The 106,715-nt window shown below is 38.9% G+C and overlaps 1 protein-coding gene across 9 annotated transcripts; it reads left to right on the forward strand.

The window, feature by feature from the left end:
* The first annotated feature begins 32,876 nt into the window (after window positions 1-32,876).
* Window positions 32,877-103,836, forward strand: pclob (piccolo presynaptic cytomatrix protein b). 9 transcript variants are annotated; one of them, XM_028450893.1, is made up of 39 exons: window positions 32,877-32,999; window positions 37,051-37,999; window positions 38,082-38,864; window positions 39,889-40,641; window positions 40,750-41,586; window positions 41,718-42,581; window positions 42,683-43,636; window positions 43,741-44,673; window positions 44,778-45,680; window positions 45,983-46,729; window positions 46,919-47,968; window positions 48,044-49,354; window positions 52,332-53,240; window positions 62,862-63,620; window positions 63,870-70,305; window positions 70,722-72,292; window positions 72,417-72,682; window positions 72,977-73,805; window positions 75,100-76,138; window positions 78,593-78,661; window positions 78,954-78,980; window positions 81,582-81,670; window positions 81,752-81,827; window positions 82,425-82,550; window positions 83,047-83,155; window positions 83,343-83,410; window positions 84,661-84,899; window positions 86,235-86,282; window positions 86,364-86,494; window positions 88,059-88,085; window positions 88,423-88,516; window positions 90,674-90,745; window positions 90,907-91,204; window positions 91,763-91,957; window positions 98,087-98,225; window positions 98,335-98,393; window positions 100,135-100,272; window positions 100,371-100,516; window positions 101,387-103,836. In XM_028450893.1, the coding sequence occupies exons 2-39, from the start codon at window positions 37,292-37,294 to the stop codon at window positions 101,528-101,530; spliced, it is 23,946 nt and encodes a 7,981-aa protein (XP_028306694.1). In that variant the 5' UTR covers window positions 32,877-32,999; window positions 37,051-37,291; the 3' UTR covers window positions 101,531-103,836. The 9 variants fall into 9 exon arrangements, with proteins under 9 accessions (XP_028306694.1, XP_028306695.1, XP_028306697.1 ...); XM_028450894.1 differs by having other exon boundaries at window positions 90,907-91,189; XM_028450896.1 differs by lacking the exon at window positions 88,059-88,085.
* The last annotated feature ends 2,879 nt before the right edge of the window (window positions 103,837-106,715 follow it).

Raw genomic sequence — 106,715 nt, forward strand, 5'->3', positions numbered from 1 at the left:
TGTAAGGCAGGAGGAGGCCACACCCCCTCCCAAAAGCACATTGCTGCTCTGCTTCTGTTTTCATAGCGTGTTTTTATGTGTTTTCGCATAGGCAATCAGTTCCCCAAGATGAAAACCATTTACGTCCAAAGGCAGATCTTTCCGCTGCCTTTGGACGTAACCACGCTATGCTAAATGCTTTACTTAAGTTAACAGTGCATTAGTGAATTGATCCCATGTGACCGCTGCTGCTATGTTCTCTCTCGCTCTACCGAGTGGGCAGGATGACACTACAGGCAGGATGACAGCACTGGAGATGATAGAGAAACTTTCATTTGAGGAAAAACAACAGCTTTTAAAAGATGGGAGACCAACACCTGAGTTACCAGAGCTTCAGCAAAGGTAAGGTCAGAAAATTGTTTGTATTTTTCACAGTGAATGGAAGGATTGACTTTGTGGATGTGCCTCACTGGGGCTGTTCTGAGTTGTTGTTGTTGTTGAGATTTTCTCCGTTTTTCTGTGTTTCCAACACAAACAACAGATGCGCTGCCGTGTCATGAGATATATTTTTTTGGACGAGTATGGAGGTTATATTGAAAAATTGTTTATGTTTCTTTAATGGTGTTTTACGATGTTGATTTTGTTAGATGGCTAAATACTTGTTCATGTGGATCTTGTTGGGTTTTTTCTTTCTTATTATGAATTTCATATTTTGATAAGCGAATTGAGATGACTTTGATGTAAATTGCGCTATACAAATAAAGTTGAATTCAATTGAATTAACACTTGCCAGCAGAAACATATGAAATTGTCATTGGTGGTCTCGATTTGCAACGCCCTGCCTACCCAACCATAGTGGTCACAGCACGTTACTGCAGACGGGAATTCACTCATAGCATTGATCCATCCATCCATCCATTTTCTTACCCGCTTATTCCCGTTTAACAGGGTCGCGGGGGTCTGCCGGTGCCAATCTCATAGCATTGATGTGTCTGTAAATACACACATAGCTTGATGAACCCTCTAATTAGACCACAGTCTGCACTTTATAGAAGCTCAGAGTCACAAACATCACCGCACACGGAACACAGTGGACTTCCTCATTGGCTGTCAGTCAAAGCTCACTGAGGGCTGTGATTGGAAGAAACCCTCCTCCCTCCTATCAGCTTTAGGAGGGGCGGGGCCAGTGAAAGTTGATTATGCAAGGGAATCTAAAGAATCCGTTTCAGCCAATATCAAAACTCAATTGTAATAGCTGGCGTTCAACCCTTAGAGGCCAGTATACCCATATACATACTGCATTCAGCAGGGTTTGAGGTTTAGTTACACTTTAAATATTTATTGTCACTGCATGATCAGACACACATTTACAATGAAAATACACACAAATAGTTTTGTTTTTGATTCCTTTGAACATTTTTAATAAATTATCATCCTAGGCTTTGAAGTATCCCACTCAACTTCTGGCCTTTTTGCTTTGAGGGAAGCAAAAGAAATTCACTTATTTTTACCCTGCACAGAACTAAACAATTTAATGTACATGAGTGCCTTCTTCTATGCATGGCTTAGCAGCTGAAATTAGCTTTTTAGATCCTAGCCTTTTCAAAACGCAAGACATTGCACAGCCTACAGTGTTTTTGGGTCCAACAGGAAGCTGTTGGACCCAATCGACACATGCTCACTGATTGAGGAAGAGAACTGAATGGAAATCAATAAAACCAATGGATAGTGATTGTATAAACCTCTTTGTTCCACTTGACAAAACTTTGACTGTTTTAAAGACAAGCCAACACTATTCAAAAACAGACGTGTTCACAACCAACTACCTTTATTTACATCCGTCTTCCATACACATCACAGCAGACTCTATCAGTCAACATCAGAACTTCTCCTATCAGGCATCACACAATGATCACGGCAGATAGGAACAGTGCTGACTCAATAGTAATGCTGAGCCCAGGGTAGAAAAAGAACAATGCTAAATATAACATTAACAATATAACCCAGTATTATTTGCACTAATTATGCCCACTATACAGACATAACATAGGTGTAATATTACAGAAAATACTGTACACAAAAAACGGCAAATGTACACAAAAAAAAGACTGAAACAAACTGATAATAGCGGCACAAAACAACAACAAAAATCCGCAGAATAACAGAAATACACAAAATGACTCCACAAACACACAAAACAACTAAAATACACAAAATGACAGAAATATGCACAAAAGGATTCCAAAAACACACAAAACAACAACCAAAAAACACACAATGACGGTAAAATATACAAAATGACTTGAAAAACACACAAAACAAAAACCAAAATGCACAAAATGAGCGAAATATTCCTGTGTTAATGCTCAAATGAGTAATATTTATGAATGCTGACATGAATGTATTTGATGTGACCCTCACAACAGATAATCACAGTTTTGTGGCTCTCACTGTGAGTAAAGTTTCTGTTCTGAAAATGTAAAGGACGTGTTTGCACAAATGAACAGAATTGAGGAAGCAGACTTTAACGACTCTTTTCAGGGACTACCAACTCATCTAAATTCAGTCTTGGTGTACCTGACTTCATGGCATTGTGCAGAAGAAGACATATCCGAATGGAATTCATGCATCTGATTTTTTTTTCCTGCATGGGTACCATAGCAACAGGCTCTGAACCCAGTTCAGCTTAATTCATCATCAAAGCCTCGCCTTATGGCCATTACTCTGGATCCTGGACCCCTGGTGTCAGAAGTCCTTGTAGATGATTAATCCTCCAACGCCATCAATAGTGAGCCATTTCCTTTGAGGGATGACATTTGCATCCTGGATTCAGGTCGTGATCCAAACACGTTGATGCAAAATGAGCAGGTTTGGCATAAAAACAAGAATAGTTTGAAGCTGGAGATCAGTGTTTTATCTTGCGCCATACAGGGGACAATTTCAATGAGATTCTAAGATTTATGAACGTCAGCGATGACCACAGCACACAAGCCGCTGCCCGTGTTCCTGCATCATCCATCATGTTCCCTTTCATTGCCCTGCTCTCTGCTGTTGTTCCCACAACACTTTATTACAGCTTTAAATGTCACAAAGATGAGAACACATCAGTGCTCAGCGGTTTGTGAAATCACATGCTAATCTACACAGTAGATTCTCAGTGTAGAATGTTACTAAATATATGTCCAACCCAGAAAGGCTTTTTCTGTTCTGTCAGTTTCTGTTTTTACAGATGTGGCCCAAAAACGTTTTATTAGAAGATCTATTCTTATCAAAACACATTATTTTGCACCATATATTTTTTTTAAATGGGACTACTTTACAGTTTTTGAGCCTGTGTTGCTCTATCTTAAATGAACAAGATTGATGATGTCACACGGCCCCACTGCACGGTGAAGCATTCAGCCTGCTTTTTAGATGATTTAGCAACTTTTTAGATCATTTAGCAGTTTTTTCAGTCACAATGACAACTCATACTGCTTTTGGTTGCTCTAAAAAAACAGGAAAAGTTAAAAATGTCAATGTAACCCTCTTTTGTTTACTGAAGGAGGATAAAAACTGTGACCGCAGGGACCGCAGGCAGTGGGGTCATGTGACATCATGTGAATTCAAGATGGAGGAACACAGGCTCCAAAACTGTAAAATAGTCCTATTTTTTCAAAGTTAATAAAACAAATATTGTTCATGATAATGTGTTTTGTTAGGCATAGATTTTCTAATAAGTACATTTCAAAGATTTTGGGACTCATTTGTAAAAACAGTATCCCTTTAAGATTCAGGCAGGTGGTATGCAGCCATAATGTAGGATGTCATTCTAAATTCAAAACCATAAACTTTATATCGGCTTTTTCAGAGACAATTCCTTCCTTCATTCGTTTGTTTTAATTTGTTACACATAAATATTGTGGGAACAGAGAAACGGTTTAATACACAGTCAGGTCAACATTGGTTTCGTGTTATTTGTTATCTCATCTGTGCAGCTGCGGCGCCACCAACACTTTTTATTTTTTATTGCTTGCATCCACAATGATTTACACTGGAAGTGGTGGGAGTGACGGTGAATAATTTATGTAAATCAATTCATTCTTTGCTCCATGTTTGTCGCTTGTCCTACATTTGGTTTTGGAACTTACATTAAAAGATGAATATTAAAAATAACGCAACTTCATTAAAAACAAACAAGTGCAGTGCACGTGTGGCGTCCACGTGATCCCACAGAACTGGTAAAGATGCCTCCTGCACAATTCCCACTGCTTCCATTGCTCGTGAGACACATTCCTGGAGGAGGTGTAGATCATTTGGCTTTTTTTTTGATGAGAGAGAACGTGTGAAATGAATGTAGAAGTAGAAAGAAGTGGAGCAGGAGAGAAAAAGGTGATGGTGTGTGTGATGATGAGAATCTCTGGGATTTCATTTTGAGGTGCTGCCTCCCCAGGGGACAGAAAAACTTCCATTGTGTTACTGCTGAAGCTCATGTCTGCCAAAGAAAGCAAAGAAGACATGATGTATTGTCCTGTAATAAAAGACTAAATTAAAAACTTTGTTGGATTTTTTTCATCTTCAACACATAAGAGTCTTTGGTTGTCAAATAGCTCCAGTTTTTTTTTTAATGTCACGAACATCAGGGCATGTGAAAGTCCTTCCCCTGAACATGTGTGTGCGTGTGTGACGTAAGATGTGCTGTGTCATTAATCTGCTTGTAATCACTGTGTTTGTGTCCTGATGCGAGCTGCTGCTGCTGCTTCTCTCCTTTAATCCGTTGTGCAATCTCAGACTTGCTCCCATTACATCACTTTGACCTTTAGGCCCGACAGATGCTGGAAGCTGTTTAAAGATCCAAACAATGTAATTGTAGGAGCCATGATTTATTTCTGAGTTACCTCAGTATAATATGTTTAGCATATGTTTAGCATCTACCTAACCCGTAGATGGGCGGGTCATGCAGGTTATTTATGTTGCCATGGTGATTGCACAGGTGTGGTCAATCAGGGAAAAGCAAACAGTTTTTTGACTACTCCAGAGTGGTATTCCATAAAGCGGGTTATGTTCAAACTCTGAGTATGTTCAGGCTCAAATGAGGGAAACTCTGTGTATCTCATTCCTAAACGCGAGGTATGTTCTTCTCTGAGTATGTTACCATGGCAACATTGTCCGTGAACTAAACCTGCTTCGCCCACCTGAACACAGTTTCTGAACACTTTAATGAACCTTAACACTTTTCTCTGAAACACATTAGTAACATCACACACCACAAACGTGTTCACATCATTACTAATGTTGTGTTGCTTTACATCTTTTTTTTTTTGTTTGTATGCAAACGATAGTTTTCTTTCTAACATTGTGGATACAGATCATTAAGTGAAAGTCACTGAGAGGTTGATCTGCATTAAAACATCTGCTGACGTCTGTAGTAAAGTTCCCTGAATACAAACCTGTGGATAATATAAAGTAGAAAATGCCAATTTAAATGAATCTACTTTTAAGGCTCGATTATTGTTTTATATTGTAATACAGTTAAATCTGTAGATCATGCATCTTTGAAGGTATGATGGCACAGTGAATTGTGACGCTGCTCTTGGAAGTGAAGGGTCGCGGGTTCGCATCCCGCTTTAGTGTTTTTTAGGACGTCGAGATGACTCTGGCGACAATATTACATTAAGAATCAATATAAATGATGTGATATGAATAAATCACTATTTTACGGGTGGTTGTCATGGCAGCTCATGTCATCTTCGATCCATTGATGATGGCTTTTTATCGCACGCGTGCACGTAAGTAACCCAAGGTTTACATACTCAGGGTTGATTAACCCTCTTCATACCAGCTGTAATGGAATCTGATACCCAGAGTTTCCCATCGTGGGGTATGTTGACCTAGAGTTTATGGATAGACTCAGAGTTTGTTAACCCTCCTTTATGGAATACCCCTCTGGGGCTCCTGTGAATGGGTTTTCTGTATTCAGTTTTACCGGGCATTTTAATAGTAATTTTTTTGTATTCACAATTCCCTGTTTATTTTCTGGATTAAAGAGCAAATCATTCCAAAACACCAACAAACTATTTTCATATTCTTTATCAACCAAGTACCTGTCAAAACAACAATCCCTGCATCACCAGAGGTGGACAAAGTTAAAGGACTTGGACACTTTATTATTATTATTATTATTATTATTATTAATAATAATAATAATAATAATAATAATAATAATAATAATAATAATAATAATAATAATAATAATAATAATAATAATAATAATAATAGGAGACACGTGTCAGTGTTAAACACAGCTCTGTGTGCTGTTCAGAGGGGTATTCCATAAAGGAGGGTTAACAAACTCTGAGTCTATCCATAAACTCTGGGTCAACATACCCAGCGATGGGAAACTCTGGGTATCTGATTCTATTACAGCTGGTATGAAGTGGGTCAATCAACCCTGAGGATGTAAACCTTGGGTTACTTACATGCACGCGCGCGATAAAAAGCCATCATCAATGGATCAGAGATTACTCAAACTGCCATGACAACCAAACGGAAGAGAGTGATTTATTCACCCTGATGGGTGAAATAAGTCGGTGTTTGAGGAATATGAGCCTGTTCTAAAGGTGCATTCAGTCTTCAGTGACTATAGTGGCTTAAATCACCCGTAATTAGTCACACTTTTTGGTCGCTTCATCACTTTATTGCTTCAGTGACGTGATGAGCGGTGAATAATATGAATAAAATGTGTCTGAGGAGACGTGTCAGCAGCATAGGATGGCTGCATAGAGAGCCCTCCTGTTACACTGGATATTAAGACAGTGACTGCTGCTTCATATCACATCATTTATATTGATTTTTAATGTAATATTGTCGCCAGTTAACTATTGTAAGAATGCTTTTATTGAAATATTAAAGTACAACGGCAACATTCAAAATAGCACTATGGTATTACACTTTAAACCACGAGTGTCAAATGTATGGTCTGGGGTCTAAAACCGGCCTGCCGTAAATATTTTAAAAAGTGAAAAATGTAGTTTGGGAAAAAAAAACAGGTGTTGTGGATTTCATACAGTACATGTTTTTGAGCTATGTGAAGAAGCTACAGTACCAATAGAGAAATACGTTTTCCGGATTAATTTTTTTTAATCTGTTTTCCAAATATTTTCACTAAAATCAGAGTTAATAACTTTTAAAGTATAATTTATTTTCAAAGGAAGAAGAAAAACATTATGGTTAAATTTCTGCTTAAATAATTTATTTTTTTAATAAACATTTTTTTTCAAATATAGTAACAGCAACTTTGGATATAATGTGATCTACAGTGACTTTACTCTCACTGTTCATTAAATATGTATTCATTAGACATGTTTCTATTGTTTCAGAGAACAAACCATGATAATTTAATCATAAATTCTTTTTTACTTAAAAACTTCTGAAATCCATTAAATCATCCAGACCAAATCCTTCAGGCTGTAACTACTTTATTCACTCTTAATCACCAATAAACACATTTATTCTGACTGGTTTGTCAATTAAGTTGCTAAAAAAAAGTTGGTTGTGACATCAGCGCAAAAGTTGAGAGTGGTTGCCAGGTTGAGTATTTTCCCGCTGATTGTGAGATTATAAAACAACTAACTTAGTGATCAAACAGTTTAACCTTGGTTAAAGGTGATATTTATGTATTATTTGGATGATGAACGGATGGTTTTTGGGGCATTTTTGTGGATATTCAACATATTTCATGCAGGGAATCATCGGTTGTATCTGGCAACCAGCTAGGGTCAGGAACAAAGCTGTGAAATGGAGGACGGACAGAGCTGGATGATGACTACTGTCAAACTAGAAGAAGGAGGAGGAGGAGGAGGAGGAGGAGGAGAAGAAGAAGAAGAAGAGTTTTTATTTTTACAAACACACTTTATTTACAATTACATCAAACTGTTTCCCGAGCGAGACAGAAGGGACAGAGGTTCGACACAGCAGGATTAAGTATTGAAACAAAAGCACCAGTAGCAATTGCGCCATGTAAAATTCTCCATTGGAGGTCGGCTGTTCTTTTCCTGAGGGGGAGTTTGTAGAGCACCCTCCACTGTGGACCCAGTCCATCTCCTCCAAATTTATCAGTCCATACGGTGGGTGCTCTGCCACACAGCCATTTTTTTATTTATCACCTTTACACAGTTTTGGTATAGAAAAGCCTTACCAGCGGTGTGTAAGTCAGTGTCCTTGCAGTCATTTAAAATGGTCAGCTCACCGAGAAATGAACTGATTTCAGGGAACGGATCCCTGTGGTCAGGTACGGTCCCATGACTGTAATCCATAAGGAGGTTCTTCTCCCTCTGAGAGAGTCTTTGTTTCCACAGCTCTAGCACCTTACTAACCACCCTTGTGGACCAAATGCCCAGCGTGCAGGCCACCGTCTGGACGTCCGACAACGCCGGTCCTGCAGTGTCCACCAGCTGCCGAAGAGTCAGAGTCCCAGTTCGGCACAGTGATGTCAACAGCCCAGGCGTGGCTGTACTGCAAACATCAAGCCTGGCTCCATAAATCAAAGGTTCATTTAACAGCCAGAACAGAGAGGAAAAGCTTTTCCTGGACCTGCATTTAAAAAGGCCCCATGACACTCTGATAAAAAGGAGGCAACCCGTTTAGTTTTAAATAATTAGAATCAGTTAAAAACAGTGCAGCATCCAGTCCCAGATTCCCCAGCCTTCTGAAAATGCAGCTGGCTACCTCTCTCCACACCAGATCTACTGCTCCATTTAAAAACTGCAATCTAAAGGTAGCTGTTCTACTGGCCAAGTGAACGAGGCCCTGTCCTCCCTCCTCTTTAGGTAAAAACTACACTCCCTGCGGCACCCAATGTAGACCATCCCAGAAAAAATGTACGAGTTTCGTCTGAAGTTGGGCTAAAAGACCCGATGGAGGGTCCATACAGGCCAAACGATGCCAGAGGACTGAGGCTGCTAAATTGTTTACAACCAAGGTTCTGCCTCTGTACGACATGTATGGCAGCACACGTTTCTATTTCAGAAGCTTCCCTACCACTTTTTCAGTAACGCCCTCCCAGTTCCTCCTCGTCATCACCTCATTGCCAAGGAAGACACCAAGATACTTGAGGCCATCAGTCCTCCACGATAGGCTCCCAGGAAGAACTGGAAGACCGCCACGCCATCTACCAACAGCAAGGGCTTCACTTTTATCCCAATTTACACGTGCTGAAGACAGTGTGTTAAATAAGTTAGTTAAGCTCACTAAAGTGTCCACTTCCTTTTGATTTTTAATAAATACAATGACATCATCTGCATAAGCTGATAAAACAAAGTTCCTCCTGAGGCCAGGTAAAACCAAACCGTCGATGTTCATACAAATTTGACAGAGGAGGGGTTCTATGGAGAGTGCATAGAGCATCCCAGACAGAGCACAGCCCTGCCTAATGCACTCTGAAAGGTGCACACAGACTGCTATTAAACTTCAGTATACTCTCAATGCCACAGTACAACGCCCTGATCTTGGCAATGAAACCAGTGCTGAACCCAAACCTCTACATAATTTTCCAGAGAAAGCTGTGTTCAACACGGTCAAACACCTTTTCCTGATCCAATGAAACAAGACCAGTGTCTATACCCGATGAGCTGGACACCTCCAAAACATTTTGAATTAGGTCGACATTGTCCACCATGGACCTGCCGGGAACACAGTAGGATTGGTCCCTGTGGATGACCTGCTCCATAGCTTTCCTCACCCGATTCGCCAATGCCTTGGACAAGATTTTATAATCTGTGCATAGGAGGGACACAGGGCGCCAGTTCTTTATTTCTTGGAGATTACCTTTTTTTGGCAGGAGGGTAACTACAGCTCTGCGACTGGAAAGTGGTAGGGAGCCTGAGGCCAGACTCTCATTAAACACAGCCAACATGTCGGGAGCTAATAAGACCCAGAAGGCTTTAAAAAACTCAACCGTCAGGCCATAGATGCCAGGGGCCCGCCGTCCCTGCATACTCTGCAGTGCATCAGCAAGCTCCTCCATTTGTAGAAGTCGGCTCAGCAGCGAGTTAGTCTCTGCAGAGACTTGAGGTAGCACACCACAAAACTCCTCAACTAGTGGGTCACTCTCAATGCACTCACTGGTGTAAAGTGATGAGTAAAAATCCACAGCTCGCTTTCGTATCTGGACAGGCTCTACCAGCTCTTCCCCTGTGTCCGAGAGCAGAGAGTGAATTTCTTTTCTCTGCCCATGCTTTTTTTCCAAGCCAAAGAAGAAGCTAGAGGGAGCATCCATCTCAGTGATGTTCTGAACCCTGGACCGAACCAGTGCACCATGTTTCCTATTATCCAGCAGGTTGGCTAAAGCCATTGTTTTTTAGATTTGAGGGTTTCAATGCCCCCATGATTTCCAGAGGAAGAACTAGTTTTTAACTCCAGAATCTCAGTCTCCAGGTCCTTTATAGACCCACAGGCGTCACGTGTGGCATTGAGTGTATGCTGCTAGCACAATAGTTTATTCTGGGTTTTGCCATAGTCCCACCACTGCTTAAGACATGTAAACACAGCTTTCCTACATCTAAAGATGTTCCAAAAAAAAAATCTCACTAAAACCTTTATCAAAAGTCAAACTTGAGTTAAAATGCCAGTACACACTCCTTGGTAAAATGTTTTTCATGGCAAAGTGACACAAAACCAAACAATGATCAGTAAAACCAGCTGGCACTATGTCGCAGCGCTTAAAAACATTAAAATGGCGTAAAACGATCAAACCTGGCTGATGATATCCTGTTTTCTGTCAGGTGGGACCAAGTATATTGTCTGCAGTCTGCATGTACCCTCCTCCACACATCCACGAGGCCATGCGTGCTGATCAGCTGCTTCAGAACGCGCTGGGAAGCCGGGTGTGGCTCTGCATGATTACGATCTAAAAACTCAAATTCAGTACAGTTAAAATCCCCACCCAAGAATAAAAAATCCTCCAGGCCACAGCGATCCAACCTCGCTTTAACTATTTCTAAAAAGCTCTTCCTCTCTGAACCGTTTGTTGGAGCATAAATGTTGACAAAGACCAGTGTGTGGATATCACATTGGGCTTTAACCAATAGACACCTGCCCTTTACCACATGCTCAACCTCTACATTTGTGGGAACAAAAGTCCTGGAGAAAATGAAACCTACTCCACCACTGGACGTGGTGTTGTGGCTCAGGATCACCTCCCCTTCCCATTCTTTAACCCAGTCTCTCTCTTTACATTCATCGCTATGTGTTTCTTGCATAAACAATACATCAATGTTTTTTCTCCTTGCTGTGTCGAACACGAGTGCCCTTTTTTTTATCTCTCTTGCCCCATTTATGTTTAATGACATCTTTACATCTATAGGATGTCATGGGTAAATAGAAGGATAAATATTCTCTCTCTTGTCAGCGTCACAGCAGATTCACACAAAGATGTGTTCACACAATGATCCTCCTTTTATTGGACAGGTCGTTTCTAAGAGCACTGATTGGTCAGGAGGTGGGACTTTAGTACACGCTCAGATCCTAGCCAGAATAAACCCTGGTCCCGACCAGGATAGGTATCAGCCTAAGTTACCATGGTGATTTAGCCCCATAAGACGTTAGCCAGCTTCGTAGTATAGCACACACCAATGAAATCCCAGAAGTTAGTGTTAGTGACCTCGGAATCAAAGAAGTAACTTGGTCCCAGACCGCATGGTTTCTTCCTGCAACAGCAGCTGTATGTCATAAAAGTGTGTGATTCTGGCTCCAGCTCTTTGACAAATAGGATTCCTGCCACCTATTCTTGTACACGAGTAAACATTTGTAGCTTCCTCTCTTTGTGTCCAAGCTAAGGCTAATTTAGTCAACACATAGATATATGCGCTTATTTTCGTCTTTTCCCTCAGAGTAGCGTTTTGGCTTGCTGCTCTCAGACCATGCCATGGAGGGTCTAATTCTGACAATGATCTTTACTTTGTATTGATAAAAATGTTATATTCATATCAAGCAGTTGCCTGCGGAAAATTCTTCACATCATCACATCAACATTTAGATAAAGGGAAATCCACAACGTTAGCGTGAAAAGAGGAAATCTTGCTTGTAGTATAGGCCCTAACTGATGAGCCAGGGTTCTCACCAGGTATTTTTCCCAGCGTAGGTGCCCGCAACACTAACCCCCCATAAAGTCTCATGCTACCTCTCCCCAACTAATTCCTTTGATATTTCTCTATTACTTTTGTTTAGATTATGAAACACACTGTTTATATTGTACAATGATTATGGGTTACAAGGAAGAGAATGCACCCAGTAGAGCTTGATTCTAGCCTAAAAAGAAGACCTGAGGCCAACAGAACACGGCCCAAACCTGTCCGACCCGATTGAAGCCGATGTTTCTTTAAGCCCGAACACATGTAAACCAGACACTATTCACATATGGGAAAGCGGGTTTAGAATGATCCGTTGTGAGTTATAAACATGACAAGCAGCTTCATGAGATGCTACGTCTAGTTGAAGTTACACTATTTATATTGGACGGTGATTATGGCTTACAAAGCAGAGGATGCACTCAGGCAACATCTGGGGCAGCTAAGTTGCTGCAGGGGTCCTCAATTGAAGACGGGGGGGGGGGATCCGAGCAATTCGCCTGCATTAAATAAAAGGTGCGGCTGATGTTAGTGTTTCCGGGTTATGCAGATTAAAAACAAAGTTAAAACAACACAGGCACGCCTGGAAGTCCCTTTTGTGTCCAAGTGTGCAACAGTTATTACGACTGTACCAGGTAAAAAAGGAAAAAAACAACTAAAAATCCCCCCTACGCTGGTTGAAACACAGCGTGGTGGCCGACATCACACCGTAGGGAAACAAAATCACATCGTAGGGGCCCCTACGCTCAACAGCGCTAGAGAGAACCCTGTGAACCACTCGGAATTGATGAATATTTTTAAATGATTTAAAAGGATGAAGAGGTAAAGCTTTACTTTCAGGGGTATGGCGGTTAACAATAACCATGCATTTGATGGATTTAAGGATTTAATGGATTATATTTGTTATATTTATTTGTTATATTTATTATATTATATTTCAAGTTTTTTCATCTCAACCAATCACAAACACAAACAACTAGCAACAAATGCAAAAGAAAAAGGGCACAGTGTAGATTTGAGAAGTTTTCTTTAAAGCACAATCTCATCCCTAAGTATAATGTTTTTATTTTTGTGAGTAACTTATTTTTTATGCATAATACAGTCTATTATGCGTTCTGTTATGGGGGGGGGGGGGCGGAAAATATATTTAACATTCCGGTTCCCTATACATTTATATATTCATATATACAGCATGAGCATGTAGAATAGTGTGACATTAAGGTGAAACAGGACAGATAAACAATACTTATGAAGGGGTAAATCACTGTGTAGTTCAAATCTTTCTTCTTTAAGTCATTGTTTAAGTATCAAACAACAGAAATCCACACAGATATTTTGAACTAAAGCATTACATTTATGACTGTGACTCGGAAAATAAAATCACTGTAGCAATAAAACTCCAACAACAAAACTCACATTATGAATATAGATTAAAAAACAGAAACAAACAAGGATATATATATTTTTTAAATAACTGATTTAATCCTAAATGGTGATCATATTACACACTCCTAATGATGGGCAGAACGTCGCTCACTAATACCTGATTAATGATTAACTCTAATCTCTAATTCTGTGATCCTGTGGTTTTTACCTGCACAGTGTCGCTGTAGGACTTCAATAAAAATCACTTTCACAGCTTGTTCGGGCAAACGATCATTGGTTTAGTGGATTGTTTTAGCAGCCAGAGCAGCTAATCCAGCGTTACATGCCTGGATTAGGATAGAATTAGTGTTAAACTGAGTCTAGTTAAAGGGATTTCCTCACTGCTTTGCATTTTTTTTCTGTTCCTCTTACAGTAAAAACCAGGATTTCGTTTTACATTTACAGTATAAAGTGTTGGTGTCATATGTTATTTAAAGCAGGGGTTGTCAAACTTTTCATTAAAGCTGGGGTACTTGATTTATTTTCTTTAATTAAGAAAAAAAAATTCTTATTAGCATCATATAGTATATCGTAAAAGTAATCATTTCTGAAAAAAATGTACGTCTGTGTGCTGTCTGTGCCTTATAATGAATTATTTTAGTTAATAAAACCCTGGAAGACAAAGTCTTGGCGGTCTCTCCCTTCAGCTCCAATCACAGGATTTAGAGAATGGAGGGGTGAGCAGAGCCTCTTTGGCAGCGCCTCATTGGCTGCCGCGATATATAGTGAAGCGTGTGCACGGTGCAAACTTGTTTTCCTTCTAGACAAGTAATCTAATGTTCATTTTCCTATATTTTGTTTGCATCCTTTTGCGTAACGAAGTGTTTTACCGGGAGTGCACGTTCAGCTCTCGTGCACAATTTTGTGCACTTCCATAAGACTGGGGGGTGCGATTTACGGTTGAAATTCAGCCATGCCCCTCTGTCATGGTTCACTAATCAGGTAGTGCAGCTATAAGGGTGTAAGAAAAAAATCAATATATTGCGATATTTCACCACGCGATTATCGTATCGATTCAAAAAATGTCCAAATCAATTTTTTTTTATCATGTTTTTAAAAGTAAAAAAACCATTTCATTGTGCTGACATATGCATAGCACATAAATGCCTGGTCACTAAGTGTCAGTGAACAACATCAGACCTTGTTAAACTACCTCGCTACTCAATGCATTTTAGCTTGGAAGTTGTACTTTATTTTCAATAAATATACTCCACGCTTTGATAGATGTGTGATACTTAATTTTTTTTTTAAAATTAGATCTTAATAGAATCAGAATCTGTTGTAGAAGCAAAAGTTAAACTCTCTTGAAAAATAAAATTTGACAGTTTAATAAACAAACATACCATTTATACATTTATATTTGAATTAGTTGAATTAGTTACAATTTACTTGTTCTAGCAATTTAAAATAAAATTAAATAGATTGTATTTCATATCATTTTGTACTTGTAAAGGTGACATTTTTAATTATTAATATCATATTTTTTAGTATCGGAATATATATATATATATATATATATATATATATATATAAATACGTAAATTATGAATCGTGCAGCCCTACTTTTCATGATCCTTAAGTAATTTAATACAATTTACTGCTCTAAATGCCATTAAAATTATCTATGTTTACCTTAATATTTAAGATCTCTGTAGTAGAAATTAACTTAAAGATTACCTATACTAGTCTAACATAAAATGTGTTTAATTTGTTACCAATAAAATAATAATTTAGTTGAATGAAAATTGTACTTTATCGCCATTGAGACAGCCATCTCACTGTACACAGTATCTGTTTCATTGGTGCATTGATCCCCATATTTACTTTATGATACGACAGGAATAACATTTTTTTAATTATATATATTTTACGGATCCTCAAGCTACAAATCTAAAAAAAACATGTGGAAATTTAAAAAAAAAAACACGTGAAAAATCTAAAAAAAAACAGTGAAACTCTGAAAACCACTGATTTTAAGGATCCACTTCTCCTCAGTTGCCGATTGAACCATGGAGATATGTTTTATGCAGTACTTCTTTTTCCTGTGGAGACGTTTGATAGCGATAACATGCTAATGTGTGTGTGTTACAGCAGCAGCAGCTGGGAGCTACTGTTAGCTGGTGAATATTTGATGAGCAAATGGATCCTCTCCCTGCCAGGTTGAACCCAGTACACACACACACACACACACACACACACACACACAAGGTCTTGCAGTGAAACACAAGGTGGTACAATTTTAACCAGCATGTGCCAGTGAAGGTGATGTTAGATGATTGGATGTAAAAAGACCTCTATAGTCTCCATCTTTATGACTATTTAGGATCAAACTAAATACTCACATTTAATGTGATACATTTAGTGCTCACGTTTATCTCCAAACTGCGGCTTTCACATGTTCTTCAGAGAATTACACAATGGATTCCTCCACATTATGAATATTTTATTTATTTATTTCATGAATATATTGCAATATATTGGCGAATAATTTTTTTCCTACACTCTTAGTGTACATACCGTACAGACCTTGTAAATTACAATGTATATATGGGCGAAATTTTCATTAGGAGCACATTTCAGAAATCATTTGTCTGGGCCCGATACTTTTTAACATGTTGTTTTCAGAAAACATTTTACCCACTGAAATATCAAGTGTTTTCTAGTTCACCTAGATGTTCAGCACTTTTCCTTTTCCTTTCCACTCAGTTATCATCAACTGTATTCATGGAAAACCAAGAAAAACTTTTTGACCTCAATTTTTAAAAAGCCAATTGAGGACATTAGGTATTAGAACAGGAACCATTGAGTTGTAGCTCATGTTGTCCATTCCACTCCGTTACCACAAAACGGTAAAGGAGTGGAATGACCTTCATCATTCAACCCCATGTTAAACAAACATGAGGAATATTTCAGCACTGCTGCTATGCTGCTCATACAGCACAGCTGTTATGGATGGTGCCTCCTGGCCCCTCACTCTGCCCTTCCTCTCTCTCACCTAACCAGCGTTAGGCAAGTTACTTTTAAAAAGTAATTAGTTACAGTTGCTAGTTACGTCTTCCAAAAAGTAGCTGAAGTAGTTACTCAGTTACAAATTATAAAAGTAGCTACTTACTTCAGAAAGTAACTATTGCGTTACTTTCAAGTACATTTTTAAATTCTCAAATGTGACCCCACCTCCACCCCTCTTTAACGGAACTTCAAATACATGTGCAAGTTCAATTATTTTTGATAAATCTGGATATTATAATGAAATGGACACTTAATTCAATACATTACTAACATAAACAATGTACACAAATCTAAACTATTTTAATGTTGCTGTGGAACAAAGTGAGACTAGCCTCCAATCTAATGCCATGTATGTAGATATTATGTTTATATAGTGGATCGATACAAAGAACACAATAGATGTTTTGGAACTTTTGATGTTTATTAACCCCTCAACAGGCCACAACTGGGCAAAATTAAATGATGCTTGTTTAGCACTAAAACAAATAACACATATATGCACTCTTTGTAGTGCAAATAAAACAAAAAAAAAGAACTTCAGACAATTGGTATATATACTGTACTGAACTTAACGTATTTTCTTCCTTGAAAAAATAGAACAGTGTAACCATATTAAATGCTTTCAATCTAAGTACAATGTACAAACATAACTAAGGAATCCAAATTAAAACAGGTAATAAATAAAAACTAAAAAATACATCTTGTGACATCCAAATGCCATAATTTGAAGTTTTTTGAAAGTGGATGAGGAGAGTCACTAAATGGGACAGGACTGCCATGCAAGGCGCTAGTCGACCACTGGGAGCAACGTAGGGTTCAGTGTCTTGACCAAGAACACTTCGACACATAGTCAGGTACTGGGATCGAACCCCCAACCTCTCAATCAGAAAACGACCCACTACCACCTGAGCCACGGTCGCCCACAAGGCCTGGATCCTTTGCTCTCCTTCCTCCTCCTCCTCCTCCTCTTCCTCCCTCCTTCCTCTATCACTCTCTGTCCCTCTCTCCATGTGCTAAAACCGTGCTCGTGCTGCCCTCGTGTCACGCTCCTACAGACACACTCCCTCTGTCACCCATTATTTTATAACCCCACCCTGTCTGTAGATGATGTGTCTGTCCCTCTGGCCCCCCTGTGACAGTCAGATGTGTCTTTGCTATGCGTCACCAGTCTCTCATTGGCTGACTCGCCTGTGTTGTTTGTTCTGTGTACGGCTCAGTGGGCGTGCACTGTAGCTGTTCCCACTCAATGTTCTTGAAGCCAAAATACGTCGCTTAAAGGCGCTGCCATCTTGCAAACTTTATGTCATTTGGAGCCAGAGTCTGCGCAGTAGGGTCCGGTGGGAGGAGCCCTGATAACACGTCTCGCACACTACCCTGATGAGTTACGCACCCCAGCTGCACCACAAACAGAAGTATCTTTCCCACTGGAAATTCTACCAATGGCTTGTTCGTATGATCAGATCATAGAGGTTAGAACTAGTATTAGTAGCTCAGAAAAGACAAAACAACTGAACAGAAAAGTTTAATGGCGTCTCGGCGTTCCTTCACAACTTAACTGCTATTCACAAAGAGAACTACGCAAGATCCAAGGCTGTCAATCATAGTCATATATGATGTCAAATCCCATTTTTCAACCTCAAATAATTTATTTAAAAACAAACTTCACAGAAAAATGAGCACTTGAACACAATATAGGGTCATAATAACTGATGATCACAGCAGAGATTAGGTTTGGAAAAAAATTATGTGATGAGTATTTTAACATAAAGTTTGACCCACATCCCATCCGTTATCATTGAGGAGGCGGGGTTTATGACCTACACTGCAGCCAGTCAGCAGGGGGAGCTCTAAAAATAAAAGCTACACTTCCTCAGGAAGATGTCCCATCCATCTTTTTTACAGTCTATGGTCCGACTATGCGTGCTTTCGAACACTCGCCCAACTCTACCTCTGATTGGCTTATCATGAAATTTTACTCAACCTCAGCCAATCAGCAGCATTTATGAGATTGTCTCGTGCACTGCCAACTAGCCAAGTGCAAGAGGTCATACCTGTGGCCTATCACAGATACCACGGCACACCCTCCTAAGTAACTACAGGAACAATGAATCTATTCCCTGTCTGTTGTTACCACTCCTTGCTACTCCCGGAATTTTACAAACTTCATCCCACCCACCTTCTTTTCTCTCTGGCTCTGGGACCCCCTGTGGAGAACCACATGGCCTCTTGTTGCCTCTGATCAAGTAGAACAAAATGAACTCAAAATTGTTTGATACAATGTCAAAATGCATTATCATTAACTCTCTTTATTCACAGGACCTAAAGGAATTCCTAAAATAAGGTCATATACAGTAAAGACGCTCTTTAAGTGTTTTTAAGGAATATCTTTCATTTAACTTTACATAAAGCATATCTTGTCTAGTATCAAACTGTTCAGGAAAATATGATCTCTGCTTTCATCTCGTGTTGAAGGTTATAATCTACTGTAACTGTGTTCATATTTCTCTTTCCAAAAAGTCTCCATTCAAACTCATATGAACACATCCATTGACCCATGAACCACCCAAACAATCTAAATGGCTCCCAAAAAAACAACAACCAATAGAAACGCTTAAACCACGATAAAACTGAAGTGCGAAATTCAAATCATGGGATTTTGGTGGTACTGGTCGCTTTGGCCCAACTGGGGTGTATGTATGTCTTCTTGTATCTTTTTATTTTCTTTGAGACCTCAAAATGTTTTTATTTCATTAGACTTTAAATAAGTTGCACATCCCAGAGAAAAAACCTCCCATTCCAAATGAAGAAGCTGAACACTGAACCACAAGAACAAAAGCCTGCATGAGCTGAGCCTGAAAGCAGACAGAGCAAAGCAAACTGAAACTGAGATAAGTCCACGCAAAGTCAGCTTTCGACCTGTGGAACCCTGCTAATTCTGAACGAGCTGTGAAACACGCTGAACAAAGAACAGAACCGTCCGGCCTAACACAAGCCAGAACCAGGTCTAGAAACAGACCCTTTTCGACACACTCCAGCGTTCCAGAATCACGCTTTGCTGTTTCAGACTCATCTCGCCAGTCCGCTCTCCCACAAGAGGTGGACCACCAACCACGGACCCATCACAATTGAAGTACTCTGGAAAATACAAAATACCAACTGGGCCTAAAGTAATCGTAGCCACATGGTCTTATCATAGCTATCACACACATGCACACACGCACTCACACACTGAAATCATGCTTTGAATTTTCTTTCTTTCTCTCTTTACTAAGGTTTTACCTTTAAAGTGTATATAAACCTTAGCTTAGTGAGCGTAGGGCTCTTTAAGTAGTATTGTGTAAGTAGGTTATAACTTGTTTGATTAATAAATGTTTATACTTTGAGAAGTTGTCTGTGGTTTATGAAAATATTTCAATCATAAGGTTTGTTATGGAGAGTATATGGTCTTGACAAGAATTCACAACCCTGGATGACAAGGTAATAAAAACTAATTAAGTGATCTGAAACACTTTAACTCAATTTCAGATGGCACCTCCTAAGGCAAATTACTGTAATATTAATAATAATTAATATTATAATTCTAATCACTCCTTTTCCAAGTCCCCCTACACAAAGGAGAACAGCAACAACAAAAGAAGGTCTGCCTCTCGGCTCAGAGATCTAGTTGGTCTGATGAAAAAAACTGCTTCAATTATAGTAACGATTACAGTGTTATCAAGATGGAGGAGGAGGAGCTGTATAAAGGGCTGAGAGAACCAGATGTGCCGGCCCAAGCCTCTCTGGCGCCCTAGGCCAGATTTTATACCAAGTAATTGATATTTACATCATTGTTATATTATTATTATCAGAATAATTTCTAACACTTACATAGTCGTCTTCACCATATCCACAAAGATATTTTACATAAGGACAAAACATGAGCAAAAGTATTTATTTTTGACATTTTATTTAATTAAAGGGTTTTACATACACATATAAAAGAACACAAACAAGTAAATAAAAGCCAATTTAAATATCTTAGTAACACATTCAAAATAAAATTGTGTAATATTATTAGAGTAAAGCATTGCACAAAAACAAGATATTGATAAATGATAGCTAGATAGTGGTGGGTTGGCTCATCAAGTATTTTTTTTAATCTAAATACTTAGGACTAAAATGTTTTACGATTGACATTCACCTTTTGTGAAAAGATGCAAAACTTCCAGATTTGACATGGAATTGCAGTAATAAACACACATCAGTTTAAACAATTGCAGTTCACAGAGGTATTGCACACTGAAAGCATTTAGTGAAAACAGTGTCATTTTCTCGTGGTGCTTTATAAAGCAACTTTAACCAACACAAGCTAAAAAAGAGCCCCATCCTTTCATCCTTTAGTCCAGCCTTACAATTTAATTCTCCTGGTTTTCCTGCCAGTGAAGTCATTGACGACGTCGTCAAATGTATTATTTATGAAGTAGATTGACCCAGAACACTAATGAAACAAAAGTTTACTTATAGAATAGGGTGGACGCTGGGTCGACGACCCTGTATAGGGTTGGACCAGTGTTCTCCCTACTTTTGTTAAGTTTGGCCAGGGTCTCCAGTCCGTTTTTTTTTCGTTCCAGCTAACATGGAACATGGAACACATATTAAATTGGGGCTTTTGCCTTTAATTGGCCATGTAATGTTACTACATACATGGAATTTGTCCTCTGCATTTAACGCATCCCTGAGGAGCAGTGGGCAGCCATTTTTGCTGCACCTGGAGAGCAGTTCGGGGTTAAGGGACTTGCTCAACATCCCACAGTGATGGCCCAGGTGAGGCTTGAACCGGCAACCTTCCGATTACAATGCTAGCTACAATAATAATATAGTTGATTCTGAGTCTAATGAACAATCTTCTGAATTTAGCTTTAAATAAACCAAGTTTTACACTGACATTGCACAAGGCTGAGCTCTTCAGGTAATCTCTATATAACTGTCTGGGCTTCACTGTGTGAATAATAGAGTGATTATTTAATTTTGCCGTGTCGTAGTTTTGGATTTAGGATTTCTGTCTCAGGTGGATAATTAGATATGTTGTGTCATCCCTGTGGAATATGTTTTCCTTACCTCAGGCATTTGCCATTTCTAATAAGAGGTGATGGTAATGTTTGAGCTGCAGAGTCTGCTTTAGTCCTGGAGGCAAGACATCATTGAGTCTGTTTCCTAATGCACTTCCTCCATCTTAAATTTTTCACTTCTCTCCTTCGATATACAATCAGACTGGATGCTGTTTCTTCTTCTTCATCCTTATTTCTTTCTTTATTTTTCCGTAGCCGGTCTGATCGACTTGGATCAGCAGTGATTTCCTGCTCTCTGGTTGGTGGGATTCGGGGGCGTGAACTGTGTTATCCTTCGAATTTCTCCCCTGACACTGCAGCAGGAGGAGAAGGAACGTGTGAAAGCCGATTACTGATGAGGACAGCTCTGATGTCTTGTTGATGCTGTTTCTTTAAGGGTATTTATAGTCGTGTAGATAACAGTGGTCACTCATCAGGAAAAAGGGACAGTGTGGCTTTGGAGAAGTGCACGCCAAGCCCAGTATGATGCAGAGCTGAGGAGGGACAGAGAGCAAAATAAAAAAAACCTGAAGATTATAATTATGGGTTATCAAAAGGAGTGGAGTCACTATGACCTAATAATGTGAAGATATTCCATATGCCAAAGCCTCAACCTTGGATCATTTTTTATTACAAGTAATACAATATTTCATATTAAACAAAAAAACTAAAAATAGATTATACCAATGCACCACATTTTTTAGGTGCAGTCGTCAAAATTAACTTTTTTTGCAATCCGTGCCAAAACGCCTAATAAAACAAAAAAGGAAAACCAGTGCACATGTGAAATGAATTAAAAGGGAACAAGTAACACATTTAATAAATAAATATTGTTTGCACCGTAAATCTTTATTTTTACACTTTAGTTCCACGCTAGATTTAGTTCCCAGTCTCAAATCTAATGCAGTCTAATAATGTCATGCTTTTTTATTTCTGCTATATTTTGTAGGCTTCTCATTATTACTTTCTTTGTGTGTAGGTGTTTTGTTTAGTGTTAATAATCTTTGTTGTTAATGAAGAAGATTGGCATGAAATTGATGAGTTCCTCCTGTTTGTCACACCCCACCTCTCATGTCTCCATTTCCCACCGGGGGCGCACCACACACTTTGTGACACACTGGTGTCGGTCATAAGTCAGTGAATCAAGCATCATTTACTCCAATAAGAAAGAAAAAAAGCATGACATTTCCACTCTAAATTTGTATTGATCTTCACTGTAAACACTATTTTCTGTTGGAAAAGTTTGGTGGATCACAATGCATTGTGGGATCTGGAGTCCCATAGATGGATACATTGTTTTGTCACAATTTTTAGTTTGTGAAAACTCCAGAAATGTGTTGTGGTTTGAGGGCAAAAACACTTCCAAAAGGATTAAGGTTTGTCTAAATATAGTAAAATATCATCTGCACATCGACAACATTTTTATCAGGGGCACATTTGAGATGTTGAAAATCATGGAGTGAAAAGGTAGCAGTAGCTAATTCAATGTTACCATGTTAGCTGTGCTGTATGAGCAGCATAGCAACATAATAATTTTGTGTTCTGATATGGAGGAATGAAATCCTTTAATAACGGGGTTCTTCTGCTGGAGGTTCAGTCAATGTTGCAAAAAATTAGGGTGAGAGTGGACGGATGTGTGGTTTCCTTCTGCTATGTGAATCATGGAGATTTTTTTGTGTGTGTGGTTACTGTAGCCATAGGTTTATTATAAGGTGGAGACCAATTTAATCTGTTAATCTCCAAATCCAAAGTGACTAAGGACAGCTATGAGGAATGACCAGTTGTGGATGAGTAGAACTTTTGGATGTAATGCGTGTATAGCAGTGGTTCTCAACCTTTTCAGCCCACGACCCCCAAAATAAAGGTTCCAGAGAGCTGGGACCCACTGTACCTGAATGTGTGAACACAGACATGAACATCAAAGCACAGTCATGTGGAGACAGGGCCATCTATAAGGGGGAATAAAGGGGAGATATTTTTGGGGTCCATCCATAAAGTCAGTAAAATGATGGTCTATTGTTCTATGAATCTGTGATAATAACATTTATTTATTCATCTGAATAATATCCACTGTTATCCAGGAAGTTTTGCATTATTTGGGCCATAGTATAAAGTCATCTTAAAGATGTAAATCCATGTTTCAATCAGAAATAAAAATGGGTTACAAGTAACCACAAATGGTGGAAAAGGTGGTTAAATGGGAAACCACAGAAAATGGTTAAAAGTTTCATTTTAGAGTGATCAAAAATGGACAGAAATAGTGGTTAAAATGTTTAAAAGTGTCAATAATGACTTAAAAGTGGCAGAAATGGGGGTAGAGTATGTTAATTAAAAAAGTAGGAACAATTAGTAGCGGACATGACGTACAGTGAATGTGGTTAAATTAGCAAAAAAAAGGTGAAAAGAGGTTAAAAGTGACAATAATGCATCAACATATGCAACATTAGGAAGGAAAAGTGTTCTAAAGGGTTCATGAGAACTGAAAATGTCTTGAAAGTGGAAGAAATTTGCAAAAAAGATGAAGAAGTGACCGAAATGGGAGTAATGTAGCAAAAATGCATTAAAAGGAGCAAAAATATGGCTAGAAAAAGTGATGAAAGTAAGTTCAAATATAGCAAGTTTGGTATAGTTGGAGAAAAAGGGTAAAAATAAGCAAAATGGGCTCAAAGGTTAGTTTTTTGAAAGCATCTGGCGACCCCCTCCCAGTGTATAGGTTAAAAAATGATCGCTATCAGCTTTAACAGTAATCACATATCCCACCCCTTAATTCCTAGTTGATCTCCAACGTTCCGTTTTCTGTACGTTCCTCCTTTTGTTTGGGTTCCACTCACAGTCGTAGTATTGTAAATTCATTATGTTCCTCTCCTCTGAGCAGATATGTAAATTTAATGACACTGGCAAAGTGTGTGTGATCAGGTTACTGTATAGATTACACGGTGACCCCGTCCAACGCTCAGGCACAGAAACCTAGAGACCTCACTCATACATGCAGCTCTCCGCCTCCACTCCAGGGAAAACCATGCCGGGGAAAAACTGCTTCGCCTTCCTCAAAGGTCAACGTCACAGGTTTGGGTCTTTTTTTTTTTTTTTTTTGGTAATTTGTTGGAAAAACAAGATGGGTGCCGCAACTTCTGCTTGGCTGTAGTATTAGTTGTTGTTGTTGTTAGAATTTTCTGTCTCGTTGATGGTTATTAAAGGAACAAGGAGATGGAATTTGCTTGGCAGTGCATTGCTGCAGGGTATCAGGTTAATTAAAATGGGAGCCAGATAAGTGCTGCTTCTAAGTTTGTTTTTCTATAAGAGAGCCAGCTAAACGGAGGTGGGGTAAGTTGGTGCCAGTATCAACTCAACTGAGAAGATAGAATTACAAAATGCAGCATAAATATGATGCATTTGTGATCATTTATGAATGAGTGAGTAGAAACGCTTAAGGGGGAAAAGGAACCAATGAGGCGAGGAGTGATCAGAGCTAGGGCTGGGCAATATATATTGAGTTTTCTATTTTGGCAATATAGATAATGACAATATTGCCTTTATCGAGATAAAGAAAAGTGTCACATGTTGTGCAGCTGTTTGTTAATAAATGTGCCTGTGTGGCATTTTTTATCAGAAAAATTTTACACAGAATTGTTTTTCTGGTGAGACTTTATTGAGTTAAAGATATTGAGATTTATACTGTATATCGCCATTTAAAATAAACATATCGAGATTTGGTCCATATTGCCCAGCACTAATCGGCGCAGAGTTGCTTTTCTATTAAAATATAAAAAGTAGAGGACAGAAGTTCTGCCGTGGAAACGTTAGACATCCACATCGCTGCAGATGTATTTGCTGCTCATCCGTGAAATCTTCAGGAAAACGGTAAACTTGTTAACATGTTAAAAAAAACAGTTTGACAGGATTTGAGCTGCGTGTCATTTCATTGTTTTCTGCTGAAGAAAACATTAGAAAAATGATGTATTATCATCTGATAATGCAGTGAAAAAGAACAGCTGTGAGCTGAAACCTTCAAATTTATGTATTTGGGTCATTCCATGTCATTTCAACACATTTTCTGGACATCCCACATACTTCAATCTTTTTTTAATTATGCAATTTTTTTTTTTTTTTTTTTTTTTTACCAATTGTTCCAGCATTATTTAATCACATCATCATCAAAGTGAAAAACTAATGAACAATACATGATCATAAGACACAGAGCAAAGCTACATTGGCCTCATGTAAAGGATTTTCAATAACCATGAGTGGTGAAATAACCCAAAGTTTGGGTCCAAAATAAAGGTCGCATGAGGGAAAAATAGATTTATATCCTAAGAAAGAGTAACATTTATACTATAAATTAAAACAGAGATCAGATTTGTTTTCTTACACTCCCACATGCAGTTATGTGCCAATGAAAATAGTTAAAAAAAATAATAAATTTTTTTTATATATATATATATATATATATATATATATAAAGCTTACATGGAGCGCCATAACCAAGTGGCTGGTATAATGTACAGGAACATCTGTGTAGAGTAAGGGCTGGAAACCCCAAGGTCAAAGTGGGAAACATCTCCAAAGGTGGCAGAGAATGACCGAGCCAAGATCCTGTGGGACTTCCAGATACAGACGGACAGAATGATAATGGCGAACCAACCAGACATTGTGGTGGTGGACAAAGAGCAGAGGTCGACATAGCAATACCAAGCGACTTCAACATCAGGAAAAAGGAACACGAGAAACTAGAGAAATACCAGGGGCTCAGAGAAGAGTTGGAGAAAACCTGGAGGGTGAAGGCATCAGTGGTGCCCGTGGTCGTTGGGGCACTCGGGGCAGTGACCCCCAAACTGGAGGAGTGGCTCCAGCAGATCCCAGGAAATACATCAGACATCTCGGTCCAGAAAAGTGCAGTTCTAGGAACAGCAAAGATACTGCGCAGAACCCTCAAGCTCCCAGGCCTCTAGTAGAGGACCCGAGGTTGGAGGAAAAAAGAGAGACCGCCCGCGGAGGGTGAGGAAGAGATTTTTTTTTTAATATGTATATATATATATATATATATATATATATATATATATATATATATATATATATATATTTTTTTTTTTTTTTATTTTTTTTAAATTCCAGAGCGTGTCCCCCAAGAACCAATCATTAGTGATGTGACCAGTCTCAAATATGTTCCAGACCCAAACCCACAACAACTTTTTTCCAATTTGGAGGAGCTGGCATGTCCACCAGATAGGATATATTGCAGATCTTTTTTTATATTCTCAGAGAGTAGGTGGAGCTGTATTACTATACTTAATTTCAGTTTCCTGTGGTGTAGTTCCTGAAATACTGGAAGCTGAAAATGGAAGAAAAATAAGGACTCACAAAAATGGACACATACTCCCCTCACTATCTCAAAAAGTCTTCATCCGATCAATCTAAAAATGTACAGTGTGCTTATTGAATAATTAAGGAACAATTGGTAAAAAAAATTCAGAATTTTTTTAGACCGAAGTACATTGAAATGACATGCAATGACACATTTATGTTCTCAGTAATCATCAGTATTCCCACATTAAACTGTCATTCTCAAGTAGAAGTAGGATATTGATAAAATGTTAACTAATTATTATTAATCTAATGAACCGCTGACAATATCAAAGCAATAAATGCACCAATATCAGTTCCTCCATAATCTTCACTTCAAAAATCTTTCATTTTGTGACCGATTTTTGTGTAATTTTTCGAGACATCTTGGGAGAAATTGGCAGGTTTTGGGAAAAATTAAGTTCTTTTACCAATTTGTGATTAAATATGACTGCCATCATGTGATACAAGCAAAGGAAAACTGTGAGCCTTGGGAATATTGTGGGGTTTTATTGAATTTGTGTATTTGGAGGGACAACTGAATTATTTGGAAATTCACACAATGATTCTTGTTTTCGGTGGAAATTTTAATTTTTTCCGTGAGCCGGATTTGGTCCTCAGACCTTGACTTTGACACAGCTGACATATATTGAATTATGGACACATGTATAGAGAGTTTAGTGCATGTGAGAATTGCATGACATGGCAGTGAAAACATGAATCTGCTTAAATAACCAAATTATTCAGTTGTGGATATCTCAGTACCTCCAAATACACAAATTCAATGAAACTCCAAAGTATTATGACTCACAGTTTTCCCACGCTTTTATCACATGATTGGGGTCAAATTCAATGAAAGGACTCAAAATCTTTCCCAAAATCATGATATTTTCCTCAAGTTATTCCTGCAAATCTGCCCAAACTAAATACAGATTGGTCACAAAATCCATAAAATGTAAGTGAAGACAGGGATGATGTCTGTCACGTATTGCTTAGAGATTGTTAGTGCTTTACATAGAAATATAAACTATGGCACATTAATGAGAATAGATTTGACAGCCTAGGTCTATGAGAAGATTAGATCAAATTAGACTTTAAGTTTGAACTGATTTGTTGTTTAAAAAGTGCACACTCATGAGAACACATGCACTAATGTCACATAAAGAAACCATCCAGCCAACGTTTTAATATGCAACCTTTAAAAACTGTTCTCCATGAAATCTCTTCACCGTCGGATACACACGAGTGAGCCGCTTCATTTGGAGCTTCACTTGTCTCTGAACGGGAGCTTTAGTTAAAGTCTGTGAGGAGTCACGTTTTAGTCTGGCTGCTTGTCTGTTTTCATCAGCCTGTGCTTACCAGGAATCAAAAAACATGATGGTTGTACATCTGCTGATTACCTGCTGTCTCACTGTGTTACATAGTAGTGTTGAGACTCACCAAAAACTGTCAGGAATAAACATTTTGTTGCATTCAGCTGCAATACATGTCCATCAGACATGGGGAAACTGGTGGTCCGGGGGCCCCATGTGGCCGTTGGTGTAATATCTGTGCCACCCCCAACATAAATGACAGAAAGGTTCACTAAAGGACAAGAAGACTCCACAGACCCCCAAAATACACATAATGATGACAAAGATACACAAAATATGAAAGACGACAACAAAAATGACGGGAAAAAACGAACAAAAAACATCATCAGAAATACTGAAAATGATTCCAAAAACACATTAAAGAACAACAAAAACACGCAAAACTATAGAAATATTAAAAATGATGACAAAAATACACAAAACAACAAAAATAAATAACAAAACTACACAAAAATGACTCCTGGAATGCACAAAATGGCAGAAAAGTACACAAAACAACAAGAAAAGCACATAAAAGGATATCAGAAAGAGAGAAAATTATATTCAAAGGGACAAAAAACACTAAGCAACAAAATACACAACAAATAAAACCAATATTGTTCATCACACATTATTGCTTTGACATATCTGACAGATCAGCAAAAACAAACTTAAAGATTAGTGATGGATTTCTGGCTAATGGACATGACAATGAGTCTTTATCCCCACACAGTGTGTGTGTGTGTGTGTCTGTGTGTGTGTGTGTGTGTGTGTGTGTGTGTGTGTGCGTGTGTGTGTGTGTGTGAGAGCTTTTGCAGACAGATGATGATGATGATGATGATGATGGTGATGATGGTGGTGGTTTTGTTGCTCACACACACATCATGATGACATAACTCTTCCACATGCCCACACACCAACACTCACTCTCTATTCTGTTCTTCCCACACATCTAGTTCTCCACCCGTTTGTTTCCCACACAGTCAAACACAAACGTATCTACTCTGTGCTGCAGCACATTTAGATCCAGGCAACAGGACGATAGATAATCAATGAGGAGGATTTGTGATGCTTTGATGAGATGCAACAGTTGATAAAGTGCATTCTGTTTAGATGGTTCCTCCTGATGCATTTATTGATAAAAATAAAGGTTCTCAATTCACTTCACTGTCATGTGAACTTTACCCTTTATCCTTTGTGTCTCTAGGAATAACCTGATTCCACATTTTAACTGATCTCGTTGAGAAAAAAGTGTAATTAACCCAATTATTCATATATTTTATTTGGATTTTTTTACAGATTTAATTTAGATTCATTTTAGATTTTATTTGGATTTATTTGACATTTTACTTGAATTTATTTTAGATTTTATTCGGATTATTTTAGATTTTATTTGGATTTATTTGGATTTATTTGAAATTATATTTTCATTTATTTATTTGATTTTTTATTTGGATTTATTTGAAATGTTATATGGATTTATCTTAGTTTTTTTTGGAAGTTATTTCAGATTTCATTTATAATTATTATAGATTTATTTTAGATAAATATTAGATCTAATTGTTTCCACTTCTTTGGTGTACCATAGACGATCACAATAAACACTGTGGCCAATAACTAGCCTGGCAAGTGAATAAAGTCACTTTATCTTATGTTGGGTTAAAGCTGACAGTGATAAAGGATAATTATGTTGTCTCTTTATCATCATGTCGGCTGTAAAACTACCTCCTAGGGGAGAAAACGTCAGAAGTCGAGAATCAGAGTAGGAGGAATTTGAACTTGCAAAAGTGTCAAACTTATTTTACTTTAATTCCTTTTTATTTATTCTAGCACCAAATAAAAAAAACAATCTTCCATAAACAGTTTTTATTTACATTAGGTTCATGAAAATGTTGAAATATTTACTGCACACAACACATTTGATTAAAACAATCCACCTGCATTTAAGAGGTTTTATATGACATCTTTGTGCACTGGGTAACATAGTGTTAGGTTTGAATACGCCTTTAGTGTATTATTGATTTTGTGTGATTGTAAAGCCTAATGTTTAACTATAGCTTGAGTTTGTGGACATTTCTGCATCATATCCAGGAGGAAAAATACAATATGATTGAATCTAAATGACCTGCTGCCTTCTGGATGCTGCTGCTGGTGCTACTGGTGCAAGAAATATCACATGCCTCAGAAACCGTCATCAGTTACCAGAACACCTTAATGGCATAGCAACGTTAGCACAAAGCAAGAAACGGACCATTAAACGAGCTGCACGTGATGGAGTGCACGTGATGGAGTGCACGGCTGTGTGCAGCATGGAAACCTGTGATTTCAGGCATTGTTAGAACAATGTGCTCCATCCAACAGTAATGTATCATTAGACGTGGGTTAGTTTTATATATGCAGCTATGTGACATTTACTCACTGATGTTTCGGTCTGTGTTTCTATATCTACACACACTTATTAATCCCACTGCTGTGCATCATTCAGCCAAAAAGTGATGATATGCAAATAACTCTTTGAAGTCAACGACAAGAACAATAAGAACCGGCTCCTGGACAGGAGCCAATTTGATTAATTTTCATTGTAAAAGAAGCACGGGATTGGTTAATTTAATTTAGGGGAGGGGCCACACACAGCGGGGAGCAGGAAACCAAACAGAATGAAGAAGGGAGGGAAAGATGAGAAAAGAGATGCATTTCTGTTGTCATTTTGTGTATTATTGCTGACTTTTTGTGAATTTTTTAGGTCATTTTGTCTATTTTTGTTGTTTTCACTATTTTGTCGTCTTTTTCTTGACTTTTTGTGTAGTTTTATTATCATAATGTTTATTTTTGCTGTCAATTGTGTGTATTTGGAGCAGTTTTGTCTATTTTGTTGTCTTTTGGTGTATTTTTGTTGTCATAATCTGTATTTTGTTGTGTTTTTTGTTGCCATTATCTGTAATTCTGTTGTCATTTTGTGCATTTTTGTTGTTGTTTTGTATATTCTTTTGTCATTTTGTGTGTTTTTGTTTGTCGTTTGTGTGTATCTGGAGTCATTTTGTGTTTTTGGAGTCCTGTTTGTGTATTTTTGTTGTACTTTTAACATTCTTCTGTTATATTTGTAATTGTGTGTTTTCGTTATTCTATATATTTTACATTCACACAGGCTTCTTGTGTGTTCAGTAAATCCTACAAACTGCTCCTGATCAACTCATGACAGTGTTACTGTATAATAGTGGCAAACTTTGGCTCATGTTACCTTTTATAAATCAAAATGTTCAAAAAGACAAACAATCTACTGAGTTGCAAGATGAGAGAATATTCATCAATAATTATTCTTTAGTCCATCCTCAGGAATAAAACCTATAGTTAATCAAAACATGTAGTTGTCTGTTAGGGCCAATTTTGATGGAGAAGATAATTTTGGGCAAATCAAGATTAAAGTTGAAAAAACAAAACTAAAGTCAAAATTTCGAAAAATACATTTAAAATACAATATTGTAATAGAAATTGTAGGTGTGCTAATAAAGTCAAATCTACGGAAGCTGACGAGAATCAATTAACCATATATAACAACAAATAGTAGATCGTGGCCATGTATCAGTGAATGGTTTAAACTTTACTTCAAAATTGGGTTTATTAATGAAGATATTCTTTTTCTTTTAGCTCATATAGACAGCATTGTATCTATTTAAGGACAATGAAGACATATTACCAAAAACTGAATCTATTCAGAAGGAAAAACCAGTGAAGTTTGAAAGAAGTGGAACATTCAGTCCATCTGTGGCTATTGATGAGCTACGGAAACAGATTAGGGTCAGTTTGAATGGAGACTGTTGTCATCTATGGTGAATTGGTTCTCGTCATCTTCAGTAGAATTGACTTTATTAGCAAACCTTTGACTTTTATCACAATATTGTATTTTGAGTTTATTTTCTAAATTTCGACTTTAATCTTGTCTTTATGAGTTTAATCTCAACATTATATTTGAACTTTATTCTTGATTTGCCCAAAAATATTTTCTCCATAAAAATTGGCCCTAATCCTCTTCTGTAGTCAGTTACTAGTCTTTGTTTAGTAATAATAATTCTTCCTAAATTATGTAAAAATGAGCAATTTCTACCGATGGATTATTGAGTGAATTATTAGGGTTGTCTTACATGTTACTGTTTCTAAATCAGGGTGTTTTTATGGGATTGATTCTATATATCTATGGGACTGTTTCTCTCTCTCTCTCTCTCTCTCTCTCTCTCTCTCTCTCTCTCTCTCTCTATATATATATATATATATATATATATATATATATATATATTGAGAGTCCAGCACTGGTTTCAGGTCATTTTTAGAAATAGACCTCTATCAATATTACATTTTATGCTTAAATAATGATAATAAACAAACAGAGGCTGTAATGTAAAGTCACCTGATGTTATTATATTGTCCCGTTCCTCCACGTGGATAAATCTTCAAAATTAGCACTTTGACCACACTCGGGAAAAAAACGCCCTGTCTTTTTAAATTTCAATTTCCGTGCGTGACATTTACTGCGATCACCTGTCAGAGACCGCGCATGCGCAGTGGGGCGGGAGGCGGAGTGGATGCTGATCGCTGAGAATCCGCCGCTTCCCCGTGCCCTCCATCCTACGGTTAGCACACACACACACACACACACTGGTCAGCACCGGAGGGAGGATGGACAGACGTGTCTGCGGGTGATAATACAGGTAATAATCATCATGATAATAACCGAATGTACACGGAACGTGTGCGTTTGACATTGTGACCGTGGAGGGTGAAGGATGAGAGGAGGGAGGACAGGATTCAGGAAATAACAGCCATGGATGGAAGAGCTTTTCCTGGATTTATTCACATTCTCATTGGATTTCTACGTTTTTGGTGTACCTTTGTTTATGGTTTTTACTGGAAATGTGTTGGATTTGACGGGATGCGGTGATTTTTTCTTGAAGGTGTCGCTTTTTATTTCTTTACTGTGGTGATGATGATGATGATGATGATGATGATGATGAAGATCTCACGTCCTTCCCTCTGCAGACTGACTAGCATCGTGTCCAGTTTATTTCTAGTGATCAGGCGTTGCGCATGACCGTCCGTGCATGTTGACATCAGTGCGTGATGATGATAATGATGATGATGATGATGATGATGATGATGAAGATGATGATGATGATGATGATGATGGTTTAGTGAAGTGTTCCTCTGCATCACTTTATCTCAGAATCATCTGCTCCTCCTCATCGTCACTTAATGATTCTGTCTATGTGACTTGTGGTAACTGCGTGTAAATACCAGCTAACAACACTCCTCTTCCTCCTCTGACTGTATAGTAGTATTTCATTAGTGGTGGATGTGCAGCCTGCATATAGGTTATTATTATTATTATTATTATTATTATCTCTCCTTAACACAGAGTCGGTGAAAAAACCAAACTGGGTAGAGTTTATCTACATATTTACTACATTTACACAGGCCCCTCCCCCTCTACAGTGATTCAGATATAACGGAATGTATGTAACACGTTGCAGCTGGATTTTCAATCATTCAGGGAAAATAATCATAGTCAGCTAAAAAGCTAAAAACAGTAAAACCAAAAGGCTCGAGGCCGTTTTCATAATCTGTAAGTGTACAGGAAATCTAAAATAACTACTTATCAACCACTTACTAAATACAATCTGGTAGATCGACCTTTATTAACATTAAAATGCTGTGAACATTCCTACTAGGGCTGGGCAATATGGACCAAAACTCAAATGTCAATATTTTTTTTCTCAAAATGGAGATATATGATATAAATCTAGATAATTTTATCAAATAAAGTCTGACCAGAAAGACAATACTGGGTTAAGTTTTCTGATGCAAAATGCTACACAGGGACATTTATTTGCAAACAACTTCACAATATGTGCTACTTTTGGCTTTTTCTCCTGTAAGGGACAGTATGTGTGATTGAGTTCTGTAGTGTAGCAGCTTGGTATGGGGAAGGTCTGGGTTAGGACGCACTCATTATTCTATCTAACTGTGCTTTACATGTTGTTCTGAGAAGTAAAAGCAGCGACTCCTAAAACTATATATATATATATATCTACAATATTGTAGTTTTCTATATCGCCAAAATAGAAAACTCGATACATCTTGACTCTCGATATATCGCCCAGCCCTAATTCCTAAATTATAAAACAGTCTAAATAAAAACATAAATGTGTATATGAAGCACATGTGTTTATTTAATATACTTACAGTTTATATACAAGTCAACACGTTGAATATTTACTGTTAATTTCACGTTTCAAGTTAGACATTAACATTATATTTTCATTACATATTTTCTTTTAATTTCTCATGCTCACTCATGTGGTTCTCTGGTTATTACTAAAGACTTATTAAACACATTTATTACAGATTTTACATCCTGTAACACTTTTTCGAAGGCGCTTGTGATTGGCTGATTTTTCATGGTGACTTGCGTGGTTCCTTCCCCCATGAGAGACGTTAAATCCTCAGTTACTCATCTTACAGAACGTGTAACTGTGTCACATTCTGCTGCTATTTAGGAAGATAAACTCTGTCTCTCCAAGGTATTTACACGAGTTCTTTGTTTTTCGCTGGAACATCTTCTTACATCCATCTCTTTCCGGATTTGTTCCCGCTGTGGGCACTAATCCCGCGAGAGCTGCCACTCAGGGCACTTCAGGTGGCAGTTACTGCGAGGCTAGTGACGACATTCAGTTTAGTAAGGCATCTTTTAATTATTACTACATTAAAATACTGGATATTTACATGTGAAGTGTGAAGTATTTCCGTGTCGGGATTTGATTTTAAATAAATGAATTACAAAAAAACAACAACAAAAAAAAGTTTTCCGTCCGTTTTCCGCAACCCTACATTTAAGTGTTTTAAAACAAGCTTCTACAGTAATCAAATGTATTATTAATTTTCATGCAATTATGATTTAATTCATGCTTGACTTTCCACTCTCTTCCTCACTCGCGTGTCTACATCCAATTTTGTGTGTACAATGACATTTCCAGTGATTTCAACTCAATAAAAGACACAGCTGTCCAAATATAATGCTTCATGATTTAATCAAAACACCTAAAAGCAAAAAAGTTGTAGGAATTTTTTTTATTTATTTATTTTTTATGAGGTGCTGGATCCAATCAAATAATTGCCTGTCAAAAAATGGGTGCACCGTTTTTTGGCCGATCGCCGATCTTTAAAAAGCCTGACCTGCCGATTCCGATTTTGGCCGACCCCAAATACAAATTGAATGTCCCAATCCTTTTTCATTGTAAAACATTGAACAATACCCGTTAAACAATACAAAAAATGTTGTTTAAACTGCACTCAAATATAAATGACAAGTTTAGAACCCTGCTGTCAAAAATACTGAATTATATCAGTTCCTTTAATCTTTCATTTCACCTGTTTGGAGCTCTTTGCCAAAAAATGAAGTAGTACAACACTAGTTTGGTTTTACAAATAAATAAAATCACAAGTTAAGAAAATAATAATCTACAGGACAAACTAACAAAACATTTTAAAGCAAAAATAAAGTGTCCTGAGTTTTAGGTTTCCTTGTAGTCTAAATGCAGAAGCTTTGTGGATATTTAAATGGATGTGAATAGTGTTTTGGTGATCACGCTGAAAGAGACATCGGCTTCATTCTGGTGGAACAAGTTCGGGTAATGTTCTGTCGGGCTTTGGCTGGGTCGGGTCTTCTGCCTGATTAAAGCTCTAACAGTTGGTCACGGACTGGCTTTTTGCTCCTGCTAGCTTTAGCTTTAGCATTAGTTTAATTGATAGCTTCAAATGCTACCTACTCAGCAGTGTTGGTGGTTTCTTAAATGGCGAATGAGGTTTGTTGTAACTTTTTGTTTGCAGCCCCACCATGACTTATTTTCGCGTTACATGAATTAGAAATTGCTATCCTTTTCTCTCTTTTTTAGTTTAAAACTGTGGACATGCTAGGTTGACTGTGTTCCAGGTGACTGTTATGTTGTTAACCCGTGTAGCAGTCGCATGCACAATTTTACTGAGAATATTATGCCGGAACTCACAGCGCAACCCGCCTGCAACAAAAACAAAGTAACACAGCAACCGAGTTTTTATATATTTATGATAGTATTTCAGGGTTCTCATCAGGAATTTTTCATAGCGGGGATCGCACGAGCGAGCGCCAGTGGTGCCGAACATTTTGAAACGCATAACTCTCTCAGGGCCAATATTAGTGAAGAAAAGCTAAAGTTGTTTTTTTTTTTTTGTTTTTATTATCTTTGTTCCAGCCTTATTTTAAAGCTAAAAGTTATTTGTTGAATTGGTGAAGGGTCATGATGAATGTTGTTCGAGAGTTACTCATGCTTGGTTTAGGTCCTCCTCTAATAAACACTCACAAACACTGTAGAGACAAGAAATAACATTGTATTCAAAAGACTGATTCCAAGATGCGCTTTTCAAATTCAGGATTACGTATTACACAAATACGTGTTCAGTGTTGGAGGTTTAAACACATTGACGGTGACATTTAAGGATAAAGCAATCTCTCCTAAAGATATGCTTCCATTACTTTTATACAGCAGCTATTTAAGTACCATTAATGAACAAACCTTTAGAAATAAAAGTTTGAAACCGTGAACTGGTTTGGGTTGAAATTAATCCAAGGGTTAACAAAATCCTACAATGTTTTTCCTTTTTTTTCTTCATCTTCTTCCTTGACGTTTAGAAACTGACACTGTCTTGTTCTGCTCATCTTGCTTTCAGAAAATCCAACGTTGATGCTGAGCCTGAGGGAAGTCCTGGGAGCAGCAGCAGCAGCAGCAGTAGTGGTGGGGCTGTAGATGCCCTCCCCACTGGTCCAGCGCCCCCTCTGGCCTCTGTGGGAGAGGCAGGATTCAGAGACAGCTCCTGCTCCGACACCGACACTCCGGTAGATTCCAGCTCCTGTGAGGAGGAGGAGGGAGAGGAGGAGGAGGAGGAGGAGGAGGAGGAAGAGGACTCAGTCATGTTCTCCTCTAAATTTCTTAGTGGGGCCAATCCTCTCAATGCTGTTTCCTCTGCTGTAAATAAGTTTGGTTTGTTTGGGGACGATGGAGAAGGGGATAAGAAATCTGCTTCCCAGCCAACAGGGAAGCCTCCTGGAGAACAGAAGCCAGGGGTCGGACCCGACAAAGACACGAAACAGCCGCAAATCACCACAAAATCCAGCCAAGGCCCTCCCATGCAAAAGATTCAGCCTGTTCCTCAGCCACAGGGGAATGGACAGACCAGAGCCTTAACTAAGTCTGCAGGTCCACAAGCAGCCTCAAAGACAGGGACACCTCCTGGTGTTCAGCCCCCAAAAGGCCAGCCAAAGGCCACACCCCAGCAAGCTCCACCTAAACAAGCTCCTCTACAACCACTTTCAACCAAGACTGGGACACAAGCTGCGTCTCCGATATCGACGTCACCAAAGGTGACCGCTAACGCCACCCCACCACAGCAAGGTCCTGGAAAGATTGGAGCGCAGCGACAACCGCCAGGACAGCAGCAAGTCATTAAACCAGCATCACCAGGGCCAACCAAAGCCAGACCTCAGTCCAAGTCTCTTTGTCCAGTGTGTAAAACAACAGAAGTTAATGTGCGTACGAAGGAAGCACCGAACTACAAAACATGCACACAGTGTAAAGCAGAAGTGTGCAGCTTGTGTGGTTTCAGTCCTCCAGACTCTGATGTAAGTATTTCCTGTATTATAAACCTTTTATTTCTCCATTTTGTAAGATCAATAGTGTATTTTTCTCTTTTTTCCTTTAAAGGGCTGTGAGTGGCTTTGTCTCAACTGCCAAATACAGAGAGCTGAAGCAGGCCCTAAAACCACAGGTCCTCCCATGAAGGGGGGCACAGCCAATAAAACCTCTGCACCCCGAAGCCAGAGTCCCTCTCCTGCCCAACCCATCAAAAGGGAAGTGGCAGCCACAGGTTCACCTCAGAAAACCCCGCCTACCCTAACTAAAGTGCCAGCCAAGGGGGACAACGCGAAACCTTCAGACAGTCAAAAACAAGGCAGCCCTGCACCTGCTCATAAAATCATTCCAGACAGTCGTATGACATCTGGGTCACAAAAGCCACAACAGATAAGTGAACCTGAACACAAGCAAATTAGTGCCACCTCAGTCCCCCAACAGCAGTCGGGAGGTTTGTTTGGCTTTGGAGGAAAAGCTGAAGCTGCAAAGTCAGAGGAATCAGTGACGGGGAAGATGTTTGGTTTTGGTTCCTCCATTTTTAGCTCGGCATCGTCTCTGATGGCCTCCCCTGTTCAAGGGGAGCCGAAAACCACTCCACCAGTTTCTCCAAAAATGCAGTCAACGAAAGACACAAAACCATCTCCACAACCTTCACAGTCGGAGATGGACAAGCAAAAAGCGCAACCTCAGCCGGCTAAAGTTCTTCCCTCCTCAACGGAACCATCCACTTGTCCAATCTGTAAAACACTGCTCAACAAGGGCTCAAAGAATGCTCCAAACTACAGCACGTGCACTGAGTGCAAAAGCACCGTCTGTAAACAATGTGGATTTAACCCAATGCCAAACGTGACAGAGGTAAGAAAAAACCTTCAAACCACTCAGACTCAGTTCTCTGTAGTCTTTTAATACTGTTACTTGAATAACTTAAGAAGTTACTGAAGAAGTAATGACTACCAGTAAATGTCGGTTGGTCAAAAACTGCTTTATAGGGTGTACCACAAGTCACACATGCTTTAGTTCCTTATACAGTTTAATCAACATGGCTTCTTGAAGCACAACAAATAAAGCTGAACCTGTAATTCTTAGAGGCTCTGATGTTAAGATTTAAAATTTACCAAATTCCATTTACAAGTTTACTTTTTCTCCTTTGTTTCCGTTTCATAGACTTTCCCTTATCAGATATCACTACAGGCTATTGAACTTCCATAAATCATGCTTAATATGGTTGAGTTTCTTTTTGTCATTAATTTCATATTTAACCTCTGTAGAAGACTTTCAGCACAAATGCATTAGCTGAAATCACACGGGTCATGTACCGTCAATTCAATCATTTTGCGTTATATTGTTATTTTTGTAAATATTTGTTTTGTTTTTTTCCAATTTATGTCTGCCCTACAGTTCTTACATTTTGCACCATTATCTTATATTGACATTTATTTTTGTTTCTTATTGTCTGCTCTTTTTTATTGTGTTGGTGCAAAAGCATATTTCCCTTCTCGGGATTAAATCTATTCTCATCTACATTATGTAATACTATGTGTGAGAGTCGACATTTTTGTCTCACTAGCCACCTGTTTAAGATGAACAATTGCGTGTGTGATATTGTCTAAAAACGTGCATGTCATATTGCTGTTTCTGCTTGTTTAAAAAATGTGTACAAAAAAATGAAAATAATAACAATATTCCCAATTCTGTTTAAAATGCATATTTTCCCACTGATGACGGAAAATCAGAGCCCCAAAACCCTTTATTCTCTAGGATTGTATCAAGGCAGAAGTTCAAACTGTGTTAAACTAAAAAAAAGCATGTGTTTACTAAAATACTGTTACTGTAGTATAGTGTATGTTATTAATTGTATGTTTGATTGTTTTCTTTTTAGGGAAAGGAGTGGCTTTGTCTCAATTGTCAAGTAAAACGAGCAGCGGGAGAAATTGAACAAAACAAGGGTACACCAATGGTTGGGTCAGAGAAGAAGATGACAGCAGCACAACCGGCTCCTCAGAAGTCTCCTGCTCTATATTCTCCACAGAAAAAAGAATCCAGGCAGGCTCCACAAGCATCAAAAGCTGAAGGAGCAAACAGTAAGGAAAGAGTGAATGCATCTCCAGGGCCAAAGAAACCTCTAGAAAACACAAAGACGGCTCCTGAGAAACAACCAGAACAAAAACCAGACTCTGGAGGCCTTTTTGGATTTGCTGGTCCTACAAGTCAACCAGATAATGCAAAGCCTGCTGAGTCAGTGACGGGGAAAATGTTTGGATTTGGTTCCTCCATTTTCAGCTCTGCTTCCAGCATGATTTCTTCTGCTACACCACCGGTTTCTCCTAAAATGTCTCCTGCAAAGGAATCCAAATCTCCCGCCATCAAGAAACAGGAAAAGAAAGTGGATCAACCACAGCAAGACAAGGGACCGACAACAGAGCAGCCAAAAAGTAACCAGGTTCCATCAGAGCCAACAAAGAAAGTCTCATCTTCTTCAGTTGTTTCCAAGGCTGGTCTTTCATTGTGCCCCCTGTGTAAAGTCCAACTTAACACAAGTTCAAAAAATCCCCCCAATTATAACACCTGCACTGAATGCAAAAGCACTGTCTGTAACCAGTGTGGATTCAACCCAATGCCAAATGTTAAAGAGGTAGAATGACATGACACTCATTGCTTTATCAGGCAACTGTCTCTTAAATTAATATTCTAATTTGAAGCATTTATGGTTGTTTTAAACTCTTTTGTTGTTTGTTTTTAGGTCAGCGAGTGGTTATGTCTCAACTGTCAAATGCAGAGAGCGCTAGGAGCATCTTCAACGATAAGACCACAGTCATCACCAAACAAAAGCAATGAATCTGCTGTTAATGTAAAGAAAGACACTCCCCCACTGGATAAACCTCAAAAGAAAATGACACAAACACCTGTTGAATCTACAAAACATGAGCCATGCTCACCTGACTCTCCTCAAAAGAAACCGCTACAATCTGCAGAGCCAACAGCAAAGACAGGTGTTTCCAAACCCCCTGGGAATCAGCCAGGTTTACCTACAGGTCAGAAGATTCCACATCAAGGCCAGAACACAGGTCCTCTGAAAGAAGCAGAACAGTCAAACCAAGCTGTACCCAAGAAGAGTACTTATACATCATCTACGCAAGAAAATTCAGGAGGCTTTTTGGGATTTGGTGGATCTAAACCTCAACCTGAGGCTGTCAAGCCCACTGAGTCTCTTGGGGGAAAAATGTTTGGGTTCGGCTCGTCTATATTCACCTCTGCATCCACTTTGATATCCACAGCGGTCCAAGATGAGCCTAAAACAACACCGCCAGTGTCTCCGAAGTTGCCTGCTCAGAAAACAGAGGAACCCCAAAAGGCCAAGACATCTCCCTTTCTACAAGCCAAAGCACAAAATAAGCCAGCAGAGGTTAAAAAGAATGCAACGGAATCAGCTGTTTCTACAGGCCCGTCTACCTGTCCGCTTTGTAAGATAGAGCTGAACCGCGACTCCAAAAAGCCACAAAACTACAACAAATGCACCGAATGCAAGACAACAGTGTGTGACAGATGTGGATTCAACCCAATGCCAAATATGTCAGAGGTAACAATGACATTAAATGTCTTCATTTGTAAACTATAAAGAAAAATATGCTTAGAAAAAGCAAAATGTATTAGTGTCGGCATGAGTAGATCAACAAATCAATTACAATGTCTTTTTTTCTCTGATTGCAGGGAAAAGAATGGCTGTGTCTGAATTGTCAAATGCAGAGAGCTCTGAAATCGGAGCCCGCTGAACCTCCCATAACACCCCAAACTGCCACTAACAAAACATATTCAACCTCAGTACAACAGCCAAAACCATTTCCAAATGAAGTGAAGCCATCTAAGGAACTACATACACCCCGGAAAATAGAGATTTCAGAGGCTGATGCAACTAAACCGAAGGAAGGGCTCATAAAAACAGCAGCAGAAACTGAAATACAGCATAGCCCAACACCTGAAAGTAAAACAGCCGGTGCCCAGAAATCAGCAAACATGGCTCATCAACAAGAACAGAGTAAAGTCCCTGTAAACACCCAAGAGCCAGTAAAGCCACCTGGATCAAGTGCTCCCAAAACCGGACCAGAGGCTTCCAAAACAGCAGAATCCATTGGTGGGAAAATGTTTGGCTTTGGTTCCTCAATTTTCAGTTCAGCCTCCACGTTAATATCATCTGCTGTTCAAGAAGAGTCACGTACTTCGCCGGCTAGTTCTCGCAAGATGTCAGCTCCAGCACACATCTCTCCAAAGATGTCGGTTTCTCCTAAGATTTCACCAAAAGGCACACCTAGTGTTTCCCCCAAAATGTCTCCGGTTCGAGAACCCAAAGGTGTGGCTCAGAAGCCAGAGCAGAAGAAGAAGACAGAAGAAGCCTTCCAAAGTAAAGAAAACAAAGCTCCTGCTCAACCTGCTCCTCATGCTGGACAAAGAACATGTCCACTCTGTAAGGTTGAGCTTAATATTGGCTCAACATGTGCACCAAACTATAATACATGCACAGTCTGCAAGAACACTGTCTGTAACCAATGTGGATTTAACCCAATGCCAGTTGGAGAGGTATGTATGGACAGACAAATCTTTATTTGTCATCTTCACATAATTTTTACAACGTTTTATGCTAAAGTAAAGCATTTACAGGAGTCTTTTTTTATTTTCAGGTAAAAGAGTGGCTCTGTCTCGACTGTCAGATGAAAAGAGCTGTATCATCCTCCGAGCATTCAGCACCTCCCACGTTAAAATCACAATTATCCCCTAAAGAACTACCTACACCATCTGCAGACGCTAAAACGACTGTTCCACAAAAAAGTCCAGAAGCTGCTGTAGGAAAAATAGAGAAGTCTGAACAAACTGATGATCAGAGTAAAAAATCTAAACTGCAAGTGCAAGCTGATAAAAAAGAAGCATCTGCTAGCCCAGTACCACAGACCAGCTTTGAACCTGATCAGAAAACTCTACAAGAAAAACAAAAACCACTCACAGATAGACAACAACCTGGACGTAAGCTGAGCAATGCCACTGCAGCAGCCCAGCCAGAGTCTGGGGGCTTTTTTGGATTCGGTGGTGGTAAACCTCAGGCGGAAGTTGACAAACCAACAGAAACGGTGACTGGGAAAATGTTTGGTTTTGGTTCTTCTATTTTTAATTCGGCATCCACTTTGATTACTTCGTCTGCTCAGGATCATCCCAAAACTACTCCTCCAGTGTCCCCCAAAATGTCTCCAGCAAAAGACTCCAAATCTCCTTCTGCCAAAAAACAAGAGCAGGAGAAGAAAACTGACAAAACAGAACAAGTGAAGGGTCAACCCTCTGCACAGCCCAAATTAAACGAGACTAAAGCCCTTCCTTCAAAGCAGCCAGATCAGGAAAAGGAAACAGCTTCTTCCCAACAGTCCAGGACTCCTCTATCAGTCCAGTCGACTGCAGATAAGACCCAATCAGAGCCGACAAAGCCTGCAGCACAACGAGCACTAAAACCAGACCAGAGGACATGTCCACTCTGTTCATTCCAACTCAACATGGACTCCAAAAATCCGCCCAACTACAATACCTGCACTGACTGTAAGAACACTGTCTGTAACCAATGTGGATTTAACCCAATGCCAGTTGGAGAGGTATGTATGTACAGGGAAATATTTATTTATCTCACCTTCACTATATTTATACAACTTTTTATGTTAAAGTAATGCATTTACAGAGTCTTTTCTTTCATTTTCAGGTGAAAGAGTGGCTTTGTCTCGACTGTCAGATGAAAAGAGCAGTAGCATCCTCACTGCCTCCAACACCTCCCACATTAAAATCACAATTATCCCCTAAAAAACTACCAACACCATCTGCAGACGCTAAAACGACTGCTCTACAAAAAAGTCCAGAAGCTGCTGTAGGAAAAATAGAGAAGTCGGAACAAATCAACGATCAGAGTAAAAAATCCAAAGCGCAAGCGCAAGCTGACAAAAGAGAAGCAACTGCAAGCCCATTACATCAGGCCAGCTTTAAACCTGATGAGAAAACACTCCCAGATTCACAACAACCTGGACGTAAACTGAGCAATGCCACTGCAGCAGTCCAGCCAGAGTCTGGGGGCTTTTTTGGATTCGGTGGTGGTAAACCTCAGGCGGAAGTTGACAAACCAACAGAAACGGTGACTGGGAAAATGTTTGGTTTTGGTTCTTCTATTTTTAATTCTGCATCCACTTTGATTACTTCGTCTGCTCAGGATCATCCCAAAACTACTCCTCCAGTGTCCCCCAAAATGTCTCCAGCAAAGGACTCCAAATTTCCTTCTGCCAAAAAACAAGAGCAGGAGAAGAAAACTGACAAAACAGAAGAAGTGAAGGGTCAACTCTCTGCACAGCCCAAATTAAACGAGACTAAAGCCCTTCCTTCAAAGCAGCCAGATCAGGAAAAGGAAACAGCTTCTTCCCAACAGTCCAGGACTCCTCTATCAGTCCAGTCGACTGCAGATAAGACCCAATCAGAGCCAACAAAGCCTGCAGCACAACGAGCACTAAAACCAGACCAGAGGACATGTCCACTTTGTTCAGTCCAACTCAACATGGGCTCCAAAAATCCGCCCAACTACAATACCTGCACTGACTGTAAGAACACTGTCTGTAACCAATGTGGATTTAACCCAATGCCAGTTGGAGAGGTATGTATGTACAGGGAAATATTTATTTATCTCACCTTCACTATATTTATACAAATTTTTATGTTAAAGTAATGCATTTACTGAGTTTTTTCTTTCATTTTCAGGTGAAAGAGTGGCTTTGTCTCGACTGTCAGATGAAAAGAGCCGTAGCATCCTCACTGCCTCCAACACCGCCCACATTAAAATCACAATTATCCCCTAAAAAACTACCAACAGCAGCTGCAGATGCTAAAATGACTGCTCCACAAAAAAGTCTAGAACCTGCTGTAGGAAAAATCGAGAAGTCGGAACAAATCGACGATCAGAGTAACAAATCCAAACCGCAAGCGCAAGCTGACAAAAGAGAAGCATCTGCAAGCCCATTACCACAGGCCAGCTTTAAACCTGATGATAAGATACTCCCAGATACACAACAATCTGGACGTAAGCTGAGCAATGCCACTGCTGCAGCCCAGCCAGAGTCCGGGGGCTTTTTTGGATTCGGTGGTGGTAAACCTCAGGCGGAAGTTGACAAACCAACAGAAACAGTGACTGGGAAAATGTTTGGTTTTGGTTCTTCTATTTTCAATTCTGCATCCACTTTAATGACTTCGTCTGTTCAGGATCATCCCAAAACTACTCCTCCAGTGTCCCCCAAAATGTCTCCCTCTGCCAAAAAAGAGCAGGAGAAGAAAACGGAGAAAGTAGAACACGTGAATGGTCAACCCTCTGCACAGCCAAACTTAAGCGAGACTAAAGCCCTTCCTTCAAAGCAGCCAGATCAGGAAAAGCAAACAGCTCCTCTCCAACAGTCCAGGACTAGTCCATCGGTCCAGTCAACTCTAGATAAGACCCAATCAGAGCCTTCAGCTCAACCAGCACTAAAACCAGACCAGAGGACATGTCCACTCTGTTCAGTCTTACTGAACATGTGCTCCAAGGATCCACCCAACTACAACACCTGCACTGACTGTAAGAAGACTGTCTGTAACCAATGTGGATTTAACCCAAAGCCAAATGAAACACAGGTAAGAGAAAGAGCACTTGTTTCATTTTACATATTTCTATTGTTCCTTCTGTGTTTTTTCTTTCACATTCGAGTAATGCACATGAAGTAAAATGATATTTTGATGATGCACTGGCTAAGAGTATAAGGCCCCACTATAAAGAATACTTTGTGAAAACAATGAAATAAAACTTTATTTCCATTGTAACATACATAAAGGACAAACTATATCTTTTAATAATGAGAAGGATTTTAAAAGTTTATTTCAGGCTATAGACCTTAAGTGAACAATAATGTTTCATTTTTATTTTTTTGTCTCTTCAGCTGAAGCAGTGGTTGTGTCTCACGTGTCAGACGCAACGGGCTCTCAGTGAAACTCAGCCACCTTCTGTCAACATACAGACCTATGGAGAACCACAGAAAAGAGAAAGCAGTCCAGCTGAAGCTGAAAGGAAACAGTCATCAACTCCTGTCTCTCCTCAGGGGAAGTTATCTTCAGCACCACAGCCAGTGACTTCTCAGGTTGCAAACAAACCAGTGGTTAAAGAACAGCCTGGCCCAGTTCCTTTGCAGGAGGCCCAGAAAACACCAGAGCAGGCCAAACGGACTGAGAAGAAACTGAGTAATGCCGCCGCCGTGATGCAGAAAGAGTCTGGAGGCTTATTTGGGTTTGGTGTTGGTAAAACTCAGCCTGAAGAAAAACATGCAGAGTCCGTTACAGGGAAGATGTTTGGCTTTGGCTCGTCCATTTTCAGTTCTGCATCGACTTTAATCACCACAGCTGTGCAGGACACGCCACCAGTCTCTCCAAAGATGTCCCCGGCAAAAGAGGTGAAATCGGCTCCTGCACAAGCAAAGACTAAACCAGAACAACATCAGCCAACCAAGACGCCTCCAAAGCCTGTGGAAACAGCCCAAGCTGTTGTCAAACCAAGCCCAGTAACTTGTCCACTGTGTAAGGTCGAACTGAACCAGGGATCTAAGGATCCTCCAAATTACAGCTCATGCACAGAATGCAAGAACACTGTGTGTAACCAATGCGGATTCAACCCAATGCCAAATGTGCAACAGGTAAGTGAGACCCACTCGAAGACTTGTTAGAATTCTGAAAAAAGTTTGAATATTGTAAACTTTATTCAGAAAGAAAGTCTAGAATGTACTGTATACATGTAGAAACTGACTGTGCTACTCAATTCTCCAGTTTTTGTTAGGCTCTCTTTTATTTTTTATTGAAATACATTGCTTCAATGTTTCTTGCAGATTAAAGAGTGGCTGTGTCTGACCTGTCAGATGCAAAGGGCCCTCAAAGCACCAGAATCTGCAGGACCAGCAGTGATGAAGACTGTTCCTGCTTCTGCAGATAAAGAAACCACTTTCATTCAACAGAAAGACCATGAAAAACTGATGCCGATTCCTACACCGAATGCACCACTGAAGAAAGTAGAGAAAATAAAAGAGTCGACTCCAGGAAAAGACTCTGCTGCTGGTGTTCCGACATTGACAAAGGAGGAAGTAATCAAGATTCCTAGCTCTTCTGCTCCCATTAGCAAAGAGAGAGAAAATCTATCTTCAGACAAGAAAGCACCACCACTTGTTCAAGCCTCTCCTGCAGCCAGTGTTTCTGAAGCTTCAATAAAAATGGTATCTGAAAAGAAAGAAGAGAGAGCTGACCAACCAGCAAAACTTAGGGATAAAGAGAAGTCTCAAACAGCTTCAAACAAGGAATTGAAACCTGTTGAGGACGCTCCAATTAAAACCTCATCATCATCAGAATCGGAAGGATTCTTTGGCTTTGGTAGTCCTAAAACTCAGCGTGCAGCTTCTATTGCGTCTGAAACCGTCACTGGGAAAATGTTTGGGTTCGGTTCATCCCTCATCAGTTCAGCGTCCTCCTTGATGACATCTGCAGTGCAGGAAGACACTGTGCCAAGCTCGCGCAAAATGTCTGCACCGGTGATATCAGGGAAAGTTTCTCCAAAACCAAGCCCTCCCATTTCTCCAAGGAAAGGTCCCACCAAGGAAGTAAAACCTGCTGCTGGTCAGAAACCACCTCAGGAACATGTGACAGATCAGGCTAAACCCAGCAAAGCTCCTCCCACAGGAAAGCCTGAGGTAGATAAAGGTGTTTCAGAAATTCAGAAACCAGAAGCTAATTCTGCTGCTCTTAAAGTCAATCTGTCTACCTGTCCACTCTGCAAGATGGAACTTAACCTAGACTCAAATTATCCTCCAAACTACAACACATGCACCGACTGCAAGACAATAGTCTGCTGCAAGTGTGGATTCAGTCCGATGCTAAATGTAACAGAGGTAAAAACCACATTTTTTTTGATCCACAGCACCCACAGAAATATTGAAATAATTAATGTTTTGTTCTCATCTTAGGTGAAAGAATGGCTCTGTCTGACCTGCCAAATGCAGAGAGCCCTTGGAGCGTCTGAACCTCCTGGACTCCCCATGATGAAAGCAGAACATTCACCAAGCAAAGAGGTCCCAGCTCCTCCTCCGCAGAAGAATGAATCCACCCAGGCAGACGTTCCGAAGCCAAAGGAACCAAAAAAAGAGCCAGTTGAAGTTCCTACAGCAAAGGAAAGTGGCCCTCCTGCTACAACTGCAACAAAAGAACCAGCAGCAACTACAAATGCTCTTGTATCTAACAAGACAGACATTTTATCAACCATGGCAAAAATGGATATATTAGAATGTATCAAGGGACAGCAGGACACCCACAAGCCACAGTCGGCAGAGGTTGAGGCTGCACTAAAGCATGAAGGTCAACCGAGTGAAGAGAAGGTGAAAGCAACCTCAGAAGAAGCAGGACCATTTCAGACACCTGCCCCAACCAATGCTGAGAAGAGCAAACCATCTCCAAAACAACCTGCTATAGCGTCTCCCTCCCCAGCTCCAACGGCCACACCTCCAGCTCAGCCAACAAAACAAGATTCAGGAGGCTTCTTTAATTTTGGTGCCCCTAAAACACCACCTACTGCTGTGAAATCTGCCGAGTCAGTGAAGGGAAAGATGTTTGGTTTTGGATCGTCTTTCTTAAACTCTGCCTCAACACTGATAAGCTCAGCGGTCCAGGATGAGACAAAAACGACACCACTAACTGCACAAACACAACCAACTCTATCTAGTGTCCCTCCGAAAACTACATCTCCAGTCTCCCCTAAAATGAGCCAGCTGAAGGATACCAAACCAAGCCTGGCACAGAAACCAGAACTACCCAAACAGGCCAACATTACCCCACCCACTCAGACCAAAACTACTCCACCAACTGCACAAACTCAATCAACTCCCTCTAGTGTCCCTCCGAAAACTACACCCCCAGTCTCTCCTAAGATGAGCCAACTGAAGGATACCAAACTGAGCATGGCGCAGAAACCAGAACCACCCAAACAGGCCAAAATTGCCCCACCCACTCAGGCCAAACCTACCCCACATAATCAGCTAAAAGAGCCATCAAAACAGCCATTACCGTCAATTTTGTCCTCAAAACACACAGAACCGTCCGCTGAACTTTCCCAGTCATCAGACACCCAAGACTCTGGAAAAGCGGTTCAGTCATGCTGTCCCCTTTGTAAGATCAAACTTAACAAAGGCTCTAAAGATCCTCCAAACTTCAACACATGCACAGAATGCAAAGCTACTGTGTGCACCCAGTGTGGATTTAATCCAATGCCAAACGTCACTGAAGTAAGTAAATCATTGTCACAATGCTACATTAGGGTGGGCCATTGAAAAGCACCTCAATTAGAACCCTGCATTAGGTTTTGTCATCCAAAAGATGATTTAAGAAGGAATTTAGAAGAAAAAAGATGTTTTACAGGTTGCACAAGCTGCTCAATGTTTCCTGGAAATTGACTAATTACATATACATTATAAATACATATAACATTATGGAAAAGGAAGGTTCAGAGATTCCCCCAAAGTGTTGTGATGCCCTTAAACACATAGAAGCACAATCATTTTCTTTAAACTCTTACTCCAAGTTGTCAAACAGCACAGTAACATTTTTGCCACATTGGCTACTGGACTTCGTTTTTGCAGAACAAAGCCACAAATTATTCCAATATGCCTTTTTTATTCGGCTTGCTATGTTATAGTTTGGAGCACTTTTCATGTGCCTTGTGCAACCTCTAAATATTAATTCCTTTGCATAAAATTTTGAGCCAAATTATTTAGCCAGATATAGAACAAAATGCAGGGTTCTAACCTAGATAATCTAGGAATCTTTTCTTTGATATTAATGACAAAGATTAAGGAGATAATTTTGAAATAAGAGTAAATATTAGGTGTAATGTACATATACTGTTATATTTTAATTTAGGGGGTCCCGATCTGATATTGGTCCGATATCATAAAAAAAAAAAAAGAAGTTTTAGATTATATCGGCCTGCATTTGAAATTTGGGATATATTGTTATTATTTTACTTATTTTACTATTGTTACTATTTATTGCTATTTTTTTCATGATTTTCTAATTTATTTATTTATTTTGTATTTATTTTAATAAATTGAAGAATATTCTTCCGTTTAAAGTTAGAATATATGTAACCCATTGGTTAATGATAAACAGGTCTGTTTTTCTAATTTCTATTGTTCTATTAACATGTTTTTTCAAACATTTCACTCCACAAAATAAGTAATAAAAGTAACTGTGATTCGTGCTGATATCATATCTAGTGTTGTGGTAGTCGAGACTGGTCTTGGTCTCGAGACCAAATTTTAAAGGTCTCGGTCTCGTCTCGGACTCTGAAGCATTTTGACTTGGTCTTGGCTCGGACTCGGGCTGCCCGGACTCAGGATTTTTTCGTCAAGACCGTTCGAGACCAGCACTAATTCCTACTATTTTTCAACTTTTATATAATGTGATAATAACATGGAGAAGAACGGGATAAAACAATTCTTTATTCATTCTTTAATCCACCCCGTATAATGACCGCAACCTTCCTTAATGTGACTGAGTGACTTGTGTGACACACTCGTGTGTGTGTGTGTGTGTGTGTGTGTGTGTGTGTGTCTGGCTACGGTTTCAGTTTGGACCGCGGAGCGCAAGGGAGATATGAACTAATAATCACTGATAAAAAAATCCCAGTAAAACTCCAGAAAACAATCACCATGAATAAATATTATCTCCCTGGTAAAGACAGTAGCTCTAACAACAGGTAAAATGATAAACTGATGATATTACAGCCTGTGAATGCAGGACAGGGGACGCACTTACTCTGCTTCTGGGTCCTAGTGCCTGCCGTCCGGTACAGCCTGTTCCGTTTACCGAGGTCCGTGTATGTTTAATAAGTCCGTGTGTGTTTAATAAGTCTGTGTGTGTCCGTGTGAAAGTCTGCATGTTTATGCCTCTGTCAATCCACTATATCCATGTGTTTTAAGGCTTTTATTAGATAGTATCGGCTGTAGTCCGGGCCGCCGCCATTTTGGATTATGTCGTCATCAGCGCGTCATCGCCGCAAGTTGCACATGCACAGAATGACTCAAATAACTGTAAAGAGGTCTTATATTAGTCTATTATCTTTTTTGAAGTGGTGTTTTTTGTGGCTTTAGACTCCAATTACATTTATGTATATAATATGTTCCCCACATTATAAACAGGTTCACAATATAATTATTTTTTATAGTTTCTGTTTCCACTGTATCCAGAATAATAATAATAATTCTCAACAAGAACTATTGATTAATTTGTCACATGACTGTTCCAGGGTTTGGGTTTGTTTTATTTAGTTTCACATCTACCTGTAGCTCTTTGTTTTTTAGACTGATGACAACTTGTTTGTAGTTTTATTTCAGAAAGTTTCACTTTTACAGTTACAGCTGGAAACCTTTGTTAATATAATTTCCTAGTTACATTACAGCAACCAAATTAAACTATATCAACTAAGTGAATGAATAAAAATAACCTGTGTAAAGGTTTTTTCAAACTAAAAAATTATCTTGTGAACTCTGTGACCTGTTGACCTGCACAACTCAAAGAATCAGAATCAGAATCATTATTTCTTGGCAGAAATACTTTTAAACACTTGCTTTACATTCAGCTGACATAAAAATCTTGTTTTCAAATATGTAGAATAATTGTGAATTTATCAGTAGCAGTAGTAGTTTTAAAATCTTAGTACATTTTTTGCAGGCACCTTTTTTGTCCGTGAAATATATTTAAAAGAAACTAAAATGAAAGAGAAGGTTATTTAACTGTCGAACCTTGTCATAATTTTATTTATTTATATATTTTTTTAAATTGAAAAAACAAATGTTTATGGTCTCGGTCTTGGTCTTGACACGGTCTCGGCTCCCGAAAGTCTTGGTCTTGTCTTGGTCTCGGTGCATTCTGGTCTCGGGCAAGTCTTGGTCTCGGATAGTGTGGTCTTGAACACAACACTAATCATATCAGATTGATATTGGTATCACTCGATTCTCAAGGCAACAATATTGGCATTGTATCATAGGTGAAAAAGTTTATCGGAACACCCTAATGTAAACTACTTAATTTCTTCTCAGTTTAAATTGAATAACTTAAACTTCTAATTTTGTATTTAAGAAAAAACCACTAATCATTTTAATGAATTAAATAAAATGAAAGACAAAACAAATAAAGACATAGAGTTTCACTGTTCTATACAATGATTTTTCTTATTCACACATTCTTCTGCTGGTGTTTCAGGTGAAGGAATGGCTTTGTCTAAACTGTCAGGTGCAGAGAGCCCTTGGAGCTTCAGATCTTCTATCGACTCCGGAGAAACCGAAAGAGCAAACGGAGAAAGAGAAAGAGCTGTCGAAAGCCTCTCCCCAGAAAAAGGAGACACCAAATGTGGAAATACAGCTTTCCCCTGCTGTCGAAAAGACAGATTCAGTACAGAAGAAACTGGTTCCTGCAGCTTTTGAACAAAGAAAAGCCCAGGATGTGGCCGCTAAGGAGCAAATAGCTGTAAAATCTCCACAAGTGCAAAGAGCCCAAACTACCAAAGGTGAAACAAACCAAAGTCCAGCAGGACAGGAAAATATCAAACCACCACAACAGCTCACCAAACCAGAACCTGCCCAATCCACACCAGTAGCACCCCAACCAAAGAAACAGGAGTCTCCAGGTGGCTTCTTTGGCTTTGGTGGTCCTAAACCTGCTCCCACTGCGGCAAAGCCTGCAGAGTCAGTGACGGGGAAGATGTTTGGCTTTGGCTCATCTTTCTTAAGCTCTGCATCCACCCTGATAACTTCAACAGTCCAAGACGAGCCAAAAACCACACCACCGACACAGAGGAAGCTGTCTACACCATCCAGCGTCTCTCCAAAAACCACACCTCCAGTTTCTCCTAAGATGCCTCCAGCAAAGGAAACAAAACCACCGATTGCACAAAAACCGCCTCAACAAGACAAGCCTGCACCACGAGCCAAAGCAGAAAAGCTCCCCAAATCAACAGTAGTGACCCCAGTCAAAGGTGTGTCCACGTGTCCCCTCTGCAAAGTGACGCTCAACAAGGACTCTGAGGCTCCTCCCAATCACAGCACCTGCACAGAATGTAAGAGCACCGTGTGCAACCAATGTGGATTTAACCCTTCGCCTCACACTGCTGTGGTAAGTCTGAGCAAATTGATTCTTCTTCTTCTTCTTCTTCTTCTTCTTCTTCTTCTTCTTCTTCTTCTTCTTCTTCTTCTTCTTCTTCTTCTTCTTCTTCTTCTATTAAAAATGAGTAAATAAAGGATTGACTTTTAGAATGGCCTGTTTGGTCATGTGACACAGTACTGAATTTGCACATTCTCACATAATCTTGGTTTTTGCCCTCAGTTCTTTTTTTGTGCTGTTTCATGTCTTCTAAAGCGATGAAGTTAATTAGAGAAAAAACATATTTAGAGACAAAGCTGCATTATAAAATATATTCAGTGTAAATGAATGGTGTGTTTTCATGCAGTCGGATCAGAAATGCTAACAGTCCATCAGAGACATAAGTGCTGATGAGACTGAGGCTGGTGTTTGAGCAGACAGACACGTAGCCGCTGAAATAATGTGAGTGAGTGAGCGTTGTGCAACAGCATTAGTGAGATGGGATCTGTTGGTGTGGAGGAAGAGGGAATCTCTGAACTCAGGGAGAGAGCCCTGTGATATGCCAATGAGCCAAGATCAAACAGATTATGTCACAACACGCTGCGTTACATTAGAACAAAGGACATTCCTCCATCTGCTCCTCTACACACCACATGGCTCCATGTGCTACACATTTAGAGAGCACACGTGTACCTTTTGTGTAAGGTAACCATGCACCAGGGTTGGGGTCAATTACAATTTAAAATTACAAGTCTTAAATTATCCTTCTTCAATTACAACTCTATTATGATTATGTTGACCTGTTTTTTTTTTCCATTGCAATTACATTGTCATTATTATTTTTCTCCTTGAAGTAAATTACACTTATCTTCTCAATTACTAAAGTTTAATTAAAATGAATCACAATTACTGAGCCTTTAATAAATAAGCCCATAAAACTTAACCTTCCTCTTGTGTTAGCGTTCTGTTAGCATCTCTATGATAACGGCTCAGTTTTGTCTTAGGTCCTAAATCAGCTGCAAAATACACAAAAATGTTTTATCTGTCATCTACATTGTTTTTCATCTCTTGGTTACCTTGTTAGACTTCCTAATCAATGAAAATATTGATATTTTTGGTGTGGGTGGCTGAGCCTTTTTTTGTTAGTATACCCCTCAATTTCAAAGTATTTTTAAATAGCAAAATGATCCTCAGGAGAAATAACTGGAAAACTTGATATGAAACATATTTTGATAATTAACTACATATATGTAAGTCATAGAACTGCGACATGATTCCCCAGTTTTGCATTTATATACATTGTAAATCACAGTTTTTATAGAATTTCCATGCTGATTACAATTACAAGTCAAGTATCTGAATTCAATTACAATTCAATTATGATTAAATCAGCAACACACTTTTTCAATTCAGATTACTGTTATAATTACATCAACATTTTAATTAATTATCATGCAGTGCCGGCTGGGGTTAGATGTGCTTTCACAACTGCTCATGTTAGAATTCATCAGCAGGGTTTGTTTATCCATGCTTATGAATCCAAACAGAGAAATTGACAGAATGTTCCTAGTTTCAGTCCAAACGGCGCCTTAATATTCAGAAATAACACAAAAATTGCTTCTGCTTCTCATCACGTAATCGACATTTCGTCTTCAAGTCAAAACAGCCCGAGGGTAGAGGTGTGTTCAACATAACTTAATTCCTGGAAGAATAATTTTAAACATGAAAAGAGATGCTACGATAGAGAATAAAATGCCTGGAGCAAATCTAGTCATTTTCCCAGTTTGGCCTCTTCTGCTTCAGCTGATGCCTTTAAAAGCCTGGTAGTGACGCTTTTCTGAAAAGTAGGGCACACATGTGTCATTATTTACCAGCAAAACCTTTATGTATATAAAACACACACACACACACACACACACACACACACACACACACACACACACGCACACACACACACACACACACACACACACACACACACACAGTAGAAATATGTTACCATGAATAATTATTGGAAAAGGATTACTCAGTGGATTACTAAGATGCTACTCCAGATATGTTTATGGACGCAATTTTCTGACACAATAATGGTTCCCTCCAAAAAATTAAATGAAAATATAAATCAGCAGTGGTTATATATACTTTTTTCTAATGTTATAATGACAAATGTAATGTTACTTTAGCCATTGTCCAGGGATTGGTGTTCTTTGTTTGGAGTACAAAACAATGAGGTATGTACACTATTTGTTTAGGCAAGACAAATCTATTTATATTAGAGCTGGGACTTTAATGCGTTATTGCGATTAATTAATTACAGAAAAATAGTGCACTTAAAAAAAAAAGATTACCCAGGTAATCACTCCAAACAGTGCGGAACATTTTATCATTTTCCCAATATACTCATAATACTGATGCACTGAGCACAAAACAAGAAACAGGAGAACCAGAGAAGTTGTTGCTGTGTTTTGTGATGATTTTATTTAAAAAACACACACACACACCAGATGGAAAACAAAAGCACAAAAGTTTGTTTATCACCGGAGCTCTTCTAGCCTCTGCTAGCACCTCAATGCTTAACATGTAGCAGCTAGCACCTCAATGCTAAACATATAGTAGCTAGCACCTCAATGCTAAACATGTAGCAGCTAGCACCTCAATGCTAAACATGTAGCAGCTAGCACCTTAATGCTAAACATGTAACAGCCAGCACCTCAATGCTAAACATGTAACAGCCAGCACCTCAATGCTAAACATGTAACAGCCAGCACCTCAATGCTAAACATGTAGCAGCTAGCACCTTAATGCTAAACATGTAACAGCCAGCACCTCAATGCTAAACATGTAACAGCCAGCACCTCAATGCTAAACATGTAGCAGCTAGTACCTCAATGCTAAACATGTAACAGCCAGCACCTCAATGCTAAACATGTAGCAACTAGCACCTCAATGCTAAACATGTAGCAGCCAGCACCTCAATGCTAAACTGGACAAGATGACAGGGTTCAGAGCCAAAATGATAAAATCCATGAGTGACAAATGAACAAAGTCAGTGGATAAATGATTGTAGTGGACAGTCGACCACTCTGTGGTAGAGGATGTGGGCGGAGCTATAAGTGGCGCTATAGGTTGCATCGTCTGACCCCACTTATCAACTGCTATATCAAAAGACTCATTCATCAGCTTCATCAGTTGCTCTGTTTATTTCATGCCACAGATATTCTAACTATTTTGTACAGTTTAGTTTCCACTTCTCTGGAATGTTCTGTGTTACGTGTTGTGGCGGTTGGACAATAATTCTGCTCTAAAAGGTTGTCTAACTGAGACACAGTTTTCTGTTTTGTTGCTTTACGTTTAGCTTCTGTATTTTGTTGTCTGGACGTTATTGTTTATCAGAAGAATGTATAACTTCTGTGTTTCAATGAGGCACTTTGCTTATTACACATTAGCACAAGTCAACACTTTCTATTATCCGGGGCTCTGATTTATGAGGCGCCCCCTGCTCTGTGGGGGCGATTGAAAGCAAAGTTTATTAGTGAGCTGCAGCTCGTGCCAAAAGGCGTCTGCCAGGAAATCAATAAGTACCTTCCAATTTTCAGTAGCTATACAGCAGAGGAGCTCTAGAGAGAGGGAAAGAGTGATGGAGGCCGCACACACCCACAGGCCGTTCACTGGATTTACTAATAATGAACTACACCTTCTGATGACCTGTGTATCTAGTTTGTTTTGTGTTTGTAAAAGTTAATTGTTTTTAAAAAGAAAACACATTTTCAGGACATCCCTTCCATTTCGTTCTCAAAAAATTCTGAAATTTTTACCAAATGTTGATGATGATCTAATAAAATACTGCAAATACCCAAGCAATAAATGAAACAATATCAGTTCCTCCATGATCTTCATTTCCAAAATCTTTCATTTTGTGTAATCTTTTGAGAAATCTTGAAAGAAATTGCACTTTTTTTTAAAAAAATTTGTTCTTTCAACAATTTGTGAGCAAAGGAAACTGTGAGTCCTGCGAATATTGTAGAGTTGGATGGAATTTGTGTATTTTTAGAAACTAAGATATCAACAACTGAACTATTTGGAAATTTACACAATGATTGTTTTCACTGGAATTTTCCCTTTTTCCCATGGACCGGGTTTAGTTCCTGGACCTCGAGTTTGACAATTGAGATATATTGAATTACTGACAAGTAATAAATAACCTCTCGCAAAATCTCGCCCACAAACAGTCATTGTTCAATCATACGTCCAAACAATCATTTTTATATGCAAATAAGGTGAAACATGCTCAGAGCAGGCACAATGGTGAAGCAGTGTGCTCATGGCTTGTGCAAGTAATTCCCAAACCGAGGTTTACATGGAAAACCGGTTTATTCTGCTTTAGGTCCGGGGGTTGGAAAGGCTCTGATAGGACAGGGGGAGAACATGACGTATCACATCTATCGGGAAAAACACACAACAAACCTTTTATTGTCAGCTGTCTCACAGAACACCACACATGAGAACTATTTTCACCTTTATTTTGATTGTAGTTTTGAAGCAGCAGCTCAACAATAACATACTTTAGTCCACGGAGCGGAAGAGAGATATGATTTAATCACCGGTAAATAAAGCCCAGTAAAACTCCAGAAAACAATAACCAGGAATAAATAGTTGCTCCCTGGTAAAGATAGTAGCTCTAACAACTGTTACAATGATAAACTTGGTGATATTACAGCCTGTGCAGCACTATGGGGATGCATTTACTCCATCTCTGGGTTTTAGTATCACCCGTCTGGTGAAGCCAGTGTCCGTGTTAATTTCCGCACGTCTATGCCTCCGTCCATCCACTCTTTTCAATATATCCATGTCTTTTATGGCTCTTATTATTATGATGTCTTCTCCAGTTCGGGCGGCCATGTTGGATTATGTCGTCACCAAACGCGTCATCTCCGCAAGTCGCGCATGCGCAAAACGACCGGAATTAACTTTAAGCGGCTTTAGTGCTGTTAACTGTTTACAAGAAAGAGGAATTATTTAATTCGGAATTAAAAATGGAATTAAACAGCTACCTAATTTGGAATTAAGTTTAATTTGGAATTAAATTATCATTAGGAATTAAGTGTTTACAAAGTCAGGTTAAAGAGGAATTAACTTTTATTCCGCTTTAAAGAGGAATTAAAGCTCCCATGTAAACGTGGCCAATGAGTTAGTGACGTACCCGCTTTGAAATTGTTTTTTTCTGCTGATACTAGTGTTTATTCTGAACAGTAAACCTCTTTAATTTATTATTAACTATGTGATTTGGATAACATTAATTAGACATTTCTTAACTTGGAACTAAGAATTATTTCAAACAAGATGTTATTATTTATTATTTTATTTTATGGACTTGATTTAAGTAAAAAAAGTAAACTTACTTATTTACTACTACTACTACTACTACTTTGTTCAAGTTGTTTGACAATTTACACTTTAAGGTTGTGATATTTAAGTGTGATTTCATTGTAATTTCAATGATATTTTAAATAATAATAATGATGCGTTAAATATAACAACTACACTACAAATACATTTTACATACATTGTTTTAATTCCTCTCTGTAAAACGTGCTGTCACAGTATAACAGGGACACTTTCACAGGTGTTCGGATTTGAGCAAGAGTGCTAAAAAAGCAGTCCAAAATATGTGCTTCAAAATAGAAAAATAATTGTGACGAGTCGACTAATCAAAAAAATAATCAATAGATTAGTCGACCACAAAAATAATGGTTAGTTGCAGCTCTACACGTGCCCTATACATTTTGGAATAATGATATGTGGATCATAACGGTTCGTGCTTTAATGGATAAAATCAATGTCGTTTCACATTTTAAGCTTTTATGGTAGTATCGTGTGCAGCTTGATGTGAAACCTGTGTATACACCCACTTATTTTGTGACTGATGTCATTATGAAGGTAATCTAGCTCACAGGCTAATGGTGTGCAGCAGCAGCCGCTCCCAAAGCTCCCTCTGCTTCCAGCTTTTTACTCATCGAGCAGATTTAATTAGTCAAAAGGATGATGGCAACTTTCCAATCCCTGCAGCTCTGATGTATGCCCTGTGAAGCTCTGAGGCAGTGACAGGCAGCAGACAGGGCTGTGGGAGGACAAGGTGCTCGTCGACGGATGTTTTTTGACCTCCTTTGCCTGCTTGATTTAGTTAAATGTTAAATGGATTTTAGATGCATGATTAGTGCAGACACGCTAGGGTCTTGCATGGTTATCTCTGTAAAAGCAACTGCTCGTTGCACACCTCGATGAATAATTTTATCATCTTCACTTTGATTTAAAAATGTTTCAGAACATAAATTCCAAGTATTCGTCCGTTTTTTGTGATCGCAGAAAATCGGGGGCCTTATATCAGGAATGTCAAACTCATTTCAAAATATAAGTGCTAATGCAGTTTATTAAAAGCTTTCTATGTGTGAAATAGGCCTGGGCAAGAACAAGATTTCTATTTTGGCAACATAAAAATATACAATATTGCCTATATCAATCTATTTTCTATTATTTTTTTTCTATTTTACTTTCTATTTTTTTACTTCTCAGAACAGCACACTTGGATTTCTGGTGGATGGTGGATTTCTGAGTGCATCCTAACCCAGACCTTTCCCCAAAACAAGCCACATGAAATCACTCACATGTGCTGTCCCTTAGAGGAGAAAAAGCCAAAAGTGGCACATATTGTGCAGCTGTTTGTTAATAAATGTGACATTTTGCATCAGCAAATTTAACCCAGACTTGTCTTCATGATAAGACTTTTCTGAGTTAAAAATAACAAGATATATATTGTTTATTGCCATTCCGAGAAAATACATTGAGATATAAGTACTGGTTTGTTTAGTTTATGTAAATAGTCTGATGCCCACAAACCAACATTCCCTTTTCTTTCTTCTCTCCATTTTAATTGACTGATTTGTTGTTGGTTTTTTCTCCACTAAAATAGTATTTGTTTTAAAATATTAAAATATGTTATGTTGTCATGGCCATCAGTAAACATGAATCACAATGACAGAAGATGAAGTGGGACCTTTTGATTGCTAATTTATTTTTGGATAGTCTTGCTACTGATGTGCATTTTTTATTGAATGAAATAGTAAAAAAAAAAAAATCCTCAGATAAAATGAAATCAAAACTTATTTTATGTAAACATTTATGACAGTTAATTGTGATTTTTTGATGAGCTGTTGGCTAAATTCTGTGGAGACATAATTAATAAATTAAAAAAACACAAAAAAGACAGTTGATGATATTGCCTTAGGTTATAAGCGTGAAGGAAGTCATTCAGGCCGTGGGTTATTAAATCCTTTACTGAAATGTGTAAACTAACTTTAAGCTTTCACTCTTTTAGCCACTGTGTCTAATTTAGATTCTAAATCATTAGATGATTTAGAAAGAGTAAAATAATACACAGAATGAAAACAAATATATAATGGACAACAAAATTACTCCAAAGACACACAAAGCAAATAAAGAAATGTACATGACTCCAATAACACACAAGACAAGCGCACAAAATGACAACAAAAATACACAAAACGACAACAAAAACAGACTATTTCTTTTTTTTTTTTTTTTGTATTAATCATCTGATTGGTCATTATTCTAAATGCTGAGATATCGGATCAAACAATCACCGTTTTTTGCTGCATCACTGATAGGTGAATATGCCATTAATTGGAATAATGTTTAAAGCCAATACAACTTTTGGTGCATCTTCCTAAAGTTGCTGGACACATTTGTGTTGCTTGCAAATATTGCTGGGTTGGTTTAAATCCTACCTATCAGACAGAATCCATTTTGTTCATGTTAATAATCTATCCTCAGAGCATGCCAGAGTTAATCATGAAGTTTCACAAGGTTCAGTTTTGGGACCAATACTATTTACATTATATATGCTTCCATTAGGTAACATTATCAGAAAACATGATATAAATTTCCGTTGCTATGCAGATGATACACAGCTCTATTTGTCAATGAAATCAAATGAAACTCATCCGTTTTTAAAACTCCAGGCTTGTCTTAAAAATATCACATCCTGGATGAGCTGTAACTTTCTCTGTCTTATCCAGGATAAAACCAAAGTTATTTTATTTGGTCCAAAGCACCTCAGAGAGAAATTATCAGAGCAAATAGTGTCTCTGGATGGCATTACTCTGTCACCCAGCACCACAGTAAAAACTTAGGCCTTATCTTTGATACTAACTTATCATTTAATTCTCATATTAAACAGATCTCAAGGACAGCTTTCTTCCACCTCCATAATATCTCTAAAATCAGGAATATCTTGGCCCAGAGTGATGCTGAAAAACTAATCCATACATTTGTGACATCTAGACAAAGTTATTGTAACTCTCTACTTACAGGATGTCCCAAAAACTAACTAAAAAGTATCCAGTTAATTCAGAATGCTGCAGCTAGAATACTAACTGGAACAAATAGGAGAGAGCATATTTCTCCAGTGTTGGCTTACCACCATTGGCTTTCTGTAAAATCTAGAATAGAGTTTAAAATCTTCCTGTTAGCATACAAAGCTTAGCATGATCAAGCTCATGTATATCTTAGAGACATATTAGTGCCCAATTGTCTGGGCAGATCACTCCGCTATCAATTTTCTGGTCTTCTGGAAGTTCCTAACATGTCTAGAAGTAGAACAGGAGGAATTGCTTTCAGCTGTCTGGCCACTCACCTTTGGAACCAGCTTCCAGTCTCAGTACAGGAGGCTGCTACCGTCTCCATCTTTAAGGCTAAACTCAAAACCTACTTATCTGTTGAAGCGTATACCATATAATAGCATTAACTTAACCGCTAGAGCGGACATGGGCTTGTCCGTAAACAGTCGCATTTTACAGTCCTTGGAGTCGCTGTTAGATTGCATATATACGGGAAGAGATTCAAATTCTGATGTAGCTGGTTATGATTTACAGTCCGCATAAACAGGACTAAATCATAACATAATCTAACTGCTAAAAAGGACGTGGGCTCATCTGTGAACGGTCGCATTTACAGACCTTGGAGTCGCTGTTAGCTTATCAATAAACGGGGAGAGATTCGTCACCTTTATAATAAATATTGACGAGGCCACTGGGAGTCAGGCCCAAGGCCAAGGCAAACTGACTTGATAACACTGTATCATTTTTTTCTGCAGTCAGTGTCTTCTCCGCGTCCTTCTCTCTCTGCTCTGTTTCAGGTGTCGTGAAGCTGATGATGGCAGTTCCTGATCTGTGGTTCACGGCTCAACTAGTTTGAGACACTCTGATGTTCTATCTCTCTATCCTGTTCTGTTGGTCCTTCTGTCCACTAACCCCAACGAGTCGAGGCAGATGGCTGCCACCTCTGAACCTGGTTCTGCTGGAGATTTATTCCTGTTAAAAGGGAGTTGTTACTTCCCACTGTTGCTAAATGCTTGTTCGTGTGGATCTTGTTGAGTTTTTTCTTTCTTATTATAATTTCTTTATTTTGATAAGCACAATGAGATGACTGTTGTAAATTGCACTTTACAAATAAAGTTGAATTGAATTGTTTTATTTGTTCTTGTTCAAACAACTTAAATGCATTTGTGCTTTTTAAATTCCTTCAGCCTTATTTGTGAACCGCTGTCTTAATGTCTTATTGTGTTTCTGTGTTTTGCAGAAGGAATGGTTGTGTTTGAACTGCCAGACGCAAAGAGCTTTGTCGGGACAGCTTGCAGAATCTACCAAGCCAGACACTCCAGTTGCAACTTCACCCAAAAAAATTCAACCTCAAGTTGCTCTCACAAAGGCTGAACCCACCCCCACAACTCCAAAATCCCAGCCTCTGGCTGCCACAGTCGAAGCAGTCCGAGAAATCCCAACTGCAAAAGCAGAGGTTAAATCTGCAGCAGTAAAGATGCAAGCCATGGCTATGACATCAAACACACAGCCCATGGAAGTATCTAAGACAGAGCCCTCTACGTCCATTACAGGTTTAATTCAACAGGCAGAGAAAAAGAGAGAAGAAACAATTAAGAATAGAGTTGATGAACAGAAACATCCCAAATCTCCTGAATCGACTGATGACATCCATATAGCTGAAATTAAAGCAGTTCTTCCTGCAAAAATCTCACTACCAGAGACTGAGGATCAAGCCAGAATCATTTCCCAAACCCAAAGGCAGCCCATTGACCGCAAAGATGTTGTACAGGAGTTATATAAGGAAAGGAAAGATATGCAACGTCATGAAAAAGTGACAGAACCGAAACAATCTTTGCAACAAGATGTGGCGCAAAACCAAAACATACTACAAAATCAAAAAGTGCTAAACTTAGCTGGACAAGCTAAGGATGCTGACAGCAGAGAAGTTCATGATATCACAGACGTTGCCCCGGTTCTAGAGTCAGAACCAGTCTCTAGTATGAACATCATGATACAGGTAAGAATGAACTGTATATTTTCCTTTTTTTTTTAATTATTTCAAGAATAGGTCAAAATAGTACTTGGAAAAAGTCAAGAAAACATTTGACTCCAAGTGTTGTATCCAGCCTGTAAATTATGCAATTAATGTACACAAACCTTATACTTAGCATTACAAAGTATTTATTCATAAAAGTAATAAATTGTGATTTAGCTTTTATATATATACTGTATATATATATATATATATTTTTTTTTACACCTTTAGGATGAAAATGAAAACACGCATTTAAAGATCTCTTACGCTGGACAAGATAATTTGAGAAGAATCAGTGTTCCTGAAACAACACCCAAATCTAAAGATGAAGAAGACCATGAAGATCAACCTCAGATTTTGCCTATTCCACTGGAAGTTGTTGAAGAACAGACATCTGATTCCAGCAAAGTTGATACAAATATGGACATATTAATGGCTCCAAAGGAAGAAATTAAAACTCAGAGACGGCATCTAAGTTTTCAACCAATGGATGAAAGCAGTGACAGTGAGCTCACACCGTCACCTAAGCAAAGAAAGATTTTACAGGTGACCAACCTTTCATCCAGCAGTGAGGATATCAAGACGGAAAGTGGTGATTCCTCTGTAGAAGATGAAGAGTTTATTCGCGAGCAAATTATGGGTATGGGCAGTGAAGACATGTCTGACAAGGAGAAAGGGGCAGAAGAAGTAAAGTTTGATAAGGAAGTTGCCATTGATAATGCTTTATTGTCTACAAAAACAGAGACTGAAAAAGTTGTCGTAGATAATAAAGAGAGTGTACTCAGGGAAGATACTCCTGTAATGACAGACACCACAGCTGTGCAAAATGTTCCTGAAACAATGCCCAGGGCAATATTTAAGAAAGCTGTTCCAGTCCTCAGGCAAAGACAGAGCCCTGATGAAGAAGTTGAGAGCTTCACAGAGTCTTTGTCAAAAGGTTCATCTAGTGTTCAGGTATCTAGCTTCACTCCAGAATCCTCTCATACATCAGCTTCTTCTCTGGAGGAGGACAGTGACAGCAGCCCAAGTCATAGGAAATCTTGTCCAGATAAACAGCATCGCAAAGGCAAACACAGGCAATCGACGCACCCACTTCCAACAATTGAGGATTCATCCGATGAAGAAAAGATTAAGACTCGTGGCCAAGCAATGCCTCCTTTCGAGGCTTCCTCAAAAGAGGATTTAAAGCAGGTTATGGTCATGGATGAATCCCATAAAACATCTGGTTCTGAGCACTCTGCCAGCATAGAATCTGAAACAGAATTTAGACAAGCTGTGCAAAGAGGTCGTAAACCATCACCGACTGTCATACCATACACACCTGATCCAGATTATGAAAAGTATACTATGACAAAACCATTGAAAAGTGCTGAAGAGACATATGAAGAAATTATTCAGAAGACAAAAGCTATTCCAGGTGATAGTCCCCCTGATGTTGAGCCACTCTATGGTGGAATGTCAATAGAGGATTATCTTTATGAATCCTTAGTTGAAGACACTGAATTCAACATGGAAGAGCTTAAGTCTCCCAAAAAACTCAGGTCTCCAGAGGAGGTTTATGAAGAAATGATGCAGAGAAAGAAAGAACTGGTGTTGATTGAGCAAGAATTCCATCAGGCCCAAACTGCCATGGGGTCTTCTGTTGCTGAGACTTGTGTAGTAACTATTCCACCTGATGAGACAGGCCCCACTGTTCAAACTACTTCTCCACCTACAAGTCCCAACGATTCCTCAGAATTATCAGTCAAGAAAAAGAAACGACCAGCCCCTCCACGGCCTACTGAGCCTCCAAAGCGCCCTGATGTAACTATTATTCCCAGTACTCCTACTGGGTCTATAAGTTTTGTAAGGCCTATGATTCCTCAGGATCCGGCTCTTAGAAAGGCACTATTCCCAATACCTGACCTCAAAATTACTCAGTGTTCATCAGGGGAGGACGAGGAGGACAGTCTTGCAGATGAATATGGCATGGGTATTTCCTCTGACATCACACCAAGTGACGACTCTGAGCCCAGGGAAGAACTTTCCACAAGTCCTCCTTTGTCTGACATTGTGGAAATGGAACCAATATGTGTGATCTGTGAGATCCCAGAGCCAAAACCAATTCCAACACCTATATCAGCACCTGAACTTACTGCTACCTCCTCCCCGGTATCAACAGTGTCACCACCAACTTCACCCACCACACCGGATTCCAGTTTGGCCTCTAATGCAACAAGTTCATCCTCATTCCAGGTGCAAACTCCACCTTCTTCAGATTCCACACCACTGTCAACACCAACACCTCCTACATTATTTAGGGGCCAGTCACCTCCAGAAATGTCCTTGCCTGATACAAGTGAAACAGCGGCAACGCTATCAACAGTAATAGTTACAATACCAGATGTAGTGACTCCATTTAATGCTCAAACAACTGCAGTAGCACAAATCAAGAGTTCCAGTACTAAAGCTCACACAGAGTCATCTACTGATGTCCCTGTTATGATCCAAATGCCAGATTTGGTGTCAACTCCATCACAGATAACAACCAGCATTCCCTCTGTGTTACAGGTCTCAGCACCAGGCCCAGCACCTATTGCTGTCTCTGCTCAACCAGCAGTTATTGTTACAACTTCTCCTGTTGCAGTCATAACTACTACCTGTACTTCAAAAATTCAGACCCCATATCCTAGACCAGTTATTGTTCAAATGCCAGATGTAGTTTCAACTTCAAGCTCAACCTGTGTTGAAACTGCACCACCTCTCACAGGACTTATAACGACAACATCTCAATCCCTAACCAAACTGGTGCACTCTGTCCCCGTACAACCCACTATTCCACCAGGAAGCACAATGACTGTCCAAGCACCTTCACATCCGGCCCAAGCACTACCAACAGGATCATCTACTACTATAATTAAAAAGAAGGTCCCACCTCCTCCTCCTCCAAGGTCTACTTCAGTATCATTACCAGAGTCAACCGCAGAACAGCCGTTTACTAAGACTGACCAGCATGACAGCTCAACTACATCCATAGCAGGTAGTGTCCAAATGCAGTCTGTAGTTGTGGATATACAACCAAGATTAGAGAAAACACAACAGGATGATATATATGTTCCCAAGGTGGTCACACAAACAAGACAGGGGCATATAGTCATAATAGTGCCAAGTGCGGAATGCATTAGTCAACAGGGACAAACCACAATAGCAACCGTTTGCACGGCTTCAACTTTACCTGATGTTAAAACAAAAGATTGTGCCTCAGACATACCAAGGCCAGTTATAACCTCTTTGACATCGTCGTTGATTAAAGACTCAGCTCCACCACTTCCACCAAAACCTGAAACAGCAGCAAAATCTATACTCACAGAAGAAACAACTGTTTCTCATCCACCTAAACCAATAGTTCTTCCAAAACCATCTGGCTCAGTTGTAACTGGTCCAACTCAAACCTCCAAGCCTCCTCCACCCATACCACCTAAACCAACATCAATTCCAGCTGGATTAGTTTTCAGCCACAAGCCTGGTGAGAGCATTAAGCCCCCTCGCCCTCTCGTGGCTCCCAAAGCAGCAACATTGCCTCGAACTAAAGAACCTCCAAACGCATTATCACTTAGTCTGACAAGACCTGTGGAGTCTAAGGGGATGACATCTCCCAAGTCACCTCTATCTCCTAGACATGGAAAATGCTTACAAACCTACGTTGTGATAACTCTTCCATCTGAGCTCGGTTCACCACCAGAGACTATAACAGTCCAAGCACCTTTAAGGCGAGGGTCAATTCCATCCACAAAAGTGTCAGGACTCCAGACTACAGATTTACAACAAAAAACCCACACTGACGTGTTGTCAGCACAGGCTGCAGTACGGAGAGCGTCTGTTCCTGATGTGAAGCATCAACCTCCAATTTATGTTGCCCCAGTTGAGTCAGATGGAACATTTCCAACTGCAGTACAACCACCACACCCTCTGACCGATGTCACCATATCGTTATCACAGCAGGACGCTTTGATTAAAGTTCAAAGTGAACCTCCCCCAGTTAAGAAACCTTATGTGCAACAGCTACCCCCGGCAACACCTCAACCAATGTGTGAGATTATAACAGTACCACCAGTAAAAAAGCCAGTAAGAGCTCAAGCAACAGCAAGTATCCAGTCAGTTCTGCATGATCCTCAACAGCAGCAAATACCCAAAGAAGTTTTTGAAGCTGTTTCAGCTGAACTTCATCAGGACCCCAATTTTGCTGTACCTGTAATGTCAAGTGGTCTGACAGAAGTTATTACTGTGCGACCACAGTCACAAGCATCTTCAGAGGTTTTTGTAATCAATGATAGACCAGCAGTTCAATCACATTTTACAACACAAAAACAAATTGAACAGACTGAGCAGGAGTTGTTGTCTGTTGTTGTTGTACCAGAGGTTTCTCCAAGTGGATCACGGGCATCACAAGTAACTGAGGAAGTTTTGAAACAGACACAGAAAGAGATTAAAGTAGCACCTTGCTCAGAAGAAAGGGAAAAGTCTACAGGGTTGAACAATACTCAAATACTTTCTGGATTCTCACCAGCACCAGAACATATTCAGTTTACACATGATCAAAGTCATCTAACTGAAGTGGTTACTGAATATTTAACCATGGATTCACCAACAGAAGTAATCACAAGTGATATTGTTGCTATGAAAGATGTCCCAACAGGATCTTTAGAAACTCACCCTGTACCTGTAGTAGCTGGAACTATTCCAGCACTCACAAGTGCTGACTTGTGGTCACATACTCAACTTCCCAAGAGTGAGACTTCTTCTCGTACTGAGGTAACACCGTCTCATCTCATGAAAACAGAGATAGTTAAAATATATCCAGAAATCCATCCTGCCACTTATACTCCACACATTTATGGGATAAATACATCCCCAGTGATTTTACACACAGGGCTACATGAAGAGGCCCCAGTTTGGGCGCAGGAATATCAGCCAATCAGAGAAATTGTATCAAATGACACTGGTGAAACAAAAGCCTCAATTTCAGCCACGACACAGCCTCAGACAATGGAAAGGCCATTTTTTATAACAGAGGAAACTAACAATCAAGAGAGAACATCCATATCATCTGTAGTTCAACCCCCAAACACTTCAGGTGACATTTATACCTACCCTGTAGGGTATGAAGAGCCATCCCAGGTTATTACAGTTGACACATTAGCTGTCACCAGTAGAGAGCTCATAAAACCGGAACAACCACCGGCAAAGGTAGTCAGCATGCAAGCTGAGAGGGATGTTACTTTAACTGTCGAGGGGCCAGACATAAGGGAATCTGTTTCTTCCACTGAGCAGCAACCCCAGATACTGACATACTCATCAGAATATGAATGTCCGCTGGAGATTTTCGCCACTGAAGCATACACCAGGAGAAGCTCAATTCCCACTCTGCAAGATATTTCTCAAGATGTATCTGTGGCTCCAGTCACCATTACCAAAATCCAACAGGAGTCCATTGAAAGCCAAGAGATTCGAGGACCAGAAAAAGTTGTCTCCAGCATGAGTCACATGTATGCTTCTTCAATTTCCACCTCGGGCCAGCCTCCTGAAAATGTGCCGAGTCGCGTCACTCAGGTTGTAACCACAGAGGTACAGAGGACTACTGTTTCTGTCGTTCATGAAAAACTTCCACAAGGCTCTCCATCACATGCAGCTGTCACCGTACAACCAGACACAGCTATAGTGAAGCATCTGCCCACACAGGATGGAAAGATTATCTATCCAGGAGATGTTATCGATTTACGTACTATGAAGGCTGGGATAAAGATGACTGAACAAGGTATGGATCTAACACCTCCTCAGTCAGGCAGACTTTTGCTTTCATGTGACCCTACTGGCCGACAAAGTACAGCAGTGCTACCCAACATAGTAAACCTCAGTGCAGACACAACGCCTGCGACCACGCTGTCTGTCGTCACTGATAGCATCACAATAGTCACATGCACAGCCACACTAGCTTCCTATAATAACACTCCAGCTGAGAAACCACTGGACTTACAAGGACCAGTTGTGACCCTTCCACTTCCTCTCACCACATACAAACCTTTCGAACCATTAGCACAGATCATTTACAGACCCGTCAACTCTCAGCCTGTAGTCAGCGCTGCACCATTGCCTGCTCAAGACTTACCCATTAACCTTTCTTATGAAGCATTTGTTTCTCCCGAAAGAAGAAAACCAATTTTCCCAGCTGCTCTCAGTGATGGAGGTCCTGTTACTTCTTTGGACGCCACTGGTGCTATTGATCTATCAAATTACAAATCAATGAAATCTATGGTAGTTCTGTCTGATACAAGCCCAGGAGTAGTAACCACTGTTGTGGAAGATGATGGAACGCCTGTGGATCTTACAGCTGGGAGGAGAAGTGTTTGCTGTGATGTCATTTACAAGCTGCCATTTACAGGGAGCTGCAGAACACAGCCACCAGTTACAACTCAACCTGACAACCGTTTTGGCTACAGAGATGACTACTATCATTTTGACAATATTGGAATGTATGGCAACAAGGGAACGGATGGCATTAAGTCATCAGTGTCTGAGACTAACCTGATAGAGACTGGACTATCCCTCCACAGTCCCAGGAATGATTATGAATATATCAGTGTGAATCCAGATGCTGCTGTAGACCTCACTGGAGCTAAACTCTCTGCTGGTAAGTTTGCATCTATTGTGATTTACTGTTATTATGATTATATGTTGTACATTGGTCTTAAGCATGCTGTTATTGTTTTCTTCACCATATTCAGTGTAAGATGATTTGTAAAGTTTTTTTATTTTGTATCTTTAAAATTGTCTTTTCACTTTATATGCATTCTATGGTTAAAGCATGAATCATTTAAACATTAAAACCTAACTTTTCTCCTTTTTTTTCTTTACACAGATGCATGTGTGTGCCTACGTGTGCTTCCTCAATATTTTGGGTTTGCATCATGCTAGAAAGCATACCCATCTGCTTGCTGCATAAATATTTAGTTTAATCCCAATTGCACGACCATTGTTTTGTTTTGTTCCTTTGTGTTTTAAAATGTAGTTCTCCTGTTAAATTTAAGCTACATTTTATTGTGACAGGTGAACTGCTAGACTACACTAGCAAATCTACTGGGCTCTACCCTGCAAAGACAACAGCACCTTACTCCCATGTTCCTGCTGCTGGCTTTGGTGTAAATAACGCATTACGGACATCTGATGGAATTGTTTATTCTTCTGTTTCTGCCCTCGTTCCGTCCACTTATGCAATTACAACTCAGCCAGGCTCAGTCTTTAGTACTACGTTAACACCAACGTCAACAGTTAATAACCAGTTAGTGGCAGTTCCATATGGCTTTGTTCCAACTACAGCTCCGGGGCAGATCATTCCTTATGACTCTGGGCTACCACCCGAGCTTCTACCTACAGCTTTAGCTGACATCATTACCGGCTATCCAGAAATGTATTCAGATACCACTTTGGAGGCAATCGCCGCTTCTCTGGATGCTTTAGTTTCATCCCCATTGTTTCCTGGCTTAGACAACACTAAGATGGCTCAGTATCAGATGGAACGGGAATTCCTTCAGTTAGAAAAGCTAAAGCAGCTTTGTCTTGCTGAGGAACTAGAGTGGGAAAGGCAAGAAATTCAACGATATCGAGAACAGGAGCAGCTAATGGTTCAACAAGAGCTTGAGGAACTTCAAGCTTTGAAACAACAGCTTCTCCTTCAGCAAGAAGAGGAGCATCAGGCACATATGGTAGCACAGCAAGAAACCTATGCTCAGCAAAAAGAACAGCTGCAACAAATCCAACAACTCCAACTACAGCTCCAGCGGCAGCTAGATGAGCACTATGGTAACAATAGTACCACTGGAAATCTTTTAGAGGCCAAATATGCTGGAGTAGGCGACAGTGGTCAGTACTGGCCTGTTAAAGATGAGTCCACAACCCCACCTGTTGGTCATTATCTAGAGCAAGGTCAGAACCAACATAACATAAATGTAAACAAGCTTCAAGCAGAGCAGGACATGGGGAGGAAAATCATTGATAGTGGAGTGCAAACAGATGAAGACTCAACAGAAAAGCCACATGTTGGAAGAAGGAAAAAGAGTAGGAGAGATACAGATAGCTCTGCTCAAACTGATGACGAAGACCAAGATGAATGGGATGCACCCACAAAAGCTCGCCGGCGTTCAAGAAAACACAGCAGTGATGGAAAACATGGTTCCAAGGTCTGTAGCATTGCTATCCAGACTGTAGCAGAGATATCTGTCCAGACTGACCACTCCGGGTCAATTAAGCGACCTAATGTTCAGATGGACACAAAGGTAGAGATCATCAAGCACATTTCAGCTCCAGAGAACTCTCAGAGAGGAGGTAGCCTAAGCTGTCAGACCGACTTAGATGGAAGACTGGCGCCCATTGAGGTTGGCTACAGCACACATCTTTCCACAGACGCCTCTCTTCTGAGACCAAAGGTCTTTTACAACCAAGTATCACCGCTATCCCCAGAGAAGTCGCATGGAGGTCAGAGAATGCTGACGGCTGACCCAAGCCGATTTTCTTCTGCTCCTCGAATAATCAAACTTGGTCAGAAGTCTTTGTCAGATCCTAAATCTTTAGGTCCTTCGACAGAAGACCGGATGAGAGGATATTACGCTGACACCTATTCTGTAAGTTTTTGCATTTAAATAGACAACTGATCAATTAGACTAAAAATATTGTTTACTGCATCTTTTAGAGCCACACAAATATAGCTGTTTTACCAGGTGTGTCTGTTATCTTTCTAATTTACAGGGCAGAGTCTCCCCGTCTGGTACAAGTAAAAAGGTAAAGAGGACATTACCAGACCCTCCACCTGAAAACGATTCTTTGCAAGCACGAGCAGGCTACAGCACCAACTCTGCTCGCCGACGACTTGCCCGTAGCACCACAATGGCACGAGCTAAGATACTGCAGGATATTGACAAGGAACTTGATCTAGTTGAAAGAGAATCATCCAAACTCCGGAAAAAGCAAGCAGAGCTTGATGAAGAGGAAAAGGAGATTGATGCCAAGTTACGGTGAGATGTAACAACAAATTCTTGAAATATAGGTTGATTTGTTGGGATTGCATAATATGTCTTACAATTAATGTAATCAAGTAAAACCAATCATCCATCTCATAATCTCCTACCTTGATAGCCTATGGTCTAAAAGGCTGCCTTGACAACACTCAGTGAGACTTCTCAGCTCTCACACATAGTAAAAGGTACTACTGTGTGAGAAACAACAATATTTGTTTTTGGTTGCAGTGTTTGAAAACCTGTTAGTTATTCAAATGTAATGCAATATAAACCTGTTTGCTTTTACTCTAGATATTTGGAGATGGGTATCAACCGTCGCAAGGAAGCGTTGCTGAAAGAGAGGGAGAAGAGGGAGAGGGACTACCTTCAGGGTGTGGCTGAAGAAAGGGACTACATGTCAGACAGCGAAGTTAGCAACATCAGAGAGTCCAGAAATGACGGCCTTGAGAGACCACATACCGCTCCACAGTCGGAATTTGACCAGTTTATTCCACCACAAACCGAAGCTGATTCCCAGTACAACACGCTGACTAGTCCCTATTCTCACTATGCTCAATATGTTCCTCAGACTCAAACTACCAGCCACTACACGCAACAGAACCTTTATAATCAGCAATCTTTGTATCACCAACAAGTGTCACCTTACACAACCTTGTCCCTTCCTCATGGCTCGACTCAGCCCACCAGTTACCAACATGCTTTACTTCTGCAGCAGGGAAAGCAGCGACAAACCTCCATGTCAGATTTAGAGCATAAAACAACTGCTAACTATGAGGTTATTCGCAATCAGCCACTTCTCATTGTGCCAACTTCATCAGAAAGTGGCTACGGAGTTACCCATCTTGGGGGAAAGTACGGCAACTTGGACTTGAGGCTTGGACTAGAAGAAAGAAGCATGGCTTCAAGTCCCATGTCAAGTGTTTCTGCTGATTCCTTTTATGCAGAAGTAGATAACCATAATGCTAGGAACTACGTTCTCATAGAGGATATTGGAGAACTTACTAAGGCCTCAACAGGACTGAGCAATACCGGCCTGGGCTCTGGATTTACCTTGCCCGATAAGGAGTTGTCGAAAGCAGACAGGCTACTCAGGGCGGCTGAAGTCAGGCGGACAGCTGAGGTAAATGCAAAACAATCTCATACTTAACATATACAGCAATAATGAACTTGTATAAAAAGTTTTTTATATATTTAGACAAAAATCTAGCTTTCAGACTGCCTTACAATTCAGGTTTTACTTTAACCTTCAGATGAACTGTGAACTCTTTGCATTGCCTTTGGTACAATGAGATTTAAATGGAGTAAAAATTACCGAAATTTAGTTTTAGTTAACTTGCTACAACTATGGCTGTTCAAGAATCAGCAGGTATTGTTGATACACCCAACTTACAATGTATGGAGTCTCAGATTTTCCATTTCAAAATGTTTTTTACCCATTCCCACGTCCGTTTACACTTTTTAATTTTGTTTCTGTTTTGTTGGCTTTCCCTATTCAGATGTCATTAATCTACAGGTTATTAAACCTCCCGAAATTGTGTGGTTAATTCTGTTAACTTGTCATTAATTTAAAATGTCTATGCTGTAGAAGTACGGCGAATGCACTCGCTAAAATTATGAGATTTTGAGTAAGATTTGACGTCTGCCCTTTTGCTGAAGTTGATACGCAATAAGTCGCCTATTTTACGGTGGTAATTGTGTGTAAATGCCCTGATATTGTCTCTAAACATCTCGGTGAGTGTTTAGTCTGTCTGATATAGCCATTTCCATTTACACGAGTATTGACATTTCCGTCTCTTTGCCCACTTAATTTTGAAAAATTGCAGGTAAATGCATCATATTGTCCCAAAACATGCATGTGAAGTTAAATTCCCTGTCATATTGTAATTCCAACAACAACAACATTGTCATTTCTATTTCAACAACTAAATGTGGGTGTTCACGTTTATTTGCCGCGATCAAGGAAGAGCTGAGGCCCTAAAATATAGGCAATGATTAAAAGTCTTTTTGGTATTATGGCAAATATACCTTTGCTTTTACTGTGTTTTGTATAGTGTTGCCGTGGACTTGTTACAGTTTGTTACTATTTGGTGCCAGGCAACAAAGAAAGAGAAAAGTTTCAAAAATGATTTGTATCTAATTTCTCTTTGATTTATTTGGAAATATTTTACTTAAGCTTTAAAACTAATCACTCCTGCTTTTGGCCTCTAATGGCATTCATGCACACATGGCTGCCTGACCACATTTATTGTGTTGTTGTGTGTCGGTGGCACTAATTTAAAACCTTAACGATCATTTTAAAATCCTAATAAAAGCTTTGATAACCTATAAATAATTTATAACAATTTTTTTTTTAAAGTTGTTTCCTACTGTACAGCATGTTTTACTATAACATTTTGTTATTGTTATATTTTTAGGTGGCTGATTTTTTAGGCACATCTCGGCTTCAGGGTTATGGTAAAAGTGAAGATGACACAATGGAAGAGCCATATGAGCTCAAGCTCCTAAAACAGCAGATCAAGCAGGAGTTCAGACGAGGAACTGAAGGACTCGAACACCTGACGGGCATTGGCCTTCCCCAATATCTACACGGTGACAGTAGTTTTCGTCAATTTCCCAAAGGTGAAAAATACAGCATTGGTCGACTAACCCTTGAGAAACAGGCTGCGAAACAACTCCCGGCAGCAATGCTTTACCAGAAACAGATGAAGAATAAAAAAGCTTTTATCGACCCTAAAGCTATCACCAAGTTTTCCCCAATCCAGGAGAGCAGGGACATTGAGCCTGAATTTGGGAACTACATGGGACCGAGGGCCTCTTCCGTGTCCAGCCTTGCTGCTAGGGCTAGGATACTCCAGGATGAGATTACTTTTGGTCTAAGAAAAAATTTGTCTGAGCAGCAAAAATATTTGGGTTCATCCCTTGGGGCCAACCTTTCTGGGTCTGTTAACCTTGGCCAGTCACTGGCACTGGGATCCACTCTGAGGGCTACTGTCCAAGATGACGGCACCTACCCGAGCGGCAGCAGGTCACGCCCGTCCTCCCGACCTTCTTCTGTCTATGGTTTGGACCTTTCTATCAAACGCGACCTGTCCAGTTCCTCACTGCGACTTAAGACAGAAGGAGAAATCCTGGATGCAGCCTTCGCCCCTGGTGTAGCTCGAGCAAAACCCACCAGTTTACCCATTAGCCAAAGCCGAGGCCGTATCCCCATTGTGGCTCAGAACTCCGAAGAGGAAAGCCCTCTGAGTCCGGTGGGGCAGCCTATGGGGATGGCTAGGGCGTCGGCTGGCCCGCTCCCTCCTATCTCTGCTGACTCAAGGGATCAGTTTGGTTCTAGCCATTCTCTGCCAGAGGTACAGCAACATATGAGGGAGGAATCTCGCACTCGAGGCTATGACCGAGACATTGCATTCATTATGGATGACATGCAAGGCGCCATGTCCGACAGCGAAGGTAAATGCAGCTTGAGGTTGTTGCAGCAGTTTGACTGTGTTGATTTGCTTGTCATGCATGCTAATGCTAATGATAAATGGACTCACTGACTTTGTTTGTTACATCTCGTTGTGATTGGTCTGTTTTATAATACCTCCTGTTAGTGTAAGCGTCACATTTGATGGTTGCATGCGTTTGATCTTATTTTTCTCTCACACATTGAACTCCGAGTGTGATTTTTCTCACCAACAAAGTACCATACTTCCATCCATATTTGTTTTGTGATTTACTAGCATGATCATGTTTCTTTTCTTACTTCCTTTTCTGTTTTCTTGATTTACTTCTTCATAATTGTATTTATAATACCCATCAATCCAAATTATAGGAGAACATTTTAAACCATTTTTTCCCTCCTAATCATTTATGGCAAATTGTGTTTTTAAAATGATTATGAATAACTGCCAAACAACGAATCACATTATACTGTCTATGCAATGATGATTATTATTTGTATGTGTTATGTAATCGATCTTTATTTATATAAATATATTTTTAAAAAAAACATTATATATAATGGAAAGCAGAGATTGCACATGAGACAAAGCTTTAACTTTTCAAATGTTATTTGCTTTTTAGTCTAGATTACCAACAATATATTGGTTTGGTAAAATATGATATATATATATATATATATGATATTTTTTTGTAAATGTAGACTGAGGTGCTACAGACTCACTGGATGCTGTTTTAACAGGTAAACAATAGTTTATTTTTTAACCTACTTTAGGAATAAAGGGTGTGAAGCAACACACAGGACACAATTAACATTTTTAAGTAGTTCATCTGATTAGTTTACGATTAATTATTGTTTTATGGTCTTCCAGACTTTTTTTTGGTTCAGTGACAAATCAGCGTTTACATCCCGGCATGAAGGAAAAGTCAGCTCAATAACTAACCACTAAAATGTGTGTTGAATATTCCTTAAGCATTATATTCATGTTTATTTGTGTTTTTTGAACGTACCTCCTTTTTTTTTTCAGTTGTAATGTATTTTTTTTTAATCTGAGCATGCTGTGTTCATCATCATCATCTATTATTTCCCTTTCCATCTCAATAAAGTTTTTTCTTTTTTCTGTTGTTTAGTTACATGTTCATTTGCTGCTTGAAATAAAAGCTAGCGCTGATTTGAAAATGCCTTGGTTTGGAATGTCTATACCTATCCATATAATTGAGGGAATAGTTATTGACTTAATTGATCGTTCAAAAATTAGGTATAAATAAAAAAGATTTGAGTTTGTATGTCAACCTCAGAGGCCAAATCTACCTACTTCAAAAATCATTTTACCTTATGTTCATTCCAAGTCTTAAAATATGTCCCATGTTCAAAAAGTGTCAGTGTGTGCATAGACTTTTTTATATAAATTTAAACTTTCACCAAGACTATAATAGACCTAAAACTACATATGAGGTTCAAATTCAAATGCAATTGTTGAAAATATGACCCTTCGTCTAATATTTGCAGCCCCCAAAGTAATCACACAAAATGAATCTAAAAATACACAAAACCACAGCAAAAATCCACGAAATGACAAAAAAAACCAAAACAGAAATCCACTGCAGAACCAAGAAAGACAAAACACACAAACCCATTGTTATTTCCTATTTTAATTGCTCAGTTTGGTTATTAAATAATTGACAGTTGTAAATAGAAAACTAATACTTAAGAAATATTTATAAATCAGAAACTACAATAAATACCTAATAAAAATATAAACATAATGATATTACATTTAGGATAAGGCAGACTTGGGGACCACATGTAATGCCAATTTGTTCACTCCCTAAAGTAAATGCCCAAAAATTCACAGAATGACTGCAAAAATATACAAATGACACACAAACTGACTACAAATGACAGAAAACGATACAAAACAATAATGAAAATACACTAAATGACTACTAAAACACAAAATAAATGATACATTTAAAAAAAAAAAAATCTATATATATATATGACAAAAATCCACTAAATGACAACAAAAACAAACACAAACCCTTAGTTATTTCCCGTTTTAATGATCAATTTGGTTATTATTCAAAATGCTGACATGATTGTTGATATTCTGGCCTTTAAAGTTTTTTGTGGCCACTGTTGTAATAAAAGTTGCCCTTCTCTTGTAAAAGGTATAAACATATTTACATGGTAATGTAATGTAGAAATTATTTTTTTTGATTAATGACAGAATATAAACCTTCAATATGTAAATTAGTGTTCACACAATATTTTCAGGTTATAAAAATGCATTTTTTCTTATTTAAAAAAAACCCCACGTGATACATGGATATCTTACATGTATCACTATATCCTGTTTGTGTATGGGCCAATGTTGAAACATTCTAATAAGAAAACCTACATTTTCTGTTAAGAAGCTCATATTTGTCATACATTCAAGTGTCCATCTGCCTTGATTACAGCACTAAGTGAGTCCATGCTGAGTTTGAACAGAGACGATGCAAGAATCTTTCGTGAAAGTATCAGACACGGTAGAGTATTTTAGTACTAGTTAAGCTTGTACCGGTAACTTTTCTCTCATAAACACTTGGCTATAATTTTTTAACCCTAAAATGCATCCATCTTCCCCCATAATGCTTCTGCTTATTAAAGGTGTAATAGCAGTAGTTCCAAGCATGCTTCTGCTTATAGTGCATGTGCTAACTTGCTAACATAAGTTCATAGCCCAATCATTTAGCTTTAGTTACGCTTCAGTAGTTTAGTAGTACAATGACACTTTGTTGAACACATCTCTGAACAAAAACATATAACTTTGTACCCCAGCTGGAGGCCCAAACTGGAATATAGAAGGTGAGACGGCATCTACATAGAGACGTAAATGTCGCACTTCATGTTCTGAGTGCTTCACTTTCACTTCAACATACCAGGCTCATTTTTGGAATGACCCACATTTCAGTAGTGAACGACACGTCATTTAGTAAACTTCTTGTAGTAAACATGTCCGTTCAATCATGAGGCTCTGAGTATCTGCTCTCTGTCATCGATCAAAGTAGCTTCAGTTACACAACATTTCGAAGTGTTGCTTTGTAGTTTCTAAAACATCTAGATTCATTCATGACGTTCATGTCCATTCACATGTGTGCATTGTCCTTAGGTGGTTAAACAAAGATACAAGACGGATGCACTGCATCCATTCAAACATCAAAGAAACAATTCTGGCACTTGAAAAAAAAAAACAAAAAAACAAAACAGACTTGAATAGCTCACTAATCCTGATCAGGCTCATATTTGAAAACTTTGTTAAAGGGACTGGATTTCCTTGGAGCTTCATTTGAGTTTTTGTTTAAAACATGTTCATTTTGACATTTGTCTTTTTCCACTTGCCTGAACACCCGTTTTTTCTAACAAGTCGCAGCCGGAGTGTTATTTTTATTAGTTAATTCCTTTTTTACTATATGTTTAGATTAATTCAGGCTGTTTGACAAAATATGGGTTGGTATAAGGGTGCTTTCACACCTGTTTAGTCGAGAACTCGGTCCAAATAAGCTGATAATTTCACCTCCTTGGTTTGGCTCGGTTTGCTTCAGAGAACAACTTCTGATCCGCTCCAAACAGCCTCTGGTGCAGTTACATGAGCTAACCAGTTGATGGTGCCTTTACTGGAGTAGACATTTCTCAAAGCAGAGAAAGAGACACCTGAAGAAGAGGCTCTCATCTAAGGGTCAATGCTATCACTTAAAAGTTACCTCATAAAACTCAGAGAAAGACGCCTTAGATGAAAGTGAAGAAGCCACGCGATCCGTGACAGATGCAACACTATGTGCGCCGTCACCAGCTCTATTAACTATCCACAATGCTGTGCGCTCTACGTTATCGCTGATACGTCCTGAAATTTAACCTAATCACTCTTGACTTCGATTGGAAACACTCCGAGACCTATAGAAACAATCACTCTAGAATTTGCCTGTTTGATCTGCTCTAGACTTGGTTTGTGTGTTCACAACAACCAAAGGAGCAAAAGAATCCTAGAGCATTTCATGATCAGTCAGTGTGAAAGCAGCCTTTAGAGTGTTTAGAAACGTCTTCCTTCTTCGTTTGTTCTTTCACAACATTCAACAATGGAGCAGCAACAAGTTGTTGTGCTTTTAGTGGGTTTAATGCCCTGTTTTGCATCGTCGCCAGTTCTCCAAACGATCTGAGCAAAGGAATCCTAGAGTGTTTTAACCACTCTAGGGTGAAAGCACAAGTAGTATTACCCAACTTTGCAGTTAAACTTCAATCTTGACATCAGCTGTGCTCATGAAGCCTCCATTATGGCGTTAAATGTTATATCTTTTAATCTATAAGTGGAGACAGCACCGAAATGTCCGCAGTAGCCGATGTCCAATACTTCATTTTAAAGCTAATATCGATCAGTAATGTGCCGATAACATTGTGCATCACAATCCTTTGATACTCGTTTTGTATGCGTCAAAGTCAGCTGATCTATCTTAACGAATATAGTGGCACTGCTGACCCTTGACCTTTAGCTCTAGGCCAGAATCATAGACATGTAGCCCAGCGCTTTCAACATCCGTAAAGTAAATAAGTACTGCTTGTCAGTAGGTGGTAGTAGTTCCCAAAGTAATAATGAAATGTTTTGGAAAAATGATTATGGTCCAATGAGACCTTTCACAAAACATTAGCCATGTTGTGTGTCACAAACTCATGAAACGCTAATCAGAGGAACTCTATCTTTTTCAAGTTTACAGCAAATAAGTAGGAAATCCAGCCTGAAAAAACAAAAGTAAAGACTTTTTAAAAAGTCTGATGTATTTATAAGTTGAGGTTACAGGTAATAAAGTATGTAACCATGTACTCAGCTTGCTTTGGTTACATTTACGTTGTAATACATTTAAAATTACATCATGTTTAGATTAACAATTCGAGGTAATGGTAGAATGATTTCATGGGTAAAGAACCAAATGCAGTCAAATACATACGCATTATTTTAGAACATTTCTGTCTTGTGTTGTAGACCAATTACATTCCTGAGTTTTATTCAGGCAAACCTTCACACCAGTGCTTCATAATCAGCCGCTCTCAAACTGGAATCCTCATGCCCTGCAGGACAGAATTAATTCACAACTCCAAAAGCCTTTTAAATTTTAAAAAGGTTTTACTTTCACTCTACATTTAATGATGCTTTGATGACACAGATGAGAGGGCGGATGAGGTGGAACAGAGTTCACGTGCCTTTGCTTTCACCAAATCCAATCAGGAGAGATCACAGATCTCTCTGTATTTGTGTAATAGAGATGATCGCAAAGTTAACTCTTTAATATTATATATATATATATATATATATATCAAAAATAGCACTAACTTTGTTTAGGCTAGTCATTATAAAATGTCTCAAAACTTTTTTTAGTTTACATGCCTTTTTAATGTTTTTTTTTTTTTTTTGCCTAGCGTACCACCTGAGGAGGGAGGACACCGATTGGTTTGACAAACCAAGGGAGGGGCGTGTCCAGAGCACATCTGGGTTGGACAGGAGACAGGTGTGTTACAAGTCAAAAACAACAATGTTTATTTATATGAATGCTGTCGGATCAGTGCCATTTTTTTTTATTGTTTTTTAGATGAAACTGGTTCCTTACGCCTTCCCTCACACTCGCATTAACCTGAAGAGAGACTCGAAGGACACCAGCGTCTCAGGTACTACAAAGCCAACAGGACACCCGGTGATACAATCACACTTTATTCATCTGTAACTAGGTGGCACATTTGGGAAAAAATATCTCCAGGCCCGATACTTTTTAATATATTGTTTGCAGTAAATTAAAAACAAAAGTTTGTATTGCTTAATAAAGCAGAACAATCCTAGCTTTCTTGTTTTACTAGTTTTTTTGTAATGCAGGTTTGATTGACAATTTTCAGCAATTTTCCTTTTCCTTTCTACTTCGTTGTCATCAACCATTCAAGGAAACCCCAGAGCAATTTTTTGATGTCACTTTTTAAAAAGCCAATGAAGGTCATTAGGTATTAGAACAGGAACCATTGAGTTGTAGCTCAGTGTATGATGGCTGTGACCAACTTTCATGTTGTCCATTCCACTGCGTTACCCTTCATCATTCAACCCCATGTTAAACAAACATTAGGAATAGTTCAGAAGTGCTGCTATGATGTTCATACAGCAATGTAGAATATTAAGTGAGCCACTGAAACCTTTGAATTCCATGATTTTCAACATCCCAAATGTGTCGCTCATGAAAATGTTGCCCAACTATCGTTTGAGCATTGCTGTTTGTCCAGGGAATGGACTCGGGATCCGTGTGGTTGGTGGGAAAGATATTCCAGGAAGTCGAGGAGAGATCGGAGCATATGTGGCCAAGTTAATACCTGGCGGTGTTGCAGAACAAACAGGAAAAATACTAGAAGGTAAGAGACGAAGGAAAGAGAAATACATGCAAGAGCTCAGAGATTAACATTCATTTGCCTTTGTATGTAAAGCTGTTTGAGCATAAATGTGATATCAGTGATATCAACCATAATTAAGTTCTACTAGTGCTCAATTTAGCTTTATTAGTGCATGAGTAGACTTTACTAGTGAAGCAAAAGGAGTCACTATTTAGCTAATGATGGTGTAGGGTAAAGCAACTTCAGGTTTTCCATTACTTTCCCCACCCCCTTGTTAACATATGATGCTAAATAGTGACATATTTTGCTTCACTAGTAAAGTCCACTCACATACTAGTAAACATAAATTGAGCACTAGTGGAGCTTAATAATAGTTGATATCACTCCATACCTTTGTTTAGTCATGGTAGGTACATCTACCACGTGTTTCATTAGATACTGAATTACTAACAGCCCTGAGGTTAACAGTGGAAGTATTGACTGTGGCACCCACTGGTTCTTGTATGTAATGCTGCAGGAATGCAGGTGTTGGAGTGGAATGGAGTCCTTCTGATGGGAAAGACGTACGAGGAAGTGCAGTGTCTGATGGCCCAGCCGTGTGCGGAGGCGGAGATCTGTGTCAGACTGTGAGTAGCATCTGTCATCAGAAACGCCTCCATGTTTAGCTGCAATATGGTGACCACACCTATAAAAAATGTTCCTTTCTCCTCCTCTAATGTTTCATTCCACTCCTCTCCATCTGCCAAACACCATGACTGATAATAATGCACTGGTTATCCTCCCATTATAAATCTCCTGTATGGATGCAAACAGGGACCTTAACATGCTGTCTGACCCCGAGCATCCACAAGCCCTGGAGCACCACATCCATCTTAAAGCTGGTACGTACAACAATCTGTTCAAATGTTTGCATGTAAATGTGTAAGAACCAGAGGTGAAAGTAACAGATTACTAGTACTCACGTTACAGTAATTGATTGTAATTTTATGAGTACTTGTATTTTTGTTTTTATGAGTATATTTCTAAATCAGTAATATTACTTGTACTTGGCCTGCACAGTGCTTACGTCTCTGTCTGTTTCCTATGTTGGTTACCTAATTATGCAATTTAAACATTTATTTAGTTTACTTGTAAAATAAAACAAAATACTTTTTGTTGCTTGATGATATGTGAAATGCATGAAATTCAGTAAAAAAAAAATAAAGACAATTGACTGATTTAGAGTTACATGACCTAGACCTGCTGTATCAAATCTGATACACTATTTTCAACACAGTTTTACTAAAACAGAGATTATGAAATCTAAACTAATATCAAGCTGCATCAACCCAGTAACTCTTCCTATTGGTGTTTCAGTAAAAAAATAATGTTTTTCTTACCTTAATCTTTTCAAAATTGGAAAAAGTTCTTCCTCTAAATACATGTGCATCTTTCCTAAGAAATGTCAATCTAGTAGAGTTGCTAGAAAGATCGCTCATTACTGCTCCATGGTGGATTGTCCTTGCATTGCATGTATATAATTGTACACATCAGGTTTTTTAAGGACAAAAAAAATAATTTGTTGTTATTATTATTTTTTTTTTTAATCTTCAACGGACATTGTGAAACTACAAAAAATAAATGACCAGACAACAATCAAATGCATCACATCATAACTGACCATTTTCCATATGTTCTTAGTCGTGCATATTCTGATCACCGCCACTTTCTTTGGTTCAGGTTGGAGTTTCTCCCTATTATGTTGTTACCCACATGACTTATTGGGCATGGCACTGTTTTAGAGTTGTGTGTGTGTGTGTTTTTAATTCAATTAATTAGTGTTATTTTATCTAAAGAGAAATTGTACATTTTGACAAACATTTTATTTTATACAGATGCCTTAAATTCCATTTGTGCAAGATTTCATATAGGATATGTTTACTGTATGCAAGGGAACTGTGACAAGATTTAATACCAAAAATAAAACGTGGGGGGTCAAAGTGACTAACTTTTACTTTGAGTACTATTTAATTCAGCTACTTTTTTTGTACTTGAGATTTTTTTGTGTGTGACTTACTTGTACTTTTACTTGTGTAGGATCTATCAGTACCATTTACACCTGTGGTAAGAACAAAGTGGTGTGTGTGTGTAGGAGGGCAGCGATCCCCTGGAGTGGATCCGAACCAGTTGGCAGCAGAGCTCCATAAGGTGTCCCAGCAGCAGGCTCCTGGCATGGCAGGGGCTGGACTCGGACCTGCGGGTCTTGGGGTTCTCTCAGCTTTAGATCGATCATCACTCCTCCACTCAGGCACAGGATCGGTAGCATCCAGTGGCGTGCCGAGCCCTGGTCAACCCACTTCTCCTGCCATCAACAAGAAACAAAGACATAAGGTAGTAGGCAGCCTGTTTTTAACAGAGGTTGGGGTTGCAAGATACTGGGAGGGGGTCGCCAGATGCCTTCAAGAAACAAAAAAATATTTTCTGAAGAATTTGAGCCCATTTCTGCATGTTTTTTTTAACCATTGTTTTGCAACTACACCAAACTTGCCATATTTTAACTTATTTTCATAACTTTTTGTTCTTGCCAGATCTTTGCTTCTTTTAAAGCATTTTTGCTATATTACTCCCATTTCTGATACTTCTCCATCAAATTTCAATACTTTTTATGCACGTTATCCACTTTCAAGACATTTTCGCAGCTTATCAACCATTTCCACCTCTTTTCCCACTTAATATCACATATGTTGACCCATTATTGTCATTTTCAACCTCTTTTCACCATATTTCATGCTTATTTTTTCCAATTTAACCACATTCACCATTTCTCATGCCAATTTTTCATTAGCCTTTATTTAGTCAGGAGAACCACATTGAAATTTTTAATCTTTTTTTTTACTAGTGTGTCCTGGCAGCAGTACATAAAACAAATTACAGTGTCAACATAATTCTAAAATGTTTTTTAGTATTTGCCCACTCTAATTTGCAACTTTTAACCAATTTCTGTGGATTTTAAAATCACATTTCACCACCGTTGCCCACCATTTTTGGGCACTTTTAACCCATTTTATTTCCGATTAAAACAAGGATTTCCGGATCAATAAATAAATGTGGCCATCACAGATTCATAGAACAATGGACCATCATTTTACTGACTTTATGGATGGACCCCAAAAATCTCTCCCCTTTATTCCCCCTAATAGATGACCCTGTCTCCACTGTTCTTCAATGTTCATGTCTGTGTTCAACCACCTTCAGATACAGTGGGGGTCCCTGGTCTCTGGAACCTTTATTTTTGGGGTCACGTGCTGAAAAGGTTGAGAACTACTGCTCTAATCAAAGAGGAAAGTGATTAGGTTTGCTGTAGGCTACGTGTATATTTTCTATACATGTTATTTTTAATTACTTAACAGCTTTATTTAACTTGCTGTAATTGGAATTATTCATTGCACTTCCATTAAGCCAACCCATCAGTCTCTGTGTAGGAGCTGGGGTTTTTTTCCTGGAAATCACCTTTGTTCCAAAATTCCCACGACCATTACACAACTTCTGACAGATCAGCACATATTGTAGTACATCTTTTTTTCATATTTCATCATCATTTCCTCCCAACATCAACATTTCTCAGTGGGAAAACCATGTTTTTGCAAACTGTGCAACATGTTGGAGCATCATTTAATGTTAAATTCTGCTGTTGATTTCAAATCTTTCCTATTTCCTTTTCAATAGCCTGCCGAGTTGATGCCGACGCCTCTTGCGATCAGTGGGGAAATTCAGGTTAGAGATTGTTTTTAACCAAGAACATGCTTCACATTGTTCTTTAGACGACGAGTCAACATGCTTTTTATTCTCGTACAGCTCCAGATTAATTACGACCGAAACCTGGGAAACCTGATCGTTCACGTTCTGCAGGCCAGAAACCTTTCTCCCCGCGACAACGACGGCTACTCGGACCCTTTTGTAAAGGTTTACCTCCTTCCTGGAAGAGGGTGAGTGTGAGCTAGGACTGATGGATGCCTCTGTGTCATTTGTCTGCCTTTCTGTTTTTATCTGTCGTGTTTTCTCTCCCTCTGTTTTTTTTCTGAATTGGCATTGCCAACGAGTAGATACAGTTTGTCAGAGTAATAAGTAAGCATACGATTGGATCATTTGGATTGGTGTTCTTTTATTAAATGGTTCAGTGTAGACTTAGAGCTACAAACGGAGTGTTTGCTCCAACTGAAATTTGAGTTCTTTAGATGATGAAAGGCAAGGCAAGACAAATATATTTGTATATTGCATTTCATACACAAGGAATTTCAATATACTTTCACATGATTACAAAGTGCAACAGAAAACATTAAACTCTCAACATACAACACAAAACAATAAAACTGCAACAAAAATAAACTAAATAAACATATTGAAAACACAGAATTACTCCAAAAACTCACAAAACAAGAAAAACAGACCAAATGACTCAAAAAACACACATAAACACACAAATTGACTCCAAAAACACACCAAACACCACAGTAATAAACAGAACGGCAAATAAAACATGCAAAATAGTGGCAAAAATACACACAAAAAAAGGCACTAAACAAAAACATGGAAAATGACCTCATAAAACAGCTGCAAAGCAACTGAATAACTCCAAGAAAATGCTGGAAAAATAAACATAACGAAAACATGTATATGTCACATAACGACTCCAAAGGCCTCTTATTGCACTAACTTTGGGGATTTAATAAGTGCGTGCTGGACTACGAAGCTCGCTGGAGCTTAATCAGCCTCTGTCACTAGAGCGCGCTGGTTAACCAGACTGAAATCAACGCGCTTACCTTAGACTGTTGTGATGGACCTTTGTAACACAGCTTTTGTCTGACTAGGAATGTTTGGTTAGTTGAAGCTCGCTAACGGAGTTTTATCCAGGATAGAATTATCTAGCTGGGTAGCATAAAGCCCAAAAGCAAAAAAAAAAAAAGACAGCACAAAAAATGACAGCAAAATAAAATTGACGAGAAATTATACTTAAAAATGAAAACACCCTTTGTAGTTTGCTTGTTGATGAATATGATCCTCAGAAACAAGCACATGTTTGTGGCCCCACCCCCTGTGATGAAAGTTGCTCCACAGATTTTTCAGCAGTCAGAAAATGGCATTAGAGAGGATCAATAAAACTTTCCACTCTGTAAAAAGAATCTGTTCCTGGATATGGATCCCATTGGACCACTTTATGAGATCATAGATCCTCTCTATGGAACTCGCCTGCATATTAAAAAAGAGTGATCATTTATATTCAAAGTACACCCATGCTACATCAGCAGTAGATTAACTCTCAGTGTCATAGTTGGTTTAAGATGTGTTTCTTGTGTTGCTACATTATTCATTATTTGGCCACAGAGAGAGTGAAGACTCCCAGGAATAGATCAGTGATTGCATTGATTACCTCGGCTCTCTATCCTTCACAGTCTTTGCTTTAAGCTCCTCAGGCTTCTCTGACTACTTTTGTGTTCTTGCTTTTCTTGTTTGTGTTTTCCGCCCTCCTCTTCCTCTTCTGGACTCCCTCAGACAAGTCATGGTTGTCCAGAATGCAAGGTAGTGTGGTGCTGATATTGGTTTTTTGTTTTTTAGTGTGTAAAATATGTGTCTAAAATAATTTCCTTCCTTTTGTTAAAACCTTTGTTTGTACAAAATTCTTCTTTTTTTTTTGTGTTGTTATTTCATTTTCTCTCCATGGCTCTAACGTTGCTTCTAACTCCAAAAACCATCTCAGGCCAATCATGAGTTTGAAAAAAAAAGAAAGCAATGTTCAATTCCATTCCTCCTGCTAAGCACATTTCATTTATAGTGTGAGACGCTAGGGGCTCAAGAAGAAGAAAACTGTGAGTTTGTCCACATGTTTCTAATTCTTCGCAATGTTTTGAATCATCAGCGCTGAAAACAAGAGGAGGACCAAATACGCCCAGAGGACCCTGAACCCAGAATGGAATCAGACTGTCATTTACAAGAACATTCACCTGGAGCAGGTACTTATGTGTATAGACGAAACATGCATTGGTTTGCTTCTACTGTATATTCTATTGAGTGAGTTTCTGTTCCAGTCACTTTACAGACATAATGATAGTCACTCTTAGGACTAGATTATAACAGCATTTATTCCAACAAACCTTTAAAAAACATCATATATAAAGGCTATTGGTAGAAATGTTCAATATAGGGTCAATGACGTATAAGGATTTCAAAAGTTCATCACCTGGCAAGGCTTGCATGAATATTATGATGGAAATAAAAATACAAATTCTTCAAAATCTTATACAGGACTATAATAGAACTAAAATAGATTAAGAGTCATTTCAAAATGTTTTTTTCCAAACTGCAGTCATGGCCAGATAGTCGCACCACATGATATTTTGACAGAATAAATTACAGAAGTATTTTAGTAAGTAACATTTTTAACTAGTAACTGAGTAACTGAGTGCCTATATACCAACTTACTACATATCTGGTATTTGTTTATGCAGTATGCACGGTAAGCACATGTAGTTATACTCAACCCGCCCCATGATGCATTGTGAGCTATCACATCCCCTTTTTAAAATAAAAGCATCTCTGCTTGTCTTCCATTTGTTTTGTTTTTTTCACGCTTTTGTATATACGGCTCTTATTTTGAAGTTTACCGGACGTTTGGTCAGTAGCACAATGAATGATCGTATATAATCTCAGAAATGTGTGAATCAAATGTGTATACATAAATTATGGATCAAATGAGCATCAATGAGATGTTGATATTCTTCTTGGTCACTTTCTCACTTAAAATGATTTCAGAACTTTCAAAGGTGGAAAATCAACAGATATATTTAGCCTCAGTGTGATTCAGGTTTTTGTCCTTGTAGGTTCCAAATACATCTTGGGAAACTTGGAAATATTCTTCAGTGGGAATGCTCACCAGTTTAACCATACTTATAGTATATAGTAGACTGTATAGACTCATTGAGTTTGTAGTGGATAGTACGTTAGTGGGACATTTACAACACAGCTACTCTCCCAACAAGACATATCTCATGACACGGCAGGACATCCATTGTTTGTGTTGGAAACACAGAAACACGGAGAAAATGACAACAACTCAGAATAGCCTCAGTGAGGCACATTCCAACTTATAGGTATCAAAAATTGAACAATAAATATTTTTTAGTTATAATATAATTAAAACAAATAATCAAAATATCAATTCACCCTTGGGTAGGCACTGCCTACCTTGCCTACCCTGACTCCACGCCACTGACAGCTACTATCAGCATGCATCTCTTGTCCAATCAAATGATTTGGTCCGAACAAACTGATGTATAAAATTAGTTTGCATTAGCTTAGTGTTTAGCTTGTTAGCTAGTTAAATATGTACAAAAAAGGGAAAAAAAAAGATCTATATTACCGTGTGAAATGACTGAAACACATCATAAACACTGTCTACTGAAAACACTATCAGACAATATTTTAGCCACAGAATGAAGGTTAACAAGACATTTCTAGAAACTTTGATTGCGTAGCGGAGTACGTTCCTTTACTTCCGGTTTTGAAAGAAAATGACCCGTATTGAAAGGTTCTTTCCTACCACTAGAAGGTGCTCTAACACCATAATTTAAGTAAATCCAGTAACACAAAGCTTGATGTTGAGCAGCACATGTTCATTTGACACTTTACTTGAAGATTTATATATAAGCCTGTCATTATTATGACACCTGTCATTAGCATGAATAAGGTGTTATGGAGACTGTCATAAAGTGTCGTTTGTTACCCTAACCTTAACCCTTCATTATCCTAACCCCTTACCCTAACCCTACCTAACCCCACTAGATCCCTCCACCAACCCACAAAATGCCACCATAGCTTCAAAGGTGTCATCATTTAGCAAACAACACTTAATTGTAGCTTAATGGCAGCCTTCATGACACCTTATTCACGCTAATGAGAGATAATGACAGCGTTATGTCAGCCTTTTGTATAAAACTTCAAGTAAAGTGTTTTTCAATATCTGTGACATTTTATGGCAAATATTGTCTGATAGTAGACTATCACTCATTTCTAGTTGTTGGGGATTTATTCTCCAATAAACACAGCCACATTTTCAACAAATACATCAATGATGATTAAGTCAAATAGTAATGTATAAAATGTTTTCCCAGTTAAAGAAAAAGACACTGGAGGTGACCGTGTGGGACTACGACCGATCCTCCTCCAATGACTTCCTTGGAGAGGTGAGAATGTCTGGATATTAATTAATAAGTAATAATAATAATAATAATAATAATAATAATAATAATAATAATAATAGTAATAATAATAATAATAATAATAATAATAATAATAATAATAATAAGAGCACAGCCTCAGCGTTTGTGTATATTTGATGTTTCAGGTTCTGATTGATTTGTCGAACACTGCCCAGCTGGACAACACGCCGCGCTGGCTTCCTCTGAGGGAGCAGAGTGAGAGCATCGAACACAGTCGAGCTCATCACATGACACAGGGACCACCGGGGTCAGGTCAGGGTCACAGCCCAGGCCAGGGTCACATGTCCTCTCCAGGACACGGGCTGGGACACGGCATAGCCCCAGGGCAGGATGATGGGAGTCACGACTCGCCCAAAAACTCTGTGATTAAGAGCAGAAGCCATGGAATCTTCCCTGACCCTGGCAAAGGTAAAGAAACAAAACGTGAGCTTCACCCGCTTGATGATTTTAATTCATTTACTTACTTATTTTCTGCCTGACTGGTTTTTGGATCCACATATTACCCATGCAGGTATGTGTAATCAAACCTAATGGTTGTAATTTAACCCTCCAATTATTCTCTAATATCTAAACACATTTTACCCTTATACGAGAATAAGGTGTGGGAATGTAAGGTCACGCAGGGGACAAACACCGACAGAGAAGTTTTACACCTCTAAAACAGCTTGGGGTCAAATTGATCCCAGAGGAACACCAAATGATTGCAATATGCACATTGGAAGAATATCATCATGATCATTTTATGCTTAATCAATTGAACCTATCAGCTTAGTAAAAGTCATCAAATGTGAAGCAAAAAAAGGTCAACTATTATTTTTCTTAATGATAAATGGGGTCAAATTGACCCCAAGGATAGTAGGAGGGTTAAACTTCATAATCAAATCAAAACTTGAAAAAAAAACAAAAAAACAATATTGTGGATTCATTCCCGGCTGAGTTTTCTCACCTGCAATCAACCTTTTTTAATTCATCGTCCTCCAGATGTGCAAATGTTGCCTTTGGAAAAGTCGCACAGCAGCCCGGGCAGCTCAAAGTCCTCCTCTGATGGTCAGCTGCGTTCCCACGGCCCCTCACGAAGCCAAAGCAAGAGCAGCGTCACTCAGGCCCACCTTGAGGATGCTGGAATAGCCATTGCTGCTGCCGAGGCTGCCGTGCAACAGTCCCGCCTGCAACCAAGTAAATCCTTTCCCTACCCGTGACTCACTCTCCTGAGAAATGCTTCTTCTTTTCTTTATTTTCCACCTCTAATGCATGCAGGTTTTCTTTCTAATTTGCTGTGCGTTCACCTCCTGAAATCTTTCCTTCTGCTCACCTCGTTATTAGTTCTTCTGAGCACAAAGTTGAGGCAACAATCAATATTCTCTACTGTAGAACACTTTTTGAAAATAGATGCCACACTTAATTTCATCGTATTTTAAAGCTGCTGGAGACACTATTTAATTTATTTATTGTTTATCAAATAAAGACAAAGTGTAGGCCTCATAGATCAATAAATCAAAGATCTAAAAACAATGCCGCTTGAAAGTTTGTCTTTATCTCCACTGTCAACACATCTCCATTTGTTCTAAGAACCCCAACAACATACTATTTGAGTTTTTTTTTTTTCCAAACTCACCTGTTTTCTGGAGTTTTAGTCCTCTGAAAAGTCACTTTCATGATGCTTCTATAAATGTAGACTTCATGCCTTGATCATGGAGAGGGAGATCCCCATAGCAATTTTATTTTGCTATCCATGCACTCTTGTTATTGTTTTCAGCCAAAAAATTGCACATTACGGTAAAACACATGACTATTTAAGCGGCTATTGTGGTTGTGAGTCCGACAAACGCTGCCTCAGGGTGTGTGTTAATCACAGCAGCAGCTGTTAGGCTGCTAAGTCATTTTCTTGTAATCCTCACCTATTCATACCACATAAATAGTACGTTTAAAACAATAGAAGGCGATATAGCCGCTACTAAGAGTGGAACTGATTGTGAGCGTACACACTGCGCTTCGGATTATCTATATACTGAACGTAAATATGTTATCTGTGGATAAAGGGACTTGTGGTTAAGGGAGCAGGCTTGTAATTGTAGGCTCACTGGTTCTAATCTCCCTGGTCCATCACTGTGGGATGTTGATCAGTCCCTTATATTAACCCGAACCCCCAATTTCCACTGGATGCGACTCCGCTGCGTTACGTCACTGCCGCGTCACCGGAGCTGATAGGTTTCCACTTTAGTTTATGTGTTAATTTCCACCAGGTCCGCTGCGCTGTGTGTCTGCTCCTTCCCAGATGCGGGAGTCCGGTGCCCTCCGCCAGATATATGCAGGGCTTCTATTTCTGGTGGACACCGGAGCACGACGCATCAATCAGCGCAGAGCAAATGAAGCTAAACAGGAAATTAAGCACGTACTCCGTTACTTTTCAAAATAAAACATTTCAGATTATATTTCAAGTAAATACATCACCTAAACGTCATAATGTGTAAAAACAAATTCACATCCACTATATTGATTCCTCTCATACTGTAACTACACTGTAAACTGCAGCATCTTTGATTTAGTACATGTTTAACTGGTGCAGTTTTATCTCTTCTCTGTTGGCTGTTGCTAAAAAATGTGTCTATTACAAATCCAGAGTCTAACATTCTTGTTCTCCTTCGTTAGTAAGACTGACCTGTTTATCTGTTTATTGTTGCGTTTATAACACATACCTTTAACTGCGTTCTCACGCGATTATATAAATATCGTGAGAACTGCTCTGTCTCGTGACGTCGCAGTCGTTCAACCGGAGTGCACCGCGGCGCACTCAAAACGCAACCGGTGTGGATTACCGGATGGCGGACAGCGGTGAAAAACCAGATCGGTGCCGTGGCGCATCAGAGACGTATCCAGTGGAAACCCTCGGTAAGTGTTCCATGGGCTCTACACCGTGGCTGCCCACTGCTCCTCAGGGAGGGGTTAAATGCAGAGAACACATTTCATGTACAGTATGTAGCTTTATATATGACAATAAAGTATAATGTATATTCTATATTGAACCGCAGTATTTGTTTTACCTGTGAGCTAGTTTGAGAGGGAGGAGCTCACATTCTTATAGGGTAGGAGGAGCCAGGATTGTCAGGAGGAGGAGTTTCCCCATTATGACGTATTAGTGGGGAAAAATCCATCTCGACCATTTGGAGCTGACTTTTTACAAAATGTGTAATAACATGTACAGTATATCACTATAGAAAATCAATTATAATACCACCCCTTTATTGACATTGTTGGAAACGTCCCACTAAACATCCGACATCCACTGGACGTACAGATGACGTTCATATCGCGTCGGTCGGTCCAGACCACAACTGCACATCGGTTCTCATATGATATTTAATAAACAGCCTCATCCACAACAGCACTAAGTATATATCCAGTTGTAATTCAGTAACATTTATAAACATTATAAAATCTTAGATTTTTTTAAGAAATAATGTAAATGTCGAGCCTTAATTTGCACTGAACAAGCCGACTTTGAAACAACGTTGAGAGGACGTCTTTTTCAGACTTTGTCTGGTCAGGTTACGTCAATTAACGCACACACAACAACAAAAACGTCAAAATTATACATAAACATTACAATACCCCCCAAAATAATGTTATTGTATGCAAAACAGATGTTAAAATGAATTATTAATGCTGTACTTTGTCATAGTAATTAAGACAATAATTTGGTAAAACGTTTCATATAATTTACAATACTGTATACCTTTGCAAAATTATGTAGGATTCACATTTAGTGGCGTAACAGTTAAGGAAGCGCGCTTCAAAGCTGAGGGTCATGGGTTTGAATCCAACCTAGGTGACTTTCTGCTGTTTTCACTGAATACTGATATTTATTTTGGGGCTTACACGGAAAGATCCAAATCTGGCCAAAATCAAATGTTTTGCATAGTGAGGTGATATCACTGTCCTGCTTGTCTCGAGAAAAAACACAAGAAATCACTGTAGGAATGAAGGAAAAACACTTCTATGCATCCGTCTACAGGACTCCACATCCCACAATGCAATGTACCAAACTTTTTCAACAATGTCAATAAGAGTGTTTACAGTAGAGATAAAAACAAATGTTAAAGCTGTAATTTCAACCTTTTCCATACTTTGTCTGAGCTAACAATTTTTGATTTATTGATCTATGAGGCTGACAATGTGTCTTTATCTGATAAAAAAATCTCCAGCAGCTTTAAATGTTAAACATTACCATATAACTTTATTGTAACAACGGTAAGGTCTGAGGTTCTTTATTTGTTGTTTCAATGTATTTCCATACAAAAAATAGTGTTCCTCTCAGCCATTTGATGCACACAACAGCAGTCAAACAATAGATCCGAACATGACATTAGTGTACAGTGTACAGACAAACAATGTTAAAACATTTTTTTAAACTGTAGCAGCCAGATCATATTTGTATATGAGTGACAGCTGCTAATAATTAAATCAGTATAATAAATATTAAAATTAGAAAATAGTGAGCCACCATAAGCAGTATAGTGCCTGTGTTTTATTTAAAGTGCCCATGCAGTGTTTGATAGGTCATTGAGAGGGAGGGGGAGGAGAGAGAGGCTAGCGCTATAGTGTCCTTATACGTTCAGGGCCCTGATTGCTTGGAGGAAGAAACTGTTTCAGAGTCTAGAAAATCTGCTTCAAAACCTCCTCCCAGATGGTAGCAGTGCAAAAAGGTAGTGGGAGGGGTGGTAGGGGTCAGCTGTGATGTTGGTAGCCCTCTGAAGACAGCGTGTTGTGTGAATGTCAATCATGGAAGGCAAAGTGACACCTATGATCTTTTCAGCTGTCCTTACAATCCTCTCCAGGAACTCACGGTATGAGACTGTGCAGTTTCCAAACCAGGCTGTGTTGCAGTATGTGAGGATACTTTCTATGGCTCCTGTGGACATGATGGAAGGAGGTGTGTTCACTTTCATCAATCTACGCAGGAAGTGGAGGCGCTGCTGGGCCTTCTTGATAACGACTGTGGTGTTGGTGGACCAGGTCAGGTCATCAGTGAGGTGCACTCCCAGAAATGTGATGCTGCTGACTTTCTCCACAGTAGCACCACTAATGGTCAGTGGGGAATGTTCACTGTGGTGTTTTCTGAAGTCAATAACCATCTCTTTGGTTTTCTCCACATTTAAGGAGAGGTTATTGGTTGTGCACCACTTGGCTAGTTGACCCAACTCCTCTCTGTTGCGCCTCTCATCGTGGTTGGTGATGAGTCCCACCATGGTTGTATCATATGCAAACTTTATCATGTGGTTGGAGCTGGATGTGGTGGTGCAGTCATGTGTCAGCAGGGTGAACAGAAGCGGACTAAGCACACAGCCCTGGGGGAAGCCGGTGCTCAGTGTGATGGTGTCTGAGGTCCTTTTGCCTATTCTGACTGTCTGTGGTCTTTCAATGAGGAAATCCAAAGTCCAGTTGCAGAGTGGAGTGTTAAAACCCAGTGTTTGCAGCTTGTTGATCAGCTGTTTGGGGATGATGGTGTTGAAGGCAGGGCTGAAGTCTATTAAGAGCATCCTGACGTAGGTGTCCTTGTTGTCCAGGTGGGTGAGGGCCAGGTGAAGGGGTGCGAGTTTGCATCATCAGTAGATCTGTTGTCTCTATATGCGAATTGGTGAGGGTCCAGGGTGGGGGGGATGATTGTCCTGATGTGTTGCATGATCAGCCTTTCAAAGCACTTCATTATGATTGGTGTCAGTACGATAGGGCGGTAGTCGTTAACGCAGGATACCGAGGATTTTTTTGTTATGGGTATTACAGTGATAGACTTAGGGACGACAGTCTGATGTAGGGATGTGTTAAAATGTCTGTCATGACATCTTTGAGGTGCTCTGCACAGTCCCTCTGCTTTACAGGGGTTGATTTTGGACAGGGTCCTCTTCACCCTCATTGGGATGACACACAAAACCTCCTCATCAAGCTGTGGAGTAGCTCTGCTGGCAGGTGTGCTGTTCATGGCCTTAAAGCGAGCATAGAAATTATTCAGCTGGTTTGGGAGGGAGGGGTCACTGTCACAGACAGGTGGCGGTGCTTTGTAGTCCGTGATGGCCTGGAGTCCCTGCCACAGGCGTCGTGTGTCTCTGTGGTACGTAAAGTGAACCGTTGACCTTCAGTGTATACTGGCGTTTGGCTCTTTTGTGACATGTGGCATTATAAATAGACCTAATCTGGCACATACAGTAAAATGAACACTTAAATCAAGCTGAGTTGTTTGTCTCAGTTTTAATAAAACTTTTTGAAATCCAGCGTTCTAAATGTAAACAATAAATTTACAATATGACTGTATCAACCAATGAAAGTAGGACGAACTTAGTGAAACCTGAGTGAGATGAGAGAAACGAGACTGCTGCGTGTGGCCTGTGAAGCATGAACCAGCAGTATCCCCAACCACCGACTACTGTGTGCTACTGCAGTATCACTGTGTATGCATGCATGTCATATGAATGATCCCTCAGACACACACACACACACAGCCCTAAGGTCCCGCCCCTCCCAGCCCATCCCCTGTCCCCGCTGCCCGACCTTAAACCCAGTCAGACCTGGACAAACAGAAACACCAACGGGAGTTTCACTCTGCACTCACCGGCCAATGAGAGTAAAGCTGTCAGCTAACCGTGAGAAGAGCAGATGTGTCGAGGGAAAGGGAAGGTGAGGCAACAGTGAAGAATTGTGCTCTAAAATAATAAATCAATACCAGTTAATAATAGAGTAAATGATCGAAGGGAGGATGAACAATTAAACTGATCTAATTAAGAAATCAAGCACAGACATAGATGTAAAATAGATTAATGTACTGGGTTTGAATTTGTATGATAATGATGGTGATATGTTCAAGTACAAGTTTTTGTGGTGGGTATTTAAAGTTTTACTGTTTTGTTGTGATATTAGTATTTGTCCTTTTATAGTAAAACGTCCTTTGTGTGTGTCCTTTCACCACCTGTTGGATTTATTATGTTCATTACACATTTTAAAGGGAATAAATGCATTGCCACTAGTTTCAATGTAAAGTCTGTAAATTGCTATCCTTTAATATTCAGTAAAATATTGTTTTGTTTTCTGTTGAGGTCACAATGACTCATCTACAATAATGATCATTAAAAAGTGTCAATGTGTGACAGACAGTCAGTGACTAATAACTGAGCGAGACGTGTCTGTGTCAGTTAACATGATTGTCTGTTGCAGAGAACAAAATCACACTTAGCATAGAGAAGGACGGCCTACAGGACGAATGGAGCGACAGACTGACGTTATGTTATTAAAAACGTCTTCTTGGTTCTCCTCCAGGACCTGGACACCGGCTCGGGGACGTTTCTGGGTCAGTCGTGCTGTCGGCCCCGAGTCTTGTGGGCGATGCCTATGGAGACCTGGATGGAGACGAAGGAGTCGCCGGAGTGGACAGCGCCATTTTCCAAGTGCCACGAATGTAAGATTTCATGGAAATTTATGGAATTTTTAACAATTTATAGATAAATAATGAATGATTTATGAAACAAAATGGATGATGTAACTACATAACCTCCTTTTCTTCCCAGTGGCAAAGCTATTCCCAACGGGACGGACAAAACTCAGCTTGGATCCTCAGACAATGAAGGTAAGCTGATTTTCATTAGTCTACCCCTGTGGGTCACATGATCCCTAACCACGGGCAGTGGTCCGGTACCAGTCAATGGTTATGGAAGTAGATTTGCATCTTAATTATTCAATCAAAAAGTATGTTTTAGATAAAAAAGATTATCTTCAATAAAAAAGTAATAATAATTAATTTCAAGTCTGTTTAATTAAAAAACTTCAATCAAAAAAATAGTTTTAATCAAAAAATGTTTTCAATCAAAAAACTATTTCTAATCAAAAAGAAACATTTTCAATAAAAAAAAATCACTTATTAAAAAAAAAAAAAAAATCAACCATAAAAAATTAACTTTAATCAAAAATGTTTACTGTAGTCAAATAATATTTTCAATAAAAAAATGAACTTCAATAAAAAAACATTTTCAATAAAAAATGTAACTTCAATCCAAAAATCAATATTTTCAATAATAAAAATGTAATTTTCATAATAATAATAATAACAATAATTAAGAAAAATAGTGGCATGAACAATGCAGTCTTATTCCCTTTAAAATTTGTAATGAACACAATAAAACAATATTGAGACCCAAAAAATTGCATTTGAATGTTTTTTTTGAAAAGTGTTTTCTTTAATTGAAGTGATGTTGTTTTATAAATATATATATATATATAGACACTCCCAACTCATAGACCCTTTGATTGTTTGTAAACATTGTGACTAATTTTGTTGGGGCGGGGCTTAGCCTGGAGACAAACCACCATAGATATATAAACACTAGATGACTTACCCACATTGTTAGACAATGGGGAGCGACGTAGCAACGTGGCGGCCATCTTACCTCAAACAACTGGCCTCGCTCATTACATTGATTTCAATGGTATATGTACTACTTAAATAACCCCAACTTGTTCAATTTTCAACCAATGTTCTATCAACAAGTGGCTTCAATTTCAACATGTACAAGAGCCCTTTGTCATACCGACGTATAACAAGGTTTGTAATAAGGCAAACAGTTTTTAAATCCGTTATTATTTAATCGAGTTAAGGATATTTTTGTTGAAGCTGATCACTCACCTTCCAACACCTACTGTAGAGCGCGTCAGAATGTCAGAACGTCAGTTGTCTGATTTAAGATGGCCATCATTGAGCTACGCTGGCGAATCCCACTTGCGTCATCTAGTGTTCATATACTGTAAATATGTCTATGCTTTAGCCAGTGGTGTTGCCTCCAGCACGTCTTTATGGGGTCCATTAATTTAATCACACTTTATTAGTTCTAGTAAGAAAGTGAGACACATGGGGCAGTGCAGGGGAAGTAGATGGCACCTTACTGTCACATCTTTGTTATCATTATCATATTGTTTGGCAGGTGTCATGATGCTCTCTCCATCTTTAGGTTCAATTTAGTAGAACTAACTTTAGGCTGTAGTTTATAGTTTGTCAGTGATCCTAAAAAACAGGTTTATTTTTTAATGCCATTTGATCTGAAACATCACTTTTAACCCCATACCCTTTAAAAATCAATCAAGCCTGAGGGAACTCCAGAGATGTGCTTCGTCTTGGTTTCATTCAGACGGTGAATAATTTAGATTAGCTTTGGTAACTCTAGAAGTTGGTGCATTAGCACCATGAGAACCATGAGAACCATGAAAGACAACCAGGGCCAGGTTTAGCATCAGTGAGGGATGGTTTAAAGGTGAATGAATAAAAACAAGCACAACTGCACCTTTTCTGTCATAACATTTGTGTTTAACTTTGTCAGGTGGGAAAACTCAAGTCATGGGTGAGATCAAGGTGGCTCTGAAGAAAGAGGTGAAAACAGAAGGAGACCAGCTAGTCTTGGAGATCCTTCAGTGCAGAAACATCACATACAAGTTCAAAAGCCCCGATCACCTCCCAGGTTTCATTCTGATGTCTATTCTTTTCACCACTTTAATCTCAATTTGCATTTTTTGTTACATTTTCCTCATAATAACTCTTTTTTTTTTTTTTCTGCAGACCTATATGTGAAGCTGTACGTGGTGAACGTAGCGACACAGAGAAGAATCATCAAAAAGAAAACCAGAGTGTGTCGCCATGACAGAGAGCCATCCTTTAACGAGACCTTCAGATTTCCACTGAACCCAACAGGACACTCCATACAGGTACTAGTCACATGACTAACATGGAGAGGATATGAGGGAAGTTTGGGTTTGCAATGATGATGAAAAAGGAGAGGAAAAGATGAAGAAACATAATCTAATCATTCATATTATTATTATTATTATTATTATTATTTTATAAGGAATTTATATATCACTTTTTCATAGACACTCAAAGCGCTTTACATTGATGTGCATTATTGTTTCACTCCACACTTAGTAGGGGTAAGCTACTATTGTAGCTACAGCTGCCCGGGGGAAGACTGATGGAAGCGGGCCTGCCACAGTGAATTATAGTCCCTCCGACCACTCACTCACACACGACATTCTTCATACTATAGGCAATGTGGTTGAAGTGCCTTGCCCAAGGACACAACGACAATGACTTGGATAGAGTGGGATTCGAACCCCCAACCCTTAGTTTATTGATGGAGCCACGGTCGCCCCATTTATGTGTTTAATTGTTGGGAATTTAAAAATACACATTTTCTCACTGATTTAGGGCACAAAATAAATGATTATTATAATAATAAATATTATTTAAAAAAATATTATTTAATAAAATATTATTTAAAAAAATATTATTTAAAAAAATATTATTTAAAAAAATATTATTTAAAAAAATATTATTTAAAAAAATATTATTTAAATTTTTATTATTATTATTATTATTATTATTATTATTATTATTATTATTATTATTATTGTGAGATAGATAGATAGATAGATAGATAGATAGATAGATAGATAGATATTATTATTATTATTATTATTATTATTAGAAAAGCCCACAGAAAAATCCTTATATGTGCTTTATATTTTCACGAGTCGTCTCTGCATAAATCTTCTTCTTCTTCTTCTTCTTGCGTTCAGCTTTTCCTCGTCTCCAACGGAGGGAAGTTCCTAAAGAAGACTCTGATTGGAGAGGCCTACATCTGGCTGGACAAAGTAGACATGAGAAAGCGAGTGGTGAGCTGGCACAAGCTGTTTGTCAGCTCCACTCAGACGATACCCTGAGCTGCAGATCATGCACTCATCAATGGCTCTCACTGATGTGCTTAGAAGAAGAAGAAGAAAGAAAAAATGTGAAATCACGTCATTTGATCCAACACTGCCAGCACATGTTTAACTCTTTTCATCATCCGTGGATTAACAACTCCTACTTCATGGACATGGAAAACGAAAGAAAAGTCGTCTGTGATTTTCTGTACAAATGAATAATAATAACATATCAGATTAGGGAAACATTTACTACAGGTTGAATTGTCCTTGTTGTGATGCTCATGACGATTGTGGCGTGCGTTACATCAGTAGTCTTGAAAACCGAGAGAATGCATATTGTGTTTTGTATGATGGTCTGTAGTCAATCTTCATGTAAAAAAGAGAACATATATATATACAGTATATACATACAGTGTATACATACATCCTATCATATCAGCCCAATTGTTCTGTGCAATGGGATAAAAATACATGTACAGCACAGACTGTAGATACCACAGCGAAGCTCATATCAGCCACTTGTACAGAGTGATGTTAATATAAGACAGATATCAAATCACAGAACATATCTACGTTATTTATGAGAGGATATAAACAGATGAGATTGAGGATGACGGAGGCGCGCTGACAATCCAGAAATCTTTGCGAATGTGGACCTACGTGAGCTCAAGGATGTTTACGGTCGTCATAAAAAGCTCCTCTAGGTCCGGCAAACGCGCCGATAGGACGATATATACAAGCAGGGCTGAGGTAGAACGAAATAATATCTAAGGTAAAAAGGTCATCGACCTTTTACAAGCGTAATATCAAAGGAAAACGTTCCACTTCACAAAAAAACACGGACGGAAGCGAAGCACATACTCTGTGTCGAATGTTATCTGGAAAGCTGATACTGTTATTTCATGAGTTTATTTCAAAAACTCTTGTTAGTTTGTTGCGAAAATGGACATAATGTAACATGAGCCTTGTAAAAAAAAAAAAAAAAAAAGAAATTTAGTATGTCTGCAAGTGTCATTATCTCAGTGTAAAAAAAGAAAAACATGTAAGGTTCCTGTGAGTGTGTGTGTGTGTGTGTGTGTGTGCGTGTGTGTGTGTGTGTGTGTCTGTGTGTGTGTGTCTGTGTGTGTGTGTGTGACAAATTGTACAGGTTTGTGTCAGTGTCCGTTCATCCAATCACATAAACGCGGGAATTAGAAAAACAAAATTCATCCCCGATGCATATCTTACGCAAAAATGAAAAGATCGATGCAACTTTAAAATAAAACATTTAAAGCAACACTATAATGAAACACTTTGACAAAGAAAGGAACGTGGCCGCTAATCACCACGTTCATCATTTCCTTGTGCCAACTTTGATTTATTTATTTATACTTATTTTTATATATTCTATTGTTATTATGACCATTGATTCTTCTTTTTCATGTAATTCTATGCAACACACGTGTTTGAGTTCTTTAGATTTACATTGTTATCCTCAAATTTTATCAAGATTTACATAGAAAGATGATATATTTGAACATATCTAGTGACGTTAACACTGTTTAACATCCGCATAAAACTCGTGCACTTTATTATATTTGTTCATTATTTTTCCGTTGCATTCGACATGCTAGATTGTGTGTATTTTTGTGTTATTGCACTAGAACGGATTAGATTCCCAGCATGTATTGTGTGTTGAGCATTCGGTGTCAGTGTGGTAAAAGAAAACATGCACAAATGTGAGGGAGAGAGAAATACATCCAACGTCACATCAAATGAGAAAAGAAGCAAAGGCCCTGTCATAACTGTCGTCTGTCATCGTGAACCCATGAATTCATCCCTTTTGTCGTCGTCCTGAGGGCTGTGAACAGAGTGTGTACAAACGTATTTATTTTCTACCAAGGATTGAATGTTTATATTGTCCAAAGCATGTGTGTGTGTGTGCGTGTGTGTGTTAAAATAAGCCTGTACAGCATTGGTTATTTAAGGGGGAGGAGCTATGTGTGCTGTCAACCAATGACTTTATCTGTGCAACTAATGTCCAGTGACCTGCAGAAATAACACAAAAAAAAATCTACTCCATTCAGTGTCTGAAACGTTCTGTTTTGGATGTTGCATGTTTTTCGATGATGGTTTGTCGTCGGTACATATATTTTGTCTAAAGATTGTGTTTAAAAAGAAAGAGAGATAAAGAGAGACTATGTATAGATTTATCTGTATGCTGAGTGCAAAGAAATCTGCTTGTACAATTTTGTCTTGTTTTTCCACTCAGTGTAAAACAAAAAACAAAACAAAACAAAAAAAAAAAACAAGAGCATATAAAGTTATGGTTTTGTGATTGTTCACAGAATGTGTTGAGATATGCAAACTGTGCTGTAAAAAAAAAAAAAAAATCAGCGTTTGTCTGAGTCTAAAGAATAAATAGAAAAAGAAGAGTTATATTAAATACACGGAATTGAGTTTGGATTTGTTTTTAGTTCAGCGTTTGTGTTAAAGAAAGTGGATACTACATTTTTTTTCTAAGACTGAATAAGAATTAAACTAGATTACTGAATAGGTGAATGAAATTAATAATTTTGGATACTTAACATTCAAAAAAATAATAATAATCTCTGGAAATTGTGATTTGTATAAATGACCGCCAGGTGGCAGTATCCCCTACCTATTATCTCCCTTATTTCTGGCCACTTTTTTAAACACTAAAGTTAGTGTTTCTGGACAACATTTATTTAATAAATAAATTCAATTAGATTCACTTTCTGCCAAAGATCCCACATTTATTTAGTTATTATCTTGTTTTACTCGGAAATTCCTCTTTTATGAATTAAAAAAGACTTGTAAGAGTAGCAGACAATAATAGAACATATATTCATAATTAAAAACAAGTATTATATACACCACATGTTGCAAAGTCAAGGCCAGGCAGCCAAATCCGGCCCTCATGAGCATCGACTGTGGCCCGCAGGACAAACTCAATGACTGAGAAAAGTAATCACTAAATAATTCATTTTTAAATATCTCAGTCCTTCCAAACTCACAAATTCAACATAACTCCACAATATTTGAGGTGGCTTGAGAATTTTTATTTATTTTTTCCCTTTCCTTTCTCTTGTCTGCACATGCTGTCAAAGGTCAACACAACAAGAAGTGCTTGGGATTTTTCATTTTAAATGGTTAAAAAAAAATACTCAGTTTTTAAAAAAATCCTGCAATTTTTTACAACCAATCCAACAAAATTACACAAAAATGTAATATAGAAGTGAAATCCTAGACTAGGGGTGTCAAAATCAATTTAGTTCAGGGGCCAAATATGAAGTAGTTTGATCTTAGGCGGGCCACACGGTTGAGGCAGGAAAATAAGTAATTTCAACATTAGTGTCCCCAAGTTTGCTTTTCCACATATAAATAATACATAAAGTGTGTCACAACGTTATTTGCAATAAGTGACAAATACCAGTTTCTGCAGGATTTTGTCTTTTAAACTTCATTGATTTTTATATCCCATTTTTATTTAATGTGGGTAAATGATGTGAAATAATTTGAGGAAAATTGATGACTTTGAACAATTTGAGATTTAAAATAATTTCAGTCATGTAATAAAAGCATGGAAAAATTGTAATTCTTCAAATATTATGAAGTTTCTTTGAGATGTACAATTGAATTATTTATTTATTTATTTTTTACTTTATTTTCTCCTGCGGGCCAACTTGAATGGTCTCAAGGGCCAAACTTGGCCCCCATGCCTTGAGTTTGATACCTGTGGCTGAGACATTACTTCCTAACACTCCTGCTCATCAAGCTATACCTCAGTTTATCTCACCAGTCTTATTTGTCCCCCGTCCCATCAGCAGGTGAGAGAAAATGTGACTGGGAGCAGTGGAGCAGGAGCTACAGCGCATATAGCACAACGAGGGGGAAGGGGAGACGAAGCGAGGAGAACGGGGGGGCTATAAGGAAGGAGGGCAGGGCCAGAGGACTGAGAGAGGGATGGTGCCTGGTTGCTAGGCAACGATTGATAACCAAATCCCTCAGTATCCTGCTAGTTTCTGCCCTGCCCTCCCCCACACACACACATACACACACACACACACACACACACACACACACACACGCACGCACGCACGCACACACACACACACACACACACACACACACACACACACACACACACACACACACACACACACACACACACACACACACACACACACACACACACACACACACGTTTCCTCATTAGATATTACATTTTTAAAAAAGATTGATGTTGATCTTGAAAGGTTAAAGTTCAAACAATAGTTTATAATTTATCCAAATGTCTTTAGTTGTTCTGCACATTGTAGAATATTAAATAATAGAACTCTGATTTGTTGGCATTTAGGACACCATGTAAAGTCACTGCCTCACCAGAGTGGTATTCCATAAAGCAGGTTATGTTCAAACTCTGAGTATGTTCAGGCTGAAATGAGGGAAACTCTGAGTATCACATTCCTAAACGCGAGGTATGTTCTTCTCTGAGTATGTTACCATGGTAACATTGTCCGTGAACTAAACCTGGTTTCTGGCAGGTTTTATCAAAGAAACCCTGGGTTTCTACCTGGCTCCGCCCACCTGAACACAGTTTCTGAACACTTTAATGAACCTTAACACTTTTCTCTGAAACACATTAGTAACATCACACACCACAGACGTGTTCACATCATTACTAATGTTGTGTTGCTTTATGTTTTTTTTTTTTTTGTGCAAACACTAGTTTTCTTTCTAACATTGTGGATACAGATCATTGAGTGAAACACACTGAGATGTTGATCTGCATTAAAACATCTACTGACGTCTATAGTAAAGTTCACTGAATACAAACCTGTTGATAATATAAAGTAGATGACAATTTGAATAAATCCACTTTTAAGGCTTGACTATTGTTTTATATTGTTATACAGTTAAATCTGTAGATTGCGGCTCTTTGAGGACATGATGGAGCAGTGAGATGTGATGCGCGTGGGTCGCGGGTTCGCGTCCCGCTTCAGTGTTTTTTTATGAATGACTCTGGCGACAATATTACATTAAAAATCAATATAAATGATGTGATATGAAGCAGCAGTCACTGTCTTAATATCCAGTGTTACAGGAGGGCTCTCTATGCAGCCATCCTATGCTGCTGACACGTCTCCTCAGACACATTTTATTCATATTATTCATCGCTCATCACGTCACTGAAGCA

This window comes from Gouania willdenowi, chromosome 6, assembly GCF_900634775.1.
Source record: "Gouania willdenowi chromosome 6, fGouWil2.1, whole genome shotgun sequence".
Classification (NCBI taxonomy): domain Eukaryota; kingdom Metazoa; phylum Chordata; class Actinopteri; order Blenniiformes; family Gobiesocidae; genus Gouania; species Gouania willdenowi.

What these genes read in the sequence shown, in the direction of transcription:
- pclob (XM_028450893.1), top strand. Translation starts at nt 37,292, where the DNA reads ATGTTCTCCTCTAAATTTCTTAGTGGGGCCAATCCTCTCAATGCTGTT. An exon ending in CAATGCCAAATGTGCAACAG is followed by an intron (nt 46,730 to 46,918) that starts GTAAGTGAGACC and finishes TGTTTCTTGCAG; the next exon opens with ATTAAAGAGTGGCTGTGTCT. An exon ending in GAGATTGATGCCAAGTTACG is followed by an intron (nt 72,683 to 72,976) that starts GTGAGATGTAAC and finishes CTTTTACTCTAG; the next exon opens with ATATTTGGAGATGGGTATCA.